Source organism: Talpa occidentalis, unplaced genomic scaffold (genome assembly GCF_014898055.3).
Source record: "Talpa occidentalis isolate TD23 unplaced genomic scaffold, MPIMG_talOcc4v2.1 talOcc4.10, whole genome shotgun sequence".
NCBI classification, from domain to species: domain Eukaryota; kingdom Metazoa; phylum Chordata; class Mammalia; order Eulipotyphla; family Talpidae; genus Talpa; species Talpa occidentalis.
Genome location: NW_023600993.1, coordinates 66791590 through 66932712, shown reverse-complemented (window position 1 = coordinate 66932712; position 141123 = coordinate 66791590). Strand labels below are relative to the sequence as shown.

Below are 141123 nucleotides of genomic sequence, written 5' to 3'. Positions count from 1 at the left end.
AGACAGAGTGGGGAACAGAATAGGCAGACTGACAAAATACACTGCTGAGGGGAGCAGCGGGCGAGACAGGAGAGGTCTCCCGCGCCATGTAGGACCCTCGCTGGCTGGCTGGGATCGAACCCACACTGCAGAGGGTCTGGACAGCTTCACAATGCGACGGTCAACTGCCTGCGCCACGAGGGAGGCCCTATTTCTATTTTTTTTTAAAGATTTATTTATTTATACAAGCATTGGGTACAGTCAGAAGCGCGGGAGGGTGAGAGAATTCACCAGAGCCAGAGTGGGGAGCAGAGCAGGCAGATGGACAGAAGACACTGCTGAGGGGAGCAGCCTGTGGCAGGAGAGGTCTGCGCGCCATGTGGGACCATCGCCGGAGGCCGGGGATCGAACTGGAGCTGCAGAGGCTGTGGGCAGTTTCACAGCCCAGCGCTCAACCGCTGCGCCACCAGGGGAGGCCCTATTTCTATATTTTTAAATGTGATTTCATACTGGTACTCTAGTCCTTTTATACACTAAACTTTATGGATTTGTTTTGAATTTTAAAAAAATATTTATTTATTTATGCATACAAAAACTGGGGTGTAGGCCAGAGGTACAGGGGAGGTGAAAGGATTCACTAGGGACAGAGTGGGGAACAGAACAAGCAGACTGACCGAAATACACTGCTGAGGGGAGCAGTGGGCAAGACAGGAGAGGTCTGCTACACCATGGGGGTCGGGTCCCTGGCTGGCCAGGGATTGAACTCATGCTGCAGTGGCTGGCATCAGCTTGATAGTGAGACACAGGGCAAGCTAGAAATTAGGCAGTTTTAGGGACAGTGCAGGAGGGGACCTCTGAAGAATTTAGGGAGGCTTCAGAGATAAGGACAACCAAGGGAAAGTAACCCGTTCCACTAGGAAAAACAAACATCCCAGGACCAAGGACAACATTGTTAATGCTGGTCCTGGTTTCCTTCAGGTGGTAAAGGGAGGCGGAGATTGGAGAAATGGAGAATGGTTTAATTTATGGACACATTAGAAGGGCAGCTGTTTAACTTCAATGCAGGGATGCCCATCCAGAAGACTGGGCCATAAATTTAAAGATGCAACAAATGGGGAAAGAGAAAGCTGTTAGATAAAGAATGTGAAGATCCCCATTCAGTAGCAAATTAAGTGAGACAGCTGAGAACTAACCAATTACAGAGAGACTGGTGGAGCTTTAGAATAATGAGGGGAAAAGGTATATATTCCCTGAGACACAACTCCACTTTGGCTTCCTTGCCCCTCCCAGGCCTGGGTCCCTGGCCTGGGAGTCCCACTTTATTTCTGCTCTTTTTCTCCTCATTAAACTTTTTCTTTCTATAAACAAATCTGCCTCTTCTCGCTTGCTTGCCTGAGCGTCTGCGAAGTTCCTGCTGCGGCTTCGTGAGACACCAACCCATGGGGGTCTAGTGGCTGGGGCTCAGCATTGCCCTGCAGCCTGGGATCCGTTCCTGGTTGGGAGACTAGGCCTGACAATTCCGGTATCAATAGCATTTTCTTTAACCCCTGTGCCACCAGGGAGGCCCAATGTTTTGAATTTTTAAAGTGAACTTTACTCCCATCGCCCCCAACTCCTGCCACTTTGCTTTTACAAATGCCAACAAAGAAGCATCTGTGATAGCAGTGGGGAGTCCAGGCCCCGAGACAGGTTTCCTTATGAGACAGGCACAGACTGACATTCAGGACAGACACAGGGAGGAGAAGGAGTGTGAAGAAGGGGCAGAGATGGCAGTGATGGGGCACAGCCCAGGAATGCCAGCAGCCACCAGACAGTGGAAAAGGCAAGAATAGATTCTCCACTAGCACCTCTAGAGGGAGCACGGCCCAAAGAATCTTTGATTTCAGACTGCATGGCTCTAGAACTGTGTGAGAAAAAATTTGTCTTTTTAAGCCACCAAATTTGTGGTAGTTCTTTAACACAGATCCAGGAAGTTTATGCATTGGGTTTTCTTTCTTGTTTCATGTATCTCATATTTGGGGATGAAAAAGCTGGCCACTTGTGAATCAGGGTTTTTTGGGGGAGCAGGTTGGGAGTCCAAGGACCCCAGGCAGGCTCTTTGTCGGTTCTTGTCTCCTGCAAGGGAAGAATTCAATGTTGAGACCAAAGTTATAGAAAAGCAAGAGATTTATTGATAGACTGGAAGAAGGATAGGAAAGGTCTCAGAGTAAAGAGGGTTCCCACGTAGGTAGCTGACTGAGGTGACAAGAAGCAGGTGCTTGTATAGGTACAGTGGGCAAGGAATAGGGATTTGGTCATTGAGTGTTTACATGCTGTGTCTCTTGCTGATTGGCTGGGCTCTCGTGGGCCTCCTAGGCTACCAAGGCCTGCTGAGTTTTCTGAAGTTACCTAATATACTTTTCCAAAATCAGCTTTGGTCCGTTGCTATTGTGTTGTTATATTGGTTCTAGACATTCCATTTTTAATTGAATTGCGGGGGTGGGGGTCCCTTCTGGTCTATGATGGTTTATCAGTGAGTTGAAAACTGAGAAACTTGGGGCTTGGGGTGCCCTGTTCCTAACTCACTGCCTATATCCATTTCCTCACTTCCTCACTTCCTGCCTTCACTTGGAAATCTCCACATGTGCGAAACTTTCACTGTCTAGCAGAGGGGCAGCCCAGCAGGACAGAAATCATGGTCTGAATAAACCAGTTCAGAGATGGTAGCATGAACTAAAAAAGAATGATCCAAGTATATGCTGTTTACAAGAAATTTTTGTCAAATATAATAATACAGCTAGACATTAATCAAAATGAAGAGAAAAGGCTCTATTAATAACCTGATAAAGTAGACCTCAGGGGAAAGAAAATTAACACAGATAGAGAGGAACATTACATATTGACACCTCCACCTAGAAAATAATCTGGCAGCTTCTTGAAAAACCCTACAAATTATCATATGACACAGCAATGTATTCCTGGAATTATTCCAGAAAAATGAAAACATACATCCATACAAAAACCTGTACATAAACATTCATAGAAATTTTATTTGTTACAGCCCTGAACTTGAAAATAAGCACATCCTAAAAATAAGTGAATGGCTAAAACAAACTGTGATATAGTGTACCATGGAAGACTACTCAGCAATTAAAAGGAACGAAATATTGATATTCAAACCAACTTGGATAGATCCCAAGGGCATCAAGACCAATATCAAGCACTCATATGCTGAAAGATTCCATTTTATTTCATTTTTGAAATAGCAAATGATAGAGGTTGGGAATAAATTGCACAGAGTTTGACATGATGGGGCAAAGGAGATATGGCTCTAAAGGGGTAGAACAGAGTATCTTTGCAGCAATGAAATAGTTGTTTTTTGACTGTGGTATTGGTCGCGTAAGTCTACACATATAACAAAATGATGCACATGAACTTTGCACTGGTGTCAACATACTGGTTGAGTTTTTTTTTTTTTTCATATTAGATAACAAGTATGCTTGGGGGATACTAAGTGAAAGGTACAATAGACCTCTTTGAACTGCCTTTGTAACTTCCTGTGAGTCTATAGTTATTTCAAAATTAAAATTTAAAAAAAAATTGAGACTTTTAAGACTTTTATCACCAGCAAGATAATAAATCCTGCCTCTAGAGAGAGTAGCCAAAGTGTCAGAAGAGTACTGAATGACCGATTAATATTAAATCACCACTGCAACTTCCAGTGTTCTTATTAATTGTTAACATTTATTTGAATATGTTCGTTGTGTTAATCAAGTTATATACATCATTACTCTTTGTAACTCCCCCATGAAATAGCTACCATTATTCTCAATTAAAGATGAGGAAATTGTAGATCACCCTTTCCCCAGGTGATTGGTGTTGGGGAATCCCTCCTGGGCCCCACCTGAAACAATCTTGAGTACTCCAGAACATTGGTAGGGAAAGCAGACAGCAAAAAAAAAACAACAAAAAAAATTCTTTCAAAGCTCCCTGCTACCTCCACTTGGGGATTGGTGTATCATCTATACATCTCAGTTCACAATTCACATGTGCCGGGGTATCCTATGTTTGCACTCTGCCTATTTCCCCTGTAACTTATCCTTCTGCCTCTATCAGCTCAAGTTCCAAGCGCAGCTCCTGGGAGCTTGCTCTACCTCCAAGCCACGCAGGCAGGCCAGGGGTTCCCGGGAATGAATGCCCCTAGGAGCTGCCCTGCAGCCAATAACTGACCGGTGACTAAGTACCAAATACCTTCAACTCCCTCTCCCCTCAGGTAGTCAAACCTTCTGTGAGTCTGTGTGTTCCAGTGTCCCTAGAGTTCCTCAGGGATTTTAAAATTCAAGGTTTTTAAACTCCTTTTGCCTGAGCTCTTGGGGGACAAAATCTTCTCTGCCAGAAGTGGAGGAGGACAGATATCACCCAGTGAGCTGGGGGCAGCCCACTCGAAACTGAAACTGAGATTAAAATGGCTAAATTGCTTTCAGCTCCTAAGAGCACAAAAGGAAAAAAAAAAAACTCATCTTTCTTTGAGCCTTTTCACAGTTTCTCTGACAGCAGCATGCCAAGTAGGCAAGAGGCTTATCTACAACCTTGAACCCAGTGCCCAGGCCTGCTGGGAGCTGAAATCACAGAGAGAAAGGGTAGGAGTCATTTGGAGACAGGAACTTCCTGCCCTTCTCTAGAGACCAAGGCTCCAGATAATAGTTGCTTTGCTTTTTCCCCTTAGCTCCTCCTTCCCTGCTGGCAAACATTCCTGAGAAAATGATTAGGTGTGTCAAATGCTATGGTGTTAACTTCTCTGTCAGCAGAATGAAGCTAATTCTCAAATATTTTTGAGGTTTTTATTCATAGACATCTACAGAAACCTTGAAGGCTCAGAATGACAGTAGCAAGGTTGCAATCCTGAGGACTAGAGCCTGCTGCACAGAGATAACTCCAGGGAACATGAACACCAGCCACTCAGTGCAAGTGCATTCCTCAAGCCCTTTAAAATGTCCCTTAACTTATTTATTGTACGAAAATAAATTTAATAAAATAAAAATTAATATAAAATATCCTTCTCCCTGACTCTAACTTTAGATGGTTCATTAGGACAGGAGTCTGGCCATATCCTATAACCCTAAATCTTCTCATTCCTTACTCTAGCTCTTGCTGTTTGGCTTGCAGATTACAAGTAGTTAACCTGGGTCTGGCTTCCTTACCACATGGCGAAGTGCAGTGGAGAATGAGCCTGGTGACATTGCTGGAAATTCTGAAATCAAGATCTTGGGTGGAGAATGCTTATTTTCCATGGCAAATGCGCCACCCAGGAAAAGGGAGCCCCTTTAATACCACATTCTTTTTTTCTCCATTCTTAATGAGAAATTAATTTGATTGGTCTATTTGGGAAGACTAAGCAGCATTGCAGCCCAGGTCCTCCTCCTTCCCACAGGGGGCACATATTTTCCTTGGCAAATTCAGGAAAGGAATTGCAAAGAGACATGCTCTGATCCAATAGAATTGCAAAGAGACCTGCTCTGGTGCAATAGAATTAAGTCTAATTCTAGATTTTGGTGTTAGGAAGTGCACTTGCCTGCAAAAATAAGGCACATTTCCCAATCCAGCCGTTATCAGTAACAAAGACTCTTGTCTCTTAAAATTTTTCCTTCTTGAAAAAGAAAAATATCGGATGATTTCACTTATAACAGGAATATAGGGGAACCAAGTAAGACATCAGTGTGAAAAAATAGTAACATTACAAAACACAACAAAGCAAAACCAGACAATTATAAACCAGAGACATGCTGCAGGGGAGGAGGAGGGAGAGAGATGGGAAGGAGGGAGGAGCACATGGGACTGTGGTGATGGTGCATGTGTGCCTTGGGGAAGGAGATTCTATGGGGACTCAATCTGAGGGGGTAGGGGAAGCAAATATTATTTTAAAAATTTTTAAAAATGATAAACGTTGAAATAAAAAATAAAAGAAAATTCCTACTTCTCTTTCCTTTCTTATTTTAAAATCTAAAGAACTTCTACTTGATGAGAGTGTGGGGTTGATATTCTGTTATCATATGTGCATGAGTTACAGCCCCGGGATTATTTATTCCTATCACCTTATCAGTTGTTTGGTTCAGAGGACCTTCAAATTCTAATAAGCTGAAAGTTTTGGAAAAGAATGGAATTGTAAACTTTATGAGAATAGGTTGACAAACATTTATTTTCTATATTGAGAATGACTGTTCAATCGCAGGACAATTTCTTATACCACGACCACAGGTGTGCACGGCAGGACACCTAGCCATCTTTGCAGGTTTTGTTCAGAATTTTGTATTTTTCAAACCAGGGAATAGCATACACTGAGAAGTGGCAGTTGAGTTGCTAAAAAACAAAAATATTATTAAAAAAATCAATATGCATAGGAACAGGGAAGAGAAGTGGATAGATATTAAGACACTTAGATGGGAAAATTATACCCCAGTATGCCTCCCATCTGGGCATGGTTTGAATTTTATTTTGACTTCAATCACTTGATAGTATTACTGAAATCATCCCAGAAAATGTTCTTCTCTTGGTTGTTAGAATTGGAGAAATGTCCACCCACCCTTATATTCCATGGGAACTATTGCTTTTTTTTCCCTTAATTTTTACTAATGTGTTTTTTGTGCTATGCATAATTTTATTTTATTTTATTTACTAATGAAGGTCCATTATTCCACATCTTTGTTACTCTTTTGATAATGTGGGATTTCTCCCCTCAGGTGTAGCCACTGTAGCTCTCCCACTACCAAAACTCCCATTCCCACCCCCACCCCACCCCCATTTTCATCTTTCCCTCGTTCCCTCCCGCTTCCGTCCTCTCTTTTGGATGCCTCAGAATTATGGTCAATTTTCAAAGATTGATCTTAAAGTTTGTCCTTGTTGGGTCTCCCTGGTGGCGCAAGGGATTAAGACACAATCTATGAAGCTGTCCACAGCCACTGCAGCACGAGTTCGATCCCCGGCCAGGGAGGTGACCCACAAGGCACAGCAGATCTCTCCCGACTCGCCCGCTGCTCCCCTTAGCAGTGCTTTTGGTCTGTCTGCCTGCTCTGTTCCCCATTCTGTCTCTAGTGAATCCTCTCACCCCTTGCGCCTCTGGCCTGTACCCCAGTTCTTGTATGCATAAATAAATAAATCTTACAAAAAATAAAGTTTGTCCTGTTTGTCCCTTTGTCTGGTTGTTCTGTAGTTCACATGTAAGTGACACCGTCTGCTACTAATGTATTCTTTGCTTCATACTTTCCCTTGCTTGGCCTCTGCTGGTCCCATCTTTCCTTCCTTCTTCCTTCCTTTCCCTCCCTTTTTTCTCTCTCTCCCTCCTTTCCTTTCTTCCTTCCACTCACACATTTTCATCCATTCATCATCCTTCCTTCAACTTCTTTCCACTCAATTCATTCACCTTTCCTCCCTTCTGTCCTTTCTTCTTTTGTGTGTCCACCCACCAATCTCTTCTTTCTCCTTCCTTTGTTCCCATTCTTTCACAAGATTTCCTTTTCCTTTTCCTTTCTGTCTTCTCCCATAGTGAAAAATCAATTTACATATTTCACGCACTATTGCCATCATTTCTTAGTGTGACATTACTTCCCTGCTCTTCCTTTGAAAGGGTAGGGCAGTTCAGAAACATTTACATTTCTCTTAAAATAGAAATTAGAATAAAAATTCCACCAATTCAACCTCTCACACCAGTCATTTCCTCTGATTTTACTTTGTTATTATTTTCAATTATTCTTCTCACAGAATTCATGATTCTTTCCAGGGAAGAACCAAAAGAGGCTGCCTTGCTAGATTTTGAAGCGTTATCCTGTTGAAAGTGAGTAGGGAGACCGTGGATGGACACATTTCTACACTGAGAATACCCAGACCCAGACCCTTGTAACTAAGGTGATCATATAATTTACGAATGAAACTGGGACACACTGTAAATAAATGAGGATGCTATTAATGATTCCAATCAGAGTCTACGTGTAAATGAGAACTGTTCTGGGCAAGGCAGGATGTATGATCATTCTCATTTTGACTCTCTTGGGTGAGGGGAACTGAGCTGCAGATTTGAGACTTTCAAGGTCCAACATGACTATGCACACTGCAGTGAGAATGGTCTGGCCGGCCTCCCTGGGAAGGGACAACACCGGGTGAAAATGAAGCTTGTAGGGGACTAAGCTACTGTTGTGGGGGGGGGTACTCCTCAGTGGATCACAAGCATTCAGGTTTGTCCCCCTCACCCCCTGCATCCACTCTGACTGTGCTATTGAGCTATTTCTGAACTCATTTTCTCATCTTCTTTTTCTCTTTGCCCAAACACTGATGAAAGGAACAGAGGCCAATAGCCCAGTGACTGTATGCTCTTTCAGGCTGATTGATGTTCAGAAATTCAGCAGGATGCATCAGGAAGTTGCACTGGCAGTAAAAATATTAAAATTAGCAACCTCCCCCATTCCCTAAAGTTCAGCCACCTCAGCTCCTTCCTCTGTATCCTCCAGCAGCAATGGACAAACCTGCTAGTTAGAACCCTCACTTTTCCTCTTTGAGAAGGAAGGTATTATTCATACACCTTTCCAAACAAGCTTGGATATCTCCCCAAGGATGCTATCTTACCTCATCCTAAACCACAGAAAAAACCCACTGAAAAATGAGTTCTTTCTGAGTCAATGTGTTTTCACCCTCTACCTTATAAAGCTCCCCTTTCTGAAAGGTACAGTTAATAGCCTCCAGCCTTTGACAGGTGGTCCGCCGCATCTCCAAGTTCATGTGATACTCCAGGTGATCAGTAACCTGTGGAAGCAAGTGGCAAGGAGATAAAAGACAGCTTCCCCCTTTGTAGTTACTTCTGGTATTTCTTTATGTGGTGCTCAAGGTCAAGGTCTAATCCAGGACAGACTGTTCCCTGTTTCTATCTGACTCCCTTTCCCTGTTTCTATCTGACTCCTCGTGTCATTTGAAAACTAACCAAAATCGCTCTGTGGACAAAGCCACCCCTCAGACAACTCAAACCATGTTAATTGTTTTGGGGAAAGGGTCTGTAAGCTTTGTCTGTGAAGGGCCCAGATGTAAACATTTTAGACTTTGAGGGGCATGTGACTTCAATTGCCATCACTCCATTCTGCCCCTGGAGCCCCAAAGCTGCCCTAGATGAGGAGTACACACGGCGGGTGGCAGGGCTCCAACAAATGCTTACAAATGTAGGCACAGGCAGGTTGAGCCTTTGGGCTGCAAAGTGCCAAGCCCTGGCCTGATTGTCATTTAGGTGACATAAATTCATCTACTCCGCTGAATTTATATTTTTCTTAAAATGCCCACTTCAAGCTAAATAAGACTGAATTTCACCTGAATGGACTTACCCCAGAGTGCCAGTGGCCCCTGGCAAAGGGGCATGGTGAGGAGACAGGAGGAGCTCACACTAACCTTCCTCAGGATCTTCAAGACCCGCACAATCCGGAAGTTGTACTTGTCATCACTTTCCTTGTTGAACTGGCTGGTCACGAACTGCATGGTGGAGAACACATATGGTTCTGACATAGAAATTTCTCGGACACTTATAAAGGTTTTCTTCCTTGTTTGGTAGGTGATGGTCACCAAGGCTACCAGAATGGCCAGCAGGAGCCGTGAGGCCTTTTGGAATCTGGTCATCATCCCTCAGTCAGGAACAAATAAGAAGAACCCCTCTGTGCCTGCCTGGGGGCTGGTCAGATCCCATTGGCCCTTTCTAGTCTCACCAAATTTAAGCACAGTGGTGGACACCCACAGCTCTCTTCCTCCTCCTTTTTCTGCTGCTGAACCTGAGAGAAGGGCAGGGGAGACTTTACAATGGTTGGCAAGCTCTTCCTCTCGTACTTTTCATTTATATAGTATCCCACACACATGCAGGCAGGAAAACACCCAATTCTTCTCTTTTGGGGGGCTGTTCTCTCAGCAGCACACCCCTCCCACTGGCCTGGCATTATCTGAGTAGAATTCAGGCCAAGGACCTCTGTCTGCTATTCTGAACTCAACTGGTCTGTGGGAGGTCTAGCGGGGCAGGAAGCACTGGAGACATGGGGATGCTGGAACCTGGGCGGTGGAGCATGAATGGGTGAGCTTGGTGAACAACACATCCGCCCTGACGCCTAGAGCTTTCCTCTGACTTTTCTTCTGTTTATGTGTCTTCACCTACTCTGAGAAATTTTACATTCTTCCATGGCACCTCATTTTGAAATCTGTCTCAATAATATTCAGCAATATTTATATCAAATGTTGCATATAACCTTAGGGGGAATTCTAGATCCTCAAATCATACCCATGGTATGAGCTCTGAATTAAGAACCCTTTCTACACTCAAAGTTAACAAGAAATTGGCCATGGTCAATGCTTCCCTCGAGGTGACACTAGATATATCTTCCTTTGTTCTAGATTTCTATTTTGAGACCAGATTCTATTCCTACCTGGTTCCTGGAACTTTCTTGGAAAGTCCTACTTTAATCTTTAACTCCTCAAACAGCTCATTATTGTCACTCTCCCGACATTGGCTCTGTGGGGTAACCCATCCTGTCCCTTGGAACCCAAGTTGGCCACTGAGATTCACACACTCCTTACTCATTATTTCAGGTGTCCCTTCTGCCTTGTCTTCTTCATGGGTAACGTGGGCCAGTGGATTTGCTGTTAAGAGACATGCTTTTATGGTTGTACTTTTCTAGCACATTTATCTCATGAAAGGAGGCCTGTTCTTCCTGCTAGCAGGCTTTCCACATCCCATTGAGAGTCATTTCAGATATTGAGATTGAAAGTGGGAGGGAAGGTAATGGTCAGAAAGTCTTCCAGGTCAACCTTGGTGAGAACATATGGCTTTGAGTATGCTGGGGTTTGCCTATTGTGCCTAAAGCCATTGTTCTGCTGGGGGATGTTATCTGACTGCCAAACTGTCATAGCAGATTGATGGACACACTGAGAAAATTGGAACTGCTTTCCATTGTGGGAAAGTCGGGGCATAGGCCAGGGGTGCAGGGGTGAAGGAATTCACCAGAAACAGTGAACAGAAAAGGTAGAGTACCTGAAGGGATCAGGGGCCCAGAAGGGAGATATAGTCTGTGCCCAAAGAATGACTTGAGACTCTCTTTTATACTCTCTTGGGGTGCCAGATTGTGTTAGTTATCTTCTGGGATGTCTGGTCTTGGGCATCGACCGTTGACACATTGACCATTGTCATCACTCTCCTTCAGCATTCCTGAAGCTCTGCAGGTCCTGGTCAAGGTGCTCAGTCTTATGGTCAGGTTCCCATGGCAGCCTTAGCAATTGCACTTATCTATTCAAGTCTCCCAAACATGCTTGCTAGGTAATGAGTCAAGAAGACAATGACAAATCTTTGAAAATGAGACAAAGGTCTGACTTCTGTAGCTGCTTTGAGCTGAATTTTGGGGAATAGAGATGGTGCTACCAAGATTATTGTCATCTTGGGAAAGTGGAGAATGGGGTGCAAAAGGGAACAAGATAGTCATGCTTGGGATTTTAGGCTGGGGTTGGTTTTAGCTGTTATGTGTTGTTCTCAGAGATTAAGGGTGGTACCAGTTAATGGCACCCAAATTGGACTGCTGAAAGCCCAGGTCCATGTATTCTGCAGATGTTTGTACCTCTAGGTCTTGATATTTCATGGCTGATAACCCATGATCAGAAGCTGTAGTTTTGTGGTCTATAAATGAAATGATACTAAACAAAAAGGTTAAGAATGATACTAAACAAAAAGGACTTGACTGAAGGAATTTTGTATAAGAGGTTGTAGTCCCTTTCAAGTCTCTGGCTTGAGGGGGTATTATGGCTTCCTAGGAAAGCTATGAAGCTCTTTTAATTGCATACTAACAGGGATGGCAAAGAATGCTCTGTAGGGAATGTAGAGTCCCATTTTTAAAGGTGCAGTAGCCAAAATGGGGGAATTAGTGAATTCTGTGTGCCCACACTAATCTTATTGTCTGCAGTGGCAACTAACAGGGACAGGAGTGGCTGCAGAGGCTCTGCTACTTAAAGCCTAGTTTGGGGTTTCATCACAATGACCCATCCTAACAAAGAAATGGGACAGGAAGGGAAGGACCAAAAATGAATGTGTAAATATGTAGTCTTGTAGTGAGAGGGAAGCAATGCTGTAAAGCATCCTGGCTTAGGTTGGCTACCAACACCAGTGAGGAAGCCAATCGACCTGGAGGTTAGTCCAGAGAATTGGAGTATGCAGAGCAGGTGGCTCCCATATCCACTAAGAAATTGATCTCCTAACTGCTCCTTCTAGGGTTAGCCAAGGTTCATCCACAGAGATGGTAAATAGGGAAGCCTGTCTCACTGCTGGGCCCTTAGGCAAAGGAGGTCTTCTCCTCTTGTACCAGGTTCTTTAGAGTCAATGACCATAGTGAGAGGCAGCTGATGGTCATGCTGCTTTCCCATCTGGCTTGTGGTTTGGGCTGGCTCCCTCCCTCTCCGGAGAGTGACAGAAAGAACTTTCTTCCAATGTTCTGGGCCATGTCACAGAGGGCCTGGCCCTGGGGGCACTCTCTTTAGACATTCACAACTGAAGTGTCCCAGCTTCTGGCCAGGACCCCTTTAAGAAGTGCGTTCCCTCTGAAAGTCCTCACATACTCTCCAGCTCCGGTGATTTTTAAGTTCTTGGATCCCTATAGTTCATGTGGCTACATCTCCTCATCAGCTGAGGTATCTTCAGGTCCCACAGACACTGTCTGCCCAGCTAACAGAACAGCTCCCTGCACTCAGAGCAGATTGACATGGGGAATCAGGCAGGAATATAGGGCGCCCATGTCCCAGGGGCTTGGCTGTGTCATTGAATTGTGGTGAGAGGGAGAAAGTGAGTTATCAGGACTCTCCCCTAAACCCTCTAAGGTAGCTATGTTTTGTTTTGTGTGTCTGGGGGCAGATGGGCAAGGTGGGGCCACAGAGGAGAGTCTAAGCTCTCAGTCAGGGCCCTCTTGACCTTCCCTAGGGCGTGCGTCTGCTGAGGTGTGCCACATGCCTGTCTTGATTCAGCCTCAGAGCCTCCTCTCAGGTCAATAATTTTCTCTTTCTTCACTTTGTTTACTTCTACTCATCTTCCTGGACTCTGCCCAAGGCCATCTCCTCTAGTGTCTGACAGAGTGGCCCTTCTTCTGCCTAGGCTGCTATGGATGCTCTGGGCCTGCTTTTGTTAAAGTGCCTAGGGCTGGGGCCTCTCTGGTGGTGCAGACGGTTGAGCGCAGCGAAGTGAAGCTGTCCGCAGCCTCTGCAGTGCCGGTTTGATCCCTGCTGGCCGCAGAGCAACCCACATGGCGCAGCAGACCTTTCTTATCTCGCCTGATGCACCCCTCAGCAGTGTATTTTGTCAGTCTGCCTGTTGTGTTCTCCGCTCTGTCCCTGATGAATCCTCTCACCCTCCTATGCATCTGGCCTGTACCCTGGTTCTTGTATAAATAAAACAAATCTTTAACAACAACAACAAAAAGCACATAGGGCTGTTCTCCCTTTCTTGCTCTTCCTGTCTACTTCTGGCATGACTTTAAATCCATTGGGACCATGAAGACTTTATCCATAAGTCTTTAGTGTGCTCTGAGAGCTCATAAATAATACTCACAACACCCCCGCACTTCAAACAAAAAGATGTCCTTGCCCCAGTACCCAGAACTTGCGAGGAACCTGTGTTATTCCCTTTCCCATACTTACTCCTTCCTGGCAAAAGGGTCTTTGCAGGTATGAGTAAGGATCTTTTCAAAAAGGAGATTATTTTGGATAATGTGGGGAAAGGACCACTGTAATGACAAGTCTTTTTTTTTAAAGATTTATTTATTTATTACTTGGGAATAAACCTAACAAAAGAGGTAAAAGACCTATACAAAGAAAACTATAAAACACTGTTAAAAGAAATAGAAGAAGACACAAAGAAATGGAAAGACATCCCCTGCTCATGGATCAATATCAAAATGGCCATCCTACTAAAAGCAATTTACAGATTCAATGCTATTCCAATAAAAATTTCAATGACATTCTTTAAAGAAATAGAACAATTATTGATGAAATTCATATGGAATCACCAAAAACCCCAAATAGCCAAAGCTCTCCTGAAAAAAAAAGAAGTGAATGGAGGCATCACAGTCCCAGACTTCAAACTATACTACAAAGCCATAATCATAATCATCAAAACTGCATGGTATTGTAACAAGAACAGACACATGGACCAGTGGAAGTAAATAGAAAATCCAGAAATAAACCCACAGAGTTATGGTCAACTAATCTTTGACAAAGGAGCAAAAAATATGCACTGGAGCAAAGAAAGCTTGTTCAATAAATGGTTCTGGGAAAACTGGGTCACTACATGCAAAAGAATGGAGCTTGACTACTACCTCAAACCATGCACAAAAAACAACTCAAAATGGATTAAAGAACTAGACATAAGACCCGAAACCATAAAATATATAGAAGGAAACATAAGCGAAACACTACATGACATGCACCTCAAAGACATCTTTATAGACACATCACCTGAAGCAGTGATAGTGAAGGCAAAGATAAACAGCTGGGACTATATCAAACTAAAGAGCTTCTGCACAGCAAAAGAGACAATAACCAAAACAATGAGAAACCCCACCAACTGGGAGAACATTTTTGCACACAACACTAATGATACAGGACTGATCACAAAAATCTACAAAGAGCTGATGAGACTCAACAAAAACAAAGAAAAAATCCAGTCAAAAAATAGGCAGAAGAGCTAAAAAGAAACTTCTCCAAAGATGAAATGCAAATGGCCAACAGGCATATGAAAAAATGTTCAGCATCACTTGTAATCAGGGAAATGCAAATCAAAACTATAATGAGATACCATCTTACATCAGTGAGAATGGCGCATATTAAAAAAAAAAAACCTAGCAACAACAAATGTTGGCGAGGCTGTGGAGAAAAAGGAACACTCCTGTACTGCTGGTGGGAGTGCAAACTGGTGCAACTGCTATGGAGAGCTGTGTGGAGATTCCTCAACCTGCTAAAGATAGAGCTTCCATATGATCCAGCAATTCCACTCCTAGGTATTTACCCAAAGGACACAGAGACATTAATTCCAAAGAGCTCCTGCACCCCTATGTTTATAGCAGCACTATTTACAATAGCTAAGCTATGGAAACAACACAATTGCCCAAAAATAGATAACTGGATCAAGAAGATATGGAACATATCATTAGTGTTGTGTGCAAAAATTTTCTCCCAGTTGGTGGGGTTTCTCATTGTTTTGGTTATTGTCTCTTTTGCTGTGCAGAAGCTCTTTAGTTTGATATAGTCCCAGCTGTTTATCTTTGCCTTCACTATCACTGCTTTAGGTGATGTGTCTGTAAAGATGTCTTTGAGGTGCATGTCATGTAGTGTTTCGCCTATGTTTCCTTCTATATATTTTATGGTTTCGGGTCTTATGTCTAGTTCTTTAATCCATTTTGAGTTGTTTTTTGTGCATGGTGTGAGGTAGTAGTCAAGCTTCATTCTTTTGAATGTAGTGACCCAGTTTTCCCAGCATCATTTATTGAACAAGTTTTCTTTGCTCCAGTGCATATTCTTTGCTCCTTTGTCTAATTATGTCTGGATTTTCTATTTGGTTCCATTGGTCCATGTGTCTGTTCTTGTTCCAATACCATGCAGTTTTGATTATTATGGCTTTGTAATATAGTTTGAAATCTGGGAGCACACACTCCTTCTTAACCAACTGCAGTCATTAAGGTTCTGCTCCCCCAAGAAAGGGAATCTTTTTTTTTTCCAGTTGGGTTCCTTACCAGCTATCTTGGCTCCTCCCTACTTCTAAAATAGTAACAACCAGACCCACTGAAAGCTGAGGAATAGAGCTGTGCTTATAACAAACACACTTGCTGGTTACAATCCTAAAGTCAGAGTCAGAGGCCTGGGGTCAGGCAGGTGAGCAGGGGCCTGTTGTTCTCCCCCTGGGTTCCTTGGGCATTAGAGTAACAGTTGTTGGCATCTCTGTCTTTTCCAGCATCCTCATTCCTTTCCAGCAAAGTTCTCTAAGACACTCACAAAAGTATTTTGTCAGCTGCTTAGGAGAAAATTCCAATGATTTTTCAAATGGTGAAAGAACTGCACTGACATTTGGTCCTGGCTCTAATTTATAGCTGAGCAATTAGGGGAAAGAACTTTAATTTCTGCAAAAAAAGTTATGTAAACATATTTTTAATTTGTATCAAAAATGTTATGTAAACATATTTTTCAGAGCTCTCAAGAGGACAAAATATTCTGATGACAATGACTCTTCTGTGTTCTGTTGTTTCTGTGGTTCCTTGGGAATGAATGATCTCAAATGCAATCCAAGAATAAGACACTGAACAAGCATTAGATATTCTCAGATGCCAGACACAGCTTCAGGAATGGTCAACACTAGACCCCAGTGCTCTTGGACCACACTGATGTTCGCAAAAGAGGTGGTAATGTTCAAACCAGATAGGAGATGGAGGAGACGAGAGTGGGAGAGCCTAGCAAGCCCAAAGCATGTTTGGGGAATGGATGCTCCTGCCTTCCACTCCCCCTGCTGACAGATGGACACCAGAGGGTCATGCCAGCAGGAACAAGTTGTCCTTCAAAACTTGCTTCTCTCTTAGAGATTATGAATTTTCCCAAGGCTCTGATTTTTTGTTTTATTATGGTAAAATATACTTAACATAAAATTGACTGTTTAAGTCATTTTCAAGTGCACAGTTATTTGGCATTAAGTACTTTCACATGGGTGTACAACTGCCACTTCTATTTATCTCCAGTACTCTCTTGTCTTCCCAAACTGAAACTCTGTACCCAGTAAATAATAACACCTCATGCCCTCTTTCCTCCATCTCCTGGAAAACACCATTCTACTTTCTGTCACTATGGATTTGATATTCTAAGTATGTCATATAAATGGAATTATGCAATATTTGTGCTTTTGTGATTGATTTATTTCACTTACATATTGTCCTCAATTTTCATCCATGTAGGAGAACGTATGAGAATAGTCTTCCTTTTTAAGACTGAATAATACTCATCTGAGTGTACATATCACACTTTATCATTCTTCCATTTATCATTCCCAAGTTCTTTCTGTATGTGACTAATACTGCTGTGAACCTGCTTGTGTACATATCTCTGATCCATCTTGGGGAGTAGTTTATGGACTCTACCAGAACCCTCTGGAATCCTGATGGGGAAGCTCTCTACTTTATCTGGGAGCTTTCAGTGGGTCAAGACACATGGCACTGGGAACTAATCCCCATAGGAAGAGGGGGTAATGGTGCTGATGGCCCTTCCATGGAAGTGCTGGGTTCTGGACCATAGGCCAAGGACAGAATGTGAATACCCCTTGAAGGCAGAACTGGATTTCAGAAGTCAAAGCTATTTCAAATGGAACCAAATTTTTCTCTTTTTTTTAAATATTTTTAAAACTTTTTTTAAAAAAATTTTTTAATACTTTTTTTTTTTAAAAAGATTAATTTATTTATTTATACAAGCACTGGGTACAGTTAGAAGCGCAGTAGGGTGAGAGAATTCACCAGAGCCAGAGCAGGGAGCAGAACAGGCAGACTGACGAAACATACTGCCGAGGGGAGCAGCGGGCGTCAGGAGAGGTCTGCGCGCCATGTGGGACCCTCCCCCGGCAGGGGGGGATGGAACCAGTGCTGCAGAGGATGCGGGCAGCTTCGCAATCCAGCGCTCAACCGCTGCGCCACTGGGGAGGCCCAAATTTTTCTTTTTTTTTTACATAAATCTTGTAAACTTCAAGGATTGTGGGAGAATTTTCCAGGAAACAACAGTTATCTCACTTTTGCTTCAGGCTCAGGCAAAGACCTGACTCTAATTCTTCTTTAGAGGGGCCATGCCCAAGCTAGAGAGAATGGGGATATTAGGTAAAGAAGGTTCTGTTTATCTGTGGGCACCACCTATGGAGAAGCACAGGAGGCTATCTGATTGATAAGAAAATCTTCCCTGGGACAGCAGATGACCTCAGAGAGTAGCAGCTCAACTCAGTGCTCTTTGATGTTAAATTTCCTACCTGGGGTCCCAGCCCCAAGAATCAGGTTGCAGAAATAGGCACTGCCCCTGGGAGGACAGGTAGTGAAGAACAGTTACATGGTATAGAGCTGTGTCCTCTCTATCCTACCTGGCCCAGAGTAAGACCTGGAGTTGAGAGAGGAGAGGGTGGGGTGACAGGAAAGGTAAGGGGAGAAGGGAGAGAAGAGGTTGGAAGTAGGAGGCAAAGAGAAGGTGGGGGAGCTGGGAGAAGAGTAGACAGGAAGAGTGAGAAGCAGTCACTTTCAACATCACTGGGGAAAAGATATTTTCTTTGTCTCTAATGGAAATCCACAAACTGAGCTTAGTATCTGACAAAGAAGCTATAATAGCAGTAGCAAATACCCCAGGATTTCAGTTGCAACCATGAAAGGCTATATCCTATGAGAAAAAGTCAACTGGAAATAAGCTATTTTTGAAGCTCCACATAAAAACATTGAAAAAGTGAAGTAAATAACAACCTAGAATCCTATTCACAGCAAAAAATTCTTCAAAAACAAAGGCACAGCAAAAGCATCTTAAGTAATCAAAAAGAAGAAAAACCTCAAAAAATTCAAATGATTGAAATGATTCAGAGTACATATCTATTAGGACAACTACAGTAAAAATGACTTGAAAACATCTAACCACTTGTAAATTTAATGTCATATTTGTGAATAAGCTTATAATCTGTGGGCTATGGGAGAAACCACATGAATCTTAAGAAAATACTGCAAATTGAGAGATAATGAGAATATGAATGGAATTTCCTAAGATGCAGCCAATGCAGTTATTAGAGGAACATTTATAATCTTAAAAGATCCATACATTAGCAGTGCTTGGATGACACAAAGAAGAGTGAGGAGGGAGGCCTGTTTGAACCCTTAGGGTCAATGTTCCCAGGGAAGTGGAATTGTTTAATGAGAAGATAGATGTTTTTTTTTCAAGATTTATTTATTTATTTATACAAGCACTGGGTACAGTCAGAAGCACGGGAGGGTGAGAGAATTCACCAGAGCCAGAGCAGGGAACAGAACAGGCAGACTGATGATACACTGCTGAGGGGAGCAGCAGGCGGCAGGAGAGGTCTGAGCACCATGTGGGACCCTCACCCAGCGGCTGGGGATCGAACCGGTGCTGCAGGGGCTGTGGACAGCTTTGCAACCCATCGCTCAACCGCTGCATCACCAGGGAGGCCCAAGAAGATAGTTTTTGAAAAAAAAAAAAAAAAAGTAGAAGATGTATCAACGGATCCAAGCAGAAATAAGTATTTAAGAATGTTTTCTTAAGGGAAAGGGAATAATCATAGTGGAAATTAACTAATGTTGAAGGAATTATGCCTAGCAGAAAGGGAAGTACATTGCTAAATCCAAATAAATAGTGAACATAAAAAACAGCAATCATCGTATTATGTGCTTTCAAATATATGGAATTTAAACACATGGCGATAATACACAGGGAAGAAGGGGATTAGGAGTAATAGTATTGTAAATTCTTCTCACTATCTTTGAAATGGTAAAGGTAATGTACAATAGACTTAAAAATTGATGATGCCCATTACATTAGCTGGAATCACCACAAAAGAAGAGTGAAAAAAGATGTAACTAAAAATCATTTAGAGGAATAAATGTAATAAAAAATATTTTTTAATAATAAACATACTTGAATAATACAAAAATGCAAGGAAGGAGAAAAGAAGGAACAGGGAACAGAGACAGATCAGATGAATAAAAAACAAATAGTAATACGGTAAATTTGAATTTTGACACATCAGTCATGAGTTATCAGTGATCAGTAATATTGAGTAATTGTAAATGGAAGAAATCCTCCAAATAAGACTGTTAGGCTGATTTCAGAAATTATTTGCTGCTTCTAAATCATTTAGATGCAAGGAAAAAGATGGATAAAGATCTATCATTAAAACATTGATGAAAATAGTGCTGATGTAGCTACATTGACATCTGACAAAGTAGATGTCAAAGCAAGGGTCACATAGATAAAAAGATACAATTCACAATGAACAAATGGTCTCCTGTCAAAAAGTGTCAAATTCTATTTGTATGGGCACTTAGTGACAGAGTTTTAAAATTCATAGTAAGAATTGTGATAAAAAAGAATAGACAAATTCACAATCATAATCTTAGTGAGAGATGGTAACTCATTTTTCAGTGAAAGAACATAAAAAAGAAACTGAAACCCAAAATCAAATCAAATGAAATCAAACCCTTTAAGTCAGAGTAAAAAGTAAATATATGGACAGTTTGAACAAAATGTCATGCTGACATAAATAGATAGTTAACCTAACTTGAAAATTCAGAATACACATTCTTTTCAAGAACATATAGAGATTAGACATATTCTGGGCAATAAAGCAAATCTCAACAAATGTTGAAGAAGAGAAATAACAGAAAGTTTCTACAGCAGACTTAAGCTAGAAGTCAACACAAGATGAGTTAGAAAATTTGCCATGGTGGAAATTAAACCTGTGTGACTGAACAGCCCACAGATCAAGAAAGGAGTCACAATGGAACATATTTTGAAGTGAGAGAAAACGAATGTCCCCATATCAGACGGGCGGAGGAGGGTCAGGGCAACTCTGGTGCAGATGGCCCCTCATCAGTACCCTTCTCCCATTGTTGGCTGCACACTCTGTAATTCTCTGGGCTCAGCTGGTGGTGTGGGCTCCGGTCAAGGTCAGCAGGCTTGGTCACTGCCCGCACAGCCCAGGGATCATCAGAGTCTCCATGAATTATTGTGACTCTGGTATTTCTTGTTTTCACTGAGGGGAAGCAACGTGGAAGCAAGACTGCAGGGGTGATCCTGCAGCAGTTGGAGGGAAGTTCTCAGGGAACAGTCCTGGAAAAGTGCAGAGATAGGGAATGTTGCATACGTGTCCCTGTGTTCAAGGCTTTTGTGACAAAGGGAGGAAAATGGGGCCTCCTGTGCTGTCTTCTGTTTGGTGATGTTTGGAGGTACAAAGCAGGCTGATAAGGAGGAGGCGTGGGCTGGGGCTGCATGGGACACAGCTGAGGAGGGTGACCCAATCACAGTGGCAACCCCCTTGGTGCTGAGGCCAAGCAGCATGTTCCTGAAGATGCCGCTGCTTTTGGGGCTCATTGTGCTGGGCACTCATGTCTGGACAATTCAAAAAGAATTTGTTGACATTAGTAAGAATGATGATTATTTTATGGGTTCAGTGGAGTTTGCCATGGCTCAGTTCAATGAGAACAATGTGGAAGAGGATGCATACAAGTTGTTGGAGGTCAGGAGAGCCCAGCAAAAGGTGAGTGAAGCCAAGGCCAGACTTGGTCCTGATGAAGCACCCTAAAGTGGGCACGATGTCCCGGGGGCTTGAGTGTGGAGGATCCCACCTCTGACCATATGCCGAGGAGACAGGAGAGTGTACTTCCTCCCTGAACAGGGCACAGGTTTACGTGTGCACCAGTGATGTGAGAGTGTGTGTGTGTGTGTGTGTGTGTGTGTGTATATGTGTGTGTGTGTTGTTGGGCACAAGTGAGTGTCTTGTGTCAGTTGCAGGAATTCCTGAGCCCCAAACAAAGTCAATTTTCTAGACCTTTCTAGGTCAATCCAGCGAGGAGAGATCTTCCCTGGGTGATTTCTTCTGTATTTGAGCTCTTTGTCAGTTTTCTTTTTTCTCTTTAAGGAAATAAAATCGTAAGCCTTACTAACTTTCTGTAGAAGTGTAGTGAACAGCCAGAACCTGCCTGCTTTCTAAATAGCCACCTCAAAGGACCTTTGCAAGACAGGTCCTTTGTGCAACCAGCTTCCACATGAAGAGAGAGTGTCCCCAACACCCCCCAACAGCCTTTTCTGGAGGCCTCCCCAGAGGCCAGGGCCCTGCTCCCCTGCGGAGGGGCCTGTGTGAGCTGATAGCGCCAGCACAGGCTGAGTGGGGCTTGCGGTAGGACCAGGAGTGGACCCCGAGACTCTGCTGCCCCTGTGTGTCCAGGGCACTGGCGCTTGACTGCAGGCGTTGGGATCAGGAGGAGTGCAGCAGGGAAGACTACTGCAAGCTCTAGGTGTATTAAGGGAAACCTTTCTGTTGCTTATATACTTGTAGAGAAATTGCACATGACATGTACATGCTATTTACATGCATATTCTGGTCTTTCACTGCCCTTCTGATTGGTTCTATGCCTTTCCTTTATTCATTCATGAGAAGCAAATATTTAGTGACTGCTTTATAAATTCCTTTTTTTTTTAAATTGAGGTAATTTTGATTTACAACATTGTAGTATGATCTAAAAGCACAGGATCACATCCTTCAGGTGCATGTTATTACACACCACCAAGACACTAGAAGTCCTCCACCACAGCACATGTGCTGCCTTCCCACTTACTCTGCCCCCTTCTACCTCCTCCTCTGGTAGGAGGGAGACAAATTCTACAGTCAAATTTCTAGTGTTTGTTATTGGTTTGGTTTTATCTGACTCTTTGTTTTATTCCTTTATATTCCACATATAAGGACAGCATCTAGTATCTGTCTTTCTCCTTTTATTTCACGTAGAATACCCCCCTCCAGTTCTATGGAAACAGTATGGAGATTTCTCAAAATATTAAAAATAAATCTACTACATGATTTAGCAATTCCACTCCTGACTATCTACCCAGAAAATGCAAAAACACTACTTCAAAGGGACACATGTGCCCCCTATGTTCATTGCAGCACTATTTAGAATAACCAAGTTATAGCAGATAACCTAAATGCTTAGGTCAATAACCTAAATGCTTAAAGACAAGATGAATGGGCTAGGAAATGCAGTACAGACAGACATGGCAATACTACTCACCCATAAAAATGATAAATTCTTGCCTTTTGCAATTTCTTCTTGACAGAGGTGGACAATGATATTTTTAATGGATTTGGAGATGGGCCGCACAATTTGTAAAAAACATGAAGATATTGATGAATGTCCCTTGCAAGAAGCACCAGGAGATAAAAAGGTTTGAGCACAAAATCAGCCTGATATACCGTGAATCTTCTTAGAGTGCAAAGTAATAGCAAGGAAGGGATATTAGAAAAACCGACAGTCCTCTATGTCTCATTTACTTCTCATAACAAATGTGTGAGGTTTTTCCTCCAAGAAGTAATTGTCTGTGATAGCAGCTGAGTGTCCTATCATTTAACTCTCCCTGGACATAGCATCACCTTCGATCACAGGTTTAGGGTTCAGTCCCAAGAGACTGCCTCCCACTTCAGGTGCTAATTGCCATTAGTAGGTGCCCAGGTTACCCACAACTTTATCCAACTTGGCTACAAATCAGAGCTTCCCATGACCTCCTCCTTCTTTGAGCTTGACCAATTTCCTAGGGAAGCTCACAAAATTCAGGGAGGCCCTTCAGTTTACCTATTTATTTATTTGTTTGTTTATGATTTATTTATTTATGCATACAAGAACTGGGGTACAGGCCAGAGGTGTGTGTGTGGGGGAGAGGATTCTCCAGAGACAGAGTGGGGAACAGAACAGCAGAGTGACTGAAATACACTGCTGAGGGGAGAGTGGGCGAGTCAGGAGAGGTCTGCTGCGCCATGTGGGTATCTCCCTGGCTGGGGATCGAACTTGTGCTGCAGTGGCTGTGGATAGCTTTATAGGTTGTGTCTTAACCCCTTGCGCCACCAGGGAGGCCCAGTTTACCAATTTAATGAAGACTATGATAAAGGATACGGATGAAGATATACTTAGGGTAAGTTCTGGAAGGGTCCTTAGCACAGGAGCTTCTCTCCCAGGGAGCTGGGTGAGTTATCCTCGCAGTGTGGAGGGGGACCTCTCAGATGCCATACTAAAAGGATTTTATGAAGCTTCCTCACTTAGGCATGCTTGATATTTAATTCCATTTTAGCCCCTGTCCCCTCTCTGTAGGATGGGGTGCAAGATTGAAAACTCCATGCTTCTAATCAGGGTTTGGTCTTTCTAGTGACTGGCTCCCATCCAGGGGTCATTTAGGAGCTTCCTGGAGTCACCTCAGTAGAATTTTATCTCTTAGAATTTTATAAAGTTTTCAGGAATCCTGTGTCAGAAGCTGGGGGAAGAGACAAATAGATATTTTCTAGTATCTCAGGCCTGTGGGAGGAGGCTTAGGAAAGTCATCAGGGACATGCCAATGTAGAATGAGGGGTTCTGTTCCCCACTATGTCTGGTGCTCTCCCAGGAGGAGAAAGGTTCATCTGCTATTTAGTGGGCAGAGGGATTGTGCCCAGCCCGACCATCTCCTGGGCATCTGCCAGCTCCCTCGGAACTCACTAGTGTTCACGCAGCATCAGGTGCGTGGGGGATACCCATAAGGGCAGGAGTGTTCCCACCAGGTACCTCTCAGAAGGCTCCAGATGCAGGTGGGTGGATTCAGCACTCCTGTCCATCATCCTGGTGGAGGCTGGAGCTTCTCAATTCCTGCCCTAGGCCACTGTTTGAATTTGCGTTTGTTTACTTTTGTAGGTTCTAATGCATCCTGAGTTCCTATGTGCTACATACTACAGCACTATATGCTAAGTGCTCTCAGCGTGTTACATTGTTCTAATTTTAAGTTTTATCATTCCCTCTTTTAGGTGCTCTGCACTTTTATTGTGGATGCCCGCCCTTGGTTTTCCCAGTTCCTGCTCTTGAACAGCACCTGCCTGCAACTATAGATGCAAAGGAGTCCCGATTTCTCCCAGCAGAAGTCCATTTTCCTCTGGAGAAGGACAGTCTGTAGTCCTAGATGTGTAAAGCACCAGGGGGAATTAAAGGCATTTGGAGAATTTTTGGCGTCCCTGTCAGTTTTGCACTCCCTTGTCATTTATTTTCTACCTCAGTGAGCGACAACTGTTGGAAAATGTATCTTTATTCCCTAAGTCATGTGAGTCCCTCCTTACTGGTTCTGAATAGTTTGTACCTTTCTTCCTCCCTCCCTTCGCCCACTCCCTTCCTTCCTGTGTTCATCTTTCCTTGCATCCATACAACCATTTGTCCCCTTCTCTCTCTCCCTACTTCCCTCCATCCATTACCCTTTCCTTTCTTCCCTTCCTTCCTTCCATTTGTGTATTTATTACTCCAATCTCTCCCTGCCCCTCCTTGATTCCACTCTAAGGGAACACAGAGAATTTTGACAGGAAAGAAACACTTGTGTCCACTCAGCTTCCATGTCTGGACCAGGTTCATAGTGAGTGGTCCCTCTGCAAAGGGTCATCCCCATCACAGGGGTGGAGGACACGTGACTGAAGCTGACAGAAAATTCTGCCCATCACCAATTCTCTAGGGTCTCTGAGGAAGGCTCAGCAGATGGCCACTCCAGATCCCACCTGCTTCCTGATCCTGTGTTCCTCCAGGGTGTGAACACCATTCACCTTCCCCGGAACAGGCACTGTGGTGACAGACACCCTCTTATGGTGGACATCTCTACAGATGGCAGAGAGATGGAGGATGTGGGGCACGTCTGGGGACAGAGAGGCCGTGGCAGTGCTGTGGAGGAGTACTTCAGAAAGGAGAGGCCAATGGATCTTTCATCTTTCCTTCCAGATTTCTGGGAATCTGATTTGAGCATCACTTATTTGAAAGTCTGTCTCTCTCCAGATTTATCTGTCTGCATGATGTGTCCACAAACAATGAGGAGAGGGAGTTTTCCCCACATGACTCTGGGTAGCTCCACTGGGCACAGCACAAAGGCAGTGGCCTGTATTAACTCTGGTTCTTTGACCAAACAGTATGTAGCTTTTCCAACCTCTCCCCACACTCTGAAAGAGGCATAGATAAATTTATGAGGGTGGTTGTGTGTGGTCAGCAAAGCTGCTTTTGCCCACCATTGGCTTCAGAGCACTCAGCACAGAGTGGGGAGCCATTGTTTATGGGTCCTCTGTGACCAAGGATAGCCAGGCCCTCCTGAGCTCTTCTCTCTGTTGCTCACCAGTAAGCACCTTCACCTCAACTCCCATTGCATTGAGGAAAACTTGATTTCTGTTCCTGCTCTTTTCAGTTTTGCTCTGTTTGAACTCAGATTCAATAGAGTCATCAAGGAGCTTTTCAAATGTTTCTTGTGTGAGGCCAGGCCCTTTGGAGTTAGGCCCCAGATGCTGTTACTTCACAGCCTCTGCTACTGAGCAGTGAGCCCCTATGAACACCAGTGTACAAATAGAGGTGCCTGACTCTGACCAGGGCCTCTGTATGCTGGTGTGGGTCAGAAACATGGCCTTTTGGGGACAAGGCCATAGCTATGCTTTATGGAAGTTACAACAATTTTACTGAGGGGCCCCCTCCTGTCATCATCTGCGATATATAATGCAACCCAAAAGGGCTGCAGGGAGAACAGCCAAACCCCCAGTCCCGGGAGGAGAGTATAAAGTACCTCTGTCTTTAACTCATAGAAGTCACAAGCTAAAGATCAAAAAATATATACAAATTTAGAATCCATTTAATAACTTTAACTTTGTATCATTGACAAGATGTTCACTTAACTTCTCCATGGCATTGCTGCCTTGGCATTCATTTTCTTTGGCAAAATGATTGGAAACTGACACATACAAGCACATGGCCAAGTTAGCAGCCAGCAGAGTCCCCAACAAATGTTAGGTCCTAATGTGATCTCCCCAATAGCATTTGTGAACAACAGTGTCTCCCATCCTCCAGAGCCTTCCCCTTGGGTGCCCCCGAACCCTATATAACTTACCCAAACACTACTTTTTAATTTGAGTTGACAGGTCCAGCCTCACCCCAGAAATCCCACTCACAGACCCTGATAAACCTGTGTGCCCAGGTTCTGCCCTCTCTGACTGCATTTTGCCTTGACCTCCTATGTGACCCCTCCATGAGGCTCCTCATATGTGCTGAATATTTCCTCCAGGACTTGTGAGTGACTAAGTTTTCAGTTTCATCTTCATTTGTGATTCATTGTTGGACCATGACTCATCATCCAGCATCCTGTTTTCCACTCAATGAGTGTTAATTTGACAAAATCATAATAATTGTATAGAACATTCACCAACAATGTCAGAACACATATTCTTATTGAACTGAAAGAACATTTATCAAAATTGAACATGTTCTGATCCATAAAGCAAAACTCGATGGATTTCAAAGAACTGATAGCACATAAAATAGGTTCTTTGGGCACAGTGAAGTTTAAATAGAAATTAAGGAGCAAAAGATTTAAAAATTCAGCAATACACCTTTAATTGTACGGGCTAGAGAAGTAAACTTAATGCAGATTATGGTGTATTTTTGGAGCAAATGATCGAAAGCTCATGATGTAACAATATGTGAGATGCTGCCAATGTTTAGCTTTAAAAGGGGGGTTAAGTCTGGACATACATACATCTTTAGATGGACAGGAGGATGATTGGTGACTAAGTCTTTCTCTCTCAAGACATTGCAATAAAAGAGCGTAAATGAGTGAAAGAGAAAATTAATAGAGAGGGTCGCTGGAAGGGATCATGCTCAGGGAAATAAGCCAGAAAGAAAAAGAAAAATACAGGATGGTCTCACTCATAGTAGGAATCTAGAGAACTTAAATAAGGGACCAGGAAAATGAATAACTATAAGAAAGTGAAAATCAAAATCAACAAAAAACTATGAACCAGAGACACTTTTTGGGGGGTGGGTGGCGGGAGGGGAGGGATTGGGGTCAGATTGAGGGGGTTGCAATTGTATGGGGAATATAAAAATAAAATTTATTATTAAAAAAAAAAAAAGAAATCCAAGCACTGATCTTTTGGAAAGTCTAATAAAATTGCTAACTCGGCAAGAGAAATAGAGAACAGAGAAGATAGACATAACCCACATCAGGAAATAAAAAGAGGCCTAGTACAGACTCTGCAGATCTCAAAATGTGGACTGTGGAAAGAACAGGCATTGGAAACCTGTAACTTCTCAGGCAGGAGGACATGATGAAGTTCCAGTAGCCTTTGAAGCAGGCTGCTGCCTCCTCGTTGTGATTGCCCTAATGGGGGGTCCTCATATGCCACCTATCAGCTGTTTATTGATGTTGACCATGTCCCCACTTCTTTCTCTTCCTGTGCTAGCCCTAGTCTCATCTTTATAATTGTTCCCACAGCTGTGCCTCAGGCCCTGTGTCCTTTCTAGTTACATCAGCAATGTAGAGGTGTCTGAATTACACATGACTGAGGTAGGAAAATCATCCCAGTGCAGAGCATTCTAATGCACATGAGCAGCACAATGTATTTCCTGGTCTGCTCACTCCCACTGTCTAGTTCTCATCCTAGGTAGGGCACATATTGATCCCACAGTTACTTTGAAAAGAGCCTGACACATTGATAGGGCAAAGGTCAAAGACCACAATTGGTAGAGCTGGTCGAGAATGCATGCTGACCCAGGGCTGAACTTTCCCAGCCTCTGATCCCGTCTCATGCCCATGGCTGCCATATTTGCAGAGCCCACCTCTCATACTAGCTTCATTCTTGTCCTGGGTGTTGTCTTCACTCACCTCAGGACATAGAGATGCCTCTCTCCCCTGCCAGTCCTGGCCAGTCCTCTTGGAAAGTAGGTTAGCACCTACAGAGGACAGGGGGAGATGTTCCTGAGGTCAAGGGTTGCAGTCAAGGTTAGAGGTAGACCTGGTTTTTACCTCAACTCTGCAGAACTCTGGGCCCATCAGTATTCCAAATGGTCTCTGGGACTCTGCCAGTCTTGGGATGCACAACAAGAGCACAGTGACTGTGCTCAAGGCATCCACCCAGGCCTTCACAGGGCTGAGCTAGGACAGGAGGAGACTGCCCTGGAAATAGGCAGGAGACAGGGCATGTTGCACTCAGGCCCCGGGGTTAAGATTTATGTGACAAGGGGCAGGAAGGATGATGCCTGCTTTGCCTTCTGCTTGCTGGTGACTGGAGGGACAAGGCAGGGAGTGGAGAGGAGGGACTGGATAAAGAATCCAGTCAGCAACTCAGAGCTTCTGTGGGGCAGGACTTCGTGGGTGAGGAGCCATAGAGCTGCAGCTACCAGCTCCTCCCACGCAATGCTGACCTGCAGCGCTGCTGTTGACAGCATGTTCCCCAAGTCGATACTGATTCTGGGGCTCATTGTGCTGGGCCTTCATGCCTGCACTTGTAAATTTGTGGACATTGCTAAGAGCACCACTTACTTCACCCTGTGTGTGGAATTTGCCGTGTTTCAGTACAACGAAGCACAGCCAGATGAGTTTGCCTACAAGTTGCTGTGGGTGCGACGCAGTCAGCAAAAGGTGAGCACCCCTTCCCTGTCCTGTCTCCTGTCCTGTCTCCTGCACCCTATGTCCCCTGCAGCCAGGCCTGGGGGTGAGTCCTTAGCCTTAGGCTGCAGAAAAGGGTAATGGATTTTTAGTTGTGTAACTATTTTTTTTTAATATAAGCATCATTAGTAGTACTCCAATTTTTTTTTATTGTTTTGTTTCCCTGATGAGTCGACACCCTGAAATACTGGGGAGAAGAAAAGAGGTTGAGCAGAGAGGAGAGCATTCAGGGCAGAGACTGAGCTGCATTTTGAGGGAGAGAAAGAAAGTGCTTCATCTGTTCCAGTTAAGAGAAGTGGATGGCAGGAGTAGGCCTTCATGACAGATAAGAGAAGGGTGAGCTGGCAAAATGAAACAAGGAGGAAAGGCAGCGGGGACGGGAGCTCAGGGAAGATCCCGGGAGATGATCTCCTGCAGGAAGCAGGCCAGCCTGGACTGCACAGCTGCGGGGGTTCAGGCCTCGACTGGAAGGGACAGAGAAGGCAGGCGGGGACATGTCTCAGCATCCTCTGTGTCATCAGTGACAGTGAACAGGCCCCAAGTTCCACTGAAATAGTGGAAGGCTGGGACAAGAGTGGTCAGTGCAGGCAGGCAGGGCTTTGGTGAGGCAAGGAAAGAGGGAATGTTCAGGAAGGGCCTCTCTCAGACAGGCAAGTCTGGAAAACTCCAGCCAGGTAGAGTTTGGGGACCAGAGGGGAAAGATTCCTAGGGAGGCTTCTGGACTATGACAAGTCACAAGACCGTGCCCGGCACAGAGGGCACTACATCCCTCAGGCAAGCCAAGACTAGGTGGCTTGCTGGGTACCAGGTGTTGTGCTGAATTCTGGGTCTATGTGGTAGATGTGGGGTGCACTGACATGGGGTGTGAGAGGAAGAGAAGGGTCAAGGATGGACCCTAGGCTTTTGTCCTGAGAATGAGGTAGGCAGTGACTCTCTCAACTGAAAGGATGACGAAGGAAGAGGAGAGGGGGCCATGAAGAGATTTGGACGGACCACACCACAGTATTCTTGAAACAAGCCATGGAATGGTCTAGAAGGCATTTGGTTATTGTACCTGAAGGTTATAGTTTTGGCTGATAAACTTTTAGTGGCATTAGCATCTGGTGATGCAAGCATTTCCTAAAATGTTTTTTTCTTTCCACTTCCTGTACTTTTGACTAGATTAAAACTTCTGTCCCAGAGTAATTCTGTCCATGCTCAGATTCAGGTTCCCATGAAAGCGCCCTGAAGCAGGCTTGATGTCCCAGGGATCTATGGGAGGGTCCCAGCTCTGACCACAATCCTGGAGAGATAGGAGGCATGATACCTGGTAACCCCTTCCCTGCATAGAGCACACCCCTTCCCATGTACTGACCCTCTTCAGCCTCATCCAAGTCCTGGACCCAGGAGGCTCCAGATCCCCCAACACCAACGCTACTGCTGTTTCCACATCCTAGCTTATGGTCAGGGTGACAGTGCATGGGGCTTTGTGTGCATGAATGGCATGTGTGTGTGTGTGTGTTGCTGGGCACAAGTGAGTGTCTTGTGTCAGTTGCAGGAATTCCTGAGCCCCAAACAAAGTCAATTTTCTTGACCTTTCTAGGTCAATCCAGCGAGGAGAGATCCTCCCTGGGTGATTTCTTCTGTATTTGAGCTCTGTCAGTTTTCTTTTTTCTCTTTAAGCCAGGACCTGCCTGCTTTCTAAATAGCCACCTCGAAGGACCTTTGCAAGACAGGCCCTTTGTGCAGCCAGCTCCCACATGAAGAGACAGTGTCCCCAGCACCCGCCAACAGCCCTTTCTGGAGGCCTCCCCAGAGGCTGGTACAGGCTGGCTCTAAGCAGTGGGCTGACCAGGCCCTGGCCCCGCTCCCCTGCGGAGGCGCCTCTGTGGGAGCTGATGGCGCCAGCTTGGGCTGAGCGGGGCTTGCAGTAGGACGGGGAGTGGACCCCAGGACTCTGCTGCCTCTTTGTGTCCAGCACTGGTGCTTGACTGCAGGTGTTGGGATCAGAAGGAGTGCAGCAGGGAGACTGCAGTGTGCATATGGCCAGTCTTTTGTAAGAAAATGGAGAATTAGGAGGAAAAAGTGAAGTAAGAAACTAAAAATGATAAGAGAAATTACATAGCAATTACATACAATTATTTGGATGTATCTGTTTACATCTTTTACCTACTTTTCTCTGTGGTTCTCTCTGCTTTTCTCACTAGTGCCAAGTAAATATTTCAGTGTAGTTTCTATGATTTCTTCTTGACAGATACTTAGTTGGACATATTTGATGGACTTGGACATGGGTCGCACAATTTGTAAAAAACATGATGAAGACATAAACAACTGCCACTTGCAAGAAGGCCCAGGAAAGAAAACGGTTTGAGAATCAATAATATCAAGGAGGGTTTTGGGAGGAGGCTTAGGAAAGGTACCAGGAACACTCTTGGGCTAGAAGAGAGGGTCTGGCCGCTCCCCACCAGGTCTGAGGGTCCCCTAGAAGGGGTCATTGTTAGAAGATAGTGCTCCCAGCAAAGCTGCACTGAGCCCAGTGCTTACAACCCAGCTGGCTGAATATATGACCTTTGTTCTGCATGGAGCCCCCCTTTACCCCCAGTCTCTAAGCTTCCTGAGACCTTGAGGTTCAGGCAGATTCTGTTCCTCTGTGTCCTCACTCTGCCTTTGCTCCTATTTTCTGGGTTGGTGGATGGTTTAGTTTGCTTGAATTTCTCCCTTTTGTTTCTTAACTGAAGGTGTTCAGGTAAGTCCAATTTGTTATTTTCCTCTGAGCTAATGTCCAGCTTATGGCATCTTGGACCCTGGGGATGAGTGCATCAGTGTGATGCCTTAATGGGCCTGGTGCCCCTCCAAGCACAGGCTGGGTAATTTTCTCCTTTTGCAGTAGATTTGCAGCTACTGCTAAGTGTAGGGGTGGGGTGCCCAACAGATCATCTCCCATATGTGCCAGCTCCCTCATGCAGCATCAAGTTTATAGGGGAGGGCCCCTGAGAGGCAGGTGGTAGCCCCACCAGGCACCTCTCAGAAACCTCCAGACTCAACTGCATGGATTCAGCAATCCCTGCCCATCCTTGGTGGAGACTTGAGCTTTTCAAGCCTTACCCCAGGACACAGTTTGTTTTTGTTTATCTTTCCTTTGAGAGATTCTAATGTATCTTCTGTTCTTACTGTATGCTAAGTGTTCCCAATGTGTTGCATTGTTGTAATTTTATCTTCTTTTTTCTTTTTTTCTTTTCAGGTGAGCTGTACTTTTGTGGTGAATATCATCCCTGTACCCATCCATTTCACCCTCTTGAATAGCACCTGTCTGCGGATGAAGATTAGGGAGGACCCTGTCTTTTCTCAGGAAACAGATTTCTTTTACTATGGAGATTGACAGATTGTCTATAGTCCTATGTTTGTTCAGCACTAGAACAAATAAAGGCATCTCAGAGCATTTTCTGGATCCTGTTCAGTTTTGTACTCTTTCTTATCATTTGTTTTCCTTGGATGTTGATGCCAGTTAGGAGTCAGGAGAATTTATCATTAATGTCTTACCGTGCTTGTAGATGTAGGCTATTTAGTAAGTCAAATTCCTCAGTTCATTGAGGCTCTCCTTACTGTTTCTTAGATGTTATGTTTACTCATTCATTCATTTTTTTCACTGCTCTTTGGCCATCCATCCATCTATCCATCACAATCCATTTATTCCATCATCCCATCATCCATTCATTCCATCCATCTGTCTATTCAGCCATCCATCATTTGTCCATCCACCTATTATCCATTGATTCATCTACCCATCATCCATCATCTATTGATTCAGTCTTCCATCGATCTTCCCTTTCACTCATCCATCCATCCATCAATTATCCACTAATTTATCTCTTCATTATCTATTCATGCAATATTCCATCCATGCATCTATCCATCCACGCATCCATCCATTCATCCATCCATCCTTCTACTTGTTTGTTCATTCATGCATTGACTCTACTCAAAAAGAATGTAGACAATTTTGACAGGTATATACATCTGTATCACCTCTGCTTCCATGTCTGGGACTAGGTTCATAATAGGGTGACTGTTCTGCACAGGGTGAGAAGTTGGTGACTGAAGATTACTGAAGACTCTGCTGGCTTTGGACCCCCTTAAAGCATCTGTACCAGGAGATATGATGCTGACAAGAAAGTATTTTCTAGGCCTCTGATGATAACTGAGAAGGCAAATAGCTCTAGTCTCCATGTCCCTACCTTCCCTGCAGATATCTATATTCCTCCATTCCACCCAACCTGATGAGCATCTCTCTCTTCTTGGATCCTGGTGGTGAGCATCCCTGCAGAATAGAGAGATAGGGGGTGTGGGGCATATCTGGGGATAGAGAGACAGTGGTAATCCCATGGAGGAATGCCTCAGAATGAGAGGTTGACAGGTCTTTTCATCTCCTTTATGCATTTGTGGGGATCTGATTTGAGTGCTTTCTAGTTAAAAGTCTGCCTCTTTTTTGATTAACACTTTTCAAGAAGAGGTGTTGGTACAGGGTTTACTAAGACATTTGGAGACAGCTTCCTGGGTCTTATACAAAATTAGTGGCTTGGGTCACCTTTGGTTTTTGACTGATTTGTATATAGAAAGTGTAACATCTCCCCTCAATTGAAAAGGAACACATGAGTTTTTGGGGTTCTCTATGTATATTATCATATCATCTACAAATAGTGATAGTTTGACTTCTTCTTTTCCTATTTGGATTCCTTGGATGTCTTTCTCTTGTCTTATTGCCCTGGCTAGGACTTCCAGTATTATATTGAAAAGCAGTGGTGAGAGTGGACATCCTTGTCTTGTTCCAGATCTTAATGGAATTGCTTTCAGCTTTTCACCATTGAGAATGATACTGGCTGTTGGCTTGTCATAGATGGCCTTTATGATGTTGAGGTATGTTCCTTGTATCCCAAGAATTTCAAGGGCTTTTATCATGAATGGGTGTTGCACTTTGTCGAAAGCTTTCTCAGCATCTATTGATATTATCATATGGTTTTTATATTTCTTTTTGTTGATGTGTTGGATAACGTTGATTGATTTTCGGATGTTAAACCATCCTTGTGTCCCTGGAATGAATCCTACTTGGTCGTGGTGAATTATCTTATGGATACATTGTTGGATTCTGATAGCTAAAATTTTGTTGAGGATTTTTGCATCAGTGTTCATTAGGGAGATTGGCCTGTAGTTTTCCTTTTTTGTGCTGTCCTTATTCGGTTTTGGTATTAGTGTAATGTTGCCTTCATAGAACGTGTTTGGTATTGTCCCTTCCTTCTCAATTTTTTGGAAGAGTTTGTGAAGGACAGGCACTAATTCGTCTCTGAATGTTTGGTAGAATTCATTTGTAAATCCATCAGGCCCTGGGCTTTTGTTTTTGGGGAGGTTTTTGATTACCATTTCAATTTCACTGCTTGTAATTGGTCTGTTTAGGTGTTCTATTTCTTCTTTATCTAGCTTTGGGTGATTGGAGAGTTGTAGGAATTTGTCCATCTCCTCTAGATTGTTGAACTTGTTTCCATATAACTGTTCATAGTAGTTACTGATTATTCTTTTGATTTCTGCTGTGTCCGTTGTGATTTCTCCTCTTTCATTGATGATCCTGTTTATTTGTGCTTTCTCCCTTTTTTCCTTTGTGAGCCTGGCTAGGGGTTTGTCTATTTTATTGATTTTTTCAAAGAACCAGCTCTTGGTTTCATTGATCTTTTGGATTGTTTTTTTAGTTTCAATTTCATTTATTTCTGCTTTGGTTTTTATTATTTCTTTTCTTCTACTGGTTTTGGGGTTTTTTTGTTGTTCTCTTTCTAGATCTTTGAGCTTCGAGATTAGGTTGTTTCTTTGAGTTCTTTCTTGTTTCTTGATGTGAGCTTCTATTGCTATATATTTTCCTCTTATTACTGCTTTTGCTGCATCCCATACATTTAGGATATTGGTGTCCTCCTTGTCGTTCAATTCAAAGAATTTTTAAATTTCTTCTTTGATCTCCTCGTTAGTCCAGTGGTCTTCCAGTAGTGTGGTTTTTAATCTCCATGAGGTAGGAAAGTTCCTTGCCTTCTTTTTATGGTTTATTTCTAGTTTGATGCCTTCATGGTCAGAAAAGATGGTTGATATGATTTCAATCTTGGTGTATCTGTTGATGTTTGTCTTGTGCCCCAGTATGTGATCGATCCTGGAGAATGATCCGTGTGCGCTTGAGAAAAATGTGTACTCCGTTTTTTTGGGGTTTAGTGTTCTATAAATGTCTGTTAAGCCCAATTGCTCTAGGTCCTTATTTAGAGCTTTGGTTTCTTTACTTATTTTTTGTCTTGTTGATCTATCCATTGTTGATAGTGGTGTGTTGAAGTCTCCTACTACGTATGTGTTTTCTCTGATGTCTGTTTTCAGAGAGGACAACAGTTGTCTGATATATTTTGGTGCTCCTTCGTTTGGTGAGTATATGTTAATGAGTGTTATTTCTTCTTGAAGTATTGTCCCCTTGATCATAATGTGGTGACCATTGGGGTCTCTTTTTATCTTTTTGAGTTTGAAATCTGTTTTATCTGATATAAGTATAGCTGTTCCTGCTTTCTTTTTTGGTCCATTTGCTTGTAGGATTGTTTTCCATCCTTTAACTTTGAGCCTATTTTTATCTTTTGTAGCTAAATGTGTTTCCTGGAGACAGCAAAAGGTTGGGTTTTGTTTCTTAATCCAGGTTGCAACTCTGTGTCTTTTTATTGAAGAGTTTAGTCCATTTACATTTAGAGTTAATATTGATATGTTAGCATCTGTATTTGCCATTGTGTTTGTCTTTCCTTTGATTTTATTTATTTATTCTTTTAATAACTTTTTTTTTTTTGGCCTTCTTTCATTGTTATTCGTCCCTCTGTGGTTCTGGCTTTAGGACTCCTTGTAGTATTTTTTGGAGTGGGGGTTTAGTTGTAATGAAATTCCGGAGTTTCTGTTTGTCTGGGAAGGTCCATATTCTTTCTTCAAAGAGGAAGGAGGAGAGCTTTGAGGGATAGAGTATTCTTGGTTGGCATCAATCAGTTCAGTAAAGTGGCAGGATACAAAATCAACACGCAAAAGTCAGTAGCCTTCCTATACACAAACAATAAATCTGAAGAAGAAGAAATCAAAAAAACCATCCCTTTTTTTATTGAAACAAAAAAAAATCAAATATTTGGGAATAAATCTAACAAAAGAGGTAAAGGACCTATACAAAGAAAACTATAAAACACTGTTAAAAGAAATAGAAGAAGACACAAAGAAATGGAAAGACATCTCCTGCTCATGGATTGGAAGAATAAACATTATTAAAATGGCCATCCTTCCAAAAGCAATATACAGATTTAATGCTATTCCAATCAAAATTTCAATGTCATTCTTCAAAGAAATAGAACAATTATTGATGAAATTCATATGGAATCACAAAAAACCCCGAATAGCCAAAGCTCTCCTGAAAAAAAAAAGAAGGGAATGGAGGCATCACACTCCCAGACTTCAAACTATACTACAAAGCCATAATCATCAAAACTGCATGGTATTGGAACAAGAACAGACATACAGACCAATGGAATCGAATAGAAAATCCAGAAATAAACCCACAGAGTTATGGTCAACTAATCTTTGACAAAGGAGCAAAGACTATGCATTGGAGCAAAGAAAGTTTGTTCAATAAATGGTGCTGGGAAAACTGGGTCGCTACATGCAAAAGAATGAAGCTTGACTACTATCTCACACCATGCAGAAAAACCAACTCAAAATGGATTAAAGAACTAGACATAAGACCTGAAACCACAAAATATATAGAAGGAAATATAGGCGAAACACTACGTGATTTGCACATCAAAGACATCTTTACAGACACATCACCCAAAGCAGTGATAGTGAAGGCAAAGATAAACAGCTGGGACTCCATCAAATTAAAGAGCTTCTGCACAGCAAAAGAGACAATAACAAAAACAAAGAGAAACCCCACCAACCGGGAGAACATTTTTGCACCCAACACTAATGATAAAGGACTGATCACAAAAATCTGCAAAGAGCTGATGAGACTCAACAACAACAAAGAAAATAATCCAGTCAAAAAATGGGCAGAAGAGCGAAAAAGAAACTTCTCTGAAGAGGAAATGCAAATGGCCAACAGGCATATGAAAAAATGTTCAACATCACTTGTCATCAGGGAAATGCAAATCAAAACTACCATGAGATACCATCTTACACCAGTGAGAATGGCACATATTAAAAAAACTAGTAACAACAAATGTTGGCGAGGGTGTGGAGAAAAAGGAACTCTTCTGCACTCTTGGTGGGAGTGCAAACTGGTCCAACCACTGTGGAGAGCTGTGTGGAGATTCCTGGACCTACTAAACATAGAGCTTCCATATGATCCAGCAATTCCACTCCTAGGTATTTACCCAAAGGACACAGAAACATCAATTCCAAAGAACACCTGCACCCCTATGTTTATAGCAGCACTGTTTACAATAGCTAAGCTTTGGAAACAACCCAAATGCCCAAAAATAGATGACTGGTTCAAGAAGATGTGGTACATATATACCATGGAATATTACTCAGCATTCAAAAAAGATAAGCACATGCAATTTGCAGCAACATGGATGGCACTGGAAGGGATCATGCTCAGCGAAATAAGCCAAAAAGAAAAAGAAAAATACCGGATGGTCTCACTCATAGCAGGAATCTAGAAAACTTAAATAAGGGACCAGGAAAATGAATAACTATAAGAAAGTGAAAATCAAAATCAACAAAAAGCTATGAACCAGAGACACTTTTAGGGGGGCGGGGACGGGAGGGGAGGGATTGGGGTCAGAATGGGGGGGCTGCAATTGTATGGGGAATATAAAAATAAAATTTATTATTTAAAATAAAATTAAAATAAAATAAGAATAAAAGAACTGACAAAATCCTAAAAAAAAAAAAAAAAAAAGAAAAGGAACACATGAAAATTCACAAGGGCAGCTTTGTGGTCAGCGAAACTGGCCTACTGACTACCCTTGGGCAATAAAAACACTCAGGGTCTAAAGGAGATAACCATTGTTCCTGTGCTATGGAGAGCTAGACTGCTGGATCATCCATGAACTCTACCTGATGTTCACAGGTGAGCACCTTCACCTCAACTCTCAATACACCTTGCGAAGCCCTGGTGTCATGATTTTTTCACATATGTCAGTTGTTTTCTACTTTGATCCACATAAAAACCACATAGATTTCATGTTTTGTATCATCTAGAGATCAGGCACATTCTCCATCTCTACCATAGAAAATTGTTGTGACTTCACATCAGAAATACTTAAAATCTTCGGGTGATTGGCATTTGTGGTCAAGGATGGGAAATGGTTTTTTTAGGAGCTTCAATATTTAGAAATTATGTAAATTGCAGCGAGTGGATTTTTGCGTGGTCTGTGTCTTTCCTTTGTTTCTGCTTTCACAGCACATGAGATTAAAAACATGGTCACACTCAATGGTCAGAATCAGGGGTGTGTGAGGGTTTTTGACAAGGTGGATAAATTTGGGGTCTATCACCACTGTCACTGATGAACCCACTCTATTAGATTTTGAGTGATGGTGTCAGTCAGAAGAAGGAGTAACCTTTCCTGTTTGACTGTGCCCTGGAGAGATCTCTCCAGATTCAGTCCAGTTACTAGTTTTCTCAAATCAGTAGGGATTAAACTTATACTTGAAAGGTATAAAACAAGCACACAATAGAAAAACTGACATGTATTTTAGAAATTCTTTATATGCATGAAATCTACAACATTTTATGAGATTGCCTGTTATGAAAAAGACGGGCTTTTCTAATATGGACGCCCTGCCATCAAGAACTGTATGTCAGGCATTATGTCTAGAGGCACGTCTAGACGTAAGTGTGACTTCACTTTAAGTTGATGTTTCAGGCTGAGCTCACTCTGGGTTAGTTTGGGTCTATTCCACATGTATTCTGGGGCTCAAATTAGATTGTTTCACACCAGGAGTTCCCAGACCAACGGCCCAGACACTAGGTACTTCCACATGATGTATTCTCAAGCTAGGTGGTTTCTTTGAAAAGGAAACATAGGCCCCAAATGGAGGTGCCTGCACTAAGCCCACCAAGACTTAATACCTGACCTATCTGCAGTGTGAATGTCCTGCAGGAATGTAGCGCCGACTGGGCAATATAGAATTTTCTGATCAGTTGTCCTTTTTATACATTCCCCAAAGGAAAAATGAGATAAGACCTTTTCTCATTCCCCGTGGGTAGGTTATCTAAGCCTGAAATAACCTCCCTTTCCTCACGTAGCCTTACTTCTGCATATAAAAACTTTCATTTTGTACAACTTTTTAGAATGCCTTTCTACTTCTTAGGTGGGATGATGCTTGATTCATGAACTGTTTAATAAAGTCAGTTATATATTTACAATGAATTTGGTTGGATATGTGTTATTTAACAACTGACAGCCCAGTCCCCCTCCCCACACTTACCCTGCAAAAGCACCCGAGAATACATAGACAAGTAGAAAAATGCATGCAAAGACTCTTCAAGTCTCACTACAATCCTGGCACCCTGTCATTCTTCTTCCACTGCACAAGCCCAAACCCATCATAATCCCAAGCCTGTAAGGGGAACAGTGAGGCAACCTCCCAGTCAGTGGTGGTGCTTATAGCAAACTTGATGGTAGTAGGTAAGGTTTTCCAAACTCTACCCTTTGAGTGGGGGCTGATGGGAAATAGGGGTGGAGCTGAGAGTTTCAGCAATTAAACTGCTGGTACTTTGGCAATTAAGATGCTGGGGCATTGACAATTAAACCACCAGCAAGAAGGGGTGTTGGTGGAGAACCCACCAATTTGCCATGTGTCTTGGGTCTCTACTCAGCTGATGTTACTGGGAAGGACAGGGCTTCTGCTCACATGCCAGTGACTGACATTACTAGTGACTAGCAATTCAGCAATATATACTAAATTCAAATTTGTGTAAACATTTTGCATCATTTCTCCAACCAGTCTTTCATTATACAGAAATGTTCATGCAGTTTCACAAAGATAATAGAAAAATATTGTCTATTACACTAGTGTTTTTAACAGCTAAAAATAAGAAACACACACACACACACACACACACACACACAAATCCATCAATAGGCAAATGGTTCAAACACAATATGTTATGTTCACACTCTGATGTTTTCCAACTTGCCTGGAAGATCCATGTCTCTATGGTGTTTCCTGTACAATGTCCCATTTCATGGTCAAGAGCCTGGTCACTGAAAATAAAATCTAACCAATAATTAGACAAAGAGTTGATTAGATACTAAAAAGTGAGGTTTCAAATCTAGAAAGCAGTCCAATAAGTTTTTACTCTGTGAGAGCTGTTCCTATTAACACAAGTTTGAATTTAGATTACATAGGTAAAAATAGTGAGCCGTTGACATTAAGAATGTAATTATTCCTGATAGGATGGGCTTCTGGTTCTAAATTGCTCTGACCTAAAGATGTGCTGATACTAGGGGAAAGCAACGTGTGATATAATCCCTTCCATTCTAATGAACGTACTGCAGAGAAGCGAAACTAGTTATCAACCATTAAATCCTATTTTTAGCTGAAAAGACTGACTTACTCCCTGAAGGAGCAGATCCCTCCATAGAAGATGGAGTATGTGAGGGTGACTTTGTTCATTTACCCAAGAGATGAGGGATGGGGGAAGGTGCCCAGAAAATTTTGCATTAGGTTTACAAGCCCATCAGTCTTTGTACTCTGGGACCAGTGTCCATTTCCATACTTCTCAGAACTTGTTGGACAGCAATTTGGGATTTTCACAGATCGGAAGAGTCTAGAAGAGCGCAGGGACTCATGCTTGTCCTGCTAAGGCACAGGTCTGGGATCAGTGTGGGTGTGTAACCCTTGCTTTGGCAGGATAGCAGGGGGAGGAGGGAGTGACTCAAACAGAGGGTGTCCAGAAGTCAGGCATTTAGGGTCCTGACTCAGGTGGACAGGAGAACTCTGAGGGCCCTCCTCTCTGAGGGCAAGAGGCAGAAAGCCTGTGGCTGCTGTGTGTGAGCTGCTCAGACCAACTGACACAGGATTACATCACAAAGTGTGACCTCCCTGCAGGAACAAGGACACCGAAGGTGAACAGACCAGAGCTCAGGAGCAAGGGTGGCCCCTGACCAGGGCATAGGCATAAATTGGGGGTGCCGGAGACCCTGGAGAACCACAGGTTGGGGTATAGGGCAGAGCCCAACCCACCGAGAGGAAGGTGCAGTTGGCAGGTAGAGCAGTTTGGAAAGGCCACAGAGAGCCCAATGTGCCAGGGAGCCTCAGCACAGCAACACCCTTATGTTCACATCTTGGAGGTCTGAGACACAGAAACAGGAGTGAAGGTGAGGTGCCCAAGGCCAGGGGTGGCACATCTGGGTGTAAGCGCTCTCCAGTAACCTCCGGTCACTTCAAGGATAAAGAGGAGGAGAGCCTGGGAGCACAGACTCCTTAACTGCTTTTCTTGGGTGGGTTTCCTGGGAGGACAGGCACAGTCTTAAAAGGTGACCCTAACGGTTCTGTTTAGAATCTAGCTGGGTTGATGCTGTCATGGTAAGATTTTTGAACCTTTAGGGACAGCAGCGTCTACCTCACTCCACACGGTTCCAGCCCTGAGAGGAAGAGGAGGCTCTCTGTACCCTCCATGCCCCACTGAGAATGAATAGGTGCCAAGCGTGCTGTCTGTTACTGCTCACCATTCTGGTGGCCCTGGTGGTCAGCCAAGACCCAGAAAAGAATAAGATCAAGGTGCTGAGGGAATTGAAAGTCATCAATACTTCCAATGCCAACGTGAAGCAGTGTTTGTGGTTTGCCATGCAAGAGTACAACAAAGAGAGTAAGGATAAATACCTCTTCCAGGTGGTGAAGATAATACAAGCTCAGCTACAGGTAAGGGTGTTCTCCACAAATGTGCAGATTGAAGTCAAGTTGACAAACTGGGCATGTGAGAAAATATTGATGTACAGAAATCCTAAGTTGGTGTATTCAAGGGCATGTACACTAATGTGTCCCCATGACACCAGAGCACTTTGTTCATCTTCTTGAACTGCTGTTCTAACTACTTTGCATGCATTAAGTCACTTAATTCTCAAACTGCAAATTAAATGCTCATGACTTGTGGTTGGGAGACAAATGGAGTGCCAGGAATATTTTGCAATATTATAATACTGCCATGGACAATATTTCAGCTTATTCTAATTACATGGAAGGTGGCATTGAGAAGAGACATGTGGCGATATCTGTTGTATAAGCTAATAAAGTGCCCCTCTTATATTCTATATTTCTTTTGACATATATTTAGTGGAACAAGAGACATTCAGATTTTCTATTTATAGAAATGTTCCCTTCCCACAGGGCCATGAACTGCCCAAGGCTAGGACATTTTGCTTACTTGGGTTCAAACTTAGCTGACACTCTCTGGAGTTTGCAACACTTGACCCTTGTCATATTAGAGAAAAGGCTCTTGGTGTTGAAATTCAGCTGATCTTACTGGTCTCAGTCGGTTGGTTGGTTGGTTGGTTGGTGGTATGTCTTGCTATTGCACCAAGAAACTTGTAGGAATGCATTGTAAATACATTCAACACATGGGTTATTTTTGGCAGAGTTTACATTCTCCATCCTGCCTCTGCTAGGAGGAGCTGGGTCAGGAGGCAATTATGATCTCAATTCTTTGGGTCATCAGCACCTTGTTGCCATATGTTCTATTCTCCTGATCACGTATTACCCTTTATCAATTGGTTACACTTCACAGTCCATTCAGAAGCTCCTCAGCTGTCCTTTGAAATAAAGGAATGGGTCCTGGGTCTTGTAAGTTCCCTTTCCCCATTCTCAGTTTTTTTTTTTTTTTGTTTGGAACCAAGTCATATGGATGTAGCAAGAATCTTTCTAAGCCATGTCTATGAATGTCTCTGTAGATGGGTGGATATGGTCAGAAATGATCACAGACCTTAGGAAGCTGGCAGTGTGATTAGAAAAACACTGAAACCAGGAAAGTGAATTGTGATGTCTGTCCTGATGGCAGGGTTCACAGGGGTCAGAGGTCAAGGAAGGCTTCCTCTGATAGTGTTGTTCACCAGAGGAACTTGTAAATATCCCACTGCATCAACTACATCTTGATGGATTAAATGAAGATCTCTGGTTGGGACACAGATCTCAATTGGTGTTAAAAGCCTCCAGATGATCTCAATACATAGTCAAGGAAGAGAGCTCACCTCTCTAGGGAGTGATGTTGAAGATGCAACCTTAAAAATATCTAGGAGCTACAGGTGAAGAAGGCAAATGGGAAGTGTTTTAGTTGGGGTTTTACCAGAAGTACATACTAGTGTTTGAATTCAAGTTCAAGATGTTTATTGGGGAGACCATCTATGGACAAGCCAGGAGGCCAGAGGGAAAGTGAGAGAGGGCAGGAGAGTGGAAGTGCAGGTGAGTTACTGAGTGTAAGGGGCAGATGGGCCACAGTGCAAGTTTTCTATGATACTATGCAGACGGGGTAAAAGAGGAGAGAGTTCTGGAGCCCTCAGTGGCTTTTGCAGGCTTTTATTGGGATTACCAGGTACACGGCAGGCAGGGGGGCTGGGGGTGAGGGAGGCTGGCAGGCCTCCCAGCCCCCAGCAAGTCTTCACTCTGTCTGGACTCTCCGGCATTCTCTTGTGGTTCTGCTTCTGCTTCTTCTCAGCTTCTGGTCCCCCCGTGATGCTGCCCTTAAAAGCCCAGTCTTAGCCCAGGTGACTCCCATCTACATATGCCCACACCCTACTCCAGGTGCCCGCTATCAGGCATGCATTCGGGACCACAGGGTTCCGTCATCTATCCTAATGGTGGGAGGGCACAAAAGCCTGATGCTTTTTACCTGACCCTACCCTGAGTCACTGCCTACTGTGGGAAGCTGGCCTTGGCTTTCCTGGGAGCCTCAGGGAGAGGAGCCAGAGCCTGCCTTGGAATTGGGCCACCTGCATATAGGGAGCTGTGTTATTTACCTACCAACTCCCATCATTCATTGACTGAGAGCTGCTCTGGGAGCCCTTGGTTCCCAGAGGCAGGAAGCCCTGTGGGCAGGGGCCCAGGAACTGGCAATGTGTTCTGGAAGAGCAGGGGTATGGGCCACCATTCACAGCAACTTCTACAGATAGGAATTAGGGAGGATCTCGGGGGGTTTATGGGGTAGGGAGAGCAGTCAGGTATGGAAAGCTGCCAGTGGGAAGGATTGTGGCCCATTTTAGCAACTCTAAGGCACCAGTGGGACTGGCCAGGGTGGGCTAAAACAAGACTATTCCAGGCCTTATAGGCCATGGGCAAGACTTTTATTCTATCTTAGGAACACTGAAAAGCCAGGAAAACATGAGGCCAGTTTTTGCTTTGTTGTGTTTTGTACTGTTATTATTTTTTTTACACTGATGTCTTATTTGGTTCCCCTATATTCCTGCTATAAGTGAAACCATCTGATATTTTTCTTTTTTCTTCTGGCTTATTTCACTGAGCATAATTCCTTCTAGTTCCATCCATGCTGCTGCGAATGGCATGAGTTTATCTTTTTTGATTGCTGAATAATATTCCCTTGTGTATATATACACATCAAAAAAATAATAAAAATAAATAAAATAACAACTACAACATAAAAATTAAAAAAAAAATAAGGCCAGGGTCTTCTTAGGATCATGGAATCAGTTGTGGGATTTACAACTATCACTCTTGTTAACTTATTTTTGTGAGGAGTCAACAAAGATCTCCATGGAACAGTGGCCTCCGGCTTCCACAGTTAGGTCGATATTTCTGGAATCATAGCAATCCTCTGCCCTCCCATGGCTGCATCTGCAGAGGGCAGAGGCATAAGCAGAGTGGGCGATAGTGGGTAGAGATGCAATGTCTGATTTTGGATGCCTTGGCTTGAACCTGCTCAGCCACTTGCTAGAGTGTTACACTTACTTCCTCTGTGCTTCATTTTCCTTACCTAAAAAAAATGGGAGTGACAGCTTACCCCAAATGGTTGGTGTGAGTTAACTGAGTTATTGTAAGGTCCCAAAGAACAGTGCCTGAGAGAGCACGTGCTCAATGAGCACTACAAATATTGCGAGTCATTCAAAGTCCTGTTGGTGACTGGGTTAACATCCATGGACTTTTCCGGGTTTCCTCAGCATAAATTTAACTGCTAAACCAAAGGGTAGTTGTGCTATTCACTTCTTGATGGCATATAACCATCTCCACCTCCCACCCCCCATAAGGCCAGACGAAGGCTAGATTCTCCCTTGTGAATTCTTTAATACACAGCGAAACTTTAACACAACTTTATCACAACTTTATGAAAGGCTTATGAAAGGCTTAGCAGAGCTCCATGCAGAAAGCTCTGATAGAAAAAGGTAAGTACAGATGAACCTGGACCCAACTCACAGACACTATTTCACCTCCTGCTAAAATCTTTTAAAACCAGATAACGCAGGTCTAAATGGACATCAGGAACAGCCTTAACCATAGCCAATAGTGAACAAACTCGGTAACTTCTGAGGATTTTCCTTAAACTTGGTGCAGTTCTGCTTACTACACACTTAGCAAAGAACAAGAAAGACACACTGTACCCTTATCAGCAAGTTGTTGGGAAGATGGGGTGGGGGAGTTGTAGGTGGGGAAGCCTCAAAGGACAGGCAATTTCACCAGAGGATAGGATCTGAGGGGTGTGTGTGTGTGTGTGTGTGTGTGTGTGTGTGTATGTGTGTGTGTGAAGGCACCCTTGCGTGCACGTGAGCACAGTATGAGGAAGGGGGTGGGCAATGTGGCCAGGGGCTTGTCTTCTCATCTGGCCCATGTGAACATGTAGTATCTGGGGGCTGGACAATTGATGGTTCTGGAGACGCATCCTTTTCCCCCAACTTTTCCGTGAGTATAAGGCATGACCTGGACTTTGGGACAGAAAACAGGATTAGAAGGCTGTGCCCTCAAGGAGCTTCCACACTGGGAAAGAGCCTTTTCCCTGAGTATATAGCTCTAGGGAGTAACTGGTGTCAGTCTGCCAGGGAGCACAGGGCAGTGGGCAACACAGACCTTCCCCGAAGGATCTATGGAGGTAGAGGTGCAGAATGGGGTAAGAGGATGAGAGTTTTTAATAAAACTTTTAAGTTTTTAATAAAACTTCTAAAAATAAAACTTTGAATCACATTGCACATTGCCAATTGGCAGGTCACAGATCGTTTGGAATACTTTATCGATGTTGAAATTGCCCGCAGCAATTGCAAAAAGCCTTTAAACAATAATGAAAACTGTGCTGTCCAAGAAAACTCCAAACTGGAAAAGGTAGGTAACAAACCAAGTATCTTCAATTGTCTTGACTGCTCTGATCTCTAGACAGAGGAACTTGGGGTGACTAGAACCTCCTTTGGGGTCTGGATCATTCCCAACATTTTTTTTCAAATTATGTTTATTGAAGTAAAGTAGGATTGTGTATTTGGGGGTTATAGGCTTAAGCCTCTACAGATGTATATTTTCACACCGCACCTACCAGCAGTGCCCCAATAATCCTCCACCACACTCAGTGCCAATATTTAGCCCCTGTGGATTTGGGAGTAGAACACACAGGCCAGCAGAACACAGTGGCACCCTCCGATTCTTTGCTCACTCCTCCCCATAGGCTGAGATGTGGTCAAGGTTACCTTTAGGCAAGGGTTGCATCAGCTGGCTTTTTGGTTCAGGAAAGCTTGTCAATACTTATGCACTGAAGGGGTCTTCCCTGGTGGCTCAGGCAGTTGAGCACCACGCTATGAGGCTGTCCGCAGCCTCTGCAGCGCCAGTTTGATCCCAGCCGGTGAGGGTCCCACATGGTGTGGCAGACCTCTCCTGCCTCGCCCGCTGCTCCCCTCAGCAGTGTATTTCGTCACTCTGCCTGTTCTGTTCCCTGTTCTGTCTCTGGTAAAGCCTCTCACCTTCCCGTGCATCTGGCCTGTACCCGGTTCTTGTATAAATCAATCAATCAATCAATCAATCAATCTTTAAAAAAATACTTATTCACTGAAAGTCTGCCCTTTTGGAGTCAATGAGCAATACAGCTGTTGCTGGTCCCACAGCTGCTGGGCCTCAAGAAGGCACCAAAGAATAGCCATTCATGTACTCATTTGTTCATCAAAGCTTATTTTGCACCAGGTTTTATTCCAAGTGTTGGAGATTAAACAACGACTAAATCAGATAGTGCCCCCGTCCATCTAGTCAGGGGACAATCCAAAGACTCACACCAAAGGGCTGACTTGGCCCACAAGCCTGTGTTTCTTTTCTTTCTAATTTATTTCAAAAATATGGTTTATTGGGCCTCCACGGGTGGCACAGCGGTTTGAGCACTGCACCGTGAAGCTGTCTGCAGCCTCTGCAGTACGGGTTCAATCCCAGCCAGTGAGAATCCCACATGGCGCGGCAGACCTCTCCTGTCGTCTGCCTGTTCTGCTCCCTGCTCTGCTTCTGGTGAATCCTCTCACTCTCCCACGCCTCTGGCCTGTACCCCAGCTTTTATAAAAATAAATAAATAAATAAAAATTCGATATTTTTTTCTTACATTGTTGTCTTCTCCATAGTTCTCCTACCACCATAACACCCATGAACTATCACCATATTCCCTTCTATTTATCCCTCCTCTGTTTTGACCTCACTCCCTCTCCTATGCTGTGTACCTCAGATCTATGGCCAGCTTGCTAGTTTTGACTTTTTCTTGACCTTTTGTTGGTTTCTCTATATTCCACATGTAAATGAGACCATCTGGTATTTATCTTTTTCTTTTTGACTTATTTTGGTTGGCATAATCCCTTCCAGCTCCATCCATGTTGTCACAAATGGCATGAATATGTCTTTTTTTATTGTTTTATTCTGTTGTGTTAATATACCACAACTTTGGATCCATTCATCTATTTTGAGGCCTTTGGGTTGTTTCCATATCTTGGCTATTGTAAATAGTGCTGCAATACACGTGAGGCTGCAGGTTTCCTTTTGAACTAATGTTTTTGTGTCCTTTGGGTAGATTCCTAGGGGTGGAATCACTGGATCGTGTGGTAGATCCATTTTCACTTGTTCTGAGGCACCTCCACACAGCTTTCCACAGTGGCTGGAGCAGTGTACATTCCCACCCCCAACTTAAGAGGGTTCCTTTAGCTCCACATTCTCTCCAGCATTTGTTTCCATATATATATTTTTTTAATGTGGACCATTCTTACTGGAGTGAGATGGTATCTCATTGGGGTTTTGATTTGCATTTTCCTGTTAATTAGTGATATTGCACTTCTTTTTTTCATATGTATTGGCTGTTTGAATTTCTTCTTTGGAGAAGTGTCTTTTTAGGTCTATCTATTTTTTGACTGGGTTGTTCGTCCAGTCTGTATTTCTTTTTTTTTTTTTTTGTTTTATTTATTTATACAAGAACTGGGGTACAGACCATAGGTGCTAGAGGGTGAGAGAATTCACCAGAGACAGAACGGGGAGCAGAACAGGCAGATGACACTGCTGAGGGGAGCAGTGGGTAAGGCAGGAGAGGTCTGCTGCACCATGTGGGAATCTCCCTGTCTGGATGGGAATCGGACCCGCACTGCAGAGGCTGCGGGTAGCTTCACAGGGCGGTGCTCAACCTGCTGCGCCACCAGGAAGGCCCCAGTTTGTATTTCTTGATAGTAGAGGTGGAGAATGTACCATGTTGTCCATCCAAGTGCCATGTCTGCGATTGGTGAAATTTCAGGCTTTCCGTGGGGTTGCCCCTATTTTTATATTAGTGGTTCTCCAGTGTAAGTAGGCATCATAATTACCCAGAGGACCAGCATAGACCCAGAAGGCTGGGTCCCACCTATGGTTTCCGATTCAGTAAGTCTGGAATAGGATCCAAAGATTTGCATTTTTAAAATTTATTGAATTTAACCTTTTCTGCTCCCCTTCTGCTCCCTTGTCCCTTTCTCCCTCCTCCCATTTAGTATTTTTTTTTTTGTTTGTTTCTCTACTGTTGAATTGTATCACTATTTTATATATCTTGGATATTAACCCCTCATTGGTTATGTGAAGAATTTCTCCCATTCAGTAAGATGTTTTATGTGTTTAATTATCTTACATTTTCTTTCCTGTGTATAAGAGTGTTTTAGTCTGAGGTAATCCCAATTGTCTATTTCATTTTTATTCCCCTTGCTATAGAGACTGAGTCTCTAAAAATACCTTTATTGTTGATGTCATAAATATATCATTGATGCTTTCTTCTATGTATTTGATTATTGCAGATCTACTATCTAAAGCTTTTATACATTTCAAATTTATTTTTGTGCCTGGAATAAGAGAGTGAACCAACTTAATTCTTTTATATGTGGCTTTCTAGTTGTCCCAGCACCATTTATTAAGAAGACTCTCCTTTCCCCACTGAATGGTCATGACTGTTTTATCACAAATGAAGTATTGTTATGTATTTGTATTTCTGGGGCTTCCATTCTGTTCCACTGGTCCATGGACCTATTTTTGTGCCAGCACCATATTGTTTTTAATGTAATTATTTTATACTAAAATTTGAAGTTAGGTGATATCATGCCTTCATTTATCTTCTTTTTTTTTTGAAGCATTGCTTTAGAAATTAGAGGTCTTTTGTGGTTTCAAATAAATTTCAATATTTATGTTCAATTTCTTTGAAAAATATTGGTATTTTGATGAAGATTGCATTAAATTTACATATTGCTACAGGCAGGACAGTCATTTTGATTATATTTCTTCTCCTCATGCATGATATGACGTATCCTTTCTTCTACTTATGTGATGAAGGACTTTAATAGTGTCTCTGGATCTCATTGCATGGGTCCTTCATCTCTTTAGTTAATTACAAAGTGTGATTCTTTTTGGAATGATTCTGAATGGAATCATTAAAAAATTAATGAATTAAAAAAATTCTTTCTGTTCACATTTGTTGTTTGTATATGAAAATGCAATAGGTTTTTACATATTGATTTTATAATCTGTCACGTTGTTATCTACTGTCATTGTTCCTAATAGCCTTTCAGTGGAATCTTAAGATATTATCATATTATCTGTGAATAAAGATAGTTTCATGTCTTCTTTTTCAGCTTGGAATCCTTTTATTACCTGTTTTATCTGATTGCTCTGGCCAAAACCTCTGATACTAAGTTAATCAGTAGTGGTGATGGTAGGCATCCTTGCCTTATTTTTGATTAAAAGGAAAGCTTTGGGTTTTTTACCATTAGGCATTATGGCTGTTGGCTTGTTGGTTTTGTAATATATGATCTTTATTATATTGGGGTGGGTTCTTTCTATCCCCATCAAGTTTAAAGCTTTTATCATAAATCTATGCTGAATCTTATCAATTGCTTTTTCTGCATATATTAATATTATAAGATTTTTATTTTTACTTTTTTTGATAAAATGTGTTGATTATATATGTTTACCCACCCTTGCATCCCTGTGGTAAATATTATTTGATCTTTTTGACTTATAATTTATAATCTTTTGATTTACTTTTGAGTTCTATTTGCCAGTATTTTGTTGAAGATTTGTGCATAGATATTCTCTAGTGATACTGGCCTTCACTTTTCTTATGATGTCTTTACCTGGCTTTCTATCAAGGTGATGGTTGTTTTCATAAAATACATTAGGGAGTATTCCCTCTTTTTCATTTTTAAAAACAATTTGAGCAAGATAGGCATAGGTTCTTTAAACGTTTGATAGAAGTTGTTTGTGAAGCTACCTGGCCCTAGGTTTTTATTTGGGGAAGATTTTTTTGTCATTTCAATTTCTATTCTTGTGGTCAGTTAAGCAACTCTTCTGTTTCTTCCTGGTTTAATTTTAGTGGACTATATTGCTCTAGAAATTTATTTCTTTGAGGTCATCAAATTTATTGATGTGTAATTGTTTGTAGTAATATCTTATGATCCTTTGTATGCCATTTGTGGTAATTTCTCCTTTTTCATTTTCTTGATTGTGTTTATTAATATTTTCTCTTTTTTATTTTGATAGCCTAGCAAGATATTTTCATTTTGTTTATAATTTTTGAAGAATCAAGACTTAGTTTCATTAATCTTTCATATGGTCTTTTTTAAGAGTATAAATAAACAATATAGATAAAATATTATATCAAGTGCTGCTTTCTGAAGTTCCTCCAAATCCCTCATTATCAGGAGTTATTTTTTTAACTAAGATTGTTTTCTTCTACCAATTATTCTTTCAGCATCTACCAAGTATATTGAATAATTTTTCTTCTTTCACCTATGGAACCCATAATTAATTAAACTAATAGATTTCCTAATATTAAGCCATTCTTACATGTTTGGAATTTGGCACATTTCTCTTTCTGGTTTTATAATTTAATTAAATTGTCAGTGGTTAGTTATCATCCATGTTGACTGACTTCAGATTTTGAAAGATTTGACAGGTACCTAGGGAACTAATGTATAGAACTGCTTTGGTGAATTATCATCTTCATTACATTTTCTAGACAAAAATGCAGTATGGGACATTCCTTACTCCTCTACCCTCACAGCCTGTTGAGCCTGGCATAAGTTTCAGTAGGTTTGGGGTAGCCATATCATGGCTCATCTGGCAATCCGATCACTTTCATGATCAGTTTTTGCTCTGAGAGTGCTGGAGAAGGCCATGCTTCTCAAAGGTCACTTGTTGCATGAATCTGTGAACACTGATGATAGAACAAGTAGGCCCTTCTTCTTGCCACTGTTTTTTTTGGAGCCATTCTTCTGGGTCCACGTTGGAAAGAAAGAGGGGTGATGGTTTGTGTCTGCACTTGATTTTTAGGATACAGTGGGATTCAATATCACACTTTTACATTTATGGATTTTGCTTTTATATATATTAAGTACTCTCAAGCTTTCTTGCTCTTAAGAACTATTTGGAGCATCTGGTAAGCATATGCATACACATGCACATTTCATGGCTTATCCCAAACCTATTGCATCAGAATTTCCAGGTACACACACCCCACATCATATCACTGGAAAAGTCTGGGGAGTACTGTATTAGGACAATAATTGTTTAATTACTGCTTTTAATTTGCTAATATTTTACTTAGGATTTTTGCTCTTATTTATCAGATAAATTTGTATTACAATGTATTTCTCAGTTATATTTTGTTTTCAGTATTTCCTGGTAGTGTAATGAAATGGGAACTTTGCATTTTTTTCTATAATTAAAGGTCAAATGAGCTTTTGGTTCTCAAGGCTTGACATAATTTGCCTATAAAATCATCTTGATTTGGTATGTTTTGTAAGTTTGTGGGAAAAAGAAGCTTCTGTATTCCTTTTTAGCATGTATTCAAAAATTCAGCAGAGACAAAATTTTCTTCTTTGACCCCACTTGCCTCATAGTTCCTGAGAGGACCTCTATGTTTCTGGTTGATTATTTAAGATGCTCCTATTTTCCCAAGATATCTATCTATATCTATCTATCTATCTATCTATCTATCTATCTATCTATCTATCTATCTATCTATCTATCTATCTATCTATGTATCTATCCATCCATCCACCCACACACTCATCTATCCATCTACTCTTTCATCCTTCCATCCACCTATTTATTAGCTCATTCTACCACACACACAGAGAATACTCCATTTGTCATTTCCGTGGTTTTTTGAAAGGAGGAGAAAGACTCATTGGAATAAAGTATGTGTTATACCCCAGAATCCTCTAAATCACTCTTATCTTGACTTATTTCTTCCTAGACAAAAGGGAATGACTTCATTATTAAGATAAAAGACATTAGCTTATATCTGACATAGAATTTTTTAATTTACATTGTAGAAAGTAATAAATAATTGAAGATAAAATCAAGTTTACATCTGATCTCACACCAAAATGTGATGATTGTTTGTATTTTTTGTCTATCTGTGGTTGGTATTGGAACAGATCTACCCCTGCACCCCTCGCTGCCTGCCCCGGTAATTGCTGCTGCCTGGAAGCATTGCAGCATCCAGCTAGCAGGCTCCTGAGGCAGTCCTTGTTGGGCTGTGGCTGGTCTGCCAGCATATTGCTAAGCTGACACCTAGGAATAGGACAGGTCGTTTCTTTTTCTTTCAGCACACTACTGACTTCATTGTGGTGGTGGTCTTTTTCAGAGAACATTTTGCAACTTTCTGGTTGGTGCTCTTCCCTGGAATGGAGACTTCACAGTGATGAAGAAACATTGTTTGCCTGCCTAAAAGATTCTGGAACATGCCTCCGACCTCTGTCTGTATACCTTTCTCTGTGAAAAGAACAATGGAAAGTGCAAGTGTTATCAACGTGCTTTCCTCTTGTATGGCCTCTCTGCTTGCATTTTGTTTCTATCATGTGGTGACAAAATATGGGCATACACAATTCTTCCTTCCTGGTCTCCATGCAGCAACTTCACCTTTGGTCAGCTGGACCCACCACTAGGAGTGACTTTTATCACTGAGTGTAAAGGACAGAGTAAGGTTTGATTCCATTTTCCACTGCAAATCTAAGGAAGAGTCCCTTTTTGATTGAACAACAAGACCTTAGAGAGTTCTGGACCCAGAGGGTGCTAATTCAGGTTTTTTTGATCCAAGGCTCCCTTCTGCTTGAGGGTCCTGAGTAAATGGCTCACCTGGTCAGGGACACCCCCTAGCAGCTACTCCTGCTACTTCTCTTTGAATTGGGAGAATTGGTGTTGCTTCTTTTGTAAATGTCAATCTTGGTTACAGACAGAGAAGGGTGAAGGCAATAACGCCTTGAAAGTAAACTGTGCTGTTTGCATGTGTTGGTAGGTGTGTGCATGTACGTGCAACTGAGTGCAAATACTTTTTTGGGGGGGAGGTGAGAGAGAGAAAGAGAAGAGGAGAGAGAGAGAGAGAGAGAGAGAGAGAATGGTGATTAGAGAGAGAGAGAGAGAATGGAGATTGGAGAGATATGGGGAAATGTGGAGGAGGAGGTAGGAATGATAGTAGGAGCTAAAATTCTCATGTAGAAAGTAATGATTGAAAATAGCGGTGTCTAGTGGGGAATTATTTAATGAATGAAGAGTTTTGCAAGATGAAAAGGTTCTGGAGATTGGTTGCACAACAATGTGAATATCCTGAACTACACACTTAAAAACAGTTAAGATGATAAGTTGTATATAGTTTACTACAATTAAAATTTTAAAAATAAATAGGTGTGTCTGTTTTAAATGTGGTGTTGGATCAGATTGGGGTGGATTGTGTATCAAAGGTACACACTGCAGGAGTTAGGTTCTACCTCCCAGCACCTGGAGAAGTGGGGTTGCAGCACTTCTGCTCCAGTCAGGACAAGTCCATGAAACTCAAATCCACTCTTTTTGCTTTTGATTTCTCTGATTTAACCAACTTATGTTTCAGAGCAGAGGACATCACACAACTTAGGGTGACAGGGGTCAAGTGGCGTTCATTATTGCAAAACCCCTGTATCTGCTCTGCCTCTACTCTCCCCCCTTCAAATGCTACCTGGATTCTCTCCTCCCAGCCATCCAACTCCATGACCTGCATTACTTTAATGAAGCTGCTGAGACTTCCTCAACCTTCTCTCAAGATGTTCACCGAAGGGAGCCGGATTTTGGCCAGGTTTATATTACTTGGGCCTTATCCACTTATTTTGATTAAGAACATTTCTTTCCTGGGCCTCCCCTGGTGGCGCAGTGGTTGAGCGCTGGGCTGCGAAGCTGCCTGCAGCCCCTGCAGCGCCGGTTCGATACCCGGCCGCCTGCTAGGGTCCCACATGGCACGCAGACCTCTCCTGCCGGGCCCACTGCTCCCCTCAGCAGTGTATTTCATCAGTCTGTCTGTTCTGCTCCCCGCTCTGGCTCTGGTGAATTCTCTCACCCTCCCGCGCTTCTGACTGTACCCAGTGCATGTATAAATAAATAAATAAATCTTAAAAAAAAAAAAAAAAAAAAGAACATTTCTTTCCTGTGGCTCAGGAGGACTCCATCAAAACTTGCCTCCTCTGGCTCCTTTGCCCCAGCACACAGATGGAATGCACCCTGTGTGGAAACAGCAGGCATGACAAGACCCACCACCCAGATGGCTTTGCAGGACCTGCTCAATTACAGCTCTGTGTATCTTTTCTGACTGTGGAAGAGCATCAGGCACATGCGTGCACCTTAGGAAAGAAGGCATTTTGGGATCAACATCTTGGAATTAGACAATTCCTTTCAGACAAGTGGACAGGGAACACAAGGAATGTAATGTCTGGAGCAGGCAGCATCAAGTAGTGAGAGACCAGCCTGGATGTGCTGGGGGTGCAGGACTTCCCATGGGTAGCCTATACAGGTTTGCTTCCTGGATGGGCACAGAGACAGGCACAGACCCTGCTTATGTGGCAGGGTCTATTTCTATTTTAACTTAATGTTAAATATTTATTTAGCCTCATCTTTTCAACCTGCCAGTCTTTATTCTCTCTCTCTAAATATGAAATAAAATGGAAGACATGTCTCACTCTCCCCTTTCTGGATTTTATGTCCTATTTGCTAAGGACAAAAATTGTATATATGTGTATGTGTGTGTGTGTGGGGGGGGGTGTGTGTGCACACGTGCATGCTTGACCTGTTGGGACTGGATCAATTCACTACCTCTGATCTCATCCAGGGTCAACACGAGAGGCCTTTCAGCTCCTACTAAGAAACAGAGTCCTCCTGTTGACAGACTGATGTTGATGGTACAGTAGGGCAGGTGACTCTCCATGCTTGCTTAAGGCCTTCTGCAGGCCTGGTGACTGCGCAGTACTTTTTGTGCTCCTACCTTCCCTCACCATTTCATTCTCTCCCATGAGACTCTCCTCTATGATTTAGCCCACAAAAGAAGCACCCCCTCCCTGGGGTCACTACGCCCTTGGCAGAGACTTTTCAGGCACACACACTGTTATGCTTGCCCTCAGTCAGGGCCCCTCCCCAGAAACTGACTTCCTGACTTCTCCACCATATTCCTGCAGGCCTAGTCTGGGCTGTGGATGGATGGGATCTCCAGGAAGCCTTGTGGCATGGGGAAGTGTAGGATCTGAACATGACCTGGGGACTGTGTGGTCTGATTTGCCTCCCATAGCTGTGGGGCGAGGCTTGGGTGGTGGGAAATGGAGATGGGTGGAGGAAAGCCCTCTTCCCACAGTGTTTTACCCTCTGTTGGCAGGCTGTGCCTGGCTCCCTAGTGACAAGTCCCAGCTAATAACTTTTCTTTTTAGGCATGACTGAGTTTGAGCATAAGCAAGACCAGCTTCAAAGTCTTAGCTGGGCCACAAATGCCCCACTCACCTGTGGAAATTGAGGTCAGGAGCAGGGTCAGCTCTGTGGTCAACTCATGGACACCCATATCTCTGAGCCCCAGTTCAATAACACTTGAAATGAGCCAGTGGCAGGGGTATAGCTACTGGCCAGCTCACATGACAGGAGTTCTTGTTCTGACTCTGCCATATTCTAATGTTAAGGCCTTCACCATGTACCGCAGCCCTTATTGGACCCACCTTCAACTTGGGAGGGAAACAGGGTCGTCTATCTCAGATGGTGTTGGAGCCAAAGAGGATATGGAATGCAAAGCTGGGTCAGCATCAGGGCCTTTCATGTGGGCATGACGGTTCCCTGTTTCTGCCTTTGATCTGCTTTGATATTCACATTGTGAGTCCCTGGTGAGGTCAGACCAGGACAAGGGCCTGGGGAACAGATGGCAGAAATGGCCAGCTCAGTCCTTGTCTCTGCTTCCTCCTCCCACCTGCTCACTGTAGACATAGTCCCACTAAAGAGATGAAAATGTTAGTTTTATGATCACTTTGATTTCTCAGCTAACACAGCATTTGATTGTTGCAACTTCAAAGTAGGCCAGAGACAAAACAAAGTCTAATACTCCTGCCCAGAGGACAGAGAGTTCTTAGGCTGAATGATAGGGAAGGCTTGCATTTGGGAGCTCCCTAGTTTTTATCTAGACAAAAGATACCCTTCAATTGTTGAATAGGAGTGTGATCTGTGGGCCAGTCTCAGAAAAAGAATCACCAAAGAGTAATGACCTTGCCCACTGCCCTACATTGCTTCTCATCATGGATGTTGCAGTAACAGACCCCTGGAGTGTTCTGACACAGCAGGCTTACCCCACTGTGTGCACATGTGCAGGGACCCAGCTTTCTGTGCTTCAAGAACGTTGCCTCCCCCTGATGCAAAACTCAAGGTCTCCTTCCATAGAGTACCCAAGGAAGTTCATTGAAAGACCCTTTTACAGTGACTCACTTGGCCTACCCTTCCTGGTGGAGAAGAGCAGAGATTTGGGACTGTGTCACTGTCAAGATGGGGAACTTGATCTGTGGTGAAATTAACTTCAACCTGCTGAGAGCTACAGCCAACTTGACCCACCAGAGAAGACCCAGAGCTAGAATGTGATCAGATAATTGCTCTAAAGTCTTGGGGATTGGGCCCCCACATTTTTTCCTGACAAAGGGAGATTTGTGATGAAATGAGGGAAATGTCTGCAGAATCCTTCCCAATCCAGCCATCCCTAGGGCAAGGTTTAAGGACACTGCTCTGAGAAGGACCACGGAATCAGACTATTCTAGGGGGAATTACAAAAGGGTCATGTGAAATCCTTCTGCTCCATGGAGACAGCGAGTGCCAGAGAAAAAAGGCAACTTTCCCAAACTGGAATGAGAGCCCTGACCTCATGAGTCTTGCTGGCCTGGGCTCCATCCTTAGCTACTTTTTCCTGCACAAATCAGCTTCTGCCTTGGCAAGGGGCCAGTAAACAGTAGATTTGTGAAGGAGTGTGTGATGGGACAAATTTCCTTCCCTGACTAAATTGCTATACTAAGGATGTTAATCCAATTGTATCTGGGCTCCCTAGGGATGGCTTTGAAGACTTTGTGGCACAGTCTTTCCCGGGGTGCTGGAGCCCAGCTCCGACGAACAGGGTTGAGAGGAGAATTCAATTGAATTGAGGAAATGATCAAGAAGTGACAGACACAAAATAGCCTAAGAGAATTGGGCCCCAAAGAGATGCGAGGTCTCTCATTCATGCTCAGGTGTCCCGAGTACCTGGTGCAACTTGCTTTTCTTTCTTTCTTTCTTTTTTTAAAGATTTATTTATTTATTTATTCATGCATACAAGAACACTGGTACAGGCCAGATGTGCGGGAGGGTGAGAGGATTCATCAGAGACAGAGTGGAGAACAGAACAGGCAGACTGACTGAAACACATGCTGAGGGGAGCAGCAGGCGAGACAGGAGAGGTCTGCCGTGCCATGTGGGATTCTCACCCCCCTGGCCGGGATTGAACCCGAGCTGCAGAGACTGCGGACAGCTTCACAGCGCTGCGCTCAACCACCTGCTCCACCAGGGGAGGCCCCAACTCATTTTTCTTGATACAAGCAGCCCCCCATCCCCCACCTCAGGTTAGTTACTAGACAATGAAGTATTCTTTTAGCATTTGGCCTTGTCCAAGCACACATTCACCTCCAAGATTCTGCACTATCGGGTTATTTTGTTTCTTTTTCTAATCTATTCTGTCCCCCATACATACTTTCACAGACAAAAGAAAGAACATCCCCATCTGTACAGCCACAACCTTGATGTCTTCCTTGTCTCAGTGCTACATGCCTTAGGGGTCTCCAACACTGGGGCCTCTTTCTAGGAAGTAGCTCAGCATGCTCACTCCTGAGTAGATTCTCAGTCCTGGAGAATGGCTTTAGGTAGATTGTGGAGAACTTCACGGAGATTAGAATAGAGGCATAGAAGCTTGGGTGGAGGGGTGGGGGGAGAGAGAGAGAGCTTGCTAAATGACTTTGTTTATTAATATTATCTGGGTCTTCAGCCTGTGGTGACTCCAACATTTCGCTTATGAGGGGTTCTTACTTAGCGATCTGGTTGGAAGAAGAGTTGAAGGGACTGATCTGCTTTTATAGTTTATATAAGAATGAGAAAGATTCAGGTGTACATATGAAGAAGTGGAGGGGCTGTTGATTGATTTAAGCATGGAGAGAGAGAAAGCCAAATCCCTTACTTCACACAAAGGTCCACCATACATCTAACTGGAACCACATTCAATATGATTCTTCTTCCTTAAATACAACCTGTGATATATATTGGGAAAGTTCCTCCACAACAACTGTCCAATGGATGTCCCTCTACTTTACTTAAACCCCACCTAGTACTCTAAGTTGATCTGTGTTGATAATACTGGTGAAGATATTGACTACAATTTTGTAAGCAGTTTTGTTGTAATAAAAGCCTGCTCTTTCTCCAAAGTTCAGGATAGGGGAAGCCTATCAAGACAGCGTTTTTAGATAATGACTATTCTAGTCCAGCCAAGAAAAACTGTGGTCCCATCCTCCACAATGTGAACAGAGGTTAATGAAGGGCCTGGACTTCCACACTCACAAGGCTGTATTGAAGCTCTGCAGCTGCATGGAGTTGGTGTTGATCATGTAGGGTCTGAGTTTCCACCCTTACATGGTTGTAAAAAAAAATTGCCTGTTTATCTCCTCCTTGGAGAGGGGTCAGGAGGCTTCGTGGTGAAAATCAGTACTTTCATCATTACCTTATGGTGATGAGACCACCCCATCTATGTGTCATGGAGACTAGGTGGGAAGCTAAACTTTCTCCCTTGCCTAACAGTAATGAGAAGACCCTTCTAATCCACAGTTTTGGTGGAGCCTGAGTGGGAAAACTAAACTACTTCCACAAGGCAGTAATAAGTCAGCACTTGTCCTTCACTTGTTCTGGGGAAGCTAGCTAAAATTGTTCAAATAGGAGCCAGAGTCTCATGACATGACATGAAAATGTCCAGGTTTTAATTTTTAAAAAGCTCTTTTCATGCTAGACCAGAAGATCTCAAGCTGAATTGAAAATATGACAGAAATGTTAGAAGTATCTGGCAATGATTTTTAAACAGCTGTGATAAAAGTACTCCAATAAACAATTATGAAACATTCTTAAAACAAATGAAAATAGAAAGTTTTGGTAAAGAAATAATCTCAGCAAAGATATAAAATACATAAAAGAGCAACATAGAAGTCTTGGCAATAAAAAACATAATAACTGAAATAAAAACTCAATGAATGGGTTCACTAGCAGACTAGAGTGGGCAGAGAAAATTATCTATAAACTAAAACTAGAGTAAAAGGAATTGTGTAATCTAAATAACAGAGATTATAAATTTGATTAAACAAATCAGTTTCAGGGACCTGTGGGATTATAAAAAAGCATAACATTTGTTTCATCAGAGTCTGAGGAGGGGAGAAAGAAGGCAGGGCTGAAAAAAGTACTTTAAAAGTTAATGACTGAAAATTTTTTAAATTTGGCAGAAGACATGAATCTACAGTCAAGAAGCTAAGAATACCACAAACAAGATAATTCCAACAAAATCTATACACATATCAAACTTCTGAAAGCAAACTTCTGAAAGACAAAGCAAAAAAAATTTTGAAATTAACTAGGAAAAAAATGACACCCTATATGTACGGGAAAACCATTTTGAGTGGCAGCAGATTTCTCATCAAAAGTCATGGAAGTCAAAAGAATTGGCAAAATATTTTTACAGTCAAAGAATAACAACCCAGTTTCCTATACACAGCAAAACAAAATCCTTTAGAAATGAAGGTGGAAATCAAGAAATTAAAATAAATGAAAACTCTAAAAATTACTGTCAGCATGACTGCTCTAAAATAATGGCTAAAGAATGTTGTCTAAATGGAAAAGAAATAGTAAAAGAAGGAACTTTAAAAGAAAGAATACAGTAAGCAAAAACATAGGATAAAATAGGCTTTCTACTCTAAAGTTTTAAAATTATATTTCAGGTTGAATTAAAACTACAACATTACTAGAAGTGGTTCTAAATATGTTCACAGGAAATATTTAAAACAATTATATTAAGTAGGAGGTTAATGAGATGTAAATGGAGGTAAGATTTCTATGAATCACTTGAACTGTAAAACGATATATGCACCAATGTATGTATTATACATATACTCTATGTACCAGTATATGTATTATACCATATATGTACCAGTATATATATTACCTTGGGTTACCAATAAAGAAGCTGTCACTCCTGAACCATCACTCAAAAACATTACAGGTAAATAAAAATGAAATTCTAAACAATTGTTTAAGAAATTCATAAGAAGAAAAAAAATATGCAAAATGGAGTAAATAATATGCAGCAAGAATAGAAAACAGAAAACAAAATGACAAACTTCAATCTTATATCAATAATTAAATTAAATACAAATATCCTAAATACACATATTAAAAGATGGAGATTAAAAAGCATGACCGACCCACATGCAATCTACAAGAAAGTCACTTTAAATACAATCATTTAAGAAGACTGAAAGTAAAGGATGGGTAAAATATATCATGCAATCATTAAGTAAAGAAGAACTGGCTTATTAATATCAGAGAAAGTAGAACATTAAAAAAGAAAATTATTAGAGACAGAGATATTTTATAATGGTAAAAGAGTCAGCCTATGTAGAAGACCAAACAACAGTGCTGCAAAATACATAAAAAAAAAAAAAATAGAACTCAAAAAGGAAATACACTGATTAATAGTTATTGGAGACTCCATAACCTATCTATCAGCAATTGATAGAATAACAGAAAAATTAGGCAGAAAATCGGCAAAAAGATAGAGGAACACAAGACCAGCATTGACCAATAAGATCTAATCAACACTCATGAACATCCTATCAAAATAGCTGAATATACTTTCTTTAAGGGCCCACATAGCCGATGCCAAACTAAACCATATCCTGGACCATAAAACACAGCTAAATAAATTGAAAAGAATTGAAATCATACAGAATATGTTCTCTGATCCCAATGGAATCAAACTAGAAGTCCCTAACAGATAACTGGAAAATCTCCAAACACTTGGAAATTAAACAACCCTCTTTTCAATAATTCATGAACCAAAGAGGAAATCTCAATGGAAATAAAAATTTTATTGAACCAAATTATTTTTATTACTTTTTTAGATTTTATTTTTTTATTTATACAAGCGCTGGGGTACAGGCCAGAGATGCGGGAGCTGGGGGAGGTGAGATCATTCACCAGAGACAGAGCGGGGAGCAGAACAGGCAGATGGACTAAAAGCACCGCTGAAAGGAGCAGTGGGCGAGACAGGACAGGTCTGCTGCATCATGTGGGAATCTCCCTAGCTGGCCGGGAACTGAACCCGCACAGCAGAGGCTGTGGACAGCCTCACAGCGCTGTGCTCAACCCACTGCACCACCGTGGGGGCCCTATATTGAACCAAATTAAAAGGAAAATACAACATATCTAGATTTTAGGACACAGATAAAACAGTGTTGAGAGGGAAATTCATAGCACTTAATGTGCACAATAAGAATGAAAGGAAGGAAAGGATGAAGAGCAAAACCATTGAAATTGAAAAAAATAGTGAACTGAATGAAACAATTATTGATTTGAAAAGATTAATAAAATAGACAAATATCTAACAAGACTGACAAAGGAAAAAGTGAGGAAAGACATAAGTTACTAATATAAAGGGGTGCAACAGAAAATATCACTATAGACACCATCATGGAAGGATTACAAAATAATCCTTTACTCTGCACTTTACTCACATTAAATTTGGCAACTTAGATGAAATGGACCTATTGCTCAAAAAAACCACAAATTTACCCCAACTCAACCAACGGGAATGATATAATTTGTATAGCCCTGTCACTATGATGGAAAATAAATTTATAATTCATTTATAAAAAGAAATATCTAGACTCAGATGGGTTTACTGAAGATTCCACTAAAACTTTAAAGAATTAATTACAATTCTAAACAAGCTCAGAAGATATAAGAGGGGTCAACATCTTCAATTCATTTTACTAGGATCACATTACTTTGATAGAAAAACCAGGCAAAGATAGCACAAAGAAAACTAGAAAACTATACTTTTTTGAATATAATACAGAAATTCTCAGCCACATATTTATGTGTTTAGATGTATAATACATATTTATTTTCTATTATATTTAAATATTATATACATACGCTCTCTCTTTACTCTCTTCCTATTATTTTTGTTTCTCCCCATGGATCTGCTTTTGAGTCATGTTCTATAGGCCAAAGCACATGGATGAGGACTCACCAGCAGGTCAGCTTCTTTCCCCTAGGTTTGTTTTTTCGGGCAAAGATATAGAGAAATTAGAACCTTCATACACTGTTTATGAGAATGTACAATGGTAAAGCCTCTTTGGAAAACCATCTGGTTGTCTCTCAAAATGTTAAAATATAGTTACCACCTAACACAATAATTCTACTCCTAGATGTATAGCCAAGAGAAATAAACACATATGCCCACACAGAAACTTGAGCATGAATGTTCCCAGTAATGTTATTCATTATACCCAAGAAGTAGAAATAATCCAATGTCCATCAAGGGGTGAGTGTATCACCCTTGAAAATACATGAAGTGAAAGAAGCCAGACACAAAAAGATCATCTGTAGTGTGATTCCAATAATATGAATTGTCCAGGATATGCAAACCTATAGAGAAGGAAGCAAGATTAGTGGCTGTGTGGGCTTAAAGGGGGAAAATTGGGGATGGCCAAGGGATGCTGGGTTTCTTTTGGGGGGTAACAAAATATTTCTAAAATTCATTGTGGTTTTAGATGTAAAACTGAGTATACTACAAAAAAAGCCACCGCTCTGTACACTTAAAGGAGTGAATTTTATGGTATGAACATTATGTTTCAATAAAGTTGTTTAACCCCTCCCTCCCTCCCCACAACCCATAAGCAGCGAGTCCAGTGTGTACCAACTATTGTCTGGTTGTACCTCAAGAGACACTGTGAACGAGAAGACCTCACTGGGCCCTTCCTGAAGTCCTGATTCCCACAATCATGAGAAGCAGGAATGTGTATTATGAGGCTCTGCATCTGAAACAATAGATGTGTATGGTTGCTGATGATCCCAAAGCTGGAGTGTGGAGGGGATCAGGGAGCCTGAAGTCTACCCCCGGGGCTCAGTCTTGATATGGCTGCTGCACGTTAGACCTGTGGGTTCACACACAACACAGTTCAACATCACCCCCTCCCCTTTCACCTTCACCACTACCTCCTCTTCAGGAGATGGGGACTTAGGGGTACGGATGCCTGGGTCCCTCTGCAGACCTGTGCAGTTCTCAGTGAAGGATGTGGGTGTCTCTTGGCTCTGTGTTGTGCAACTTCCTCTGGTCACAGACATCAGGTAGAAAGTGAATCCACGGGGCAGTGGGCGAGAGGCCTCACCGCAGGCCAATCTTTCAAACAATTGATGTGTGGCCAAGAGGGGAAATGGAGTCCTTTAGGGTAAACTGCCTGCACAAATTCTTGGCTCACTTTGAGTCAAGACAATTGAGGAAATTGTCTCTTTCTTTTGGATTTAAAAGAGCTTCTCCCATAAAAGGGAATCTAGCCCTTTGCCAAACCTCTTCCAAATACGAATTCTGTATTCTCATTCATCTCTTAATTTAAAATTGTGTGTGTGTGTTATACAAAATGTGTGGCCAAATTTATTATTCTTTTCAATTTGACTTCTTTGTTTTATTCATGCTTAGAAAAGATCCTTCAATTCAAGCATGCTATTTTGTCTCAACTATTTTAACTTTTAGCCAGGTCTTGTAGGCCTGAGGGCCTGATTTTAGTTTGGAATTTTATCTTATGAAGTTCAGGTACGATCCTCTTTGTAGTAATCTGTATTTTATCCTAGGAAGAGAAATATTAGTTTCCAAATTTCTGAACTCTTGGGAGTTCCCTCATTGTCACCAGATAGGTGACAGGATGTAGCGTGGGATGGAGTCTGGTGTAGGACGTGAGAACCATAGGAAACTATAGCAAAGGGGAGGTAAACAGAACTGGGAATGCTTACCTGGGACAAGGTTTTAGATTGGAAACATGGCTAACCAATAGCAGGGCATATCCATTTGCTCACCTGGTAGAGCTATATTGTGCTAGTGCAGTGTTGCCAGCAGACACCTTCTCCTTTGTATTTCTGGCCACATCTACCAGGGTAGGCCCCCAGTCCTAGCTTAGGATCCTCTGATGGATTACCCTCCCCAAGGGCCTCTCAGTCCAGATTCCCTGAGCCAGGCTGTTTGGTGAATCATCCTGCCTTTAAAACTAGGGGTTACATAACCAGACTGATAGAAATGGCCGTGGAGGTGTTTTCACTTCCAACTGGTTCAGTCCCAAGCCCTGAAATGTAGAAAATTAGGGGTCCAGGAATAAGAGTGAGGACTACTGTACTAGAGAGAGGCTCCCCTGGGGGCACTAAGTGGACATGTGGATGTCTTAGGGCTGAGGGACCCCTGTCAGAGGTCCAGTCACAAGCGGCATCAGAGGGGCTGGGCTTACCTCACAAAGGGGCATAGATGTGACCACGTGTTGTGCAACCAGAGGACAAGGGATCTCGGAGCTCAGACCCCACTGACACCCTGACCAAGCATCTGTCTGAGGACCCTACAGACAGAAAGTGGCCTGGAGGTAGAATTGGTCAAAGCTTGAGACCTCCGGGAGAAGACAGAGACAGCATCTTGGGCCTAGACAGCCAGCGCTGGACCCAGTGAGCAGGAACATGGTGGAGAGCTGATTTCTTCAGGTGGGTCCAGGCATAGCTGAGCATGGGAATGCCCATGAAGCTGGTGCATCCCAGAGACTCTTTCCAGATACCACAGAGCCGAAAGTCTCACAGGCCAATGTTACTTGCTCAAATCCCATTTTGATCAAATCAGTGTAAATTACTGAGGGGGAAGATAGGCACCAGGTTAGGTGGAGCAAGTTCATGTTTAAGAAGCAGGGGCAAGAGGGTAAAGGCAGACCCTGGGCAGGCTATGTTCTGTGCCTCACTAGCCTCCCTGTTGAGCAAGGTGACCCAACAGGGGAGTGACACACACTGGCTCTGAGGAGACAGGCAAGTCTGTCTGGCACAGGTGTCACTCACCTGCCTCTTGCATGCTGACGGTTTGGTATGCATTCCCGGGGGGAGAGGACCAGCGGGGCCAGAAGGTTATTTACTCACTGTAAATATCCTGCCTTGGGTTTCTCAAGCACACTTAGTGCTTGATGGGTCTCAGTATCTAGTGCCTACACAGCCAGCGCCGGACTCAGCGAGTCCTTTCCCTCCTCCTCCCCCGTAGAATGTCTCCATATACAGTTGTCTGTTTATTATTATTTTGCTTTGTTATGTTTTCTTATTGTTATTATTATTTTTTTCCCTTGATCTCTTGTATGGTTCCCCTATATTACTCCTATAAGTGAAACCATCCAATATTTTTCTTTTTCTTTCTGGCTTATTTCACTGAGCATAATCTCTTCTAGCTCCATCCATGTTGCACGAATGGCATGAGTTTATCTTTTTTGATATATACAATGGAGTACTATTCAGCAATCAAAAAAAGATAAACTGACTTATCTTCTATGGTAGAATGGAAGCTCCTCAAAATCAAATGTCCATTTCAGCTGTAATCTACACATACACTGTTAGACGTGAGGCAGGTACACCCCAGGGCAGGTGATGAGCTAAGCCCGAGGCCCAGTGAAAGATCCCAAGCACTAAGTGACTTACTTGACCTTTTTGTGAGACTAGTTTCCTTCTGCTCAAAAGGGGTTGTTCCTTGTAACCCCAAGGGAATGGCAATGATTAAACAGAGAGAACATGTGAAGTGCTTTTCACAGGACCTGGTGAGCCTCAATAATAAACAATTCCCAGTGTGATTACTAATGAGCCTGTCTAGAGAAAGGGGAGGTATGGGCAAAATTTTGAGGCAGGTAGAGAGGCTTAGTGGCAGATTTTATTTTATTTTAATTTTTTAAAGATTTATTTATTTATGCAAACAAGAACTGGGGCATAGGCCAGAGGTGTGGGGTGAGAGGATTCACCAGAGAGAGTGGGGAAGAGAACAGGAAGATTGACTGAAATACACGGCTGAAGGGAGCACTGGGCAAGTCTGGAGAGGTCTGCTGTGCCATGTGGGTAACTCCCTGGTTGGGGATCGAACTCATGCTGCAGTGGCTGTGACTAGCTTCGTAGGTTGAGTCTTAACCCCTTGCGCCACCAGGGAGGCCCCGATTTTATTTTATTTTTAAAAATAAAATTAAAGATAAAATATAAACATTTTGTGTTTATATTTTTAAAAATAAAAATTGAAGTAACATATTTATAACATTATGTAAGTTTCAGTTGCTCATCATTTTGGACATCTTTATATACTACCTAATGTTGGCTAAAAGCCTAGTTTTTATCCCATTTATAAAAGAAGACAAGTTGACTCCTTTTGTCCTATTTTCCCATCCTACCCTCCTCACCTTTTGGGGACCACCATTTTGTTCTTATCGTCTAAAAGTTTGTTTCTGCTTTATTTTGTTTGTTCATTAGTGTTATTTCTTCATCTTCATCCACGTGTGAGTGAAATCACATTGTCTTTCTCTGTCTGACTTATTTCACTGATTACCTGTAGGGTTTTCATACATGCCCCTGGGAAGGAAACTATGAGAGCCACATTCTCCCTGCAGCAGCTCATCCACTGCAGGTCCTCTGGCCTGTGTGCAGGCACACGTGGGGCTGTGCATCCTTCCAGGAAGGAAACAGCTATGATGGGAAATTGTCACTGCATTTCTCACTGGGCTTCTTTTTGGGTGATGTTAACAGAAGTTCTTTCCTTTTCGTTGCAGTGGTGCCAAGAGGCAGCAGGTCCAGCCCCGCCCACTCCCAGCCCAGTCCTGGAAGGAGAAAAAGAACTCAGTCTGTGCCCCTCGGCTGAGGCATCATGCTCAGACTTTGCCAGAATCTGCTACTCCTGGTGGTCACTGCAGTTGTTGTGTCCAGAAGTGTCCACTGCTGGGGCTCACCCAAGGTGGTGAGGAAATTCCAGGACATCCCCAAGGACTATGTCTACGTGCAGCAGGCACTGTGGTTTGCTATGAAAGAGTTTAACAGGGAGAGTATAGACAAATACACCTTCAAGGTGATGGAGGTTCTGAAATCCCAGGAGCAGGTTGGTGAACATTTACTCCTTGCTCTTCCTATGTCTGCAGTCATGGAGGGGTCTATTATTCAGGGGTGGTTATGAGACTAGGTAGTGGAAGTAATGAGAGATATCATTAGCCAAAATATATTAACTTTAGTTTAGGAGTTTTGGAAGGACACCCTGGGAATTTCACTTCATTTTCTATCCTTATGGGATGAAACAATGTATCCATCAAGTTAATTTAAACTGGTCTCCTCACAGCAGAAAGCATAGGTTAGAGAGCAGAGGAGTCAAGTATGAAGACTCCAAGTTGGAGCCTTCATGAGTAATGTCAGGACTGGATTATGACAACACAGAGAACAAGCAAAGAAAGTGAAAGTTCACCATTTGCTGAAAAGAGGAACCAGAAGGGAAGTCTCCTCTTAAGTGAAAAATGTTAGGTGTTAAAGAATGATGTAACTGGGAAATCACCCTTTGCAACCATCATGGTAGTAACTAATTTATGATCATCAATGACTCCTCAATAAATCCTACAACGTACACACATCGGGTGAGAGTTAGAGAATAACTAGTGCAGGGATTACTTTAGTGATTAATTAATTGCAATGGTGAGAAGATGCCTTTTCAATCAGGATATCTGGTGAATGCTTTCATCACCAAATGCTTCTTACTAACACAGGATACAGTGACATCATGTGTCCTGGATGTGAGGTGCTTAAAAGACACCTTGCTGTATGTGGTATTCTGCCCACAAATGCATATCCTGAAGCTCCCCACAAAGAGCTGAAAACAAATTCAAATTTGGGAACATTCTACAGACCCCTTAAAAATATGTATCACATGAAAGATCAAGCAGGAAAGCAGGCTAACTTCATTATTAAAGGGGAACTAAGAGGCATGATAATAAACGCAATGCATGTCCTGTATTATCTCTTGGATTAAAAAATGATAAAATATGTTATTAGGACTATCAGAGGAATTTGACTATTCATATAAAAAAGGAATATTTTTATAATTTTATTTATTTATATATGTTTTATAACACTGTTCATTTTTGTACAATATGATTTCCCCCCTCAGGTGTAGTCCCTGTAAAATTTGCACCACCAATTCACCCATGCACCATCATCCTAGTTCCTTGTGTTTGTCCCTCCCTTTTGTGATCCCTCTCCTGGACCTCTCCTGCAGAATGTCTCTGATTTATAGTTGCCTGTTAATTTTCTTTTTCTATTTATTTTTCCCCTGATCCCTTATTTGTTTCCCCTATATTCTTCCTATAAGTGAAACCATCCAATATTTTTCTTTTTCCTTCTGACTTATTTCACTGAGTATAATCTTTCCGGCTCCATCCATGTTGCTGCAAATGGCATGAGTTTATCTTTTTTGATTGCTGAATAATATTCCATTGTGTGTACGTACCACAACTTCTTGACATAGTCATCTATTTTGGGGCAATTTGATTATTTCTTTATCTTACCTATTGTAAATAGTGCTGCAATAAACATAGGGGTGAAGGTATCCTTTTGAATTAATGTTTTCGTGTCCTTTGGGTAGATCCCTAGTAGTGGAATTGCTGGGTCATATGGTGGCTCCATTTTTTAGGAGTTTGAGAAACCTCTGCACAGCTTCCTATAGTGGTTGGGCCAGTTTGCATTCCCACCAGCAGTGCAGGAGAGTTCCTTTTTCACCAGAATCTCGCCAACATTTGTTGTTGCTAGTTTTTTTAATATGTGCCACTCTTACTGGTGTAAGGTGGTATCTCATTGTGGTTTTGACTTTACATTTCCCTGATTATAAGTGATGTTGAACATTTTTTCATATACCTGTTGGCCATTTGCATTTCCTCTTTGGAGAAGTGTGTTTATAGCTCTTCTTCCCATTTTTTGACTGGATTGTTTACTTAGATTCGTTGAGTTGTGTGAGGTTTTTGTAGATCTTTGTGATCAGTCCCTCATCAGTTTTATGGAGTGCAAAAATTTTCTCCCAATCAGTAGGGTGTCTGTTTTGGTTAGTGTGTCTTTTTCTGTACAGAAGCTTTTTAGTTTGATGTAATCCCAGCTGTTTATCATTTCCTTCACTTTCTTTGCTTTGGAGGGCGAGTTTTTAAAGATGTTTCTGAGACGTGTATCATGTGGTGGTTTGTATTTTCTTCTATATATTTTATGGTTTCAGGTCTTATGTTCAATTCTTTTATCCATTTTGAGTGGGTTTTTGTGCATGGTGTGAGGTAGTAGTCTAGTTTCATTCTTTTGCATATGGTAGTTCAGTTTTCCCAGCACCATTTACTGAACAAACTGTCCTTGTTCCATTGCATTGAATATGGCTTATATTACAAAAGAGAGCATTGAACCAATGATGTATTTCTGGAGAAAGATGATGCTTATGTGGTGCTTATGTAGGAGCTTACCGCACTTATGTAGAAGCTGAGATAGAAAGTGGTAGGGTGACTGAAGGACTAGTAGTTAGACCCAAGGTTAGAGTTTGAGGAATAAGAAAACTGCAGACAGTGAATGGGGAATACTATGTAGCTTGTTTGTGGATATGTTAACATGATGTGCAGTACAAGGACTAGTCTTTCTGCTCTTCCTCCTCTTTCGCTGGCTCCCTCTTCTCTCCACCATCTTCTCTCTAACCTTTCCACCCATACCTCCAGGTCACAGTCAACCTGCTTTAATTTCCTTTCTGGTCAGGAAGGAAGGTTATTCAGAACTTCGTCCTATGAGAGTAGACCCCAGGTCCCCTCACCCATTTTCTGTACTCTGTGGGACCTTGGCTCCCTCAGGTTCTTTTGAGTGGACTTGGTTACATTGTTTGTGTTTCTTAGGTAGTGGGCACCTGGGGCCTGGATGTGTGTCACCAATGGGTGACATAAATAAAATTTCATGAATGTTTACCACCTCAGAGCACCTGTTCTTTGTGATGTGCCTCCCTTTTCTAGAACAGTTCTGCCCCTTAGACTTCCCTGTACTATCTTCTCCACTGTAAAAATAGAAATGCTTTTTAGGCGGACATTTAATAATAAATTGAAATAAATACCTACATATCTCAAAATTATATATTACTTTGTATAGTTTATTTCATGCGGGCACATTTCATTTTTTGGTTTTCTGTAAGTTCTTGAATGCATGTAATAATTTTTTAAAAAATCATAAAAATGAGGCAATGACAGAAGTGTTTAAAATTCCTTGACATTCCAGCTATGTACTGCTGGGAACACTGAAGAAAGAGATAAGACTCTATACACCATCCACCCGAACAACAATAATGTGATACCTGGAGATCATTGTGACCATTGCAACTGAAGTGAACAGCTACTGACAGTGGTAGAGAGAGGCCAGGGAGGCTGCTTAACAGCCTAAAGTGCATAGGACTGCGCCCACCACAAAGAATGATCCAACCCCAACAGTCAACAGTGTGTGGCTGAGAAACAGATCCAGTCAGAAAATAAGTTCTACCTGTATGCTTAGAAGTTGTTGAGTTAAAAATGAAAATGTGCACTCAATTTCTTGCATTTCCATCTGTGATTTATCATTCCTGAGGGCACTACTACAAGCAGTCTCTGTACACTTTCTGCATTTTCTGTATACTTCCATGCATCACTGAAAATTTGAGGTATATTCATGAAATCATACTTTGAATTCCTCCACACCTATTTTGTTCAATGTCCAGACAATTTATCTAGAATTTCTAAAATGTTCAATTTTCTGAATATTTTCTTATTCTCTAGAATCAGTTATTGTGTTTAACTTGGTCATTCTCTTTGATATGTTCTCTCTCCTAAGTATTACAAACCTAGTCTGCTTGTCCATTTTTATTTTTTTTTAAAGATTTATTTATTTATGCACACAAGAACTGAGGTACAGGCCAGAGATATGGGGGATGAGAAAATTCACCAGAGACAGTGAGAAACAGAACAGGCAGATTGTCTGAAATACACTGCTGAGGGGAGCAGCAGGCAACACAGGAGAGGTTTGCTACACAATGTGGGCAGCAGCCTGGCCGGAGAGCGAACTCATGCCGCAGTGGCTGCAGATAGCTTCATAGGTTGCGTCTTAACCACTTGTGTCACCAGGGAGGCCCTGCTTGTCCGTTTTTAGATAATAAAAATATTCATTTGCCATCTTGTAGTTCCATTTGCCCATGTAGCATTCTTGAATGGTAGGGCTAGCTGATGGGGGTGGGGAGTGGGGAGATGGGAGGGAGTGGGGGTGACTTTGCACAGATGAGGAAGATATCTTGAAAGTTAGGGATTTGGAATGATGTAAGCCCAGGGGATAATGTGTGAATTACTAAAATTGCTAAAGCATGGAAGTCATACATTCAAAGCAGTTTTCAGTTCTGGGATGTCTTCTATTCCTTAAGTATTTACTGACTAGGCAAATACTGCTCTTTTGAATATCTGCTGCTTTAATAGCCCAAGCTCCAATAAGCAAGCCATTAACTTTCCTTTGAAAAGATTCTTTGGGGAATAGTTAGTTGTCTTGCTTTATATTAGTGACAATTTTTATTGGTTTAAAATTAAATTTCTTGATGAGAAAGAGACAGCGAAACAAAATATCAAGGTAAGAAACCACCTCCCTACCCCCATGACTCCCAAACTCTGGCAAGAAAACTGTTGGAAGGAGGGGAGAGAGACATTCTCTGCCCTAATCAGTCACCCACATGTTCATTGATCAAAGATGACATGACCCTAAGCATTGTTTTATGAGATTTAATTTTTAATCACTCATTGACAGGTTACAGATAGTTTGGACTACTTTATTGAAGTCAAAATTGGCCGGACCATGTGCAAGAAAACTTCAGGAGTAAATGAAAACTGCTTATTACAAAGCAATCCCAAAATGCAAAAGGTATGTGGCTGACACAGGGGAGTGATGGTTTATGGGCTACACAGTGGAAAACTGATAGACCAAACCTGTTTCAATTTTCTGGTTTTCTTTTCATAAAATAAATTATATTGATTTGTCACCTGTTATGTAGTTATACCATTTTGGGAATACAACTTCACACTGCAACACGTGCACCTGCCTCATTCACACTCCCCCAAAGCTCTGGTGCAGATGCACCATCACCTGAGCCTCCACTATCCCTTCCCCACTCCCGTACCCACTATAGATTCACAGCCTAACAGTTATTTTTCTTGTATTTTGACAGTTTGTTTCCTTTGGTTATTTCTTTTCCACAAATGAGTGAAATCATCTGGTTATTGTCTTTCTCTTTCTGACTTACCTCAGCATAATCCCCTCAAGATCCATACATTTTGGCCAAAAAGCACCATTTTATCTTTTTAAATAGCTGAGCAGTATTCCATTGATTATCTATTCCACAATGTCTTTATCTAGTTATGTCATTGGGCACTGAATCCATGAGTTCTTTCTGCTGTGAATAATGCTGCTGTGAATACGGGGTGTGTGTCTCTGCATGTTTTCATATTCCTTTTGGTAAATTCTTAGGAATAGTGTTGCTGGATCATTTTCATTTCACCAAGTGTGTTTTCCATATCTGCTCTGCCAGTTTCTCACCAACACCCACACATACCTGCCGGGAGTGAACGCGTGTTCTTTTTTTCTCCACGTTCTCACCTACATTTGTTGTTTCCAGGCCATTCTCATAGGGGTGAGTTGATATTTCAGTCTTCCTGTTTAAACCATATTCTGATCATATTCAGGACTGATGACCCCTGATGTCCTAGACACATGATACTTTTTCTATTATCAGTTGCTGATACCATCTTCCCCCCACCCTCACCAGTGCATTGCTTGTGTGCACACTCACTCACTCTCCACTGTAGCTTAAAGCAACATCTGTGCATTATTTCTCACTCCTGCAGTCTGGACTGGACTCTGCTGGGAAATTCTTTTGCTTACTGTGGTGTGTGCTGGGGCAGGAATTGACCAGATGGCTGCTCCACTCATGTTTCTGGCATCTTGGTTGGGTTTGTGAAACAGTTGAGCACTGGCAAAGCAACTTCCTCAGTGCTCAGGGACTCCCCATGGGGTAGACTTGTAGGGTAACGTATCATGGTTTGTCCAGGACTAAGCAGTTTGCTGGGATCTAGGACTTTCAGGGCTAAAACCAATGAAACCCTGGAGAAGCTATGATGAATCCATTATCCTACATTTGGGTTTCCTTATAACATGTTCATGACAAGACCTCTAAGAGGAGGAAGCCACAGGTGAGACCAGCTCTAAGACCTTGGCTTGGAGGTCCCTGGATATTCCTTTTGCAAATTTTCTTTCTTTCTTTCTTTTTTTTTTTTTTTTTTTTTTTTGGTCAAAGTAGGTCATTAGCCCAGCCAGATTTAAGTGGAGGGCAGAGACTCCCCGGTACCCTCTGTGTGGGTAGTGCATCCTGCATGTACTGGAAGGAAAGGAATTAATGCCAGCCATCTTGGACTGCCCAGGCACCATCAATGGACACCACCTACCCAGTAGAAAGCATGACTGACATTGCAGACGTCTGACTACTTTCCAGCTGGAAATACTAGCAGCCGCTTTTCTTGGTCAATACCAATAGTCCAGCTACTTTATGGATAACCTGGGACATTTTGAGATATTCAAGACTTTTGCCCCAATGACCCCACAAGTTTAATATTGTCTCCTATGTTCAGTCTTCTGCTTCTTCATGTCACAGATGAAAGGCATTCCCAGCTGGTTCTGGATATTACCAGGCTCCTGCCCAATGGGCACTGGCATAAGGGGATAGGTCAACTCTTAATCAGATATTTGCTAATTCTCCTCATATTAACAGGAACATTTTGCATTTAAATTTAATATTTTCGGGCCTCCCCTGGTGGCGCAGAGGTTGAGCCCTGCAGCGCCAGTTCGATCCCTGGCCACCTGCGAGGGTCCCACATGGCTCTCAGACCTTGCCTGCCATGTCTGTTGCTCCCCTCAGCAGTGTATTTCATCACTCTGCCTGTTCTGTTCCCTGCTCTGGCTCTGGTGAATCCTCTCACCCTCCCGCGCTTCTGACCATACCCTGTGCTTGTATAAATAAATGAATGAATCTTTAAAAAAATAAATTTAATATTTTCTTTAAAAAAGTTATGTAAATACTTTCTAAAAATATATTCTCATAAAAATATAAGCAATAAAGCTGATGTCATGCCCATTGGGAGGCTTGAGGCTCTTCCAATTCTATTCCCTCCCTAGGAGTTACTGGGATCATTTGAGTGGAGATTACCAAGATAATTTTACTTTAAGTTTGTATAGGTAATAGCCTTTCTTGTTTCTTTGATCTTAATAACTGCTGATTTTGTTATTTTGATGTAACTTCCTTTTTTATATTTTTAAATTTGCCCTGGCAACCATCTCATAGAATTTGTTTCCAATTTTTCTCTTTCATAAATTAAACTACATATATTGATAACATATTTACAATGTGTTCTAAATTTATTTATATTTATTTCCTAAAAATAATACATTTATAATATACATATTACTATGCCAATTAATATATGCCTAAAAGACAAAGCTTGCTTAAGTATAATGATAGATAAACAGTTGTCAAAAATTGCACATACATGGGCCTCCCTGGTGGCACAAGGAATTAAGCACTGCACTATGAAGCAATCCACAGCCTCTGTAGCACGAGTTTGATCCCTAGCTGGCCAGGGTGCAACCCACATGGCGAAGCAGACCTCTCCATACTGCCCTCTGCTCCCCTCAGCAGTGTATTTCAGCAGATCTGCCTGTGTTCTGCTCCCCACTCTGTCTCTGGTGAATTCTCTCACCACCCACATCTCTGGCCTGTACCCAGCTCTTGTATGCATAAATAAATCTTTAAAAAAATTGTCCATACATGCACAAATAAAAATATTTTTATGTTCTAATGAATATAAAAAATCATTAGAATATTCATTAGAATATTTGGTGTCCTGCTGTGCTGCAGGACACCAAACTACAAATAAATGGCTTCATCTAGAGGGAAGATTCTTATTATTAAATAATATAAATCATTTTCAATTTAGTAATTGCTCAAAATTCAGGTAGAGAATATGAACAATATACCAAATACCCAGTTACCTGCTACTCATATTTTATATTTCATATTTTATAATCATTTTATCAGATTGATTTTAAATATTTTCTAACAAGTAAGTATTGAAATAATAGTATATGTTATTCATCCATTCTACTCCTCTCAAAGATAGCCACTCTCCTAAAATATTTATCTATGTATATAAAGTTTTGTGTGATTTTCAAACTTTCTCTTTTTTTCACTCCACAATGTGTCTTGAGATTTATTCATGTCGACACACTCTGCCATTATTTATGCCCAATGATATCTTAATCCTGTTGCTGTATATAGAAATTGACTAGAAATTGTTTGTATTACTGTATATTAAGCTCTCACATGACTAGATCACATTGCATTTAATCATTTCACTATTTTGGACACTCTTGGTGGTTTTAAATTTTTCATTCTCAGCACTGCTGCAGTGAAAGTCCTAAATTGCTCTCACAGCAGGAGTGGGGGTCTCCCCAGGGTGACTTTGGGTGTGGGACTGCCATGTTGTGGGGCATGTGCAACTTCCATTGCAATGTGCTAGCCCACACGTGATGCACAGCTGCAATTTTTCTCTCCAAAGTGGTTGGATCAACACATCTTTCCCGGTATTGTTCCAGTGTCCCGGTGTCATTGTTCATTTCCCTTCAATATTGTCAACATCTGGGGCTATGAGTCTTAAATTTTTCTGGTCTGAGATGTGTAAAATGTTATTTCCTTGTTCTTTCACTCTGTATTTCCCTGATTTCTAGTAAGGTTGAGATATTCTAATATTCCTTGTGATCATCCAGATTTTCACTTCCACAACTTGCTTTTTAATATCCTTTTCTTTGGAGTGAAGGGCCTGTCAGGAGTCATGGCCTTCGGTGGAGGAACACGGCCAGTCCAATGTAAACCCCTGACCTCACTTTCTTCATACATCCCACTCTTCCCCCTTGGCCAACCCAGTTGGAAGCCAAAGGGCACAACTCCTAGAGGCCTAAGGGCAAGGGTGCCCAATATATAACCCATAGACACAGCCTTCTGAGACACTGGGTAGACATAAGAGGAGTACAGACCACGAGGGGCAGATGGAGGGAATCCAGCATAGGAGCAGGGATGGAGACAGATCAGCATGGCCTTTTAGGAGTCTATTGAAATAGCTCAATGAGAGATGATGTTAGCTAGGACAGTGGAGGTGCCTGGTTCTAGATGTCTGTTGAAGGATTGGTCAGAATATGCTGATGGATTTGGCCATGGAGTGTGAGAGGAGGAACGTCAAGGGTGATAGTAAGATCTGTGTGGTTTGGAGGTGGCTCACTTTCTTGGTTTACTCTTACCCTCTCATTCTCTGTACTAAGTACTGGACACTCCAGAGACTTCCATCATCTTGCTCACACCCAATTCTTAATGTGCAAGACTATTCTTTCTATCTGAACTATGGGGTCTTTTCCTGTTTTGTAGAACTCCCATATATAACCATATTTGCTTTCTTTAGCTCTGTATCGGGATTTAGAAAGGAAGATATCTGATTTTCTTGGAAAGTAAATTTAAAATTTGATATTAGCTGAAATAGTTATTGATCTGATTCATTTGATGTAGAAAATTTGGAAATTTTCAAAAGTATTATGTAATTTAAAATCAGCTATAAACACCCTTATGTAGAGTTTACCACTATTAATATATTGCTACATATCCTAGTTTTTCCTATATTATGTATTTTAGATATTATTATACCATATATTTTATATACTATGTTTATATTTTTGCATAGTGTGATCATACTGTAATACTGTACCCTGTTTCATGATCTAGATTTTCATTTAGTATTAAAATCTAAAAAATCTAGTTTTGAGGAAATCTATAGATTTCCAAAATTGTAAAATTATTTGAGAGCATCATGCTATGAAACTATTTAGTTTCACTTAGTTATTTCCACAAATTATTTAGCCAATTCTTTAGATTTGATTATTTAAGTATTTTTTAAGTTTTAGTTATTATGAACAGTATTTCAATGAATATTCATTTCCATTTCTGACTATTGTTTCCTAGTAGGCAACACTCCCCCCAAATTACTCATTCAATATGTTTTCTCACTTCTGAAGAAATTTTAATACATATTGCTAAAATATCTTCTAAGATTGATCTTGATAATTGGATTTTTCAATTGCTCTCCTTTCTGATTGCTTCTTGACTACCTTGGCTGATTCAGAATTAAGCAAATTAGTTAATTCTCTGATAAGCTCACTCTCTCTTTTCCCCACCACCACCATGAACTAGCTCAACCCATCTTGGAAGACTTCAGGCCTGGCTACACCTGTGGCCGACCGCCCCCCCCCCCCTCCGCACCCCACCCCTAGCCTAGACTCAATTTTTCAATGACCTGTCTGGGTTGTTAGTGGCTTGGTCCTGTTTTCTCCTTCAAACTGAATTTTCAGTTTGTGTCTTACACAACTTTAGTTCTACTTGAACAGCAATTTCTGTTTCCATTAATGTAATGGAAATACTCTTAGTTCACATTTTTATTCTAACAGGGTAATGATTTTAAGAGAGGAGGAATACAAAGAACTCATCCCTCCCACCTCCATTTCTTCAACCCCCTGAGCTTACTTGTTCTGTAAGTCCCAGATAATGCTTTTTTCTCCTCCCAGCTCCCTGGCTGCAAGTTTGGTTTTTTCAATTATTATTTTTTTAATTTTGTATATTTTTTACATCATTTTTCATTTTGCAAGTTTTTATTTAAGGTCTCTGGCCAGACTTTGACCCCCTTCCCAACGTCTGCAGGACATCTATTATTTGTGTGATCCCTCCCCTGGAAGCTGCAGGGAAGTTGGTGTGGCTGCATGAAGGACAGAGTTGGGAATAAGGATCTGAGGATAACCACGTCGTGGATTGCTTCAGCTTACACCTTCTTGACTACCTTGGATGATCTAGAAGTTACGAAAATTAGTTAATTCTAAGGCACTGGGTCCATCCTGGGGAGTGAGGCTGATTTCTTTCCTATCAGGGTCCAGCTCAAGAGGTCTGGGGACCTGATTTTTGCCTCATTCATTATTTTCTTACATGTTGATTGTTCTTTTTGTCTCTTTTAGATATTACTTTGCACCTTTATTGTTGCATCCAAACCCTGGAAATTTGAACTCACTATGCTGAAGAATGAATGCAAAGTTGCCTAATTATCTTTTAGTGCATTCTGGTGCTCTCACATACATTTTAAAGAAGAAACGACACTTGCAAAACATTTTAATAACACCACTGACTAATCAACTGCATGTGTGTGGCCTTTTTGCTCTTTGTGTTCTTCAGGGGCGAATTCTGAGTGTGGGCTGCCTTTTACAGTATGGGGCAGTGTTGTATAATCATCCTGGGCTGGGAAGGTTCATGGTTGATTTGGGCAAATGGAAAATGAATCTTGGAGCCTTAGATATATCTGACATGCCTTCAATGCTGAAGCAGTGGACCTGACACACAGGCAAACCAGTAGGCAGGGAGGCAGCAACTGAACCTCCTAGTCACCATGATCTCTGGCTTCTTGGCCTGGGTATCTGTATTTACGGGTATATGTGTGCCTCGTGCTCATGCTCCTAAGTCTTTCTTATAATAACATGGGATCCCATGTCTGTGGGTAATGAAACTTGGGAGGAAAATAAAGTCTCAGGTGATGGTTTCAGAGGCTGGTGGCAGGAGGTCAAAAAGAGCCTGAGTTACCCCATGTTCCTTACAGGCAGCCATTTCTAGTTTTTTATTTATCAATTAACAGAGACAATTTGCTACCAATCAATGCAAGAGTATGAAACTGTTTCCGTACCTCACGGAACTGAGCACAAATACCATTGTCGCTCTTTCTGGAAGAACTTGCCTTCAGTTGCTCTAAGCTGGTGGGTAGCACAGCATAGGATCTAACTATCTGGAGAGTGTTCATCCATGGATTTCCAAGGAAATTTCCCTGCCGGGTCATCTGGGAAGACACTGCTGTAGGGTAAGGTAAAAGGTATCAGGCTTTTCTGCCCTCTCACCATTAGGATAGATGACGGAAACCTGCGGTCCTGAATGCATGCCTGATGGCGGGCACCTGGAGTAGGGTGTGGGCATAGGTAGATGGGATTCGACTGGGCTTTTAGGGGTGGCGTCACAGGGGTGCCAGCAGAAGCCGAGAGAGAAGCAAGAGAAGCAGAAGCTGAGAGAAGGCCAGAGAGCCCAGAGTGAAGACCTGCTGGGGGCTGGGAGGCCCTGCAAAACAAAAACAAAAACAAAAACCTGCAAAACCACTGAGGACTCCGATTCCTCCTTTACCTGGTCTGCTGGATCATAGAAAACCTGCACTGTGGCCATTCCTGGCCCTACATCTGCCCACTGGCTTAGAACAGTATTAAACCCCACATCCAACCTGGGAGATAGTTGGATCTTTTTGGAAATTTATATTATACTCTTGGTTTTGCTTGGTGCATAGAGAGTGGGCTGCTCAAGTGTCTGTGTGTGTGTGTGGGTGTGTATGTGTGCATGCACAGGAAGTATTGCTTTATCTAATATTACATGACTAATCACCCCATCCTTAGTGGCTTGAACAATATATTTGTCTCAGGATATCTGGGATCTGAGGGTGCTTTGACCAGGTGGTTCCAGATGTTACCTCTCACAGGACTGTGCTCAGATGTTGCCGGTGCTGCTCTCCTTGGAAGCTTTGGCTCCGGAGAATCCACTTCACAGGCAGCTCTCTCTCATGACTTCAGCTTGGTGTTGTCCATGTGGGCCCCACACAGAGTTGCTGTATGCTTCATATGGTAGCAGGCTTCCCCAGGCAGAGTGTTCTGAGAGAGCAAGATGGAAGCCAAGACACACTTTGAGACCTAGCTTTGGATGTCCTATGCCATCACCTCTTCCTTGTGCTTTTGGTCACTGTAGGGTAAATGAAGATTGCTCAGGCTTTTGCTCCATTGGCTTCTGTGGCTATCGGGGGTGTTTAGGAGCATGAGCTTGGGCTAAGCATGTCTGATGGTGAAAACCTGGAGTGTGGTGTTGGTGTGTGTAAGTGGGCACACCTGAGCTGAGAGACTGAGCATATAAGGGCGAAGTCACAGAGGACTGGGAGCAGCAGAGAGGGGCAGATGCGATAATGCCAGAGAGCCCAAAGAAAGTGAAGATTTGCTGGGGGCTAGGAGGCTCCCCAGCCCCCTGTCTGCCCCACAGCTGGTTGCCTCACTACAAGTGATGTAGAAAGATCATTTAAAGCCTGAAAATGCCAATGAGGGCTCTAGGACTCTCCTTTACCCATCTGCCTGGATCCGTAGAGAACCTGCCCTCTGCCTGGCTGGCATCACACTCACCTAGATCAGCCCTGATTCAGTATGGGAAGTAACTCACAAGAGCATGAAGGAGATGAAGATGAGTGGAGCACATCTTCCTAGCACATTGGTTACTGTATGTGTGTGTTTATGTGTGTATTAGTGTGTGTGCATGTATATATGTATCTTATATGTGTGTGTGTGTGCAGGTGTGGGCTGAGATGATGAAGGGAGTTAACATGATCAGAAAAAGGTACTATCTGAAACAGACAAGGAAAGGACAGCACTGGTGTGCAAGTTAAGGCCAGTCAGGAAAATGTGAATTACCCAGGAGCAGGCTCTTACTTAAACACCAGGAGATGGTGATGCTCAGATGCCACCTGGCTGACAGGTAAACACTCCCCAGACTTCTTCCTCAGCAAGATCTACAGTACATACCTGAACTCTTTTCCTGAGGGCTTTCTTGCCAGTGAGTAGCACTGGAATGCCTGGGAAGTAACATTCCTGGAAGGAGCTCTCAGTCAAAGACAGAAGTTAGAGGACAAACACTCCAGCTTCTGCCCCCCAGGAGATAATACTGAGGTACATTGTCTCCATCTCTGAGAGGAGCCCAGTTGCCCACATTGCTAATCTCACTATCCCTCTTCCTTTCCATTCCTATGTCCACACTGCCTGTCCACTGTCTGCTGGGATCACCCCCCAAATAAATCACTTGCTTTTGGATTTTTGTTTTAAAGTTGACTTAAGAGCAAACACCTGGATCCATAGTGAGGGGCAGGGTGGGCACGCTGGAAGCTTGCTGGAGCAAGGTCAGACTGCAGGACCCCTCCACCTGCCCCTCCCTCCCCAAAGCCAGTGACTATTCTAGGGAGTCCAATGCCCCCTTCCATCACCCTGTGGCTGTAGACTCCAGGGGACACAGAGAAGTTTGTGTTAAATTGCCTCAGGGTGGGGGGGTCTTTGTGCTGCTACCTGCATTTCGCCACCCACCTCTGCCCTGTGCCCCAGGGCTGGGGCCATAGCTTGATCTTGAGGTGCTCGTATTCAGAACTGCTAGCCCTCATTGATCCTGGAGCAGCCAAAGTGAAAGGCTTTCTCCTCTGAGCCTGACAGCACGCCTGAACACCCAGAAGGACTTGGGGTGTTCACACACCCTGGGGTGATCATTTCCATCCTTCCCATGGATCTGTTGCAAGCACTGAGGTCAGCCAGATTTTACTGCCCATTTCCAGGGCCAGTAGGTTAAAATTAGTTGTGCATTGGTTCAAATTCAGCTCTTTAAAACTTCCTGGACCCTGATGATACCTTAAGTCAGTTAAAATAAAACATCAGAATCAAGACAGCTCTGTTGACCAACGAGATTTTGAGTTTTTATTTGCTCAGTTTCAAGCAAGAACATGTTCTTTCCTGGGCCCTAGGAGGGCCCAGGAGGAATCAACTCCAGTCACATGGGATGTCTAGGACCTCAGAAGATTCTGAGTCTCAGCAGGCCAACTGGAGATTTGGAACATGGGGAATTCTTGCAGAGGAGCACAGATAGTGCAAGGGGGTATTACTGTTCCCTTGGTACCCCTCACACCCCTTCACCATCGATCTTGGGTTCAGTGTGGGAAGGACTGCAAAGGCTGCCCTGAATTCTCCAGTTCTATGTTACTTTATATTTAGTCTTGTATTCAGTGAGCTCCATGGCTGTGTGTGGTCCCTGACACTTGGGAAGCTGAAGAAATTGCTCAAAGATCCTCCTAGCAGACAGTGAAATGAAACAAGAAGAAATGGCAGAAGATTTGCTAAGTGACAAAGAGATTTTTCCTGCTGCCTCACTTAACTCCCAACTGCAGGTCTTCGTGCCTGCAGGCACTGGCCACCATCCCCTGGTGAAAAAACTGAATCTGAAGCCCATAGATAAGTAACAAGGAAGATGTAGTGGCCACTGGATTCACCCTTCTGACTGAGGCTCAGACTGGGCCTTTCGTCTTTTGGCAGCTTGGGGCCAAGCGATGCCCTTCCCTGGTAATCTGAGCCAAACTCATGCCTCTGCCCTCGCTAGGGCATCACCCAGGGACCACACTCAAGGACTCACTAAGTATCTAGATTTCCACTTCCCTGGCTCTTCAACACACAGATGTTTGAAAGAAAGGAAGTGACTGGACTTAACCTCAGGAGAAAGCAGAGAAAGCAGGGCAAGAGAGGAGAGATTTTCCCAGGAGAACCAATCCCTAAACCCAACACTTGTCACACAGTCCGAGCTCCTGACAGTGTCCTCACGCTCAGCACTAGAGACACTGGGGCACCAGGACAAATGCCACTTCCTATAGATTCCATTCTGGGTTGATGGGTGCCCCACTGTGATATGAGTGAGGTGGAATCAGGGTGTCCCTGTAGGAGCCACACCTCAGCACTACCTCCTAGGCTCCCTGCCCATCCCACCAGGTAGGTGTGCTCATAAAGGGTCCAGCAGCTCTCCCCATTGGGCTGATGTCAAAAGGGCCCATTCCACTAGGAGCTTCCCAGTGGAATGAGGGCTTGACTGAGGGAATGAGGAGTTGACTCCTTGGAAGATGAGTAGGAAAGGCAGAGAGAAAGGGCTTCCTTCTTTGAGTGAGTCACACTTGGGGGAAGACCAGAGTGGGAGCAGCCAGGAGAGGGTGGGAAGGTCTCAAGGAAAACTCTTGTCAAGTCTGGGATGAGGCAGGCAGGGCACATGCAATGAGACTCAGCTCTGCCTACCCTCAGGGGCTCAGCCAGCAGCCAGGACGCTGCCCTCAGCTTTGCTGGAATCGCAGGCTCAAGGGAACCCCATCCAGGTCATCACAGAAGGGTCCACACCCCCTGTCCACTCTGATCCCCCGGGGCAGACTCTGCAATGGAGACTCATGTGCTGGGCAGTTTATTTGGGAGATAATCACAAACAGAGCAGCAGGAAAGGGAGACAGAGAGGGAGTAAGTCAGGGTTTTGCAATGGTTACCCCTGGGGTCAAGGGCCTTCTGCTGGAGAACTGGGAGAACCAGTGGAACTGCTCCCTGCATCTGCTCCCTGGGGCAGGGACCATGGCCTCCCCTGTTGGCGCCGCCACTGCTGGTGTGCAGCCCTCAAGCCTTCCCTCTCCCCTTGCTCTGCTGCTAAAGCTGCGATGCACAGGAAGCCCTGAGCAGAGCTGGAGCCTTGCAGATCTTGCTTGGAGTGCTGGCTGGTGACCGATCTTCCAGGGGTGGGGGCACTAGAATGGCATCTAGTGTTGGGGCAACTAAGTCCCAAGGTCCAAACCCAGTCCACTGGCTGCTGTGTAGGTGGAGTCTTACTATAACACAACCACACCTGTTTGTGCTCTCAGACTCCAGGGGATTCTCAAGGCCAGAGACAACGTGGTGGGGGGAATGGAGAAGCAGACCCAAGGCCTGGAAATTACTCTCCACCTCTTTACAGAAATTGTTTGAGGAGTCTGCTTCTGGGAGGTATGGGCAGGGTCTGCACAACCTCTGGTGACCAGTGCCTCTGGAACTCCCCATGTTCCCTCGGATTCTGTGAAAATGCAGTCTCCTTGTGTAAAGGTTGGGGGGCCTCAAGACTGAGCACTTCCAAGAGGCTCCAGGAGATGCTGCTGCCGGGTCTCCCTCTGAGTGGAGACTGGAAACCTCCGCCCTCCCCACAGCTGCCGTGATGGGGTATATGTAGGCAAGTCTTCCAAGACAGGGAGCACTTGTGTCCTGAAGGGACAATGGCCCTGGCTGGGTGCATCCTGCTCTCTGGGTTCCCTGGCAGGAGGACAGGGCCATGGCCCCTCTAGGCAGAGGTCAGCGCTCAGGAGCCCTGACACAGCAGGTCAGACACCTGTGCTCTTGGGATGTGCCTCCTGGAGCCACCCAAGAGGCCCCTGGGAGGCAGACCCTGGGCCGGGCCCCCAGACTGCCCTCTGGGATGATCCATCAGTGCACGGCGCCCCCTCTGGAAGCATCACACGAGCGTCTTGAAATGCTGATGTTTAATGATCTACAGGATGAGTGCGTGCGGGGAGGAATTCCACCACGCGGGCACGTGAGACCCAGACTCCTGCAGAGAAAGGCAACATAGAGCTTGGTGCTGCTCAGCACCGCAGGCCGCCTGCAGGATTGTTCAGGCCGCTCTGGGGGTGTATCCTCACTCAGTGGAACCCCACCAAACACTTCTTGTGCAGTAGGTCAAATGTTCCTTCCCAGGGCTCAGTGCTGACGGTGAAGAAGCAGGTGTAGGTCTGAGGGAACAAGCACAGGAGTGCAGGTTGGGCTCCAGGTCTAATGGAAGTTCCCCCCACCTTGCTTCCTGGGGTGAGCATCTGGGCTGCAGGCTCTGAGCCTCTTGTATAGCCCCCTGTCTGAGTCTTCATGTTCTTGAACAGGGACCAATTCCTGACATCAGATTACTAGTCATTTTCCCACCCCTGACCTTTGACCCCAGGGGAACCCCACATTGTCCCAGAGTGACTCATTATCTGAGAGTAGTGGGAATCTTTCCCAGTGGGAGCGATCTCTGAGGGGCCCCTGACCAGGATGGTTTGTCCTAGACTAAGGATGACCATCCCTGGGCTCCCAGGAGTTGCAGTTCAACAGACCCCAAAGCTGTGCCTACATGGGTGGGCAGGGCTGCCTCAGCCTTTGGGCTCTGGATTATGGCAGGACAACCCTGAGAACAGGCCACTCCAACAAAATGATGGTGTACAGCTCTGACTTCCTCCTTTTGCAGGGGCAGATACGGAGGGAGATGAGGATCAGAAAAGTGTCATCTGCTGGGGGACAGAGATCCCGAAGGAAGGGTCAGTAGCAATCTGACATCAGTGTGGTGTGGTCAGGAGTGCAGGCAGCTGGCCTGGAGTGAGCAGGTAGATTTTATGTTGGATTTTATATTGGCACAGCCAAACTTGGCACCCACATGCACCCCATGCAGTGTCCAAGTTGTGTGCCCGAAGGGGAGCTGGTGTGTGTCTTACATTGTTCAGGTCTGCACTTTCTTGAAAGGGGCAGTTGTCAATGTCTTCTTCCAATTTCCCACAAATGGTTCTGCGAAGCAGCAGCTCCATGGAGAAAGCCAACATATAGCCAATCTGTGATACATATAGAGAAAAAGAGGAAAACCCTTGTCCCCTAAGTGCTGCTCCTGAAGAATATGCAGTGCAGGAAGGGCCTAGCTCAGCTCATGGGGATGAACCCAGGCTTGGGGAGTCCAGAGCATAGAGGCACATGGGCGTGGGGGGACCCTGGGGTGGATGCAGGCCAAGTCTCACACCTTGAATGTCACTCACCTGCAGCCCCATGTCTCCGTGGCACCCCTTCCTGACTTGGAAACAAAAAATGTCAATCACCAGCACGTGCAAGCACACACAACACACACAAGAGCAGGGGCAGTGGCCTCAGGAAACTTATTTTCCCATGAATTTGCCTTGATCTTCTCACTCCATTCCCCCTCCTGCTTTCCATGCACTCCCAGTGCTCCCCATCCTCACCCAGCACACACAGGTCAGTCTCTGAGCAGACCTAGAGCTCCTGGGTGGAGACCTTCCCCCTCATTCCAACTCTCCATCCAGAGGTCCCAAGGGGGAGAAACAATGTTCCTGAGGCCCCCGGAACACTTGCTCACACACGCTCACACTCACATACTCACATCTATACACATACACAGTCACATACACATACACACTTACACACACTCTTACACATCCTCATACATATACACATGCTCACACACATGCACTCTCTCTCTCACACACACAGCAGATATGCTCCCTCAGCAAAGAGCCCATTGTTTATGCTGCAGCCCAGGTGGAAATGGACTCCTGGAGTCTTCTCTAGAGAAGTCGTTGTAGAGAGAGAATATTTGGATAAGGAGCCCTTGTGTAGGGAAGAGGCTAAATACATATAAATAAATAAATTTACTTGGTTGGGGATCCAGGAGGAGCCCAGTGTGGGAGGGATCCGGGAAGAGGCCTGTCCTCTAGCAACTCTCAGCTGAGGAGAGCTCTCTCTCTCTCTCTCTCTCTCTCTCTCTCTCTCTCTCTCTCTTTCTCTCTCTCTCTGTTTTTTCTAGATTTCTCTTTTTTTTCCAACTTATCTCTTCCAGCATTTTCTGACTAGCTCTTTTCCTTACCCAGTATAAGCATTCATAGAGAATATTGATGACATTCTTCATAAACTATGTCTTAAATACTGAAAAAAATATATATATTGCAGGTTAGTAGACACTGACCAAATTTTTAAAAATTTCCATGTTAAGTCTTTTATGAAACCTGAAGCTGAATAGGGTGTTGTTTTCCTATAGTTTATGGTCTTAAGATGGTGAACACAATCCTTGGTAAGACACCCCCTAGTCCTGACTTTCACTTACTATCAAGAAAGGGCAGTGGGACAGGAAATTGTGTTCCTACCTGTTCCCTCCAGGAATTCAGAATATGCACCAGCCTGTAGGCGTTCGTGTCTTTGCTCTTCTCATTGAACATGTGTAAGGCGTACTCCACCGTGGCAGGGAAGTAATGTTTTATAAAAGAGCCCTCATCACAGTCACTTCCTTCATGCAGATGCCAACTATAAGACTGGGCCTGGGGACCAAGGAGAAGCAAGAGCACCTCCCAGGGCAGAGCCCACCTCCAGGGCTGGCACCGCATGGCTTCAGCAGCCAGCAGCCGGGCACCCACAGCCTCTGTCCTTCCCAGCTCAGGCTCCCGCCCTAAGCGTGCCCTGGGCACTGGTCCAATCATCTGCTGCAGGACAGCGTCTCCCCCGGGCTCCTTTCAGCTGCTCCACCCTGTCCTCCCCGCGTGTGGCCTGCCTCCTCCACTCTGGCTGTTACAGTGTCTCCTGTCAGCACAGAGGGACAGGGTGAGGCGAGTTGGGGTGGGGAGGGCCAGCCATGGAGGTGGGGGCCCCTTTAGCCAATGCAGAGCCTCCATGGGGAGAGAGCGCTTCGTCTGGACACCTGGGAATCAGATACTGCCACCTGGGAGCACGTGGCACAGGGGGAAGTGGAGGGTGACTCCGGGGCACAACAGGAGGCTGAGGGCAGTGAGAAAATGGGGGTCACAGTCAAAAAGGATGAACTGTCTTTGTGGGTGACAGAAGGCAGATCTGCCCAAGGAGTAGTAGACCAAGTTCTCAACGTATCCAGCTGTGTCCTTGTCCCGTTGGCTCTCAGCCCCTGCTGAGTCCTGACAGACAAGCTCTCCGGGCGCTGCAGGCTGATGCCAGGCCTGTGGCTGGACCAGGAGCTTCCTTGGCAGAACTCTCAGCTCTGAGGGTCTACCCTGTGCTCAGTGAGGGGGGCTTGTGAGCTCATGTCTAGGCCCCCCTCAAAGTTGTATACAGGAGCCTGGCACTCACATTCTCTGGGCCTGCAAGTTTCCCCTTGGAGGAATTTGCCAGTGGAACAGGGGCATGGAGGGAAGGGAGCCAGGGACAGAGGGAGAGACTGAACCCAAGGAGACCCTGGGAGGCTGTGCTGGGGCAGTAGGGTGACATGGTGCCCCCTGGTGGCCAAGGTGGTCATGGCTGCGTGGGCACAATTTCCAGTGTGCAGTGGCTTCTAGAAAGGACACCATCACAGTCTGCAGCTGTAGCAGCAGGTGGGGCTCTGGAGGGACTAAGAACATATTCTTTCCAAACAAGACTTCAGCTCTGTGGATGCCCATGTGCTCAGTCCTTTCCCTCCCCTGGCATTTGGGGCTCTGTAGTCCTGGGCAGGGCTGGAACATTTTGTATTTGAAGCAGCTCCCAGGGGTGCTGACATTCCTGGTCTCTGGACCAAACTCTGAGTAGCAGTGTTCAGAGCATGATTTACCCCAACTGATACATCACTCAACTGTAAAATCAAGGAGGTGGTGGCTGGAGAATGATTTCTGGGCCTTACTCCTTCAGGGAAGGGTTAGAACACATGCTGGTATGAAGAACAGGAGGATTTCTATTCCCAGGCTCAGGAAGCAGGATGTGCTTTTGAGGGAGAGAAGACACTTTGAGCCAGACAGTCTGTCACTCCCCCCACCCACACCCCTGCCTTCTCAGAGTCATAGTTCTGAAAAATTCTTAACTTTAATAAACACCCAGGAATTAACTCTTGAAAGTTTTCTAATTTCAGTTCTTATGAATTCCACTGTGTCCAATATTTCTTTTTTACTTTTTGCACACCTAGATGACACCCTGCTTCAGTTGAGGAACTACAGACTTCCCCCTGTAGTTAGGAAGTAAATATGGAGCAGTCAATGGAATTTTGTGCAGATCATTTGCTGACACAGCTCTTTTCTTCCATTGCTCCACTTGCTCCCCCTGTAGACATGGAAACTGAGTCCTGAGAATGTTTGCAGCAAGGCTTGCTTTCAGGTGGCTTCATGAAAATGACAGGTGATACTGACCCTACACAGATTCAGGGATTTTTGTGCTGCCCAGACTTGACTGCAAAGAACACCAGAGTTGTGGGTGTTAGGGCTCTGCAGGGCAAAGTGGCAGTCTCCAGTCTTCCTGTGGAAGACTGGAAGCCAAGCCCTTTCCCACATATCTGTGAGCACAGTCATAGGGCTTCTCCCTCAGGTGACAGTGGCCAGGGCAGACCATTCTGGAGGAGGCATGAGCTCTGACTCATCCCTATTCAAATGTACCATCTCCAAGGTGTTTCCTTCAGAGGTAACTTTTCAGGCTTTGTGTGTTTCCACCGTGGGTTTCCCCAGACCATACAGTCCAGCCCTCCCAGTTTGCTATCATTCATTTATTTTCCTTGAGATCTAGGCACCTGTGTGTTTCTGCCAAATTTCTGGCCAATTCTGGGCTTTAGTCACTCAGTCGATGTCATAACTTTCACAATTGTATATTTTACCCGCCCATTAATATGTCCATAATAATGTCTACCCTAATGTGAACAAAACTGTATGATTCCCTATTTATAGGAATTGATTTCAACAACCAACTAATACCACCTCTGAGCTAGTGAAATGTTTACTTCTAGAACACTCTGCAGTACAGCCACCCGTTGCTTAATGACAGGCACGTGTTTTGCTGAAAGTGTTATTAAATGATATCATAGTTGTGCAAAAGTCATGGAGTGAAATTACACAGATGTTGTATGTTTTATCCACCTTGGCTATATGCATATAGCTTGTGTTGTGGCAAAAAAAGGTGCAGAACCAATCTTGTACCCCATGCCATTATTGAGACTTCTCCCAGGACAGTATTTTAAAATTAGGTTTAAAGGGGTTTTTTCTGCTTTCAGTTAAAAACTGTGTGTGCTATGGAGACTATAGCTGGTGAGCTGTGGGCTGCCCAGAGGGAGCCAGAATTGAAAAGACTGGCCATGCACAGGCCTGCCGATGGCTGCCAATGCTGAGGCCTCAGCACATGGGTCTCTGTCTGCCCTGTTCTTCCCATTAGGCTCAGGGTCTGACCCAATTTGGTTGATCCAAATTGCCATTTTTAATCATTTTTTCCCTCCTCACCACAAAGAGTTTGCCTGCTGCTGTATCAGAAACAAGAAAAGACCAAACTGATATTCTAGTTCTTTTGAGCAATGGAGAACATTTCTCTGACCAGATTAAGAATAAGACAATGAGATCAAGATGTCCCCAGGTCTTATCTCAGCATGCACGGGGTTGGGAGGGGAGGTACAGGGACATGCAAGGGCATCAGGCATCTAGGGAACAGCCAGGGGAAAGGGTCCATTGACATAAGCTCTGAAGAAGCAGCTTCCTTTTATTTTTTTTTTTAAAGATTTACTTATTTATGCACACAAGAACTGGGGTACAGGCCAGAGGTGTGGAGGGTGAGAGGATTCACCAGAAACAGAGTAGGGAACAAAACAGGCAGATTGACTGAAATACACTGCTGAGGGGAGCAGCGGGCGAGACAGGAGAGGTCTGCAGAAGCAGCTTTCAAAACCAGTGAGAGGGGGTAGCTTTGTATCTCAATTTCAACCATGTCTGTGGGCAATGAAGTCCAAATCTGTTCATTGCAATCAATTTCAATCAAGTTTTTATTATGTATATGTTATTAGTGAATGGATACATAGATAAATTGATTGATGGGTTAATTGATTGATGGGTGAATGGATTGATGAATACATGGATGGATGGATGAGTGGATGAATTTTGGGATAACTTTTTACACAAGAAGTGCCTATATGGGCCTCCCCTGGCGGCGCAGGCAGTTGAGCACTGTATTGTGAAGCTGTCCACAGCCTCTCAGCGCCGGTTTCATCCCGGCCGCACGGCGAGGGTCCCACACGGCAACGCAGACCTCTCCTGTCACGCCCGCTGCTCCCCTCAGCATTATATTTCGTCAGTCTGTCTGTTCTGTTCCCCACTCTGTCTCTGGTGAATCACCTCACCCTCTCATGCCTCTGGCCTGTACCCTTGTTCTTGTATAAATAAACAAATAAATCTTTTTAAAAAAAGTGTCTATCTCTTTCTGTCCACCTAGACACATATATTTAAACAGAACATTTAGATAGAATGCATATATCCATTTAATTGATTTTATTCTGCTTTTGTTCCATAAATTACCTCAAAACATAGTGTGTTAAAGCAACTTCAATTGTCTTTCAAATTTTGTGTCAGAAATTCAAATATGATTTAACTGAGTAGGTCTTGCTGTGGTGTTGGCTGAGCGGCAGTCCCCTGAAGTTTGGCTGGGCTGGATAACTCTCTTCTGAGATGCTTCACTCCTATGGCTATTGGCTGGAGGTCTTAAGTCCTCTCCATTTTTTCAGGAACACCTACAAGCCTCTTGATAAATCTGCTCCACACAGTAGCTGATGAAACCCAAAGCAAGTAACCTGAGAGCAAGGACCAGGGGAAGCAGGAAGCCACTGTAACTTTTATGAGCCAGTCTCTGAAGCTGTACACCATCCCGTCCACCATAGTCATCAGTATGAGCCAGTATTTGAGGTTGTATACTGGCCCTCTAGTTATTTGTCAGCTACAAGTAAGTTACCAGTTATACTGGTGCAGCCAGTATAAAGAGGAAAAGAAATTAAGTTCCACCTGATGAAATGAAGAGATTCAAAGACTTTACAGATAGACAACCCATGTAGACAGATGAGCAGATGCTAAGGGTATAAAGCAAAGATTTTATAATATGTTCCTAGCTAATTAAAGTTTATTAGTGTAATTCAGAAGACAAAAAAGAAGAAAATAAGGGAAAGAGTAGAAAAGACAGAAAGCAAAGAAGATAAAACTGAGAAAGAAACACAAAATGGGAACAGATGAGGAAAGGTATAAGGAGAACAAAGAGAGATGAACACTGAAAGAAGAACAAAGGTCCAGGAATCCTCAGAGGCAACTCTGATTTCCTGGAACTTTGCCTTTGGTGAGGGCAAGTGGTTAGTGGGTCTTACTCCCTGCGGCAGGAAGCCCCTTTGGGGATGCTCCTCATTCCTCCTGCCTGGAGCCCAGACTGAGTGCTTGTTGATGGGAAAGTGTAGAGATGTGCAGGGAAGGCTGAGACTGATGGGTGTCCACGTTAATTACAGTCTACGGAAGGGAAATAATAGCATTAAGTTTAATGGTGGCATGCCTCAAAGACAGGATTAAGATGTGGAATTACTCCTAGAGCAGGAGTTAAGTTGTAAGTGGTGAAAAATGTATGGTTGTTGAATGTTGAATGTTGAAAACTACCCCTCTCTTTGCATTGAGTGAATTCAGGAAAATGCATTCAATAAGTTGCCAAACTTGTTTCATTTGAGGCCTGCAGAGAAAACTGTACACTTAGTGGGTGTGGTTGAGCCAGACACCCTTTAGAATCTTGGTTGGTGAGTCTTTGGAAGGGAGAGAGGGCTACCCTGCTGCCTGGAGTCTTAGGCTTCAGTTTTCACACAGATCTCCTAGCCCCCTAAGCAGACCAGGGCCCACAGGCCCCAAGTGGCCACACAGCTCCCAGGCAGTCCATCAGCCTCCTTCCCAGGTCACAGCTCCTCCTGGTCTTCTCTCCTTATTCTATAGGTTTTGGAGGTAGTTTATCTTCTTCTTGTGTCCTTGATCAGTCCCATGCCTTTTCCTTGTTTCAGGGGTCAGATGCCCCAATGCATTTAGCTAGCCCATCCTGCCCATGCCTAGTGCTGACCTTGAAGCTTGGGGGCAGGAGCATGGGCAATGATCCTCTCCTGCACCCAGAGTGGCCTCCCTTCATCAGAAGTTCTCTTGTATGAGAGAAAGGGACTGTGCCCAAGGCCCAACCCAGGGTCTAACAAGGTCATCTGCCAGTTTTATGTCCTCTTGGGGTAACGTTTGCAGTTATCTTCTGAGGTCAAGGCCTATGTACCTGGCCTGTTTCTTGGAGCTTTCAAGAGAAAAGTCCAAGATCGTAGTTTAGGGCAGATGAGTGACCCCAGAAGTTCACCCCAAAGGCCTGATTTAGGCAGGAGCTCCCAGAGCTCACACATGATAATGCAATGCATTTACCATGCACTACATTTAAACTATAGAATGATACATTTATTAAAAGACTTATTTATTTATGCATACAAGAACTGGGGTACAAGCCAGAGGTGGGGTGGGTGAGAGGATTCACCAGAGACAGAGTGAGGAACAGAACAGGCAGACTGACTGAAATACACTGCTGAGGAGAGCAGTGGGTGAATCAGGAGAGTTCTGCTGTGCCATGTGGGTAGCTCCCTGGTCGGGGATCAAACTCGTGCTGCAGTGGCTGCCAATTGATTCATAGATTGTGTCTGAACCCCTTGCACCACCAGGGAGGCCCCATAATGATACATTTTAATAATACACAGCTGGAGCTACTCTAAGCACTTGCCCTCTTACCTGAGAAAAGGGCATTGCTTTCCATTTTCTTGTGAATGTCCCAAAAGTTCTAAATATTTCCTCTTTCTTCCTCTGGAGACACAGTTTAAGGTTTGCCTGATGAATCCCTAGAGTGACGACTAAGGGGCAAACATGGAGCCATGGGGTGCAATGGACAAGTCCCTCCCCGCCTGTGAGGGCATCCTGCTTCCCATGGCTGCCAACCTCGACTGTTTAAAGCCTCCACAAAAGATGCTAAAAATGTTTCTAAAGTTCTTTTTTCTCATCACATCCTTCAAAAATGTCCCTTTGAGGCCTTCCATTGGGACCATTCCCCCATCAAAGGAACAGTTATTCTATTGGCCTTCTCACTTTCCTTCCCTTTAAATAAAGTTCTAAGGTTTAAATATGCCAGAAATTTACAGATATAGTAAACATAACTTTATCTGCTCTTAAGCAGACAGCATGTTCTGAACTTTGCTAGGGTCTGCTTCTGATTGGACTATTTCCTCCTACTGGTCTGATTAACATAGCATTCAAGATACAGCAGGATGGTCCCTTTAATCTTCCTTTTTAGAAATAACTCGGCACTTTTGAGTTTTACTTTGTTATAGAATTATTACATGTTTGGAATTGGAACATGTTTGTTTAATATCACAACATAAATCCCTAGGAATTTTCATTGAAATCATATGACATCATAATACCCCGGGAAGGAAAACTATTTACTTTTTTATGTAACAGTTTCTCTTCATGCATTCTGGGGCTACCCACACGTACATTCTATCTCCCAGGTTTTCTCTTCTGGTCCAATAATAGGTTGTTATGCTCTTTCAAATTATCTTGATTTTTTTTAATTATTCACAGGTAAGTCACCACTTTTTCTTCTTTCTACCATTTTACTTTTTTCTTTTTTTTTAGTTTATTTATACATACAAGAACTGGGGTACAAGCCAGAGGTTTGGGGTGGTGAGAGGACTCCCCAGAGAGAGGATGGAAAACAAAATGGGCAGATTGACTGAAGTACACCGCTGAGGGGAGTGGCGGGGGAGTCAGGAGAGGTCTGCTGTGCCATGTGGGTAGTTCCCTGCCCGGTCGGGCGATTGAACTTTTGCTTCAGAGGCTGTGGATAGCCTCATAGGTTGCGTCTTAACCCCTTGTGCCACCAGGGAGGCCCCTCTACCATTTTAAATGATGACACTCTGTTTTATTTCTATTATTTTTTATAATTGCTTTTTCAAGTGCCTTAAAGCATCCATGTAGTATGGCTGAATCCTCTCACTTGATATAGTGTGATTTTTTTTTTTTTTTAAGAAAACCAAGTCCTTTTCAAATCTTACTTTTTTATTTCTTTTTTCTTAAAGATTTATTTATTTTTAAATAAGAACCAGGGTACAGGCCAGAGGCACAGAAGGGTGAGAGGATTCACCAGAGACAGAGTGGGGAACAGAACAGGCAGACTGACGAAATACACTGCTGAGGGGAGCAGCGGACAAGACAGGAGAGTCTGCTTTGCCATGTGGGATTCTCGCCCAGCCGCCGGGATCGAACCCGCGCTGCAGAAGCTGGGGACAGCTTCACGGTGTGGCGCTCAACTGCCTGTGCCACCAGGGAGGCCCTACTTTTTTATTTCTTCCTTTTAAGTTCTTATGCCATTTATTCATGTTTCTCTTCATGTCTTAATGACTTGGTTCATCACAGTGTTGAAGGTTAGTCTGCAAGGCAGGTGTCACTACTTTAATGCTAATTTCAAGTTAGCACCGTTTCAGGGAAAGTAATCTCAACTATGAACAACTATGAATTTCTTTTTGAGTAAGTGTATTTCATTGAATTCTTTACTTTTTTCTGTAACAATTAAGATACAGATGATTTTTCTCCTTTAATTTATTAAATTAATAATTTCTTTTGAACTATCCTTGTATCATGGTATAAATTCTAGGCTGGGCCAGCTCTTTTTTTCCTTGCCCAGCTATGCTCCATTCCCAGGGCATGCCAAGCACTGACGTCCTTCTCCTCATGCATACGTTCTGTCCTGATTCAGTTCTTTTCAAATTTTGATAGTAAGAAATACCGATCTTCTAAAAAAAATTGTGAGCTTTATCTCCCTATTTATATCATCTGGGGGAAATACACATGATAGAAATGATCTACTCTTTGAAAATTTAGTGAAAGGTGCCAGGACCACTCTTGAACAGTTTGTTTTGAATTCAAACTAACTTCATTATTTCAAATCAATTTAAAGATGTTAGAGAGTTCAGGTTCTCTGTTTTCCATGATTGCCTATTAGAACTTCACACTTTTCCAAAAAGAATTTTCATTCAGATCAGAGTTTCCTAGTAGTCAGGGCAGAATAGCAGTTATAAGGAATTAGACCCCGCCCCCCAAGCCCCCAAATCTCACTTGCTTAACACAACAAAGGTTTGATTTTGACCTGTGTAAATCTAACACGGGTCAATGGCTGCCCTTGCCTGCCTCTCCCAGGGCTGTTGACATGGACACCTGAATGGACCCTCTCACAGTGCTGTCCTGACATTTCTTCTCTCTCCATTTATAAGGAGTAGAGCAGCAGAACGTGTGTGGCGCACCCAATCTTGCTCTTGCCTGCCAGTGCAGGCAAGACCTTCTCTTTCATTGTCATGAGCCGGAACTTGGTCACACAGTCCCAACTCATGGGTCGGCTAATTGTTATCTACAGTTCTGCATTCCTATACAAGGTCAGAACTACACGATCAATCAGTTATAGGAGCTCAACTCTGCAAGGTGCCTTTCATATCAATGAGGAGCAGAAAGCTTGATCACCCTGTGGGGGATATGCATCCTGAGGTGTGACTGGACCCCAGAAGCTGATAAGTGGAAAGTTTTGATAAGATTGAAACCATGATTGGGGGTCTAGGGTTTGTTCTCAATCACAATATTGAGTCATTAAGCAGTGAGAAAAGTGCCTGGGGGATAGTCTCACAACCCCTGAAACTACAGATGACAAAGCACATTTTCCAGTTTCTCTTTGTCCTCCTTCCCACACAGCTGACACTCTATGATTATTCTAAGAATAAAAAGGCCAGGATCTTGCTCTTTATCAGCATCCTGCATTGTATAGCCTGCTCCATGACTCCCCTTTATCAGTGTGGTGTTGCTAACGCAACACACCCTAAGCACCGAGGTGTCTGGGAGATGGTTTTCCTGTGCCAGTGAGAGGTAGTGTGAGGCCAGCACAGATCTCTTCTGCCACATATTTCAAATGTCAGCATAAACCTCTCATAGTGTCTTTTAATGAACTTTTGTTGCGATAACTGATGGAGGAAAGAATAGAAAACCTAAAGGAGGCATCACAAGACTAAAACCTGACTCACACAAGGAGGTGGGGGTAGAGGGAATCAGCGTGACCATTAACCCAGCTATAGAAACCAAGATCTTTAGGCTCCAGGGCCTTATCACAAGACATAAGGCTCAAGCAGATATCAAACCTGTAAGGGAGCACAGACCTGAGGGTAAAGATACAGAGATTGGGCCCATCCTGGACTCTGCGGTTGGTCTGGATTCTTTTTGTTATCCAAAATCAGCAACAAACAGCCACTTTGCAAAGGAGTGAGCCCCTTCCAAAGAGAAAAAGACTGTATCACTGCAGTCTTTGCACTGGCACAGGGCAGCAATCCATCTGCCCACCTGTGACTATGCTTCTTTTCATCAACTCTCTCCCTCCTCAGGGCAATAGGCTTCCTGCCTGCCCATGACCTGTCCATGCTGGGGCTTCTCTTCACTGACCTCCCTCAGTGGAGGCAGCTCTCCTCAAGGCCGCCCTCCTGTGACCATGCAGGCCTCTCTCAGCAAACCTGCCTCTTTTGGGGCAGCTCTGCCTGCCCACTTGTGTCTATGCAAGTGTCTTTTACTCTCCTGCCCCTTTCCCTAATAAACCTGCCCTTTAAATATAACTACCGGGCCTCCCTGGTGGCACAGGCGGTTGAGCGCAGCGCTGTAAAGCTGTCCATAGCCTCTGCAGTGCCGGTTCGATCCCCGCTTGCCTCGGAGCAACCCACATGGCGAGCAGACCTCTCCTGTCTCGCCCCCTGCTCCCCTCAGCAGTGTAATTTGGTCATTCTGCCTGTTCTGTTCCCTACTCTGTCTCTGGTGGATCCTCTCACCCTCCCGCACCTCTGGCTTGTACCCCAGTTCTTGTATAAATAAAATAAATCTTTAAAAATAACTAACTAACTAAATAAATATAACTACCATCTCTCCCTCGCTGGAGAAACTCGCCTAAAAACTCACCGCATGCCACTGAAACAGGAGCTCTGGTGAAACCTTTCCCAGAGTGAACCCAAGGACCCCACACTCCAAACCCACTGACTCCAAAAACATCATAACTGTAGGCTCATAGACAGTTGTGAAAAATGACAGAGACCCATGATGTTCCCTTCACCCCTGACACTGATACAATCCGCCCATCTTATCCCATAGTGGTCATTTCTCTTATCATCACATACTTTGCATCTATATTGCTACAGAAGCTTTTAGCTCTCAATCCAACAGGTCTATCATCATCGCTATCAGAACATTCTTTTGGTTACATTTTGACTCGTGATGTGTGTGAAAAAATTGGTCTGCAAGAAGGGACTTTTAACAGGAGTGGCTGTAGATTTCTACTCTGATGATGGAAGCTGAGTTGGACTCTCTGTGTTTCTGTGTTCAGAAAGGACCGGGATCAACACTGGCATCAGGGCCATGGCACATGATGTGGTGTTCCAGGTGTGTGAGGAGTCGCAGGGGTGAACATGTGGACAAGGTCCTCATGAAGCTGTGCCTACGCACAGGGCTCCATGGGCCCCTCCAGTCAAGGCCTGTCTCCTGCCCGTTCCATCTGCAGCTACACCCTGGCTGACATCTGGGGACATTTAATAACAACAGTGGTGACAATGACTCCTGGAAACTACACTGTGCTGTCGTGATGCGCACAGGGCTCTATGACCCTGGCATGGGCTGCTCTCATGACCACCTCACCCCATCCCCCGGAGCTCTATCCATGTTGCATCTGCACCCCGTTGTGTTGAAAAAGTGATCTCATGCTGAATACAGGTGTCCTTCCTGAACCCTAGCTGCTGTCTCCGTCGTTGGCTCCTCTATAATGTAGGATTCCAAGCACAACTGCTATCTTTGCCAAAGCACTTACATGCCCACAGAGGGAGCCCCTGGGGTGGCCCCACCCACTCTCTGCACTGGCTGGCTGTCACTGAAAGCACCCACTGCCTTTCCCCTGTCTCTGTGTCGGAGGCTGGCTAACAGGGTGGCAGACCTAGGGCACAGAGAGAGTAATGTCTCAGGGGGTATTACCCCAGCCCAGAGTCCATCCCGCTCAGGCGGGTGGTATTCCTGCAGATGCTTTAGTTCTTTCCCAGAGCCACCCCAGGTGTGCTATTATCACTACAAAGTTGGCTTTTGGGAGCTCATAATTTTGTACCTGCCTCCCATTTTCTCACTGCCCTCAGCCTCCTGTTGTGCCCTAGAGTCACCCTCCACTTCCCACTGTGTCACCTGATTCCCAGGTGTCCAGACGAAGCGCTCTCTCCCCATGGAGGCTCTGCATTGGCTAAAGGGGCCCCCACCTCCATGGCTGGCCCTCCCCACCCCAACTCGCCTCACCCTGTCCCTCTGTGCTGACAGGAGACACTGTAACAGCCAGAGTGGAGGAGGCAGGCCACACGCGGGGAGGACAGGGTGGAGCAGCTGAAAGGAGCCCGGGGGAGACGCTGTCCTGCAGCAGATGATTGGACCAGCGCCCAGGGCACGCTCAGGGCGGGAGCCTGAGCTGGGAAGGACAGAGGCCGCGGGTGCCCGGCTGCTGGCTGCTGAAGCCATGCGGTGCCAGCCCTGGAGGTGGGCTCTGCCCTGGGAGGTGCTCCTGCTTCTCCTCGGTCCCCAGCTCGCAGTGACTCAGGGCCTGAGAACCCAAGAGGAATATGACAGAGATGTCAAAGATGTCATGAGCCAGTATTTCCCGGCCACCGTGGAGTACGCACTGCACACGTTCAACATCCAGAGCGAGGACACGAACGCCTACAGGCTGGTGCGCATCCTGAATTCCTGGACAGAGACGGTAGGTGACCCAGCTTGCTGCTCAGGGGCCTTGACTTGACCGCAGTGGGGGTTGGGTGTGGGATCTGTCACTTGGATTTGGTCGCCATTTGAAGGCCATGAAACAATTTTCCTCAAGAGATCACATGGAAAACTTGAGTGCTTTATTCCTCTCCACGTCACATGTGTTTTCCACCATCATTACTTTTACTGAACAGGTCATGAAGACAATGCAAAATACAGTCCATGAGGGGCAAAGACCAGACAAAGGAAAGGAGGCAGAAAAAAAATGTTGGAAGTGATAGAAGAATGAAATATTCCCAGGAAATAAGATAAAATGAATTACAAATACGAGAGAGAGGGGATCGGAAAGAGAGAGAGAGACAAGGAGCACTCTCCTCAGCTGAAAGTTGCTAGAGTACAGGCCTCTTCCCAGGTGCCTCACACACCGGGCTCCTCCTGTGTCCCCACCCACGTGGACTGATGGCATTTAGACTCTCCCCAGACCGTGGCCCCTCATGCAGAATGTTCTTGTAATGGCATCCTCAGAGAATTCAGCACGAGTCCATTTCCACCAGGGCTGCAGCATGGGTGAGGGGGCACCATTCTGAAGGAGCACATCTGCTGTGTGTGTGAGAGTGTGCGTGTGAACATGCACGCGTGTCTGTGTGGGCATGCAGATGCGCGTATGTGTGCGTGTGTGTGGGAGGGGCTGGAAACCTCAGGCACATTATGTCTCTCCCTTGGGGCCTCTGGACAGAGCTGGCAGACGGGAGAGGGGCTTGCCCGCAGGGACCTCACATGTGATGTGTGTCTGTCCACTGTTCCTGCTGCCCGTGCTCTCCAGGCCTGATCTGACCCGGGTGCTCTCGGTCTGCTGAGATCGAGACCTGTACATGCTGGGTGATGGTGGGGTGCACTGGGAGCACATGGAAAGGAGGTAAGAGAATGGAGTAGAGATGAGCAAAGCAAATTCACGGGAAAATATTTTCCTGAGGTCACTGCCTGACCATGTGTGTGTCCGTGGTTGTGAGATATTTTCTGCTCTAGGCTGGGAAGGGGCATCATGGGGACATGGGGCTGCAGGTGGTGACATTCAATTTGTGAGACTTGGCCTGCATCCACCCCAGGGCCCCCACCATGCCCATGTGCCTCTCTGCTCTGGACTCCCCAAGCTTGGGTTCATCCCCATGAGCTGAGCGAGGCCCTCCCTGCACTGCATGTTCTTCAGGAGCAGCACTTAGGGGACAAGGGGTTTCCACTTTTTCTCTATATGTTCACAGACAGTGGGTATGATCCAATTCTCCATGGAGCTGCTGCTTCACAGAACCAAGTGTGGGAAATTTGAAGATGACATCGACAACTGCCCCTTCCAGTCAAGTCAACAGCTGAACAATGTAAGACACACCAGCTCCCCTTGGGGGACATAGGCAAGGAAGCCTCAGGGGAGCAGTGGTGTGGAGAAGAGTCAGGGCTTGTGCTGGGCACATGGGGCAGGGGCAGAGACCCTGCTAGGTTAACTCCGGGCTGCATGAAGGCACAGCAAGGCAGGCAATGCCTAGGATCCACCTGTAGGCCCCTGTCCAGTCTGAAATCCTATTCTGCCCACTCACCCCCTTCAGGAGCCTACACCTGTGGGGCTGAATGCATCAGTCCTGTTGTGTTCTGGATCCTGTCCCAGTTCTGGATTTCCCTCCTTGCCCTTTACTCACTCCTTCCCTGCCTTCAGGAGAAGGAGCAAGTGAGAACCTACCGCCATAACCTTTGTCTGAGTGGCCCATTCTCAGCTTCCATGGCACTGACCAAACCAAGAGGATACCTCTCCCCCTCCCTCCTCCCAGGAATTTGCTTAGCTGCGACTATTGCTCTGGGGGACAAGTGGTGGTGACTGTCATTCTGGGGCCCCTCTGAGAATGCTGCACTGGGAAGGAGTTGCTGGCTGACCTCTAGACTCGGATAAATCTGATTGCAGGGGATCACCGGGATGGGGAGAATGACTGGTTACTGTTATGTCAGGAGAGGGTCCTTGATCCAGAAAATCCAGGACTCAGACGAGGGGCTGCACAAGAGGCCCAGAGCCTGCAGCCCAGATGCTCACCCCAGGAAGCAAGGAGGGGGTGGAAACTCCATTAGAGCTGGAGCCCAGCCTTCCAAAACTCCTTCTGTGAACCAACACTGCACCCCTGTGCTTGTTCCCTCAGATTGTCACCTGCTTCTTCACCATCGGCACTTACCCTTGGGAAACACATTTTGAACTACTAAACAAGACCTGCTTGGAGGGGTTCCCCTGAGTTCTACATCCCTTCCTGGCCTCTTCAGAACACTAGCATTCCTGTAGGTGGCCTGCGGTGGCTGAGCAGCACCAAGATCTGTGTTGCCTTTCTCTGCAGGAGTCTGGGTCTCACGTACACGCGTGGTAGAATTCCTCCCTGCACACTCTCATCCTGTAGATCATTAAACATCAGCATTTCAAGATGCTTGTGTGATGATTTCAGAGGGGGGGGGGCAGTGCACTGATGGATCATCCCAGAGGGCAGTCTGTGGGGCCCGGCCCGGGGTCCGCCTTCCAGAGGCCTCTTAGGTGGCTCCAGGAGGCACATCCCAAGAGCACAGGTGTCTGACCTGCTGTGTCAGGGCTCCTGAGCGCTGACCTCTGTCTAGAGGGGCCATGGCCCTGTCCTCCTGCCAGGGAACCCAGAGAGCAGGATGTACCCAGCCAGAGCCATTGTCCCTCCAGGACGCAAGTGGTCCCTGTCTTGGAGGACTTGCCTACATATACCCCATCACGGCAGCTGGGAGGAGGAAGGAGTTTTCCAGTCTCCACTCGGAGGGAGACCCGGCAGCATCTCCTGGAGTCTCTTGGAAGTGTTCAGTCTCCCCCAACCTTTACACAAGGGACTGCATTTTCACAGAATCCCAGGAATCATAGGGTGTTCCAGAGGCACCAATGCACATCTCTTCAGACCCTGCCCAAACCCGCTAGAGAGCCCAGGGCCTTCTTCTGTAGTAGGTGAAGAGTGGCTATTTGGCGTTTGTGGACAATTTGTCTCATTCTCAACTGCTCAATATCCTGTAACAGGGAAGCCCCACAGACAATGTGAGCACACAGATGAATGATTGTTTTCCAACAAAAAGGGCAGTGACCTGGATTTGGCCTATATACCATAGTTGTCCCCAACACTGATGCGCCTCCAGGGCCCCGTGTAGGGTGAGTCATATTGCCACAAGTGCAAACACCCACCAGCTGTAATATTACCATTGGGATGCCAAGAACTGAATTTTTAACACTTAATTTCATGATCATCAGATCATTATTTTAAAATTTAACATTCTCATAGGGTGGAGAGATTTACCAAAGCCTGATGGAGTATCCTAAGTCTTGCATTGTCCACTTCTTCTCTACTCTGTATAACTGATCCCAGATGTGTTAAAATCTGCCAACTTGATTGTGCATTGCTGGTGTTGTTTGTGACAGCGATATTCTAATTCCAGGGAAAAATTTGGATATAGCTCCATGAGTATTGGAGCTAACTGATAGTTTGTTTCTCTGCCCATCACATAACCTATGTCTGTATCACTACAGACGATTTGCTTTGAGCACTCAGTCCAGCCAGGTGCTCTATCACCACTGCCATAAAACATTACCTTTGAGCGAGTGATGTATGTGTAAACATTGGTCCCCAGTAAGGAATGTTTATATAGGAGTAAACATGAAGTGCCGAAACAAGAGTAACAGGAGAACTTTCCACCTAACAGTACTTTGTGTGTGTGTGTGTGTGTGTGTGTGTGTGTGTGTGTGACCCTCGCCGGCGGCCAGGGAGCTAACCGGTGCTGCAGAGGCTGCGGACAGCCTTGCAACCCAGCGCTCAACTGCTGCGCCACCAGGGGAGACCCCACCTAACAGTACTTTTATACCATAAGCCTGAACTTCATTACAAACAACACAAGTTTGGAAAGATATGGATGTTCTCCCCAAGTGGGAGATGGGAAACTGAGGCACAGAGCCTCAAGACAGGGCAAAGCTGGAAGATCAGAAACTGGCAGAGCCCGACCAGCACCCTGTGGCTCCCTGGAGAGCTTAGGAGAATTTGTTAGGTCCAACCAGCTGCTGCAGGGGCCAAGGGACTCAGTGGGCTGCACCAGGAAATGGCATTTATCACTAAATAGGGTTTCCAAACCAATTCCAACATGGGTGTGTAGGGAGGTTTCCCCCAAACAATTAATTTTCAGAAACCAGCAGTGTGTCTGAGAATTTAACTCAATTCTCATTCTTTCTACCTGGAGAGAACAAGGGTGGCACAGTTGAAGGGCACCAACTCAGCCTCCATTTCAGAAGTCAGTCTGAAGCCCATGCTGTTTTCTGTGCATATGACTAACCAGCTACAAATTATAGCTTCCTACGGTCCCTTGTTTGTGTTCAATTATTTGCTAGAACAGTCCACAGAATGCAGGGCATCTTTTTACTCACTGACTCACTCAAAAATGAGAAAGAAAATCAACCAGGAACAGGAAGGGAGCTGCACAGGGCAAGGCTTGCAGAAAAAGGTAGAATTAAAATTCCCTTTCTAGGTACACAATTCTCCCCAAATGTCCAGGTATTCTCCCACACAGACTTTCTCTGAAGGCTTCCTTTCGTGTTTTTATGGAGGCTCTTGATATAGGCCTGCTTGAGTAAATCACTGGACACTGGCAGAAGCACTCAATCTCCAGCCCCTTGCCTCTCCAGAAGGTCTGGGGTGAGACTCAAAGTCCCAACCCTAGATAACAGGATTCGTTCCTAGCAACCGGCCCTCATTTAGGTGCTTCAAAAGTCACCTCATTCACATAGCCAAAGACATCTTTAGCACTCTAAGGTAATTCCATGGCTCTTGGGAGCTGTGAATTGGGAACTGTGGATGAAGACAAAATGTGTACAAGAAATATATTTTGATCATCTGCATGATCAAATATGCATTTCTCAGTCATCATAACATTGCATTCACCCATGGTCCAGGGTAGAGAGAGTCGGCAGGGATCACACACAGGGTCCACTGTGAACCTGTCGGGTTCTCACTGCAACACAACCACAACTGTTTGTGTTTCCTGTCAGAAACCAGAGGATTCCCTAGGCCAGAGGCAACGTGGGGGAATGGAGAAGCAGACACAAGGCCTGGAAATTACTTTTCACCTCTTTGCAGAAAATGTTTGCAGAGTCCACTTCTGGGAGGTAAGGGCAGGGTCTGCACAACCTCTGGTGACAAGTGCCTCTGGAACTCCCCATGTTCCCCGGGATTCTGTGAAAATGCAGTCTCCTTGTGTAAAGGTTGGGGGGTATCAAGACTGAGCAAGAGGCTCCAGGAGATGCTGCTGCCAGGTCTCCTTCTGAGTGGAGACTGGAAACCTCCTCTCTCCTCCCAGCTGCCGTGATGGGGTATATGTAGGCAAGTCCTCCAAGACAGGGACCACTTGTGTCCTGGAGGGACAATGGCCCTGGCTGGGTGCATCCTACTCTCTGGTTTCCCTGACAGGAGGACAGGGTCATGGCCCCTCTAGACAGAGGTCAGCGCTCAGGAGCCCTGACACAGCAGGTCAGACACCTGTGCTCTTGGGATGTGCCTCCTGGAGCCACCCAGGAGGCCCCTGGGAGGAGAAACCCAGGCCGGGCCTCCCAGGCTGCCCTCTGGGATGATCCATCAGTGCACGGCGCCCCCTCTGGAAGCATCACATGAGCGTCTTGAAATGCTGATGTTTAATGATCTACAGGATGAGGGTGCACAGGGAGGAATTCCATCACGCGGACACGTGAGACCCAGACTCCTGCAGAGAAAGGCAACACAGAGCTTGGTGCTGCTCAGCCACCGCAGGCCGCCTGCAGGAATGCTGATTTCTAGGCGCAGAGTTGCAGACCATCGGAAGGTGTCATCTCACTCACTCAGATATAATCTCAAAGCAGGTCTTGTACAGTAGTTGGAAGGTTTTCTCCCTGGGGTGAGTACCGATGGTGAAGAAGCAGTTGTAGGTCTGAGGGAATAAGCACGGGGGTGCAGTGTTGGTTCACAGGAGGAGCCTTGTAAGGTTGGGCTCCAGCTCTAATGGAGGTTCCACCCCCACCTTGCTTCCTGGGGTGGGCAGCTGGGCTGCAGGCTCTGGCTTCAGATGCAGTCCCCCCACCTCCCCACGTCCTGGATGTTCTAGATCAAGCCCCACCATCTTAGCCGAGTCCTGGATGTTCTGGATCAATGACCTTCTCCTGACATGAGGACCACCCAAGTCATTCTCCCCATCTCCAGGGCTGGTTCCAGGGAACCACACTTTGTCCCTGCATGATTCCTATCCTGAAAGCAGAAAAGGGGTCACCGCTCCATGGGTCCCTATCGCAAGGCTCCCCTACCCCAAGAAAGCTTTCCCACACCAAGATTCACCACAACTTCACCCTGTGACAGTAGATGTGCTCTGCAAGGACCAGGGCATGGCTGGATGGGGTCCTCTCATCATTCACTTCTCAGTTTTTGCATCATTGCCAGTGGGATATTTAAACAAGCCACTCAAAAAGTAGTGTGGGTCCTACATATTCCTTCTTCTGACCCAGGGAGAGAGCTAGATAGTTTACAAGGACAGAAATTCCATATTTAGAGCAGAATGCCGGAAAGGAAGAGGTAAGGAGCAATCAAAACCCAGTAGGCCTTTTGCAGAAACCTGGAAGGGGGTGAGTGGGCCGAATAGGATCTCAGACTGGACAGGGGCCTGCAGGGGGCGACTAGGCATTGCCTGCCTTGCTTCATGCAGCCCAGAGTGGGCTTAGCAGGGTCTCTGCCCCTGCCCCATGTGCCCAGCACCGGCCCTGACTCTGTTCCACACCACTGCTCCCCCTGAGGCTTCCTCGGCTGTCCCCTGAGGAGAGCTGGTGTCTTACATTGTTAAGCTGTTGACTTGACTGGAAGGGGCAGTTGTCGATGTCGTCTTCAAATTTCCCACACCTGGTTCTGCGAAGCAGCAGCTCCATGGAGAATATGACCATATCCATAATCTGTGAACATATAGAGAAAATGTGGAAACCCCTTGTGCCCTTAGTGATGCTAGCACAGTACAGGGAGGACACAATACAGGGAGGACATAGTGCAGGGAGGGCCCAGCGCTCCTGCGTTGCCTCAGCTAATGGGGGTAAACCAGGCTGGGGGTCTAGAACAGTGGTGGGGACCCTGGGGTGGGTGCAGGCCAAGTCTCACACCATGAACACCACCTCCCTTCAGCCCCTTCCCAGATTAGGGCAATAATACCTCACAACTACAGACACACACACGGTCAGGCAGTGACCTCAGGAAAATATTCTCCCATGAATTTGCTTTGCTCATCTCCACTCCATTCTCTTACCTCCTTTCTATGTGCTCCCAGTGCACCCCACCATCACCCAGAACACACAGGTGAGTTTCTGAGCAGACCGAGAGCACTCGGGTCAAATCAGGCCTGGAGAGCACGGGCAGCAGGAGCAGTGGACAGACTCACACATCACATGTGAGGTCCCTGCAGGTAAACCCTCTCCCATCTGCCAGCTCTGTCCAGAGGCCCCAAGGGAGAGACATAATGTGCCTGCGGTTTCCAGACCCCCCCAACACACATATGCACATCTGCATGCCCACACAGACACTCGTGCATGTTCACACGCACACTCTCACACACACACAGCAGATGTGCTCCTTCAGGATGGTCCCCCTCACCCATGCTGCAGCCCTGGTGGAAATGGACTCGTGCTGAATTCTCTGAGGATGCCATTACAAGAACATTCTGCATGAGGGGCCACGGTCTGGGGAGAGTCTAAATGCCATCAGTCCACGTGGGTGGGGACACAGGAGGAGCCCGGTGTGTGAGGCACCTGGGAAGAGGCCTGTACTCTAGCAACTTTCAGCTGAGGAGAGTGCTCCTTGTCTCTCTCTCTCTTTCCGATCCCCTCTCTCTCGTATTTGTAATTCATTTTATCTTATTTCCTGGGAATATTTCATTCTTCTATCACTTCCAACATTTTTTTTCTGCCTCCTTTCCTTTGTCTGGTCTTTGCCCCTCATGGACTGTATTTTGCATTGTCTTCATGACCTGTTCAGTAAAAGTAATGATGGTGGAAAACACATGTGACGTGGAGAGGAATAAAGCACTCAAGTTTTCCATGTGATCTCTTGAGGAAAATTGTTTCATGGCCTTCAAATGGCGACCAAATCCAAGTGACAGATCCCACACCCAACCCCCACTGCGGTCAAGTCAAGGCCCCTGAGCAGCAAGCTGGGTCACCTACCGTCTCTGTCCAGGAATTCAGGATGCGCACCAGCCTGTAGGCGTTCGTGTCCTCGCTCTGGATGTTGAACGTGTGCAGTGCGTACTCCACGGTGGCCGGGAAATACTGGCTCATGACATCTTTGACATCTCTGTCATATTCCTCTTGGGTTCTCAGGCCCTGAGTCACTGCGAGCTGGGGACCGAGGAGAAGCAGGAGCACCTCCCAGGGCAGAGCCCACCTCCAGGGCTGGCACCGCATGGCTTCAGCAGCCAGCAGCCGGGCACCCGCGGCCTCTGTCCTTCCCAGCTCAGGCTCCCGCCCTGAGCGTGCCCTGGGCGCTGGTCCAATCATCTGCTGCAGGACAGCGTCTCCCCCGGGCTCCTTTCAGCTGCTCCACCCTGTCCTCCCCGCGTGTGGCCTGCCTCCTCCACTCTGGCTGTTACAGTGTCTCCTGTCAGCACAGAGGGACAGGGTGAGGCGAGTTGGGGTGGGGAGGGCCAGCCATGGAGGTGGGGGCCCCTTTAGCCAATGCAGAGCCTCCATGGGGAGAGAGCGCTTCGTCTGGACACCTGGGAATCAGACACTGCCACCTGGGAGCACGTGGCACAGGGGGAAGTGGAGGGTGACTCCTGGGCACAACAGGAGGCTGAGGGCAGTGAGAAAATGGGGGTCACAGTCAAAAAGGATAAACTGTCTTTGTGGGTGACAGAAGGCAGATCTGCCCAAGGAGTAGTAGACCAAGTTCTCAACGTGTCCAGCTGTGTCCTTGTCCCATTGGCTCTCAGCCCCTGCTGAGTCCTGACAGACAAGCTCCCCAGGTGCTGCAGGCTGATGCCAGGCCTGTGGCTGGACCAGGAGCTTCCTTGGCAGAACTCTCAGCTCTGAGGGTCTACCCTGTGCTCAGTGAGGGGGGCTTGTGGGCACATGTCTAGGCCCCCCCCTCCCCGCCTCAAAGTTGTATACAGGAGCCTGGCACTCACATTCTCTGGGCCTGCAAGTTTCCCCTTGGAGGAATTTGCCAGTGGAACAGGGACATGGAGGGAAGGGAGCCAGAGACAGAGGGAGAGACTGAACCCAAGGAGACCCTGGGAGGCTGTGCTGGGGCAGTAGGGTGGCATGGTGCCCCCTGGTGGCCAAGGTGGTCATGGCTGCGGGGGCACAATTTCCAGTGTGCAGTGGCTTCTATAAAGGACACCATCACAGTCTGCAGCTGTAGCAGCAGGTGGGGCTCTGGAGGGACTAAGAACATGTTCTTTCCAAACAAGACTTCAGCTCATGTGCTCAGTCCTTTCCCTTCCCTGGCATTTGGGGCTCTGTAGTCCTGGGCAGGGCTGGAACATTTTGTATTTGAAGCAGCTCCCAGGGGTGCTGACATTCCTGGTCTCTGGACCAAACTGTGAGTAGCAGTGTTCAGAGTGTGTTCCTGGTGGTGGATGCAGCCAATTTACAACTGAGAATATTACAGGGCGGGATGAGGGGCACCCTGGGTCCCCCAAACCTTTTGCTCTATATATGTTCTGTTATTGCCGCATTCAAGACAAACTATACTTTAACCTCTAAGTTCTTCAATAGAAAATAACTTTAATACAATAAGCATGATATAAAGAGGAGAAGGGAATGAATAGAGAAAATAATTTCCACATGAATCACACAAAGTTACCCGCCAAATACTATTGGACCAAAGCAGGGCTGCTGAGGCCTAAAACCTTGACACAGTCTAAGGCACCTCTGTGAGGACCCACTGAAAAGGGACAGAAACAGCCAGAAAAGTCTGGAAGGAAAGAGCAAAATCAAAATCAAGATAAGAGCTGCCATTGTCAGCCTCCCTCAGGTCTCTCACCCACATCTTTTTCAAGTGTCTCCTTCTGTGTCTCCCAAGTCTTGTTACCAAACGCCGGCCTCAGTTTCCCTCAATAAAAGGAAAAAGAGTTTGAGGAAAAGGAAAGCAGTTTTATTTGTCGACAAATGAGGAGGGCAGCATACTCATGTCTGAAAGACCACCTTCCTGCTCTTTGGCAGTGGGCAGGGGTATTTATACTAGGGGGAGATGGGTAGGAGATTGTGAAGGGGATCTGGATGGGTACCAGCTGATATTCATTAAGGGGAGGGGGAAAGTGTCAGCAAAGAGATGGGTAAGGGGAAGGGGTCTTCACAGAGGCCGATGGGTGTCAACTCATTCATCTTAAGGGAAGGGGAAGCTGCAACAAATGGGAAAGACAAGCTATTAGTCCTGTTAATGCTAGATAAGGGGGAATTGCAAGAAATGAGGAAAAGACAAACTTGTTAACTATCAGCCTCTCATACAAATCCCAGTCAAAGCAGCAAGTGCAACTTCTGCACATATTTCTGGTCCATTTGCCTCCTCCAGATCCTTTTCTTGATCTCCTCCTTTCCTTCTCTCTGTCCTCTCTTGCTTCCCCTCCGTGCTCAGCTCCACCATTCCTGACGGTGGAGCAGGGAACATGGAACCTCCCCTTTCCCTGGGGATTACCCTTTTATAAGAAGTCACTCAATTGTAAGAGCAAGGGGGTGGGCCCTCCTCAAGGAAAGATCAGAACAGGTGTCTGGTGTGAAGAACAAGGAGGGTTTCTAGGCCCCAGGCTCAGGAAGCAGGATGTGCTTGTGGAAGGAGAGAAGACATTTGCCTGAGAGCCTGTCCCCCTAGCAGAGGTCCTCAGAGCTGGAGCCTGCTTGTGGCAGGAACTCTCAAGCTGGCTTGGCTGCAGCTCCAAGATGACCCTCATTAGGAGACCCTCTGCGCCCCAGCTGTGAGCTAATCCCTGCCTCCTCATCTCTGGGAGGAAGACTCCACGTGTTTCTTCCTCCTGTGTCTTAGTTATTTTTCTTTCCAGTCAAGTTTCTGGGACTACTCTGCCATCATTTCAGCCAGAGAAGCAGTCAGTCAGCATAACAATGCCAGAGTGATTGTGTTATTTGCATTGAATAAAAAATTGGATGTGATCACCTGTGAACAAGAAGCTTGGCCGTGCAACTCTACCCAAGGAGGTGGCATCTGTGGCAAATTCCTCGCCATGGCAAAGGGGGAAGTCTACTCCAGTATGGATGGACCTAAGGGATGTTACTGTATAGGGAATCAGCTGGACACAGAAGAACAAATATCGCATGATTGTATTTTCTATAGAATCCCAGAACTGTCGATGAAGATACAAGATGAGAAAGTAGAATGGCGCTTTCAGGGCTGGGAGAAAGGAGACAGGGAGGACTGGAGAAGAGTATACAGCTGTGTGAGGAGAAGAGCATCTGGAGAGCCCCTGGAGCATAGGTCCGGTGGCTAGTATTTGTATTTGAAATTAAGTACAACTTAAGTTAATATGCTGAGAGTATCATTTTTAAGTGCTCCTACCACTAAAGAAAAAAAAATGAATAAATAAACAGGAGAGGGAAGAGCACAAGGGACTGTGGTGATGGATCACAGATGCCGTGGTGGTGGGAGAACTATGGGGGAAAATCAAATACTGTACAAAAATGAACAATGATGTAAGAAGATTGAAAATAAATGAAAGAAAATAAATGACTAAATTGTTGCAGTACAACACTTTTATGGGAGAAAAGTTTATGGTCTTGAATGTGTTGACTAATTAGGTGTATACGAATTTCTTCAAACTCTCTCTTTTTTAAATTTTATTTTTATATTCCCCATACAATTGCAACCCCCTTATTTTGACCCCAACCCCTCCTTTCCCTGTACCTCCCATAGTGTGTCTCTGGTTCATAGTTGCAAACTCTCTTTTTGTAGACATTGGATGTTGTAGCTTTTGTATGTCAACCATACTTCAATACAGTGGAGTAAAAGAGGGCTGGAGAGAGAGAGATTTTATTTTTTCTGAGATGCAATGTAAAATTGCAATGTAAGTTTAAGTAATTTTTTTTTTAGCCTGAGAATGATTATGCAGGTTTGGGGGTGAGACTGGGGGTGTCAGTCCCCATAGGAATGTTTTCATGGGTGTATGGGCAGGATGGGAACCAGCAGGATGTCTATGATCTGAGCAGACTGGCAGGTAAAGGAGGAGTCTAGGAGCCCTCGGTGGATTTCTCAGGCTTTTATTGAGCTTTACATGTAGTGTGGCAAACAGGCACATGGCAGGCAGGGGTGCTGGGGGACCAAGAGGCCAGGAGGCCTCCAGGCCCCCAGCAAGTCTTCACCCTGGGCTTCTCAGGCCTTCTTTCTCTCTCTTCTAGCTTTCTTTCTCTCCTTCTCTCTGCTGCCTCTGTCTCTTCTCTTCTCTAGGTGACTATCTCAATACTCCTCCCATGGCTTACAGAAGTAATAAACACAACAATGTAACAACTGCAGGTTCCCCATCAGGCAGGGCAATCCTAATGGTGGGAGGGCAGAATAGCCTGAAAACCATTTACTGTACAGGGCCTCCCCGGTGGCCCAGAGGTTGAGCGCTATCCTGCCGCCCCTGCTCCCCTCAGCAGTGTACTTCGGTCCTTCTGCCTGCTCTGTTCCCTGCTCCCTGCTCTGGCTCTGGTGAATTCTCTCGCCCTCCCGAGCTTCTGACTGTACCCAGTGCTTGTATAAATAAATAAGTAAATCCTTAAAAAAAAAAATTTACTGTGCAATGGGCTTTGGAATAACAGGCTGTGGGGATCTGTGTGAAGTCAAATTCTAACAAACTCGGGTAAATTGCAAGTGTTCCGGTAGAGAACAGGGATGTCCACAGGGAACATGCCCACGTGTGCAAGTATTCCAAGGGAATGTCCACAGTGGTTCTGACACCTGGGAGGTTTTGAACCCCTGTGCATAGGATCTGTCTTCACTGTGCAGCAAGGCACAGAAAGGGGATGTCCACCTCCAGACCTGGACAATGGGTGTGTGGACACAGCTTGCCCTTACAAGTGTGCATATAGTCTTGCTGAGTGCTTAGTGTTCTGGGGTTGTCCCCAAACTGAGGGCTACTATGTATCAAGACATGAGCCCAGGACAGAAGAGTGAGTGGGCACCCTATATTGTTGGAACCTGAAGACAGGGGCACAGACAGGCCCAGGTAAGTCAGAAGTTGAGGAGAACCCTGCTGGAGGCTGCAGCAGCCTATCGCGGCCTGCTATGTGACCATCCCTCCATGGGGTATCTGGAATACCCTTTTCCCAGGGACTCCAACTCAGCTGTCAATACCCAAGTCAATGTTGTCTCTTTTCTAAAGTTGTCCTGATTCTTCACAGGAGAGCCCTGCCTCAATAAATTGAGCCATGGGCACTTGTTGACCTGCCTGCCTTCGGTGGGGAGGCAGGATGTGTCACACCCACATTTGTGTTGCTGGCACAAATGTACATGGGTCTCAGAAGAAGGTTCAGTATCTGCTGGCTGAGATGATTCCCCAGAGTCAAAGCCCTGCGTTTCTGGAGGCATTTCTTTCAACGGTCAGAGAATGTATATAGAGGCCAGGACCAAACCACCACCCTTCTTTGTGGAGCTGTAGGTGAGGCAGCAGGTTTAAGTTAAATGATTTTCAGGCTTTTCTACCCTCCCACTATTATGATTGTCCTGCCTGATGGGGAACCTGCATTTGTTACATTGTTATAAGTTGTTTATTTACTTCTGTGGGCCATGTCTGCAGTATTAGGGAAGCAGAGGCAGGAGAAAGAGGCAGGAAAGAGAAGGGGAGAAAGAAGGCCAGAGAAACCCGGAGTGAAGACTTGCTGGGGGCTTGGAGGCCTGTCAGCCTCCTGCTCACCGCCTCCCTGCCCCCGGCCCCGCCCCCCTGCCTGTCATGTACCTGGTTGCTGCCCTACATGTGCAATCTCAATAAAAGCCTGAGAAAGCCACTGAGGGCTCCAGAACTCTCCTTTACCTGTCTGGTCTGCTTGGGTCATAGAGTCCCAGCTCTGTGCCTTCCTGGCACTACAGTTGGCAAGTGGAAGGACCATCTCTCGAGAGCACAGTCACCATCCAGCCTCGGGTGCTCATCTTTCTGACCCACCTCACAGAGCCCTGCCTTCTCAAGGGGTCTGACCCACGGTTCCCAGTGTCTGAGTGGGCCACACCCTCCCCCTTCCCTGTGCCATCTTGCCTGTTTGGCTTTCATACCACTTCCTAAGGGCCCTGATGCTCCAACTGGGCACTACTTTTGGGTCCCCAGCCAAATCACCCAAGAATCCCCAGCTCTCCCATGTACTGGAACACAAGACTGTCCAGTTATGTGAGCAAAAGAAGAAAATGACAGAGAGAACCCCAGGACTCAGAATGAAACAGAATGGTCACAGTGGTTCAAAGGAAACATTTCAAAAGGGTGGGGATTCTGCTGGACATAGCAGAGCTCCTGTCCCCACACTGTCCCTTCCTCCACCCCCAGTTCTTCTATCTGGAGGGCTCTTCTAAACTCAGGCTTCAGGTAATTTTGAGTTTTGATGATTTAAGGATCCTATCTAGACTTCTAACAAATTTCAACTGAAAAAGAGGGGTAACAACTAAATCTGCAAATAGAAAAAAGAAAAACTTGTATGCACATCAGTAAATATTTAAGACTTCAGTGGGGAATGGTTTGCAGTATGTGCAGATCCAAAGTCCCAGAGGCAGTTTTCTTCTCCTTCCATGGGTCCCTCCTGTTGTGTGGCTCTGAGAACGTTTCTCCAGTCCTTGGGAGGAGCCACATCCACTGGCCGGCCCAGGGTGGCCTGTCGTAGCCTGTCTTGTTCCATGATGCAATTAGAGCAGGAACATGCAGGGGTGCACAATGAGCCTGTAGGGGTAGAGAAGAAATAGAGAGGAAACTACCCCCACCCCTCTGGGTTGTTCTGGGATAGGTTGAGCAGTCAAATTAATATCAGATGATTCATAGGAGAAAAGGAACAAATTTAATTACATACAGATTCTAAAAGGCTGCAAATTCTAGAGCAAGTATTACAGAAGGAAGACTTTCATCCTGAGCTAAGGAATAAGATAGGGACCTTTGACTTCAAATAGAGAGGAGAGAGACTCATAAGAGGCTGATAATGTGTCAAAAATCAGATGCTCTGTGACTAGATGTTTGCCTAACCCAGATAGATAGTTTTTTTGGACTGGAAGTTTATTTCTGGAGATAACCCTAAATCTGGGTAATCTCCCCAATGTTCAATCTTCTGGGTAGTTAAGGGAGGATAACCGTTTCTTCTGCGCCAGCAGAACCTTGATTGGCCTCAGCTTGAAATAATACACAAAACAAAGTCTTGGAAGGCTGTTCTGAACATCCGGGGAGGCCTCTCTGCACATCTGTTGTACTGTCTGGGTGAAAGAGACACTGGGTTGGGTAGCAAGGTGACCTTTTGGTTTTGACCACAAAAGGGAGTAAAATGCCTGGACATGTTCTAGGTCATGCATCCTGGACCCCTCCTGCTCCTGACAGCCCCTAACTCATGGTCAAACCCTTTAGTCACTGGGTTTGCAACCCTCTGTGCTCTGCACTCAGACCCTGGGTCTGGGGAAAGTGGTCTGGGTTTGATTCTGTATTTCAGGACCTCTCCTGCCCCCGGATTTACCATTATTATTGATGCTGTTATTAGTATTTCAAGTACCCAACCCCATAAGCTCTGACCCATTTCTTCATCATTTGGAAACATGAAATTTGTTCTATCCTTTTCTGTTTTTTTTTCTGCGGAGGGGGCATTATTCTTCAAGGAGCTTGTTGTCTGGAAAGTTGTTACTACCTTTTGGATGCAGGCAAACATGTGCCCAGAAGAGAACGTGGTGTGAGCAAGGGGTACAGTCCAGGCATGGGGTTGACTCACTTTGAAAGACTGTAGCATCACCATATTCATTTATGGAAGCTTTAATTCTTAGATGATTTGACAGCTGATAGGTTGCAGTTTTTAGAAAGCATGGAAGGAGAACGAGCAGGAGGTCTTTGAACACACCTGAGTTTGGGTTCCTTTTCCAAACTGCAATACCTGGGTCACCTTTTAACTTTAAGTGACCATCTGTTTCCACAACCATAAAATCAGAATTATTTGGTGTTGCCCTCAAGGAGTTGTTAGGAAAATAAACAAGATAATGTGTTCAGGCTTTGACAGAATGCCTGGCAGAACTCGATGCCTAAAAAAATGGTATTTGGGGCCTCCCTGGTGGCGCATGGGGACAAGTCTCAGCACTACGACACTATCCACAGCCACCGCAGCACGAGTTCTATCCCTGGCCAGGGTGGTGACCCACATGGTGCAGCAGACCTCTCCTGATTTGTCCACTGCTTCCCTTAGCAGTGTATTTCAGTAGATCTGCCTGTTCTATTCCCCACGCTGTTTCTGGTGAATCCTCTCACCCTCTGCACCTCTGTCCTGCACCCCACCTCTTGTATGCATAAATAAATAAATCTTTAAAATAATGATATTTGGTGCTTATTATTCTCACTGTTTGTTGGAAAAGCATCCCCCAGCACCCACATTTGGCTCTAACAATCCTCCTCACCAAGCAGTGGCAAGAGCTGAGGTATATGCACCCTGGCCGAGCCTGGGGGCCCTGGGCACAGGTGAGAACATCAGAGCACACCTCTGTCTCATCTCTCAGGTTCCCTGGGGTGGGGTAGACACAGACAGGCTCTGTCATTATTGTTTCACTTTGAGGTGAGACTTTCAGTTGGATTAATGTGGGGATTAGAGCTCAAGAAAACCCATTCTGGAGACTCGGGTATATGGTAGCTCTTTGAAAGGCTCTGACAAACAAACTCACCCTCTTGAACTTCAAAGTCTTGAGAAGTCTGGGTTCAAGACCTTGGTTCTGACCTTGCAGCTGTGGCCCTCCCCAACTCAACCTTCTTTAACCCTCCCCTCTGCAACATGATCTTGTGTCATGGTTTACCTGACCAACACTGCAGAGCCTCTCACCCCACCATAGATAACCACTGGCTAATAGAAAACCACTGTCCCTGCCCCCAAGTTCAAGTCTAGACAGCCTTGGGATCTTCCAGTTGTATCAGGAACAAGTCCCCCTGCATGGTAGCGCAAGGTGCGTGGGAGAGAGGCAGTCATCCCCCAGCCCTCCAAACCTTCCATGCCAGCCAGTCCTTTTCACTTCACACTGGCCCTTTGTGGCGGCGATCTCCCTTCCTGTGCAGGCTGTTTGGGGTTTTCTGCCTTAGACACTTTACTCACACTGTGCACAGTGTTCTTGATCCCTTTCATTTTGACAGTTTTGGACAATGTTTACCACTGCTCCTTTTATAACAGTCTCTTTAGACTTGGCCAGTAGGACAAATGTGTCCTTTTTCCCTTCCTTCACGGTTACCAGGCATGAACAACAGCTGCTTTCTCCTTGAAATGATTGCATTCAGAGTCCTTTTTGGGTCTCCCTCAGTAGTTTCCTTTGACTCAGCCAAATTTCCACTTCCTCAATTAGTGTTATTTGGAGATCAACTGCAAATGCCCAACACTGACACTTATTTTGGAAAGAGCAAACAGTGAACTTATTGCAGAGATAACACCCCCTTTTGGGAGACACAAAACAGGTTCAGTGAAATTTCCAGGCACATTCACTTTTCTGGCGAAACTAGCATCATTCTCAAGGCTCACCATAATGCATGGGAATCCAGGCTGAAGAGTTAGACTTGGAATCAATTTTTCCAATGTCGAGACACTTTTGTTCGAGTTTAAAGAAAAACTATAGCAGTACTGAAATATAATCACCAGATACTGGAGGTGAGTTTATGCTTCATGGGTCAATCACCTTCTTTCATGTCAGAGATCAGACAGATGCTGTCTAATATTAGCAAGTATTAGATAAATATTAAAAATATAGTGATGCAAGCCGATGACCTAGACAACCACCATAAGGGAAAGGACAAGAAGAATTGGAACAAAGAAACCAGTTCTGGGCCTCTTTGGTGGTGCAAGGGGTTAAGCGTCAGCTCTGTGAAGCAATCCACAGCCATCGTAGCAGTTCGATCCCCAGCCAGGGAGATGACCAACATGGTGCAGCAGACCTCTCCTTTCTCACCTGCTGCTCCCCTCAGCAGTGTATTTCAGTAGATCTGCCTGTTCTGTTCCCCACTGTCTCTGGTGAATCCTCTCACCCCCCACACCTCTGGTCTGTAGCCCAGTTCTTGTATGAATACATAAATAAATCTTAAAAAAAAGAAAGAAAGAAACCAGTCCTAGGGGACCGGGACAGCAGCTTTGGGTCAGAGGGACACTGGGGATTGTGGTGATGGTGCAATCTGTGCATTGATGGAGGAAACTCTATGAGGACTACTCCTGAGGGCAGTGGGGAAGCAAACATTGTTTAAAAAGAAGCAATGATGCAAAATAGAAAAAAATAAATTAGTTTTAAAAAAGAAAATGCACATAGATTCTGAATGCACATAGATTCCTTGTCTGATGAATCAGAACTTCTGGGGTGTGGGGTGTGGCCTGGGAACCTAATTTTTAACAAGATCTCCAGGTGATTCTAACGCAGCCTGCAGGGCGCCTTGGGAAACCCCTGTTCTCAAGGATCTTCTGAGTGTCCCTGGCCCACTGTCCTTGAGTTAATACACCCTGGGAGGAGGGTCTGGAGTGTCTTCAGGGCTGCCCACAGCTCCCAGCACACCACGCACTACACACACACCCCTCCCAAAGGAGTGTCCGGCCTGCATGCGCCCGTCCTCTCCCAAGTCCTGGTTCCATCTGAGAACTGAAAGGAGCTGTGATGAGAAGAAGGCAGTGCTGGCCCAGCCCCTCCCTGTGACTACAGCTCATCAAGACCTGTCATGGAGCTTGAAAATAGTCTGCAGATATCAATGCTCCAAAGCCCATCCCATAGCTTTGGGAACAGGATGTCTTTCCATTTATTTATTTTTTTCCATCAGTGTGTTGTAGTTTTCAGTGTATAAATCTCTTGTCAACTTAATTATTTTGTTATTTTTGGTGATGATGATTAACAGAAATGTTTTTCTTAACTACTTTTTCAGGTTTTATATTGTTTATGGTTTGTGTACAGAAACACAATTGATTTTTGCATATTGATTTTGTATCCTGCAACTGCCGAATTTATTAGCTCTAAGAGGCATGTGTGTGTAGTGTGTGTGGTCTTTAAGACATTTTGCATAGAGAATTATGTTGTCTGCAAATAGATAATTTTACTTCTATAAAATCTGAATGCCTTTTATATATTTTTCTTAGCTAATTTCTGGGCTAGACAGCACTATGTTGAATTGAAGTTGAAAAAAGTGGGCACCTTGTTTTATATTTAGTGGAAAAACTTTCAGACTTTTACCATTGAGTACAATGTTAGCTGAGAGTGATGTTAGCATGGTATATGACTTTTTAAATATTCAGTAATTTTCCTTTTATTTCTATTTTGTTAAATATTTTTTAATCAAAAAATCTTGTGGAGTTTTCAAAAATATACTTTGTTTTTTAGAGCAGTTTTTGGGTCATAGCAAAATTGATCAGCAGCTATAAAGATTTCTTTCTGTATCCAGAGGTACCCACTATTTCCATTCATAAATAAATTCCCCCAATGTTAACCTCCCCCTACATCAAAGTGGCATATTCATGAACCTACATCAAGACATTATTGTTTCAAGTTCATAACTTACTTATATTTCATTTTTGCTGTTGTACTTTCTGTGAGTTGGAACAAATGTATAATGACTGTATCCACTATTATAGTAGCATACAGAATAAAGTTATTGCTGTAAAAATGCTCTGGGCTTTGCTAACTTACCCATTTCTCCCCTCTAATACCTGACAATCACTTATCTGACTGTCTCCAGGTTGCCTTTTCTAGGAAGTTATGTAATTGAATCATACAGTACATAACTTTTTAAAATTGGTTTCTTTTAGTACTATGCATTTAAGTCTCCTCTGTTTTTTCATGACTTGATAGCTCATTTCTTTTTTTATTTTAAAGATTTATTTATTTATTTATACAAGCACCGGGCACAGTCAGAAGCACGGGAGTGTGAGAGGATTCACCAGAGCCAGAGCGGGGAACAGAACAGGCAGACTGAAGAAATACACTGCTGAGGGGAGCAGCGAGCGGCAGGAGAGGTCCACGCACCATGTGGGACCCTCGCTGGTGGCCAGACATCAAACTGGCGCCGCAGAGGCTGCGGGCAGCCCTGCAGCCCAGCGCCCAACCACTGCACCACCAAGGAAGGCCCGATAGCTCATTTCCTTTTAGCACTGAATATTATTCCATTATCTAGATGTACCATAGTTTATGTATTCATCTAATGAGAGACATCTTGTTTTCTCCAAAGTTTTGACATTTATGGATAAAGCAGTATAAACATCTAAGGGCAAGTTTTTGTGTCAACGTAAATTTTTCACTTCTTTGGGTAAATACCAAATAAGCAGATTTCCAGATTGTATGGTAAAAGTGAGTCAATTTTCCAGAAACTTCTAAACTGCCTTCCAAAGTAGCTGAACCATTTTGCATTCCCACAAACACTAATGACAGTCCCTGTTGCTCCACATCTTTAGCAGTATTTGGTGTTGGATTTTGATCATTCTAACTGGTATTGGGCGGTATCACATTATATACTCAATTACTAGATTGAGTGAAACATATCAACCTTTCTAATGATGGTGGACCTCAGCCAATCAGTTGAAGGCCTGAATAGAATAAAAAGAATGAATTTATCTCAAATAATTCCTGCCTGATTGCCTTCAAGCTTAGATACTGGCTTATTTTTATTTGGTTTTGGGTTTTTTTGTTTGTTTGCCTTTGGACTCTACGAAAGCACTAGCTTATCCTGAGTCTTGAACTTGCCTAGTTTTGGTCTCTGGCCTAGGATTGTTATCATTGACTCTGGGTCTCCAGCTTGCTGACTGAAGATCTTGGGATTTGTCAGGTTCCACAATCCTGTGAGCCAAATGCCAAATCCATATAATTCCCTTTTTCTCTATCTATGTTTACACACATAAATCTGTTTGCCAACGTTTTGTTAAGGATTTTTATATAAATATATTTGAAAGCCAAATAATGTTTTTATTTATTTTTTTTTATTTTCCTTTGTATCACAGTAATGTTAGCCTTATAAGATGAGTTTGGAAATGTTCCTTTCTCTTCAAGGTTTTTTTTTGTTTGTTTGTTTGTTTCCCCCTTGGAAGCATATAGGATGAGTCAGTGTTAATTCTTCTTTAAAATGTACTATAATTCACCAGTGAAGTCACCCCATCCTATACTTTTCTTTGTGGGGAAGATTTTGATTTCTCATTCAATATTGGAGATTGTTTTAATATGAGGAAAAAGAGAACAAAAGCAGAGTCAAAATAAGCTTATTTTGATAATAGCGAAAAGAATGATTCCATTACCCTGGATGAAGAAGTTAGAGAAAGAAGATGGTTTATGACAGAGAATGAAATACAAAAAAAACAAATTAGGTGAGGGATTGGTTGAGAAGACAGGAAGGAGAGAAAGAAAAAAAATAGTGTGTGGCTGTACTAGCACTAGACCCTCGCGAGACAACATAGTGAAGTAACCTAATTTGGTCATCAGCAAAAATGAAGTTCTGGTCAATCTCAGTAACCACTGGCAATTAAACCTCACTACCAAGTTGTAGAAATAAGACTCAAATCAATTCTTCCAAACATTAACAAACTTGCTCATATGCGGGCACCAAGCAGTCTCTCCTTCCACTTCACTCTCCCATCTCCAGCTGTTTGCTTGAGGAGGTAACTCTAGAGTGAAGAGGTCTGTGGAAAAGATTGGGGGCCTCCCTTAAGTGGAGTGTCATGGGATCAGCAAGCCCCACCTTGGGCACTGACCCACAGTGTCAGGAGATCCCAAGCTGGCTTCACTTATTTTAGGGTGGCAGAGGCTATGCAACTTTTCCCCCAATCGAGTCTATATTGTTTTCATCAACAAAAATAAACCACTTCTTGGGCCTCCCTTGTGGAGCAAGGGGTTAAGTCTCAGCACTATGAAGCTATGAGCAGTCGCTGCAGCACGAGTTCAATACCTGGCCAGGGAGCTAATCCATATGACGCAGCAGACCTCTCCTGTCTCTCCTGCTGCTCCCCTCAGCAGTATATCTCAGTAGATTGGCCTATTCTGCTCCCCACTCTGTCTCTTCTTTTTTTTTTTTTAAAGATTTATTTATTTATGCATACAAGAGCTGGGGTACAGGCCAGAGATGTGGGTGGTGAGAGGATCTACCAGAGACAGAGTGGGGAGCAGAACAGGCAGACTGACTGAAATACACTGCTGAGGGGAGCAGTGGGCGAGACAGGAGAGGTCTGCCTCACCATGTGAGTTTCTCCCTGGCTGGCCGGGGATCGAACTCATGCTGCAGAGGCTGTGGATTGCTTCATAGTGCGGTGCTTAACCCCTTGCACCACCAGGGAGGCCCACCACTCTGTCTCTTTTGAATCCTCTCCCACCCCACCACCCCCACAACTCTGGCCTACACCCCAGCTCTTATATGCATAAATAAATAAAATAAATCTTTAAAAACAACAACAACAAAAACAACATCAACAAAAAGAAGCCAATTCTTGAGCTGAGTAAAGCTTCTGGTGTAGGTTTTAATAATGGTAGATGTGACCTTATTGATCATTTGACTGATTAGTGACCTCTGATTCCAATGAATCACCCTGTGATTGCGAATTCTTGATGAAGCAGGCCTGAGCACTCACAGCTGTCCTTAGACTGGGGAGAGTTCATGAAGTTAACACATGCTTCCCACTGTTTATGCTGGAGCATCTTAAAGTGCACTATCACAGTGGCCAGAGCTGGTCAATAGAAATATGATGTCAGTCATACATATAATTTCAAATTATCCTGTAATTACTTTTTCAAAAGTAACAGAAACAGGCAAATTCATTTTAATAACATTTAACCACATAGACGTAAAATATTACTATTCCTATATGTAATCAATATAAAATTTGTTCATGTTATTCTTTAGTACCAAGTTTATCTTGATTCAGATACTTAATTTTCAGCAGATAAATTAAAATGTAGTTCTACTAAAACAATAAAGTTGTGTTTAATGACAAATGTTTACACTTCTTGGTTTTTTAATTTAAAATAAAATTAAATGAATCCAGAATTTAATTTCCCAGTCATAGCAGCTCAGTTCAAGAGTTCATTTACCACAAGTGCAGACACAGTTTGCCCATCACCCCCGTAATGTGGCGGACGGTGGGAATTCAGTATAATGGACAGACACTATAATCTCTGTTTCCTATTTCACACTCTGTTTCTGAATGTGAAGTCTTGAGCTTAGAGTATTCTCATCATCTCCCAGGTTTCTGTGGAGTCAAATATTAATTTTTGTCTAAGTTTCTTTTCTCTACATTCGAATGGAACATTCCTACAAGACACTGGAAAGGGTGTTTGAGCTAAATGGAATTGGCACTTGTCTGACATACTTACTGAATTTTTAGAACCAAATAGGGGCTCTATTAGGAAGAAAGAAAGGAAAAGCAGGGGAGCGAGGAGGAACAGGAGGAGGGGAAGAAAGGAGAATTGCCAAAGGAGGGAGAGAATGAAGCCTCTGCTTAGAGCAGGGAGTTAGTTTTATAGGCCGAGATAGGATCTGCCCAACCATTTTTAAATCATCACTAAGAATGTTAAGAAGGTAAAGAAGAATTACTTCAGAAATGAGGAAAAAATGTGGTCCATGCAAATAAAACGTGCTTATCTTGATGTTCTTGTCCTATCTTGAGGGAACAGTGGATATAAAATGAAATATATATGATCACTAGAGTTTAATTCCTTCTTGGGAATTTCTTCTTTGAAATCAATAGACCCAAAGGCAGATAAATGTGCCTAGAATGATAGGACTATTGCCCCACAGGTGGTCTGCCTGCCAGGAATCTTTCATTCGCCGGTCTCTCACCCTTGGCACTGGCTCCCATGTCCTAAAAACCCTGAAATTAAACTTGTTTATTTCTTTGAGATCTAATGTTTCTGGTGGGAAGCCAAGTGAAAGGTCTAGCAGCCCCTACACCTCTCATAAGCACATTACTTAGTGAAGGAGCAAAACTATTCAAAGGTGGAAAATATTTTGCTCAAGTGTGAGATGGAAATTTAAATCTCTTTTAATTTCTCTTGCACAAGATGTTGTGACCACGTTTCCCCATTATTTACATCTGCCTCCTTTTGGCTGCACACCAGCCCCCCAAACTCTGTTCGGTGTCCTGAATACATCCCTTCCAGCTGCTCCCTGCTGAGTTCTGCCAAGACAGGGAGGGGAAGCACCAAAGGAAGAGAGCAGGCAGGAGGCGCATTCCAAGGAAATTTCTTGCAGAAACCTGTGCAGTGTCCCAGGAAATAGATTCAGAGATAAGTGGGGGAGATATTTCTTGGAGGTAGACATTTGCTCCTTGATTCTAAGGACAGATCCATATACATGTAATATGCATTCATATAATGCCGGAGTCCAGCTCCAACAGGGGCAGGGTCCCGGCAAGGACAAGACTGCCTTGGCAAAGTGGAGGGATGAGGAGAGGGGGGAGATGAGGTAGATGAGGTAGTGAGGAGACGCTGACACTTGATCAGGGTGCAGACATCTCCCACTGAGGGTCTCAGCGGGTCTTTATTTATACTAATCAGAAATGGTTATTTGATCATTACATCATGCAATCATGTGATTTTACTTTTACATTGTTTTGGAAATTATTAATGATCATTAACAGGGCACAGTCCTTTTTTTTTAATTTTCCCAGTCTATGATTAACTTGGTCACTTGGTTACATTAACTTGGTTACATTATTTCCCTAGCTGATGTATGTTATTCAGAAAATAGAAACAGGTGCTATTCACAGTGTGATTTATGCAGTCAAGCTAAAAGATTAAGCAGGCATGGTAAGATCGAGGACAGCTTCCTATTTTCCATACAGAACCAAGGTGTCCCGGTACCATGGGAACAGTACGTGGTATGTTTCTCTCCCACCATTTCACCTCCCGGGGGGGGGCCTCAGGGCCTTCTCTAGTGGGGACTTTTACTGGGCTCAGTTCCATCAGTTCTATCCAGGGTGGCTTGTTAAAAAACTCAGTGTTACGCATAGTAACTGAATTACAAATTGGAGTACGTGGAGAATTATTGGGAATTGTTTCATTATCAATCATGTTAGAAAGTACTTTTCTCAAACTCCCGAAGTGTGCATTACTGGCACTCATGCCAACACTCATTGTGTTATTCTAAAGCTTATAGAAAATTTCCATGGTTTCAATAACTGCCACAAACAAATGAAAAGGAAGTAGCAGGAGCCAGCTATGGAGTTTTCTGACTTTTCAGAAATTTCCCCCATGCCCGGATCTTGTCAGACAGCATGGGTAGTATGGCCCGCGCCAATATAAGGTCAGCTCTATTTAATTTCACAATGAAATATATATAACTTACAAATTAGAAAGCAGACACTCATATTTTTATGTATGTGAATAACAGTGAGGCCATCAACTCGTTCTTACTATTTTATGTCCACTGCCTTTTCTTTGACTTGGCACAAGACACTTCTCCTAGCAACTGGGTGTGGCCAAAATAGTCAAGAGTGGCTGGCAAGTGTGATCAGAAGGGCTGTGAGTCACTGAGGGCTAGGAACTGCTCTGCCCTTTTCCCTGCTCATTTTCCCCCTTAATCTTTTATTCAACATAATTTAAAATTTACAAGGAAGTTGGAAAAGTAGCACAAAATCCCATACATCCAAATTCACAAATTACTAGGGTTTTTGACATATTTCCACAACCATTTTCTCTGAATATATAGCTTATTATTGTATATACGTCTCTAGATATACTTCAGCTGTATTTTCTAAAAATGTGGACATTCTTTTCATAAACACAAGACAAGGATAAAGATCAGGATGTTTAACAATAATATTAATAATCACACACAGCTTTTGGTTCATTTTTTTCCAGCTTCATTGAGATACAATTGGTGTAACAGCCTGTAGGGACAGGATGGGACGGAGCAGGTTTTCTGATCCTGCAGAAGGGTAAAGGAGGAGCCCTGGAGCCTGGGGTGGCTTTCTCAGGCTTTTGTTGAACTTTACATGTAGTGGGGCCTGTAGGCCCCAGGCAAGTCTTCACTCTGGGCTTCTCTGGCTTCTTTCTCTCCTTCTCTCTCCTGCCTCTCTTTAGCTTCTGCTTCTCTCCGTGACTACCTCTCAATACCCCTCCCATGGCCCACAGAAGTAAAACAAGACAGCTTGCAACAATGTAACAACTACAGGGGCACCATCAGGCAGGGCAATCCTAACGGTGGGAGGGCAGAAAAGTCTGAGAAACCATTTACCCTACACAGCCCATACATAATTAATAATAAAATTTGGTGAGTTTGCATATGTGTACACCCATATTAATATCATTACAGTCTAGATAAAAACACAATCATCATTTTCAAAGATTTCATTGTGTCCCCCTCCTTTAGGTGGTAAGAACACTTATATGAGATACATTCCCTCAACAAAATTTGAAGGACACAGGACCTTATATAATTGTAGCTTTACCAATGAGCAACAGATCTCAACGTTGCCCCTCCCCATCCTGAGTTGCCATCATTCTATTGTCTAGCTCTATCTATACCCTTGACTATTGTAGATGTCTCAGATAAGAGGGGTCATGCGATCATTGTCCTTCTGTGGCTAACTTATTTTACTTTGCATAATGTCTCCGTTGGGGATGACTCTGGGTGCCCATATTGCTCCCTGAATTTGGGAAGTTTTCAGTCATTATTTCTTTTAAGAGCCTTTTTGCCCTGCCCCCTCTCTGCACTGAGACTTCCTTGCTATCTATAGAACACCTTTTATGGGGCAACTTTGATGGTGTCTCCTAAGTCCTATAAACTTTCTTCATTCTTAAACATCATTTTTTCTTTTTGTTACAGGGCAGGGTGAGGGGCGCCACCAGGACCCCCAAACCTGCCCACTCTAAATAGTTCTTTCATCTACCGCATCAAGATAAAACATAGTCTAGTGCGTAAGACCTTCAATGGAAGGAACTTTAATACATTTAGTGGGCAATAGATAGAAGAAAGGGGAAAGAATATAGTTTCTAAATCAAACACCCAAAATTACCCACCCCTCATGGGTAAATGAGCCAAACAGGGTTGGCCCAAAGCAGGGCCAATGAGGCCCAAAAGCCTGCCGTACGTCTAAGGAATGTTCTAGTGGGGACCCATAGGATAGGGCAAAAAGGGCCAGATAAATCTGGAGGGATGAGAGCAAAATCACAATCAAGATAAACACTGTCGTTGTTAATGTCCCCACTGGTCTCTCATCCATGTCTGTTTCAACCAGTCCAAGACCAAGAAGTAAGTGCAGCTACTTCGCATGTCTCCTTTGAGAAGTTTTAATTGATTTGAATCCTTAATTTCAAGTGCAACTGAGAAGTAAGCAGTTGCAGACTATCTGTTAAACTGGTATTTGTGGATGGGTAGAATTATAAAATACATTTCATAACCTCTAGAAGTATATTTTCCTCATAGTACAGCTTTTGATGTGGCACAGACGTTTATTGATAGACCCAAATATTTTTACTGTCTTTATAGTAAGAAGCCCCAAATAGGTAAATTTGTGATTAATGTTTCAGTGTTCTAGTTTATTGGGAAATTATCTAAATAGTCAATGAATATCCATCATTAAATTAACATAGTGTAACTTTGAGGTTTCGGTTACCAAATATAATTTGGGAACTATGTTTAAGTAGACACACTGTTACAAATACATCTCTGAAAGGAGGAGGAGTATTGAATGGACACAGTTTTACACATACCCTTTTACTTGCAGATGCCTTGGATTACAAGTACCAGTATGCCATCAACTAAACTTCCTGAATGGGGTTATCTGGGAAGGAGCAAATTGGATCTATAAATGAAGGTGGAAGGAAGAAGGGGGGCGGACACATATGGAAGGAGACGTGTGGAGGAGATATGTAGAGATACTTGGAAGAGACCTGTGGTTGAGAGACATTTTGCGAGGCTGCTCCAACTCCTTGGCAGAGACAATGGTAGCTATTATCTTGACTTTGTGTCCTAGGGCAAGTTAGGGATAATTAGGCAGCTTGAGGGGCAGTGCAGGCAGGGACTTCAGGAGAGTTAAGAAAGGATCCAGAGATAAGTGCAATCTATTCCAAAGGGGACTAATCAAGCACTCTAGGACTAGGGGCAACAGATCTTTCTGGAACAAGCATGATAAAGAAAAGAATGCTAAGATAAGGGCTGGGACACAGAGACTTAGTTCTGGGAACAGAGACTTTAGAGCTATGAGTGAGACCACTGAGAACTAACCAATCACAAAGAGACTGGTAGAGCTTTAGCATAATTAGGGGAAGAAGGTGTATATTTCCTGAGGCACCACTCCACTTTAGCTTCCTTGCCCCTCCCTGGACTGGTTCCACCAGCCTGGCAGTCCAGTCCCACTTTATTTCTGCTCCTTTGCTCCTCAATAAACTTTTTTCTTTCCCTAAACAAATCTGCCTCTTTGCTTGCTTTCCTGAGCTTCGGTGAAGTTCCTGCTGCGGCTTCGTGAGACACCAACCCGTGGTGGTCTAGTGGCTGGGACTCAGCAATGCCTGGGATTCACTCCTGTCTGGGAGATTAGACCTGAAAACCTGAAATTATGATATCAACCTCATGTTGGATTATGTAGTATATTTTGAATTTTTTTTTGTGAATAAATGAATGAATGCTTTTTTTTTCAAATGACAAGAGGATTTATTATTTTTAATATAAATTATTTTATTTTATATAATTCTTACATCATTTTTCATTTTTGCATAATGTATGCATTTTCATTTTGGTTATATTCCCCATACAATTCCCACCCCCCTTATTCATAGCAGGAATTTAGAAAACCTAAATAAGGGACCAGGAAAAAGACTAATTGCAATAAAGTAAAAATCAAAATAACAAACAACTATAGACCAGAGACACACTACAGTGGGGGGTGGGGGGGGAGAAGAGGGATTAGGGTCAGAATAAGGGGGGTGGGAATTGTATGGGGAATAATTTGAATTTTGATCATTCCTTCTGTCCTGGCTTTCTGGGACCAGCCTTACACTTTGCATGTGGCTCCTTGCTAGTAGGTAACTTAGACTTGTTGCAAACTGTCAGTCTCAGTAGCCCTGCTTTGGACCAAGACTATTTGGCTGGATATCTGCTCATGAGAGGGTTTTGATAGTGTTACAGGGCAGGGAGAGTGCACCCCAGAGCCCCCAAAACTGCCTGCTCTAAATAGGTTCTGCCATCCGCCGCATCAACACAAAACGTAAGACTTTAATGGAAAGGAACTGTAATACAATTAGTGTGCAATACAGAGAAGACAAAGAATATAGTTTCTAAATTAAGCACCCAAAGTTACCCATCTCCTCATGGACAAAAGTCCACCCAAACGGGATTGGCCCAGAGCAAGGCCCTAAAGCCTGCCACAATTCTAAAGCATCTTCCAGTGGGGACCCACAGAAAAGGATCAGAAACAACCAGACAAGTCTGGGAGGAAAAAGCACAAAATCAAAATCAAGATAAAAGCTGCCATTGTCACCTCCCCACAGTGTCTCGCCCAGTTTCACCAGTCCAGGACCAAAAGTCAAGGATGGTTTCTTCACATGTCTCTGCTCCATGTGCCTCCTCCAGGTCTTCTTCTGGCTCTCCATCCTGCTTGCTTCCTTCTCAGTCTTTCCTCCAGCTTCTTCTCTTCTCTCTTTTGCTCCACCCTCCCTTGGGTGGGGCAGGGAACCTGGAACTTCCCCTTTTCCTGGGCACCACTCTGTTACATTAGGGATATCCTTCTCTTTTTCTCTCTCTATGCACTCTGGTTCTATTAAAAATCTTTCACATTAAGAGTCTGCTTCCTTTGCTTTTGTGCATATGGATGGCGTGTGCAACCCTTAACTGTTTGGGGTTCCTGGGTATCCATTATTTGTGCATTAATAATGCCATAAAACGTAGTTATTGTTGAAAAGTTTGTTTATAAATTTTATCTTACATCTAATCTACTTAATAACTATGTTTATCTTATTCACGAAGACTGAGTCATATGGCAAGTTAGGATAATCAGGTAGCTTTAGTGAGTCATATGGCAAGTTAGGATAATCAGGTAGCTTTAGTGACATTGTAATGTGGACTTCAGGAGAATTAAAGAAGGCCCCAGAGATAAGGCCAACAAGAGGAATAAAGGAAAGGGCAACTGATTCTGATGGGATGTAGTCAAACACCCCAGAACCAAGGTCAACAGGACATTCGGATTGAGGACAATGAAGAAAAAATGTAAAGGCTGGGACACAGAGACAGTTAGGCCTTGAGTGAGACCACCGAGAACGAACCAATCACAAAGAGACTGGTGGAGCTTTAGAATTAGGGAAAGAAGGTCTATATTCCCTGAAGCAGCACTCCACTCTGGCTCCCTTGCCCCTACGTGGCCGGGTTCCACCAGCCTGGGAGTCCCACTTTATTTCTGCCCTTTTTCTTCTCAATAAACTTTTTCTTTCTCTAAATAAATTTGCCTCCTTTTACTTGCATGCCTGAGTGTCAGCGAAGTTTCTGCTGCGGCTTCGCGAGACACCAACCTGTGGTGGTCTAATGGCTGGGACTCAGCACCGCCACTGCATCCTGGGATCCATTCCTGGCTGGGAGACTAGGCCTGAAAACCTTCAATTCCGGTATCAACAAGACACAAGCTTATAACCATCATCTTATTTTTCTGGCTGGCAAATTCTATAAAAGACATAAAATGAGTATGACTTTCTAGTAACCTTATATAAAATAAAACTTGTATGCCCACATTATATTTAATACTGAAAATGTTGAATATATATGTATTTCAATTAAACAAGCAAACTTAAACAAGTTTTATTTACTGAAGATAATCCAAATCATGTGAATTTGAAAGACATTTGGATTAGTTTCTATATTTCTGAGAATATACTACATATATATAATTACTTAACTTTCTTTAAGCCAACTGAGTAGAGCTCTTTACAAATTAATTTTGGTAGTATTCTCTAGCAATAGAACAAAATCATATTATAATGTACATAAATATTCAGACAGATGCAGAGATCTTATAACCTTAATTTTAAAATTTTAGCCATGAAATAGGTTTGGTAATGCAAAATACTAGTTTAAAAAAGAACAAACAGTTGGATCCAACTTGCTTTTCAGATAGATGTTTGTTTAGATGACAAAGATTTTTAACTTTTTTCTTTTGCCTTGTTTCCAAACAGCCTATTTACCTCTCAAAGGCATAGGAGCAAAAATATAAGTTCCTCCAGAAGGACCTTTGTTTCCTAGGACTGGATCTTTTAGGATAGCTAGAAGATTTTGAAATTAATAGGGGAGGTTCTGGGATTGATAAAAAGTATGAGCTTTGAATTGTTTGTAGAACTGTTATAGGGCAGAGAGAGGGGAATCCCAGACCCTGCAAACCTGCCTGCTCTAAATAGGTTCTGCCATACGCTGCATCAACACAAAACATATGAGACTTTAATGAGAAGGAACTTTAATACAATTCGGAAACAATACAGGAAAGGCAAAGAATATAATTTCTAAATCAAACACCCAAAGTTACCCATCCCCTCATGGGTAAAAGTCCATCCAAGCAGGATTTTGTGTCAAGTTCCCAAAGTCTGCCACAAGTCTAAAGCATCTTCCAGTGGAGACCCACAGAAAAGGATCAGAAACAACCAGACAAGTCTGGGAGGAAAAGAGCAAAATCAAAACCAAGATAAAAGCTGCCATTGTCAACCTCCCCACTGGTTTCTCACCCACATCTGTTTCAACCAGTCCACGACCAAGAGGCAAGCACAGTTTCTTCACGTGTCCTCTGCTCCATGTCTCCAGGTCTCCAAGGACACCTCCTCCAGGTCTCCTTCTGGCTCTCCATCCTTCTTCCTTCCTTCCTCAGTTTCCTCTGCTGCTTTTCTCCCTGCTCAGCTCTACCCTCCTTTTGGGTGGGACAGGAAACCTGGAATACCCCCCTTTCCTGGGGACCATCCTGTTACAGAACCTTTGTATTCTTACAATGACTCAATTTGGAAGACAAGGCAGTTGTTTAGATTCCTCAAAGAATGGGCTTGCAACCTCAATGCAGTCAAGGGACTGGTTCATTCATCCAAATACATTAACTCCAATTTGATTCTTTATATCAAGGAGAGGATCTTCAACTAAGATAGAAATCAAAAGATTCCTATGCTCTTGATTTACAACTATTTGTCTTTGGAATGTTCTTTCTCTCTGGGTTCATACAGAGGGAGAGTAGATAGGGCATTCTGGGTACTTAGGGGAGAAGGCCTCAAAAATTCCTCTCAGGGTCTGAGAATGAATTTCTAATTTGGCAAACTTCTGATCTTCTGGCCAACTACTTAACAATTTTCAAATATCTTGTCACTTGTCAGTTGGGTGAAAAAGTAAACATTCCTGGCAGTGTTGAGTAACCCCATGGATGAAAGAGGCATTCTCATGAAGGGTATAAAACATTTAGAGCCACTCCCAAATACAGACAAAAGGAGTTAAACAATTTCCCCTGAAAGATGGCAACATTTGTAGAGTGATCCTACAAATGGGATTGATAATGAAAACCAGCCTCGGTTTCCCTCAACCAATAAAAGGAAACAGAGTTTGAGGAAAAGGAAAATGGTTTAATTTGTCTACAAATGAGGAGGGCAGCAGACTCATGTCTGAAAGACAGCTGTCCTGCTCTTTGTCACAGTGCAGGGGTATTTATACAAAGGGAAAAAGGGGGAGATTGGCAAAGGTCTGCAAAGGGGGGGTGGTCTGCACAGAGATGGGTGGGTGCTAGCTTTGTTAGGGGGAAAAGGCAGTCCCAAAGCAAATTCCATACAGGCTTTGTGGACTCCACCCCCACCCCAGGTCAAAGCCAAAGACACTGGGAACTCCAAATCCCATCACCACCAAAGGGAAGGTGGCTGGGACCTGAGGGTGGGGTTAAGCAGCCAGGTGGATACAAAAGGCAGACACGTGGGCTTTGGGGGCTCTCTCTCCATTTTGGGGCCCTCGGCCAGCTCGCGGCGTCCGTCTAGCTCTGAGAGTGACTTTGGGGTTTCCAGGTCGTCGGATCGGGTAGGACGCATTAAAGACTTTATTTCCCTATTTTCTCCCTGAGTTGTACATTTTCCTTATTTCTTTTTCTCTTGTAAATAAACCTTTTATTAACCCTTTTGCGTGTGTCTGTAGTAGAGTATTCATAAGTCCCTTTAAAGCGCGCGGGTGAGGACCCACAGCCAGGAACCCGTTTAATATCGGGGTTGCTCTATAACAGCTTGGCGCGTCCAACGTGGTTTGCGTTTCACCCGTGGTTGACCAGCCCAAAGTAATTTTTCTTGCGTTGGTCACCATAAAAGCGCATTAGGTCTGCAGGACTCGCAGTGAAACTCTTTGTTTCACGTCTTGAAAAGTTTTTTTTCTCCGCACATACGGCCATTGTGGGTGTGGTTTTGACCCAAACGCGGCCTCAACCATGAATTTCAGCAGTTTAATCCCTAACTTGAGTTCTTTCAGTTTTTTTCCGGCCTTGAATTTAAGTAGCCTTTTTCCATTAAATATTACCACCAGTTTGCTAAGTGTAAATAATTGGATTAGACCTAGCTTATGGCACGTGATTTTAATTCTGTATACATATGTGAATGGTTTCCAAGCCATCCCTTTGCAGTCTGTGCTTCTAGGTGTTTTTTTGGTAATGTGCATAGGCGCCATGTGCTACATTTTTGTTTCTATGAGAAGTAGTGGTTGTACTTCACATACTGAGAATGTGCTGCAACAAATTCAAGCTCTTAACTTAGCGATGAAACAACAAAATCAGGCTTTTGAGTCAGCTTTTCAAAGCGTGCAGCATCAAGTGCAACGACAAAATCAGACTTTTGAGTCAGCTTTTCAAAGCATGCAGGATCAAGTGCAACGACAAAATCAGACTTTTGAGTCAGCTTTGCAACGACAAAATCAGACTTTTGAGTCAGCTTTTCAAAGCATGCAGGATCAAGTGCAACGACAAAATCAGGCTTTTGATTCAGCTATTGGCAGTGTGAGGGACGAAAATCGTAACGTTTTTGAGTCCGCCTTTAAAAGTGTGCAGGACCAGATACAGGCCGCCCTCCATGAATGGGATATGACACAGAAAAAGGCTAGAATAATGGTGCAGAGAAGAGATAAATGTTCTCCTTCCCATGAGGACTGCAGAAGGGCAGAGTTAGAAGAGGAAGAGATTCAAATGCTAAATACCTTAAACTCGTCAGGACAAAGGCTTTCTCCACGTGACCAGGCCCCTCCTGAGGCCCCTCCCGCACAGACTCCTGAGGCTTCAGGACAAGGGCCTTCTCCACGTGACCAGGCCCCTCCTGAGGCCCCTCCCGTACAGATTCCTGAGGCTTCACAGCCTCCATTGCCCTCCAGGGAGGTAGATATCGTGGTGTCTCCTCCCCACACTAGGAGCGGCACCCATTTTGGCAGTAACGACCGCTCTGTGGCAGGACAGTTTCCTCTTCGCCAGCTGCCGATAGGTGGCGTGAATGAAGAGGGGAAACCTGCTGGGTACTTTTGGTCGCACCATCCTTTTAGCACCGGGGACCTCCTAACTTGGAGGAACTCTGTTCCCTCGTACCGGCAGGCTCCTAAGAGGATGGCGAACTTGTTTGCCTCCGTTTTTCTCTCCCACCGCCCTAACTGGGCAGATATACAGATGATGTTACATGTTTTACTAGGTTTAGATGAGCGGAGGATAGTAGTGAGGAAAGCCAGGGAAGAGGCTGCACGTCTCCACCAACAGGATAGCCAAAACCCGAAGCCAGAGATTGCTGTCCCAGAGGTAGATCCTCAATGGGACCCCAACAATGGAGGACTGGCGAAGTTGGATCTCTATAAAAAATGTTTATTGGCAGGACTGGAGCAGGGAATCCCCAAACAAAAAAATTTTAATAAAATATTGGAACTTACACAAGGGGCTAATGAGGATCCATCTGAATTCCTTGAGAGGATTATTCAGACGTATTCAGACCACACGGATTTAAATCCAGATGCCCCAGAAAATGCTCGTGTGCTCACTGTGGCGTTCATCACAAATAGTGCTCCAGACATAAGGAGAAAGTTAGCAAAGATAGACGGCGTCACAGAGATGAGTCCGTCCCAGGTAGTGGACTTAGCATTTAAGGTTTATAATAATAGAGAGAACAGGAGAGAGGACAGGAGACCGAAACCTGCGACTGTTTTTGTACAAAGAGAGCACAGGCCAGAGTTTCGGGATAACAGTAATGGACAGAGACGTGAACCCCTAGGAAGAGATCAGTGTGCTTTCTGTAGGGAAGAGGGACATTGGAAGGACAGTTGTCCCAGGTTACAGGACAGAGGCAGACGCAGTAATTCCAGCAGACAGGATAGAAGACCGAGGACACCACGACAGGATGATTCACGTAGGGGTTACAGGAGGGAATATAGGAGGAGTACACAGAACCAGGAACCAAGGAGAGAGGAAAGAGCACAGAGTAGAGGCTCAGATGAAGATAGGAGGGAATATAGACAGAGTAGAAGGAATCGAGAGCCCAGCACAGAGGACAGGAGACCAGTGATAGCACAGAGTAGGGTCTCAGGTGAAGATAGGAGGGAATATAGACAGAGTAGAAGGAATCGGGAGCCAAGTGTGGAGGAAAGGAGACAAATGATAGTTCATGGAGAAGGTTCAGATGAAGAATAGGGGTGCCCAGGGGTTCCACTAGATCTTAAACCCATCAAAATAACCCCCTCAGAGCCCCGGGTAACCCTCGCTGTGGGGGATCGCCTGATTGATTTCTTGGTGGACACTGGAGCAACATACTCAGTTTTGAATTCGAAATTAACTAAAATGAGCAAAAAGACTGCAGCAGTCATTGGGGTTACAGGGAAGTCACAACAGACACCCTTCCTGCAACCTTTGGAGTGCCGGCTAGGCACCACACAGCTCCAGCACAGCTTCCTGTACATGGAAGAGTGCCCAATCCCTCTCCTTGGCCGTGACCTTTTAAGTAAGCTCAATGCACGAATTATATTCTCACCCAAAAATCAGAGGCTTCACCTACAGGTTCCTCCAGAGCATGCTCTGCGGTTCCAGATGTTGCTTACTCAAGATGCTCCACCAAAAAGTGAAATTTTACCTCCAGAAATTGTTGAAAGAGTAAGTAAAGGGGTATGGGCTGATGGAACCCCAGGACGTGCGAAAAATGCGGAGCCTGTAAAGATAGAAGTGATAGAGGGGAGCAAAACCCCGAGAAGGAAACAATACCCCTTAAGGGAGGAGGCCTTGAGAGGAATTGAGCCAGTATTGAAAAGGTTCCTTCAATCTGGACTCATTCGGCCCTGTCGCTCACCGTACAATACTCCAATTCTGCCAGTGAAGAAACCCCATACAGGCGAGTATCGTTTTGTCCAAGATTTAAGGGCTATTAATGACATTGTTCAGGATTTACATCCCACTGTGCCTAATCCGTACACCCTATTAACTGCCATACCTGGTGACTATGGGTGGTTTTCAGTATTAGACCTGAAGGATGCCTTTTTCTGTATTCCAATTGATGTCCAGGATCAACTGCTTTTTGCCTTTGAGTGGCAGGACCCTAAGTCCAAGAGCACTCTCCAGTATTGCTGGACCGTGCTTCCACAGGGATTTAAGAACTCCCCAACTATTTTTGGGGAAATACTGGCCAGGGATCTCAGGAAGGTTCAACTAAACCAGGGTGTCTTATTGCAATATGTAGATGATTTATTGATTGCAAGTCCAGACTACGAAACTTGTCTGGAAAATACCATAGTGGTACTGAACCACCTGGAAAAATGTGGCTACAAGGTGTCACCTAACAAGGCACAGATATGCAAACAAACTGTGACGTATTTGGGGTTTGAAATCAAGAAAGGCAGACGGAGCCTGATGACGGAAAGAAAACAGGTAATTTCAGCCCTTAGAATCCCCAGTAACCGGCGACAGTTGCGCGGATTTTTGGGTATGGCTGGGTTTTGTAGGATTTGGATTCCTAATTTTGGACTAATAGCAAAACCTTTATATGATGCTCTCAAAGGCCTGGACTCTGAACCTTTGTCTTGGACTCCGGAATGTCAAAAGGCTTTTGATGAAATAAAAGTAAAGTTGATTTCAGCACCAGCATTAGGACTTCCGGATCTTAGGAAACCATTCAGACTTTATGTACATGAGAGACAGGGGGTTGCCCTAGGAGTGCTGATCCAATTGTTGGGACCAGAAATGCAGCCCGTTGCATATCTGTCCAAACAGTTGGACCACACCACTAAGGGATGGCCTTCATGCTTGCGTGCTGTGGCTGCCACTTGTGACCTCCTACACGAGGCAGAGAAGTTTACATTGGGTCAGCCCATCACTGTGTGTGTGCCACATCAGGTCTTGACATTGCTGGAGCAGAAGGGTGGACTTTGGTTAACCGCTGGGCGAATGGGAAAGTATCAAGCAGCTCTGTTGGACAATCCTAATGTGAAACTGCAGGTTTCTAATTCCCTGAATCCTGCCACACTGCTTCCAAGCAATGCAGACGGACTTGAGGATGACACTTTAATCCATAACTGTTTAGAAACCATAGACACAGTGTATGCCAGCCGACCAGATCTAACGGACCAGCCTCTGCCGGATCCAGAGTGGGAGCTATTTACAGATGGCAGCAGCTTTATGGATCAAGGCCGTCGATGTGCTGGATATGCAGTGGTGACACTCCAGAACACCGTGGAAGCCAAGGCCCTTCCGACAGGTACATCAGCACAGAAAGCCGAATTAATAGCCCTGACCCGTGCCTTGGAACTCTCAAAAGGTAAAAGAGTCAATATATTTACCGACTCAAAATACTCTTTTATGATTCTCCACATGCATGGGGCCATTTGGAAGGAGCGGGGACTTCTTACGGCTAGCAACAAGGATGTCAAACACCCATTAGAAATCCTGGCCTTGTTAAAGGCAGTAGCTTTACCATCAGCTGTCGCTGTGATGCACTGTCCCGGCCACCAAAAGGGTGGGTCTGACTTGGCAAAGGGCAACAGGGCAGCTGATTGGGCAGCTAAGGCCGCTGCCCGTTCTGCCCTCCAGGGTGCACTCATCCCTCTTGTGGACCTGACTCAGTATGCTCCTGAATACACCGAGCGGGATGAGGAGAGAGCTCGTGCATGGGGATTTACTGAGTTTGACCCCAGCTCTACTTGGAGAGTAAACTCCCATGGGATGATACTCCTCCCGGAGGCCCTGGTATATCCGGTGCTAAAACATCTTCACGAAGGATCCCACTATGGGAGAGATGCCTTATTAGAAACTGTACGCCCATATTTGAAGGGACCATATTTGCATAGAATAGCACAACGGATCACCCGAGGTTGTCAACTATGTGCCAGGAATAACCCGAAGACTGACTCCCACCCCAAAGCCGTTGGGGTTCAATATCGAGGCAAGTGCCCTTTTGAGGACTGGCAGGTGGACTTTACACAAATGCCTAGAACAACAGGCAACTTCAAATACCTGTTGGTTTTTGTGGATACGTTCTCGGGATGGGTGGAAGCATTTCCCACAAAGACGGAAAAAGCTTCTGAGGTTGCAAAACAGCTGCTAAAGGAGATAATTCCTCGCTTTGGGTTGCCGGATTCTATCCAGAGTGATAATGGGCCAGCATTTGTCTCTGATGTTACTCATGCAGTAAGCAGTGCGTTACAGATCAACTGGAAATTGCATGCTGCATGGAGACCGCAGTCTTCTGGGCAAACAGAAAAGATGAACCACACCTTGAAGAAAACCTTGGCGAAACTGTGCCAAGAAACACAGCTTCGTTGGGACCAGGTACTATCCCTTGCCCTCCTCCGCATAAGAGTGGCACCTAGAAGTGGGCTACAATTAAGCCCCTTTGAAATTGTGTTTGGAAGACCCTTCCAGGCCTCAGTTCTGAAAGCCAGTCCGGAAATAGCTCAAGATTGCCGGATCACACAATATGTGAAACACATCCAGGAGGTTCTGGCAGTAATTCATAACTTTGCAACCTCGAGAATCTCTATGCCTCCTGATCAACCATTGCATCCCTTCAAACCTGGAGATCAGGTCTTACTGAAGACCTGGCAGAGTGGGGATGCCCAAAACCAGTTGTCAGAAAAATGGACTGGTCCATATGATGTTTTGCTAAGCACACATACTTCTCTGAAACTTGCAGGAATAAAACCCTGGGTACATCATTCCAGAGTTAAGAAAGCGCCAGAAGGAACGGACCCAGAGACGAAGTCCCATTGGTCTTGTGAACCCATTGAAGACTTGAGATATTTATTTAAGAAACAGAAAGAAACTTGAATGTTACTGACTTCTTTTTCCAGTTATTGTTGCAGGATACCCAAGAACTCGTTTTTTTTTTTTTCTGAAGAAACCCTGAGAAGAAAAAAACTACCATGCTCTAACCAATCTCTTTCCTTGCAAAGTTTAGGAGATGTGAAATGACATCTAGGATCATGCATATGCTGACAGTATTTTTTTTCTTTCATACAAAGGTTTTTAATCTTGATTTTGTTATTTCCTATCAACTTTTGTTTTTTTTTTCTTTGAAGTTTTTTTGTTAACCCTGCTTGTTTTTTTATTATTACTTTGGCCTATCAGACAAACTGCAGTTGCACGGGATATCCCACGCGTGATGAATGGTAACTAAAGAGCTCTTTGTGTCTGTATGTTGTCTGTCTGTATGTCCTTGTGTCTAACCGTCTTGACCTCCAGTGATCGACAAATTGGTATACATGGTGCCCGTATAAGTTGAAAAAAAGAGTCTCCAGTTATGAGAAAAACAAAAAGTTATGGTTTGATTGTCAACATTGTGCTACTGAACTAAGCCGGTGCCTTCATAGAGATTGAATATTGTTGTTTCTGTTACTTTTCTGATATTTATGGCAAAGCTTCCCAGAAATCTAAATTCAAGTACAAATTTGGTGGCCTGTCATTTGACTGATGCAAGGAAATTTTGTGGAACCTCAGTAGAGCTCCTGAGACACTCCACGAAGTTTCTCCTTTTCCTCCTGGGAAAGCATTACATAAATTTGTTCTATTTGGCTTTTACCTAATGAAGTAAAACTGGAAGGGAAGCATTGTCACTTGGGAAAATGGTAAAAAACTTTGGTATGTCCAATATGTTAACAGTAGTATCGGGTATGTATGTAAATTGTCAGTGGTGATTGTCACCTTGTAATATTGTATAATTCAATTGTTTCACATCTACAGAAATTGTTTCTGGAAATATAGGGAGAAAAGGTCTCAACAGATTCCTATTGATGGAACTGTTGAGAGTAAAACTTTCTTACAAAGGACTCAATAGACCTGGAAATACACCTGACATTTACTAAGGTTTCTTTGACATAATACTGGAACTTTTTTTTTATGCATTCTGTCCTGAATCCACGAAATTTTTGTTTTGTTTTGTTTTGTTTTGACTAACCAGGATCTGCAGAAAGGTTGTAATTTTTTTCCAGCAAAGCTAACTTGTCACATTTTCTCTCCCCTTGATACCAACACAGCATACAAATAGTGGTAGTAATTTTTGCTACTTATTTCAGAGTCTGTTTTTGCATAACTTCCATAGGGATTTTGTCTGTTTTAACGAAAATTGGACGTGAGTTTGATTGTGTGGCTTTGTGTGGAGTTCTTCCAGAAAGTTGAAAAAGAGCTGAACCAAGAAGAGGAGAACCTGTTTGCCTTGTTTGTAGGGTTCCAGAGACCTCCAAAGAAGGTGAGGAAGCTTGCCTCCATTGGCAGGACTGGACAACCCGGCCAACGAAAATGCCCTGGTACCCTCGAGAAGAGGAAAGCCCAGGTGGAGTCTGATGAGACCAACTTTATACC

The 141123-nt window shown here is 44.2% G+C and overlaps 8 protein-coding genes and 1 long non-coding RNA gene across 12 annotated transcripts; 5 read left to right on the top strand and 4 right to left on the bottom strand.

Annotated features, from left to right (window-relative positions):
• Nucleotides 1-6146: 6146 nt before the first annotated feature.
• Nucleotides 6147-9682, bottom strand: CST11 (cystatin 11). The gene is made up of 3 exons (XM_037520939.1): nt 9379-9682; nt 8644-8748; nt 6147-6315 (listed from the first exon to the last, which is right to left on the bottom strand). The coding sequence occupies exons 1-3, from the start codon at nt 9604-9606 to the stop codon at nt 6232-6234; spliced, it is 417 nt and encodes a 138-aa protein (XP_037376836.1). The 5' UTR covers nt 9607-9682; the 3' UTR covers nt 6147-6231.
• An 11088-nt stretch (nt 9683-20770) lies between these two features.
• On the top strand, nt 20771-24749 carry LOC119253374 (probable cystatin-16). Of its 2 annotated transcripts, XM_054699175.1 has the most exons (4): nt 20771-21265; nt 22840-22947; nt 23625-23688; nt 24548-24572. In XM_054699175.1, exons 1-3 carry the CDS (start codon nt 20945-20947, stop codon nt 23673-23675), a joined length of 480 nt encoding a protein of 159 aa, XP_054555150.1. In that variant the 5' UTR covers nt 20771-20944; the 3' UTR covers nt 23676-23688; nt 24548-24572. The 2 variants fall into 2 exon arrangements, with proteins under 2 accessions (XP_054555150.1, XP_037376829.1); XM_037520932.2 differs by lacking the exon at nt 23625-23688 and having other exon boundaries at nt 20779-21265; nt 24548-24749.
• A 4140-nt stretch (nt 24750-28889) lies between these two features.
• LOC119253361 (probable cystatin-15) lies at nt 28890-32614 on the top strand. Its single transcript, XM_037520926.2, has 3 exons — nt 28890-29169; nt 31430-31540; nt 32417-32614. The coding sequence occupies exons 1-3, from the start codon at nt 28945-28947 to the stop codon at nt 32552-32554; spliced, it is 474 nt and encodes a 157-aa protein (XP_037376823.1). The 5' UTR covers nt 28890-28944; the 3' UTR covers nt 32555-32614.
• Nucleotides 32615-41264: 8650 nt separating this feature from the next.
• CST8 (cystatin 8) lies at nt 41265-53478 on the top strand. Its single transcript, XM_037493761.2, has 4 exons — nt 41265-41543; nt 41773-42087; nt 46366-46479; nt 53267-53478. Exons 2-4 carry the CDS (start codon nt 41857-41859, stop codon nt 53348-53350), a joined length of 429 nt encoding a protein of 142 aa, XP_037349658.1. The 5' UTR covers nt 41265-41543; nt 41773-41856; the 3' UTR covers nt 53351-53478.
• LOC129145918 (uncharacterized) lies at nt 53110-65431 on the bottom strand. Of its 2 annotated transcripts, XR_008552087.1 has the most exons (4): nt 65068-65431; nt 63934-64151; nt 63148-63265; nt 53110-53394 (listed from the first exon to the last, which is right to left on the bottom strand). It is a non-coding gene; the product is annotated as an uncharacterized LOC129145918 (long non-coding RNA). The 2 variants fall into 2 exon arrangements; XR_008552088.1 differs by lacking the exons at nt 53110-53394; nt 63148-63265 and adding an exon at nt 63473-63642.
• A 69-nt stretch (nt 65432-65500) lies between these two features.
• Nucleotides 65501-79362, top strand: LOC119253349 (cystatin-13-like). Its single transcript, XM_037520920.2, has 4 exons — nt 65501-65733; nt 67806-68128; nt 72838-72951; nt 79183-79362. The coding sequence occupies exons 2-4, from the start codon at nt 67901-67903 to the stop codon at nt 79264-79266; spliced, it is 426 nt and encodes a 141-aa protein (XP_037376817.1). The 5' UTR covers nt 65501-65733; nt 67806-67900; the 3' UTR covers nt 79267-79362.
• A 5953-nt stretch (nt 79363-85315) lies between these two features.
• CST9L (cystatin 9 like) lies at nt 85316-88096 on the bottom strand. Of its 2 annotated transcripts, XM_037520915.2 has the most exons (3): nt 87765-88086; nt 86334-86447; nt 85316-85601 (listed from the first exon to the last, which is right to left on the bottom strand). In XM_037520915.2, exons 1-3 carry the CDS (start codon nt 87999-88001, stop codon nt 85512-85514), a joined length of 441 nt encoding a protein of 146 aa, XP_037376812.2. In that variant the 5' UTR covers nt 88002-88086; the 3' UTR covers nt 85316-85511. The 2 variants fall into 2 exon arrangements, with proteins under 2 accessions (XP_037376812.2, XP_054555149.1); XM_054699174.1 differs by lacking the exons at nt 85316-85601; nt 86334-86447 and adding an exon at nt 86486-86680 and having other exon boundaries at nt 87765-88096.
• An 11766-nt stretch (nt 88097-99862) lies between these two features.
• Nucleotides 99863-102641, top strand: LOC119253330 (cystatin-9-like). Its single transcript, XM_037520906.2, has 3 exons — nt 99863-100194; nt 101456-101569; nt 102374-102641. Exons 1-3 carry the CDS (start codon nt 99955-99957, stop codon nt 102461-102463), a joined length of 444 nt encoding a protein of 147 aa, XP_037376803.1. The 5' UTR covers nt 99863-99954; the 3' UTR covers nt 102464-102641.
• Nucleotides 102642-105863: 3222 nt separating this feature from the next.
• On the bottom strand, nt 105864-108786 carry LOC119253317 (cystatin-9-like). The gene is made up of 3 exons (XM_037520898.2): nt 108436-108786; nt 107065-107178; nt 105864-106172 (listed from the first exon to the last, which is right to left on the bottom strand). Exons 1-3 carry the CDS (start codon nt 108766-108768, stop codon nt 106080-106082), a joined length of 540 nt encoding a protein of 179 aa, XP_037376795.1. The 5' UTR covers nt 108769-108786; the 3' UTR covers nt 105864-106079.
• Between the last annotated feature and the right edge of the window lie 32337 nt (nt 108787-141123).

Bases quoted from the DNA above. Each gene is read 5' to 3' on its own strand.
- CST11 (XM_037520939.1), bottom strand. From the start codon at position 9,606: ATGATGACCAGATTCCAAAAGGCCTCACGGCTCCTGCTGGCCATTCTG. The intron at 8,749-9,378 runs GTTAGTGTGAGC...TTGCTTCCACAG, and splicing joins TCTTGAAGATCCTGAGGAAG to GTTACTGATCACCTGGAGTA. The intron at 6,316-8,643 runs GTAGAGGGTGAA...TTTGTTTTTTAG, and splicing joins AGAAAGGGGAGCTTTATAAG to CAACTCAACTGCCACTTCTC.
- LOC119253374 (XM_037520932.2), top strand. From the start codon at position 20,945: ATGTTTGGAGGTACAAAGCAGGCTGATAAGGAGGAGGCGTGGGCTGGG. The intron at 21,266-22,839 runs GTGAGTGAAGCC...TCTTCTTGACAG, and splicing joins TCAGGAGAGCCCAGCAAAAG to AGGTGGACAATGATATTTTT. The intron at 22,948-24,547 runs GTTTGAGCACAA...TCCCTCTTTTAG, and splicing joins AAGCACCAGGAGATAAAAAG to GTGCTCTGCACTTTTATTGT.
- LOC119253361 (XM_037520926.2), top strand. From the start codon at position 28,945: ATGCTGACCTGCAGCGCTGCTGTTGACAGCATGTTCCCCAAGTCGATA. The intron at 29,170-31,429 runs GTGAGCACCCCT...TCTTCTTGACAG, and splicing joins TGCGACGCAGTCAGCAAAAG to ATACTTAGTTGGACATATTT. The intron at 31,541-32,416 runs GTTTGAGAATCA...TTTTCTTTTCAG, and splicing joins AAGGCCCAGGAAAGAAAACG to GTGAGCTGTACTTTTGTGGT.
- CST8 (XM_037493761.2), top strand. From the start codon at position 41,857: ATGAATAGGTGCCAAGCGTGCTGTCTGTTACTGCTCACCATTCTGGTG. The intron at 42,088-46,365 runs GTAAGGGTGTTC...GCCAATTGGCAG, and splicing joins TAATACAAGCTCAGCTACAG to GTCACAGATCGTTTGGAATA. The intron at 46,480-53,266 runs GTAGGTAACAAA...GGTCTTTTTCAG, and splicing joins AAAACTCCAAACTGGAAAAG to AGAACATTTTGCAACTTTCT.
- LOC119253349 (XM_037520920.2), top strand. From the start codon at position 67,901: ATGCTCAGACTTTGCCAGAATCTGCTACTCCTGGTGGTCACTGCAGTT. The intron at 68,129-72,837 runs GTTGGTGAACAT...ACTCATTGACAG, and splicing joins TTCTGAAATCCCAGGAGCAG to GTTACAGATAGTTTGGACTA. The intron at 72,952-79,182 runs GTATGTGGCTGA...TGTCTCTTTTAG, and splicing joins GCAATCCCAAAATGCAAAAG to ATATTACTTTGCACCTTTAT.
- CST9L (XM_037520915.2), bottom strand. From the start codon at position 88,001: ATGCGGTGCCAGCCCTGGAGGTGGGCTCTGCCCTGGGAGGTGCTCTTG. The intron at 86,448-87,764 runs GTAGGAACACAA...TATGTATCACAG, and splicing joins TGAATTCCTGGAGGGAACAG to ATTGGCTATATGTTGGCTTT. The intron at 85,602-86,333 runs GTAAGACACACA...TTGTTCCCTCAG, and splicing joins AAAGTGCAGACCTGAACAAT to ACCTACACCTGCTTCTTCAC.
- LOC119253330 (XM_037520906.2), top strand. From the start codon at position 99,955: ATGCGGTGCCAGCCCTGGAGGTGGGCTCTGCCCTGGGAGGTGCTCCTG. The intron at 100,195-101,455 runs GTAGGTGACCCA...ATATGTTCACAG, and splicing joins TGAATTCCTGGACAGAGACG to ACAGTGGGTATGATCCAATT. The intron at 101,570-102,373 runs GTAAGACACACC...TTGTTCCCTCAG, and splicing joins CAAGTCAACAGCTGAACAAT to ATTGTCACCTGCTTCTTCAC.
- LOC119253317 (XM_037520898.2), bottom strand. From the start codon at position 108,768: ATGATTGGACCAGCGCCCAGGGCACGCTCAGGGCGGGAGCCTGAGCTG. The intron at 107,179-108,435 runs GTAGGTGACCCA...ATATGTTCACAG, and splicing joins TGAATTCCTGGACAGAGACG to ATTATGGATATGGTCATATT. The intron at 106,173-107,064 runs GTAAGACACCAG...TTATTCCCTCAG, and splicing joins CAAGTCAACAGCTTAACAAT to ACCTACAACTGCTTCTTCAC.